The sequence below is a fragment of the Hoplias malabaricus genome, chromosome 17, assembly GCF_029633855.1.
Source record: "Hoplias malabaricus isolate fHopMal1 chromosome 17, fHopMal1.hap1, whole genome shotgun sequence".
In the NCBI taxonomy this organism is placed as follows: Eukaryota; Metazoa; Chordata; class Actinopteri; order Characiformes; family Erythrinidae; genus Hoplias; species Hoplias malabaricus.
Genome location: NC_089816.1, coordinates 14,043,567 through 14,187,745, shown reverse-complemented (window position 1 = coordinate 14,187,745; position 144,179 = coordinate 14,043,567). Strand labels below are relative to the sequence as shown.

The window sequence follows — 144,179 nt, the reverse complement described above, 5'->3', positions numbered from 1 at the left end:
TCCTGTCCCCCCTACACACAAACACACATATAGATATACACACTGACCTCTTGAACCTCCTGCCCACAGACAAACCCTCCAGCAGCCCACCACACAACATGCTGGAAGTGTGTGGATAACGTGCTGGCAGAGGGGGAGATAGTGTGTGTGTGTGTTTTGCTTCAGGTCAAACGCTTTGACCCCCTGATCTAATCAACACAAGGGGAAAATACTGCCAGTCCATCCTGCTCAAAGATGAGGTCATCATGCAAAACAGTCAAGACCTTTTTGGACAGATTTGGTTTTTCATGGTGAGGAGGGGTCATGTCACTTTACCCCAGGACATCTGTAATCTTTATACACAAACCCACACAATATGAAATCTCTACAATGACATATGATTTACACACTCAGGACAATGTCAAAAGATTACATATTTTCGCTGTCCAAAATATCTCCCAAGCAGAGCAACAAACTTTTGCAACTTTCAGTGAAAGGCAATGTAAAAAGATTGTATTCCAAGTCATTCTGGAGCATTTCTATTGGTCCATTCATCATGAAACCTTTACAAAGTGTGAAGGACAGCTGCTGTGTTCTAATGATGTAGTAAACTAAAAATACATAAAAATTGACATACATTATATATAATAATTGTAGTAATAATAATAATAATAATAATAATATATGTATGTATATGTAGATTTATTTATTTATTTACACAGGTATTTTAGATGCTTTATTCATGTATATTGTATTGACAAGGGTTTATTTTGGTTTGTTTGTTTAAGTACATAGTATTTAAATGATTGAAAATGTCAGTCCCAAAATTATAAAAAGCAATTCCAAACCTCAGGAAAATGCAATGTAGTAATAAACTGAAATCATTTACATAAATAACTCTTATTACGATAATGTATTAGATTGTTAATGGTATAAAAACTCTGATAGCACTCTGGGAAATACCTGCCTTAAACACTACAGACCAAATACCATCTCAGGAGTGGACACCAATAAAAGTCCTTGAGCAGGAATCCTAACAGTGTATTAGCCTCCCTCTGTAATATAAAGTAAAGTAAATGTATTAATGTAAGGATTTTTTTGGTGTTCAAAAGTTCATTAATACCCCCTCAGTGTGCTTTAGGATGTGAATGAGGCCTCACACTTCTCTGTGACGCTCTGAACCCAAGCCACAGCCAGCAGCACACTTGATTCCCTTTCTCTCTGCCGGGTCATGAATAGATGGGTTTGTGTGGTAGTCATGTGGATCCGAACACAAAACAGCTACCGTCACAGCCCTCCCCACACACAGACACACACAAACACACACTTTACCTTCATCCCATGACATGTACAGACTGTGAGGAATCTGAGATGTCCAAAGACAACAAATTTCTGAAGCAGGGAGCTTTTATTTTTAGTCTGTGTCAAATTCTGCCCTCTTCGTAAACGGAGTATGACTTGATCTAATGCTTTTTTAGTTTTCAGTTTCATGTCCATCAGATATCCATGATAAAGAGGGGCTGTGTAAACATGGTATCATTTTATGTCTGCCTAAGAATTATATTAATAATATAATAATAAAGATAATAATATCAGGCTTATTGTTTGGAATTCAGGTGGTGGATCAGGTGGTGGATCATTCTTGGCGCTGCAGTGGCATTTCTATTGGTGGTTAGTGTGTATTGTGCCGGTATGAGTGGATCAGACACAGCAGTTCTCCTGGAGTTTTTAAACACTGTGTCCTCTCAGTGTCCACTCTGTGAGACAAACCTACCTCGATGGCCCACCTAGTAAAGTCAGAGACAGAAGATCATCTGTTGGTCCACAGCAGCCCAACACACACTAACACGTCCTGACTACTGAAGAGCAAGGTGAAATGCTGATGAAAATGTATGCATAGAAACAGCTGTACTACAGTTTGTGATTGCAGAACTACAAAGTGCTCCTGTATGCTCAGTGGAGCTGATAAAACAAGTGTAGATGCAAAGTAGGTTTTACGAATTCAGTGAGTGTTCAGTGTATATAAACATGGTCAGATTTCTACAACAAATACCCAGACATGAAACATCCATTTTATTTTTCATTTCTAATGTTTCCATGAAACATTCTTGGACCTCCAAAGAAAAGAAAACACCTCAAACTTCTCCAGATGATGGGCCTGTTCTTTTTATGGTCCCTCACCACTGTTTTATTTATTTATTTGTTTTATTTGTTTTGTTTTTTTTTGTTAGTTTTTTTTTTTGTTAGTTTTTTTTTTTTGTTAGTTTTTTTTTGTGCTAGTGTTGAGTCATGCGAGGGAGGTCAGTGAGTTGACTTCCTGCTCGGCCTGTGGCATATCGTGACAGCACCTGAGAAGAAGGGTGTGGTTCACAGCAATGTGATAACACTGTTTGTGTTCTCAGGGAAAGAACACTTTATTATCACAGATAAACACACCACCAGCATTACCCTATGAAATTAATCCATGCCTCAAACTCAAGGCCCATACGTCAGAGACAGAACCAGAATAAAGACTTCAGGCTACTTTAGGTCAAAGATTTACCTAAAGCTAGCAAGGTGGAAATCAAAGCCTCGTTTTCATTCTTAATGGTGCTAATGATATTTTGTGAACACGGCAAACTGTTTACTTGTGTTGTTTCAGAGTATGGACTAGTATGAAGGAGTATTTTTAACTGTAAAATTTCCAAAAGCAGAAACTCCGGGAATGTCCCTTCCCTGAATATCAATGGTTTCTGTACTCCATGCAAATAATCAGCTTCTTAACAAGCCCTGTCTGAGTTGGAATGTGTCTGGTAGGTCCTGTAGGTCCAGCAGGTTAAATCAGATTTTTGTAATATCTGATGTTAGCAGAACTGCACAGTGCTGTTTCTGGAAATGTCACTGCCACACAGCTCCAGGTTTTGGGGTCCTGATTTCTAATCTCATTGAGGCACTGTCCACAAGGAGTTTGGTGTGTTCTCCCTGTGTATGAGTAGGTTTCCTGCAGGTGCTCCAGTTTCAGTAACACAAGCTGATAGGTGGATTGGTTGGGCAAGATCCTGACCAGGGTTAAGTGGTTATAGAAGATTGATTAATGAATGAATGAAGGTTGTGAGCAGGAAATCTAACATTCCCAATATGGTTAATTTTTCACTTTTGTAACTTAAAAAATCTGATCCATATCTGATCTCTCACAGGCAACAGGCAGTTTGAGGAGTCTGATGAACAACTACCAGTCTGCCTGGTCACAAGTGTGTCTACACAAGCAAGTGCAACTAAAGTCTTACCATACAAACTGGATTTGGTCACTTGTAACTTACAGTGTACATGGACACAAGGTCTATCAGACTCAAGAAATTATTTGCCGTCCAGCGTAAACACAACCTAAAGTAAGAGCAGACCTACTCCAGGACCAGGGTTGAGAACCACTGTCCTTAAATCTGTAGTCTTCAATTCGGTGACTTGTACCCCTGAAATTGCAGTGTCCAACAATAATATTAACATGACTTTTAAACTCTTCTGAGCACAGCTTGTCATCTTCTAGTGCAGTTAAAATGCAAATCTCATGCTGGATGATCTCAGAAGGGCAACATGAGGTAGTCAAGTGGCAGTCATGCGAGAAGAAAAGAAAGGTGGTTCCTTGCGACATGACAAACGAGTATTTAAAAATGGAAGGGCTATGAGGACTCTCCTGGGCGCCACACAGTGACCTCATCTCCATCGTCTCTCCACCTCCGCTTGCTGATAACATTCTTAGTGAAGACAGAAAGGCAAAGACACCAAGGCCACAGCTCGTCAATCATTCATTCCTTCCTGTATCACTCACCATTACTTGTGCTGCTGTTATCAGCCTCAAATTAGAAGATGGATTATTTTTTATTGTTGTATACAGAAAAGCCCATGCAGGTCTACAAGCTATTCATTGCCCCATGAGCTGAAAGAACTGAAACCTTGAGGAGGCTGCTTAGGCTCTGTGTGAAGTTCTTGTTGGGGAAATCTATTATGTTGCTGTGTCTGAAATAGAACATGTTTTTCCAAAAATAGCACTGCAGAAAGACTTGCAAGCCCAGAGCTGTAGTGTTCCTCAAGTAATAGCTGAAAAAAGAAACTGAAAGGACTTGCTACATCTCCCTAAATTTAGAACATCATGAATAGTGGACTTTGTTCACTCCAGTAATTCTAAAACTAAGAATGCAAAATATTACTGCTCGACATGGTACAAGAACATAGCAGAAATTAGATTGTAATTTGCAAATTACATAATTTGTCATTTGCATTATTCATATATTGCTAAGAGGACAATATAAATGATGTGCATGTGTGAATATAGAATATAAAACATGCCTAGCCTGGTCTCAAAGGGGATTCATACATATTTGACCAATGATGCTTTTCCACTATATGATATCAAGGGCTGTGCAATATCATATCATTCACAATAATATCGTCATCATTTTTAAAATGATACAATATCAATTTTGTAATAATAGTGATACTCTACCTTGTTTGTACAGTTACCCATAATGTGCTATATGTTCTTTACAACATGGTCTGGTTTACAATGTCATGTTTATAACTCCATTCTCAGGATTTGAACAATATGTATGAAACAGATGAACATGTAAATTTGACAAAAATTCTAACCCTAACCAATAAACTAAACCTAATTATAACCAAGCATAACCCTAACCACAACCATAACAATAAATGTAATTCTAATTATAACATAACCCTAACCCTAAAACTATAACCTTAAACCTAACCCTACGTCCAACTCTAAACCGCATAAAGGATTTTCTCCTGTGTCATGTTCTCCCACAACAGTTTACAGCACTCTTTTTTTATTCTTCTATGGGGTAAATAACAGAGAGATTGTGTTTATGCAAAATAGTGACACCACTGGATACACATTTGCTTAGATCAATTTGTATCATATGTAATAACCTCAGGAGAAATCCCTGTGTGTAACTGTGCCTAGACAACTGATTACATGATTACCTCCAGGAAGTACCATCAATTCCATGAACAAAGCTATCTGAGGTCAAATGAAACCAATATGGTTTAAAGGTCTTGATGCAGAAGAAGAGAGAGTCCCAGCCTCACCTAAACTGGCCAGACTTGATTTCCTTTCAGGAATTTTCAAATGATATGTACTGTGATTGCCTATTTCCTTTTAAATCCAGCTGAACACACAGCTTGTTTTTCCCTTGGACTTTCCAACTTTTACAGATGTATATGATTAAAAGAGTAATGCGGATGTCATGTAATAGGTGGTGAGATAAATTTTATAGGCAGGTAATAAAAAAATTATAGTATTTCAACATTACAACACTGTATAAATTTACATTTTAGTTTTACAGTGTTAATACATTTGCAATGTATTTTCATAATATCTAGATAAGTGGCTAACTGGCTAGCTTGTATAGCTTAAGATCTATTGCTCTACAACATTAGCATTGTGGCATTTCTATTTTGAGCTTGTGACGATTCTGCTTCAATTATTTTTTTTCTAACAGTAAGTTTCTCTGTTTGGAAAACAATGCTCAAAGTTTAGCCAATGCAACACAATTCAGAAAATAAGAAAACACACAGCTGTGTCTCCCACTGACAGGACTGTAAACCACAGATCACCAGTTCCTCATTAAAGAGAACACATTCTGTGTTCAGAGCAACAGGACCCTCGTCAGATTTTAGCTCCCCTTCACTTCCTTCCTCTCGTCTGTGATTAGCTGCAGTCTCTAGGTTTTAATGAAGCTGCTGTTAGCTTGTGGCCACCAATGCTAGCCCTATTTTCCTCATTAGGATCTCACACAGGGTAAAGATTTTCCTCAAGGCCAGGCTGAATAACTGCCACACCAGCCCTCTACCTCCCCACTACCACCACCAACACCACCACCCCTAATGCTAACTGGACTTAACTTTTACAACAGGTTGGGGTAATAAACTGAGGTGCCATGCCTGCTTCCTGCTCTGAGTAGCTGTAAAACGATCAGGCTATAATGGTCATGTTTGGTCAAACTCCAGACAAGGGGTTCACGCAGGAGCCACCATGACCCCTGTGGACTTGAGTAAAGATAGTCGAATTTTCTCCTCTACCCTGTGTGGGAGGTGGGTTGTTTGGGGGCATATGTGTGTGTTCCGGAGAGTGTAAGTGGTAGGTTGAGTTATTGACAGCTTTAGAAAGCTCTCCAGATTTAAATATGTCTCATTAAAAAAAAATAACCACCCAGTGCTAAGAGTGCTTGGTAGTAAAGAGCTCTCATCCCTGCTCTTGTCGTTAATTATAGCACATTTACTGTAAGTGTCTTTGGAGTGAGAAAAGCAAGAAAAAAGACCCCCTGAACCCACTGTGTAAGAGCAGACAGGCAGCTGTATCCCTTATATTCGGGCCTGGGGTTGTGGATAGAGTAATTAGGAAAGAACACATAGATAGCAGCAGCCACAACACTTCTGTGAACAGCTCCCAAAACCCCAGAAACCCAATCATACAGAGTGTTACAGGTATGTGACCTGTAGGGTGTGTTGTTTTTGCTTTTTTGTGGCATCACACAAAAGAACATTATTTAAGCTCAGTTTAAGTCCACTTGGCTGGTCATTAGAATCTGTAGACATTGTAGAGTCTGTTTGGGAGGAAAACTTGTCAAACTGTCAAAGATGAACAGGGTAAGTATTGTGAGAGATTAGTAGGTGGAAGAGGCGCGGCTCATTCAGTTGCTGTGGCCTGTAAGTGAACCCTTCATGGGGCAGAATGTGGTATGGCATACAGGCAGCTGGCATGCTTTTCAACATTGTTTACAACATGTCCTCCTCGGTCACACACATTCAAGATTTTACACATCTTAGCACACTCTCACATTCCAAAAAAAAAATACATGTTGCTATGTGGACTAGAGACTCAAAAAGTGTCCATAGTTGTGAGTGTGTGAATTAATGTGTGTGTTGCCCTGTGGGGGGCTGGTGCCCTCTTCCAGGGTGTGTTGCACACAATGATTCTGGGTAGGCTCCGGACCTTTTAAACCATTGTGTTTCATTTAATTATTTAGTCGTTGATTTTATGGCTTATTATGAATTTATTTAGATATATTACTAAATAAGAACTAGATAAACCTTTATGTACAGTATGCAATATTATAACTTGATAAGTCAAAGTATTTTTAATTGATTTGTCTGATATTTTCATGCCAAAGCTCTGCAATTAATCTCAGATCCCTCATCTTCTCCTATAACTTTAGCTCAGGACACCTGAAACAACCATGACCAACCGAACTTTTACTACGAGTAACAGAGAAAAGGCCCAGTAAACATCCAGTGTCTTTTAGCCAGGACTTTTATTAGTCCTGTGTGTAATGGTTTTGTCCAGCTGTGGGTCAGTATGTAAAGCTCTCTGGGTCTGGGCAGAACAGTTTAAGAGCAGCTCAGCGAGGCTGACATGCTAAAGCTTTTCTTTATTGTCAGAGCTACATCTAAGAGCTCAGGGCTCCACATGAACGCTCAACCAGAACATTCCAGACTTATCTTTACATCAGCCACCCTCTCTCTTTTCTCTCTCATTCTGAAAGCTCAAAGATGACCTCTCGACCCCACAGTGACCCCGCTCTTCCCCCCTTGCCAGCTCTCTGAATAAGGGTGACAAGAAAAACAACCTTGCATATCCCCCAGGAAGCTCCTGACCCTTGACCTTCAAGCCCTATGAGAGGGATTTGCTTTCACACCTCCGTCCCACTGCTGACCTCACTGCAAAAGACTTTTAAAGCATTGCAGCTGCTTAAAAATTTCCCTTCACACAGATTCAGAGCTCAGACAGTTATTTACTTTTGTTTTTCCAAATGTAATTTCATAATATAATTACTTATTATAATACATATTATATATATCTTACTTTTAAAGGGCTTCTATCTTCCATTTTTCTGAGGGTTCACTTGTAATATTTGCATCAACCAAAAATATTCGTAGTATATTCACAATTCCATGTGGAATTAACTTTTTCACATCACTTTAGCTTTGAACAACTGTCTATGGCTGATTATGTACACAATCCTTTCTTATAGGTCCAATAGGTGGCTCTGGACAGCATAGTGGCTTGGTGGTGAGCACGTTTGCCTCCCAGCGCTGGGATCTTGGGTTCAAGTCTCATCTTGTTGGTTCTGTGTTCTCCCTGTGTCTGTGTGGGTTTCCTTGAGGGTCTCCGGTTTCCTCCCACAGTCCAAAAACATGAAGGTTAGGTGAATTGGCTTCTCTCATAACTGCCCTGGTGTGAGTGAATGAGTGTGTATGTGAATGAATGTATGTATGTGTGTGTGTGCCCAGATATGTGCTGGCACTCTGTCCTGGGTGAAACCCTAGTGCCCGATGCAGTCCTACAGGTGGATGGTTGTTCCTGGTCGAGAGTACACTATGCATGTTTGGCTGCCGCTTCTGCAGTGTGTGGATTGAATGTTCTGTTGATTGTAAAAGTGTCCTTGGGGTTCTAGAAAGGCACTATATAAGTGTAAAGTTGAATTAAATAAATAATAAAATCTCTGTAAAAGGTTTTGTGAAAAAGCCTGTCAATTCAAAACTGCCCATTTTCAGCTATTTCTGTATATGGAGTGAGGAGGAAATTATGCTTAACAGTATGTACACACAATAAACAATATTAAACAGCTGTTAACTGGACAATGTTAACTGAACATTAAACAGCCATATCCAAAACTGAGTAAATATATATAGAATGATGATCTGGCACTGAACAGGACTGTACATGGGGACATATCAGACCTCGTCTCCACAAGTGAACACAGTCCTTTGATCTTAATGAAACATATCTGAAATGCTTTGGTCAAAATACCACAAAGATCAAAGCCCACAGCACCATTCATCCCCATCTAAACAGCCCTTTAAATGACACTGAGCCACTGTTCACCTCAACCCTAGCGCACAGACATGAGAGGTCTCCAGATCCCCAAATGAATGTACAAATGTACTGCAAATGTTTTTCGCAATATGTCCACTGTAATGGGGTTCTCCTCTGTCTGCATCGGTTCTCTTCCCTTTCTTCCTCCTCTGCTTTCTTTCCTTATGCTTTATGCTGACCCCCAGAGAGGGTGAAAGAGTTGCTGAGGAGGAGGTGGGGCACAAGTTAAGGAGTGGAACAGAAGGAGGAAAAGTGTATGTGTTTGTATGTGGGGGCTGGGGTGGGGTGTATGGAAAAGGGGATTAGTGCCCTTCATTGTGTTGCTTAATCCCACCATTTCACTATCATTTAACACCTTTCAAAGAGTGTCTGCAAAGCCCATCCTCCTCTTCACTTCCAATGTGCTGCAGCCATTCCTCCTCAGACAGCATGAAACCTGCTCTGCAGCCAGGTCACGAGGACGGGGCTAGGATATTTTGAGAGGGAGGGTAGGTTTGAGGGATGTGGGGGGTCTGCGTTAGCGTAAGGCCGGCCCAGCTCCTGTCCCCTCCTACATCCATTTCAGTGCCGACAGACACTGGGGCCCCAACCAAGGCTTTTGTGCAGATTGATAGCTGTAACCTAGCAGCAGCTTTCTTTTCACAAGTAAAACCCCCTAACACACACACATACACACACACACACACATACACACACACACACACACACACATATGGTAACAGTTAATAACTAAACAGTCAACGAGTTAGAGAGTAAGTGCTGATGTGGTCTGAATGGTTTGGAATCAAAAGTTTGGACACAAAACCCAGCTTTAAAATTGAATCAGCACCACACTGCAATTGTGGATTTACCAATCAGCCTTAATGAAAAAAACACTTGTTCAGTGCACATTAATTTGGAGATATGGAGTCCACCAACCCACAAATTATCAAAAAAAAAAACACCCAGTGATTTTGTTTTTGGATTTTGGAATGTATGGGGGAATGCCTAAGTCAGAAAACATGGAATAAAGTGAGACTAAGATTTTGTACTGCATTTTACATAGATTACAAAGACTTTATCATTAGCCCCATCTCCTTGTCTGAGTTTCTCCAATCAAAGCACTGCACTTGCGTTTGAGCATGTAAAGATGATATTAAATGGAGCAAACTAAACACAACGAGCGCAGAGATATAAGAATATTGCTTAAATATGGAGAAAACAATCACGGACAGGAAAGAGAACAGAGCGAAAATGGCTAAAACCCAGAACATGCTGAACTGACCTGTAGCTCATTCTCATTAATAGGAACAGGTGTTGAAACAAGTCATTTTGAACATGGCTGTTTAGACAGGAGGAGAACGGTGCTACAGTGTTTGATCCTTGAGGTATTTGATCAAGGCATGTCACAGGTTTTTAATTAAGAGCCCAGGTCTGTGTTCACTGTGGATTGGGTAGAATATATCCCTTTTAAACTTAAACAGAGTTAATTAAACTTCTGATAATAAGCTGGCAGAACATGAACATGTCCAACTAGTTCAGGGGTTGTAAAAAATGTATTTTAATGCCATGATGTTGAAGTGCTTTTGCAATTGTTTTGGGATTAAAATTTAACATTAATTACAGATCTATATAATGCATTGATTAAACTCACCACTTGAAAAATTAACATGATTTCGACTTAAAACAACAAAATATCCCAGAACTGTGAATTGCAGCATGAATGTTTCTCTTTGTCTTTCAGACACTGAAGCCCAGTATACGCTAAGTTCATCCCATTGGCCACCTGAAAAGAATTCATTTGCCATCCACATTCACTTGACATGCTTTCTCTCCTCCCCCTGAGATTGCTCGAGTGCAGCTGTCGCTCATGCTGCTTTCATTCAGCCTGTCTTTCTTTCTTTCTTTCTTTCTGGAGCTGGTGGGCTGAGGCCTGCTGGAGATTGGGATCAGAAGGATGTGAAATGGAAATCATAAAGGCTTTGACTTTTGTGTTGTCTGAGGAACAATATAGGATGTGCTAGACTACAATCAGAAATGACCTCTGCGCAACTAGTCTTAGAGGCCTGAAGCCAGCACAGTTTGTCTCTTGGTGCAACACAGTTAGGCCCTTGGTTCCGTAGAGTTTGGAGATTGCTCTCTAATGCTCACGGTGCTGAAATTTTATTTTTATTTTGTGTGTGTGTGTGTATCTACATTACTGGAGTACTGGACTACATTTAAAAGTAAAACATCTTGCTTGTTGCTCCAATAAAATTTGAGAAATCTGTTGTTACATTTGTCTCATGCGTGCATAAATTGAAATTCAAAACAAATGAAGTGCGTAATAACACCAATCAAGTTACAGAGCACACTTTGTTAAAAGTGGGTTGACCTAGACAGAGCCATTCAGTTCAACATCGGTGCAGCAGCACTGAGTGCCAGTGAAAGTGCATATGCCAAAAGGATGGATGAAAGTTCTAACTTGCAGAACCCCCCCCCCCCTCTCGCATTGTCATGCATCTTTTTGTGAATTTATACAAAATCTTTCCATGTTTTGGCCAGTTTGTTTATGAACAAAGCTTACAATGCTTAACAATTTTTTTATTTAACTTAAACTCATAAATAAGTTGGCCATAAATATAAAAAACCATAAAAACCAAAATTGCTTTGGGTGTCTGTACTTTTTCACAAGTATATAATTTGTGTATGTCGTCCACCACTACTGTGAAAACAGTAAGAGTGATATGTTGCAACCGGTTCATTGATTAATGTGAGGTTACTCAGGTTCACCATGCTGGACTTACACCTAGACTTCTCTGGATCAGGTCCCAAAGTGCTCATACTATGATGGAATAAGGCTAAAACTATGCTGGATGAGAGCCAACACTGCCTAAAATGTGCTAGAACAAGGCCCAAACATTTTGGGACTAAGGTCCAAACTGCCCAAACAGTGCCGAACAAAGCCATAAACTGAAGAATTTCAGGTTCAAATAACACCAGACTAAGGCCTAAAAGATTCCAGGCTCAAATTCTATTTAATTATACCCCAAACTGTTGGACTAAAAAGGGGCAAAGGCTGAAACTGTGTCAGACTAACCCCCGTTCACACTTGCAGACAACAAAGCGACAAGCGTTCAGTCATTTCCTAGGGAAGAACACAATTTGTAGCAATTCGGCGACATGGTGACAGTGACAAATCAAGTCAAGTCTTTATGCAAATGAGTTATGACATGGGGAAGCAACGATGATTGGCTTCAAGAAATTCTTTGCACCAATAGTAGACACAGGGTCCGAAATTGAAATGGGAAGTGGACACTCCTACTCTAAATCAAATAGTTGTGCTGATCCTATTTCTGCCCACATCTGCCAGAAAGTAGAATGACCCAGAAATCATTTGACCCAAGACAGACGTTCAGGAAAAACAAACACATAAGGGTGGAGATTTACCTAAAAGGAAAAAAGACCATAATTGACCTGTCATACATATTTGGTGGATCAATGTTGCAACTTAGAAAAATGTTGACAGAGTTAACTGGACACTCTGTGACATTCTTGAGTTTGACTCATTGGGGAAGTATGTGGGCTTCAGATATGATTATCCTCTATATTCAGAAACAGCTTGAAATCAAAATGTGATTAGTAAAGCCCAATTTATACTTCTGTGTACGTCATAGGCAATGTGTCGACGCGAGCCCTGACGCACACCTCACCAGAAATGTAACTACCCATCACATCGACAGGGAACGCAACAACTGTGATTGGTCAGAAGTCATCAATAAACATTGTTTATGCTCAACCAAAGAAGTACAGGAACACGAACTCCTCTCCTCCACACACAGAGACGCAGACAGCAGCAAGTTCATAGAGAGACATTTCCTCAGATATGGTGTGGGCTTCCAGGGAAAAAAAACTAAATGCAAAGCGATACCACAAGGGAATAAGGTGCCAGCTTTGTATTAGTTACTTTCCTAGCACCTTGTGTAAACTATGCTCTGTCACAATCAACAACCTACTCCCTAAATAGTGCACTTCCCAGGCATACATGCGAGCATACATATCTCCACAGGCTTAAAAAACTTAGCACACCACTGACTGTAGCCCACCTCTGTTCCACCATCTGACCACCCAGACTACTGCCCTGATATAGCCCCTGGATATAACTTATTTTGAATTTCATCAGATTTTAAATTTACAGGGACTTTTATTCTGGAAAACAAGTACAAATATTTCCAACAGCTATGAAAGTTGCAGTACAGAATAAGCCTGATTTAAACGGTTATACTGAAAATGATGACACTGTGTTGGATTAAATTTATATACTAATTTTACTTATAAAGAATAAAAAATGAACTTAATGAAGGAAAAATGTGTAAATTGGACTCTGAATGGAAAAGTGCTAAAATGTGGTATTTTGTCTAAAATTCTGTTAAAGGACTTCACTTGTGTGAAGTGTGTTTTGGCCCTAAATGCAGTGGTAGGGCTCATGCGTAGCCTATGGTGTTGACTTAACGCAGAGTATAAGTCGTTCTGACTCACGTTCATTATAGATTGTCACTGCCCTAGGGGTCACACAAAGGCCTGCTCCTGCTGAAGACAGCAATATAACAGTAAACCCACAGCCCTATCCTGTTCCCAATAATAAGAAAAACAATAGCAACTCAGAGCTATCATGATGTTATCAAAGCTGTCTAAAGCCTGCCCCCTTCGCCTTGGCAGACTGTAGAGTGGGTTGAATGTGAGGTCAGAGCAATTTAACACCATTTCACCAAGAGAGGAGGAAGGTCACGCCTGGCCAGGTGCTGGTCAGTTTACTGAGGGGCCGTCTACATTCCCTGGGTGAATTTGTGTGTGTGTGTGTGTGTGTGTGTGTGTGAGAGAGAGAGAGAGAGAGAGAGAGAGAGAGAGAGAGAGAGAGAGAGAGAGAGAGAGAGAGAGAGAGAAGTCAGGAAGTGAGGCTGTTAAATACCAGCACACAAAGGCATGTCAAAAATGTCCCCTAAAATGTATTTGAAAAACTGAACACAGTTCTCCTGAAACAAATGGAAGGAAGTTGAAGGGTAGATACTACTGATATTTTGTTATAAATATTAAATATGAATGAATGAATATATGACCCCACAATCTGACAACATGTCAGATGTGTGTGTGTGTGGAGCTGTTTAAATTGAGCTAAAGTCAGACTGCTGGCTTCAGTTCTGTGGCATGTGAGAGGGAGGAGGTTTAAACAGTGTTGGGTTTCACAATGACCAGTGTACTTAGAGAAAAGAAACATTGCTAGTACTAATGCATTTCCTGTGTGTGCATGTTTTGGTTTTGTTTACTGAGGTATCTCTATGACAGTGTTCCAGTGTGAGTCACCACAGGCCTGAAAGACTTTGTCCAAGTTCATCTGATTGATGTATGTCGCAATAGTTACACTAGGCAATCATATGACATTTCATCCTCTGATAGCTACGTTATTTTAATCTAGGTTTAATAAAGTAACGAGTCATTCACTTCCTGTGAAGATACTGCAGATACTCTCACCCACAAAAGTTCTTTGAGGTAGTTTAACAGTATTATGCAAGTATAGATACTGTAGTTCTGGTTATAAACATTTCACTGATATTTTATTGGGAAATATAATGTTCATTCATTTGCCTTCAGTAACTGCTTCCTCCTTATCAGGGCACAAGGCTGGTACACACTCTGGACAGAGCACCAGTCCATCACAGGGCCTCACACACTCACACGTGGACACTTTCACACAGTCAATCCACCTATCAGCACGTGTTTTTGAAATCAGGGAGGAAACAGGAGCACCCAGAGGAAACCCACGCTGACACAGGGAGAACACAGCAAACTCACAAACCCAGGACCCTGGAGCTGTGTGACAGTGACACTACCTGTAGCACCACCATGTCGCACTGAAATATGACACTATGACATTATCACAGATACAGCAGCAACCGCTAAAAGATTTCTGTTGATCTCTATACTGAGTCTACAATATTCCTTACGTTTATTTTCAGTCTGATCCTGAATGATCAGTCTTTTATCTTAATGCCACAATTTATATATTAGTCCTTACTGTACTGGCCTGGATTTGTGTACAAGTTTCAAGAAATTATTACTATTTTGGTAAATATAGTAGTAAATGTTAGCATATTAACACTTACAATTATTCTGGAAACTTTACCATGGTCATGATTTTTTCAATGCAAATGAATCATAATACCAAGTTTGACCCTCACATCCTCCCGTAATAGCCGTGTTGGGTTTTACCTGGCATAATTACTGAATGTGCAAGCCCAGATAAAACAAAGACTGAGGCATCCCCCGCTGTTGAATGGCACATTTCACTTTAAAATGTTTCCAGATGGAAGACCTTCCTGAGACTTTATACTCAGCAAATTACTTGAGTTTAATTCAGAAAAAACATAAAACCTAAGCTGGGTTATTATAATAAAGTAAAAATAAATTCTAATTAATTTATTATGAATACCTTTACCCAGTACCACACATATATTTGTTTTATCTCCCCCAAAAGACAAATATACATACATTGAACAGCCATAGGGCGGCACAGTGGCGCAACAGGTAGGGTTCGCTGTCACACACCTGAGGTTGTGGGTTTAGTGTGTTCTCCCTGTATCTGTGTGGGTTTCCTCCGGGTGCTCGGGTTTCCTTCCATGGTCCAAAAACACATGTTGGCAAGTGGATTGGCTACTCCCCTCCAGGGCATGTTCACGCCCTTGTGCCCAGTGATTCCGGGTAGGCTCCAGACCCACCACAACCATGAACTGGATAAGAGTTTACAGACAATGAATGAATGAATGAACAGCCATGCTTTTTTCTGCTTAAAAGATAAAGAAAATGTACTAATTGAATTAAAAAATTATTTACTGCATTAAAACAAAAATAATTAACTGTGTTTAATCCCTATTAGCCACTTTCTACTGATGTACTGTGAAGGAGTGCATTACTTTCTAGCTTTGACCTGAGCTTCAGTCTTTCAGAAGACTGTCATGACTCCACAGCAGACCTATGGTCAAGGTGCTACTGAGAAAACCTGCTATTATGAAGCAGTTACTGGGCTCGTGAGGACATTCACTGAAATTATAGCAGTCAAACAGAACACTTTTCACAAGCGCTGCTGCTCTCAATGCCACAGCACAGAACATACCTGTGCATTCAGAACAAGCTGGTACAGCAGGGATAACTGAGTTCTCATATTGTCTATGGCCCTGTATCACCCAGCTTTGCCTCAAACTTGTGCTCATTAATTTCTGAGACTTACTTTTCTGGTTTCAGAAATTGTGACATGGTGTTGCCTATGAAAGTGGATAAAGCATAGCATTCAAAAACAGACGCTGTCTGAACTAAGCCTAATAGCCTGTAACATTAACACTAATCTTAATGGCCTTTACTCTTTGAGTGTGTTTTATTTGGATGACTGTAAATTCATTTGAATATGTGAATAACTGATAGTATCTTACACTGTTATTTTATTATATCTCTGTTTAATTTTGACCAGAAACAAAAACTCACTGACCAAACATCTTAATCTCTACAGCTGCCATAGCAACAACCAGCCAATCTGTTTATTGGACTTGTGTCTCAGGACCCAGTAAATTCTGACAAAACTGCGCAGAAATACTGAACAAGGACCTCCTCGCCTGACTGAACACGTCCTTACATTTTGTTCAGAAGACATTCAGACAAATGCTTGAAAGTCCACAATATAACTATTAATATAAATATTCAGCTCTTGTATGACACAGTGAAACTCTCTGTGCATCAATTTTATGTACACAATACGGTCATTTGCATTTTTCAAGTTGCAAAATCCATCATTTGAATAAAACATTTTGTCTGTATATTTTATTCTACTGCATAAAGAAGTGGACCCAGGTGACAAAAGCACAAAGAATTCACACTGTGTCCTGTATGTATAATTCTGATACAAAAACTTTGGATGATTAAATTTTTTTATGTGAATTTTTCACATTGGTGTGGGGCAACCTCAACCTTAATCCAAATGGTCAGACGCTGCAAGATTTTCATTCCCCAGCAGAGCTAAAATATGCATCTCCCATAAGAGCTTCAGTTCTCTTTATGAATATATTTGATGCTGCATTTTGTAGTATACTATATACTATATTTTGAGTTGCATAGTCATGTGAAACACATGCAGATGGGAAACTTCTAATGCAAATCTTCTGTTGACGTAGATACTTTCACTTGCAAAGTTTATTTAGTTTATTCTAGTTTTGATTTCATCATCATTTACCCATGGGCAGAGCAAAATAATATTAACCAATACCATGAGTTTTAGCTACAGCACATGAAGCTCCAATAAAAATTGGACAAAGTTAACAGCAGACACTTAACATGTTTGTTAAAGCTGACTACACACTGAGTGATGGGGGAACTTCCATCTGTTTTTGACAGATTACAGTTCATTAAATAATCTGTAGGTTATTATAGAAATCACTATAGCTGCTTTATAGCTTCATACTGTATTGCTTCAGATCTTCTTATTTTTTGGGGTGAGAGGAAGAATAAGAGAGAGTGTGAGTGTGTGTGTTTGTGTAACTGTGACTGTGAGAGTGTGTAGGAAGTGGAAATAGAGTGTGGCAAGTGTGAATGAAGGTGCTCTGCAGGCGTCTGAATGGACCAAGTACTGAAACACCATCAAACACATTCCTATAATCAAAAGAAGGTGTGCAAAATGCGATCATAATAATATCTATAACTGGGAGATATTTAAACAAATATATCATAATCAAGAGCCTCATCAATGAAATGTGAAAGAGTTTTTAACTTGGTTCAAAAATCATTTATAATTTGCATGTTCCCTTATCCCTTACAAAATAACAACCAACAGTGTACAGTGTACAAAGAATAATACATTTAAAGTGGTTTTAGAGTATATTAGGATGTACACCAATCATTCACAAGATTAAAATTACTGACAGATGATGTGAGTAACACTCATTATTTCGATAAAAAAGCAACAGTCAAGCGGTGGGGTACAGTATATTAGGCAGCAAGTGAACAGTCAGTGGGGGTGGCACAGGGGTGCAGCAGGTAGTGTCATAGTCACACAGCTCCAGGACCCTGGAGGTTGTGGGTTCAAGTCCCACTCTGGGTGTTTGGTGTGTTCTCCACGTGTTCGCTTGGGTTTCCTCACACAGTCCAAAAACACATGTTGGCAAGTGTATTGGTGACTCAAAAGTGAGTGTGTGTCACCCTATGAAGGACTGGCACCCCCTCCAGGGTGTGTCCCCACCTGGAGTTTGGGGAATTTTAGGCTAAGGTGGAAATCCTGACTGGGGTCATGCTGACACTGTGCTCAAAAACTAAAATTGCATCTTCAGAAGAGCTCTGTACAAAAAGCTGAAAATAACAATTTCTCATTTAAAGATGAATGGACTGAATAATATGTGGTCATTAATCTCACTCGTTTGTCTTATCTGGACATTAAGCTCTGTGGAATTTCACAAAAGTGGACCTTCATACTTCATACAATAGGTGGAAATTCATACTGGATTCATATTTGAGTCCCTTGAGCAATCTATGTGTGTCATGTTGCAATGCAATAGTAAATGGTGCTATACATACCATATTTTCCATAAGGGACCCTGTCCTAGCCCCCTGCCTATTCCCTCCCTTTCTCTGTCCTTCTCTTCATTTGTTTTTTTGTTTTTTTTGTTTTTTTTTTATTATTTATTTCATTCACAACCAATTGCTTAGCAACGGCACCGCAAAGCAAGGATGACTCAGACGGCTGTCGCACTGAGAGCAGACAGACAGTCCACTGCTGAGAGAGAGAGAGAGAGAGAGAGAGAGAGAGAGAGAGAGAGAGAGAGAGAGAGAGAGAGAGGGAGAAAGAGAGAGAGAGATGGGGGGCAGCCTAAACATTTGCTGAAATGTAGTACGAGTGAACGCTTCTGACACAAAGATAAACTCAGTAATCTCCCAATGTCACTGCTTCAAATTAGATGACCCCCCTCACACTCTCACTCTCTCTCTCCCTTGCTTCCTGTCCTGTGATGGAAGGATTTAATCGTTTCCTGGAGAGCTGCCATTCATAAGGCTCTGAACTCACTTCCTGTGTGTGTGTGTGTGTGTGTGTGTGAGAGAGAGAAAGAGAGAGAGAGAGAGAGAGAGAGACAGGTGGTGTAAGATAGAAAAATCTAAATCTGAATGTAAGTGAATGTGCATGAAAGATAGCTACTCAGATCACACAGAGTTGGAGAGATAAAGTATGAGGGGCTGAGAGATAGCGATTTCAGTAGCGATAGGTGAGAGAGCAGAGTTACACTGCAGTGAGTAATGTATAATATGTAATATCTGGATATTTGGGTCTAATATCAGGCCTGCTGGAGGCTGTGTGGGCACAATTTTTCCACATCCCCCCTCTCACTCTCTCTCTCTCTTTCTGTTTCTTTCTCTCACTCTCTCTCTCTCTCTCTTCCCCTACATGTTATTTTTAAGGTTTTTTTTTTAAATTATAATGACTATTTTTACCCCTGGTTCTGAGCGGCGGCGCGTGGGCTCAGCAGAGACAGCAGCGGATGATTCATGTCAGCTGGAGTGTTCCTTTAGAGAGCCACTGAGTGCGCCTGCACACACACACACACACACACACACATTTCTCTCTCTCAGGTTACTTGGCCTTTACAGATATCCACTGCAGCTCTGCAACAGCACTATAGCATCATTAGATTGTCCAGAGAAAACTACTTACCATGTCTGTGTGTATCCATGAATCTAAAGCTTGAATTTGAACCCATCAGTTGCTCTTCACACTGTGCGAAGAAGCCACAGTAGCTGGACCATTAAACATGCTCCAGAATAACAGAATATAAATGATGCTTTAGATTAAATTGCATTAAAAATGACTAGAATCTCTGCCTTTGGATGTAAACTCTTAAAGATGGAGATATGTGTTTCTTTTTTTTTTTATTTGGATATTTACAACTAAAATATACCCTCTTCCATTCTGGAATGAGCCGAGTGCTCGTTGCTTTAGCTGGACTTTGAACAAAAAATAAAATTAATTTTCCTCCACAACTATTAGTTTTAAGGTGTGCAATGTTTAGCTAAAGTGAGCTACAATGTTGGCACACTGGCTTACATTTGCCTGGCATCTTCATGATTTCCTCTTTACATTAAAAAGAAATCAATTTTAGAACACACTTCAAAACTATATTTAAAAAGAAGTATACACTACTCCACCATTGCATAAGACCAGCACATAGGACTCTAGGACAGAGCTTAGTCCTAATTACTACTGAGATGAATAGCTACTGCCTGGAAAGATTCTGTTCACTGAGTCCAGTATGAATCTAATTTGTAGGTTTTATGGTGTGACAATGCTAATCCTGGAATGCTTTTAATCCGGTATAAATCACCATTAAAGTGTTGTTACTGGTATTGAGTGTGAGTATGAACAAAAAGACCCAGGCTATAGCTTATCATTCTTGGTTATCAGTGGGAATTAAGGGAATTATACTTCATTCATGTTGCCAGTCAGTTCTCAGGAATGGTGTCACGTTAACAGATCTTAACTACTGTTTGTTTGTTTGAGCTGTAACCAGTAAACCACAAAAATTTTAAAATCCACAAACTCCAAAAATGTGGCTTTATATGAGAAGTAATTAATCTCTGTTTAGTGTGAGTCCATGTAACAACATTTCATTCAAAATACTTGTAGAACATATCTATTTGTCACTTCATCATGAAATATACACATTGTGTAAATGAACACTGGCATTTTAAAACTATGTTTAGAAAATACAAAACAACACAAATGGCTTTCATGCCGTGAAGCTATATCTGCTGGTATAGCTCCATTTCAGCTTAGTCTTCTGTATTAATATAGTATCAGAAGGTCTGACTTTCATTCATTCATTATCTGTAACAATTCAGGGTCGCAGTGGGTCCAGATCCTACCAGTGCCAGTCCTTCACAGGGCAACACATACACACATTCACTCACACACACTTTTGAGTCGCCAATCCACCTGCAACGTGTGTTTTTGGACTGTGGGAGGAAACCGGAGCACCTGGAGGAAACCAATGCAGACACGGGGAGAACACACCAACTCCTCACAGTCACCCGGAGCTATGTGACTGTGACACTACCTGCTGTGCCACCGTGCCGCCCCAGGTCTGACTTTGTTAGCATGAATTTGCTCAAGTTTGCTAACTGTAATTAAGACTTTGTCAGCTCAGGAATGTACACATTCACAAAGTCCATCTGAACACATTCCATTGGTCATTTATCTCACATGGGCTAGCCAGTCAAATCCATTAAAAAAGCGACATTACTGACCCGATTTAAATGAATCAAACTCTATTACTGCTTTAGAGTTCAAATTTTGAACACCTGTTGACACTATATCATCAGCTGACCCTGCACTGGACAAAGCAGCCAAAGGGCAGATGAGCTATGACTCCGAGTTCAGGTTCCTGTACTGGCAAACAGGGTGTGTGGTGTGCTTTTTACCTGTCCACATGAGTGCTTTTGCTTTGGTCATTTCTTAAGATAATGAATGTGCTCAGATGAGGCTTATATAAAGCTCTATTTTTACTCAGCCTCAAGGCTCTCTCTCTCTCTTTCCCCCTCTCTCTCTCTCTTTCTTTCTTTCTTTCTTTCTTTCTTCATGATTGTATGTGTGTGTGTGTGTGTGTGTGTGTGTTTGTGTTTACGTGTGTGTTCCGGAGCTTGCTTTGCTGGTGTAAATTTTTCCAAGGTTAAGCCACTCACCTGACAACCACAAGATCACACACACACACAAACACAAGCATCCTTAGTGGAGGATGTACATACACATACAGATTCAGACTAATTTTCCCAGAGCAGATGCTGTAGTGTGAGGTCGGGATTGGCTGGTATGGGATATAATAAGTTTCTGTGAAAATTCACGACATTCTCAGAATAAACCTGGACTGAAATCTCAGGGTCCAGCTCTTCACATTAATATAATACCTTAGGAAAGGCTCATTAACAATAACCTTTCACATGACCACGGTTATTCTTTACTGTGAACTAGACTGGCATACACAGTTTGCGGACACCGGCTTACCCAACCCCAGCATTCCTCCTGAAGGCTCTTCATTTGTGTCTCTTTGCAGCAGTAAGAGCCTCTACTTTTCTGGAACAGTCTAGACATAGACTGTGAATATTTGATGGCATTTAGCCACATGAACATTATCAAGGTCAGGTTCTGAAGTGAGAAAATAAAAACAAAAATGAATAAAAATAAAAACATAGCAACTGTAACTAGCAAAGTATGTATTTGTGGGTGGAGCATGGATACATCAATTGAAAGAAGAGTACTATTACTCTAGAAAATATTATGGCATCCATAAATAACAAAATCTTTATTATTAAATAACAAAAATTCTTATTATTATTATACAATGTGTGAAAACTAAACACCTTCATACACGACTCTAAACACAGTGAATGATATATAATATAATATAGCTCAGAAAAATGTTTAGTGCTTACAGAATTCTTATGAGATGGCTAGTGCTAGCCTTTTTCCACCAACATGGAAGGGATATGTTTCCCATTCTTACACCTAATTATAAACTATTCACCACATTTCCAACAACATAAACAGGTTCTGGAACCAGAAAGTTTTGTTCTGAACCGGAACTAAATAATAATAGGGTTTTCAGCATGAACAGTAACAACATTTGATGGTGTGTCCAGCTAAACAATCCCCAAAGTGAGCACAGAGACTAACGAGTTACAGCACAGTGGACGCATTATCTACTTTCTGACTGCTTTTTGTTCAGCCTGGTGACTATAAGCGATACTGAGCACAGAACCGGGCCTGTTTTTCTGATCTGGGAAATGCACAAGAGAAATGAAACTAGAAGCATGATCTCCAACAAAGCCCCACACTGTGCTCTCCACCATTCAATCCATTCTGTTACTGCATTCCTGCATGTGTGTATAGGTAGAGACTGAGTGGAGCGCTATTAATGATATCCACCTACTCACTCACACACACACACACACACACACACAAGTTCATAAACACAGACAAACAAACAAACCCGTACAATGCATGACATGGTGGCGGATTGTGCTGAACAGGAGCAGGAGAAAACCCTACAGCAGAAAACTATGTCTCAGGTGGCTTCTCTTGTTAGGGATTCTCCAATTATTTATATATATATTGTATACAGGGAATTTTTGTACACACACACACACACACACATGGGGACACCAAAGTAAAAAATATAGATAAGACAAATGAATGAGTTGAATGAATGAAAGAAGAAGGGATTTATGAGGGAAAACAAGAGACCAAGAGAGAGAGAAAACAGGAGGTGGTAAAGTGTTTTCTTCACCACAGCGGCGGAAGCTGTGTGTGGTGGGCGGTTTGGAGCTGAGCCTGCGGCCGCTCAGCTCAGCTTACGCTCCACACAGTGCACAAACTCCACTGTCTGCTCCACACACTCAGCCCAGTCTCAGCCTCTGTCCAAAACACTCAGCCCAAAGAGATACAGACCTGCACTGTATGCTAAGAGGGTCACAGATCTGGGATAATTGTCCATTACAGGGTGATGGACTGTCCACACTGCCATGTGCACCCACTTCTGCACGTGGTGTTGTTTTTTAATCAGATCAAAAGACAGACATGATAGTGAACCGCTCTGTGCAGCAATAATGAGAGGTTACAAAGTTATTGTGAAACACTTGAAACAGATAGTAACTTGTAAACAAGACATGTTTGCTGACAGGCATTACCACTTTGTTTCAGATGGGTCTGTTTTGTTTGGAACACCCTGGCACACACACAAGCACACACAACGTACTGGTCATTTGATATGTCAGACAATAAGCCCTTTCCTGTCCTCTGATTGATGGTGGTTGTCTCCCATGTATTATAAATATTTAGTTTTTGTCTAGTTTTTCTCTTTTATTTAGAAATTTTCAATCAAAATAGCCAAGTGCAGCTTATTTGCCTTCACTGGTATGGTCCGCTGTGACCGCTGACTGAGCGAGTACATTGTCGTCACTGCTGCTTGGTGGATAGCTGCCTACTATCGCTGCTGCTAGTGTGTGGGACTGCCAACAACGGGGTCCCTGCTTGACAGCTAGTTCCTGCTATCATTGCTGCTAGATGCTGCTACTGTCGACTGGGGGAGCCTGTTTTCGTGGCTGCTGCTTGGTGGTTGACTCAGCTTTAAAACTACACCCACCAGCCCAGCCTTCATAGCCACTCCCACTAATTCTGCCTACATAACCACACCCACCTAGTCTTCATAATGCCACTGCTGCCATTGCATTTCTGCTTATGCATCCCTCCCTCAGATCACTGAGAGTCTTCTCATCTGAATATTGGCCAACGCCCAAACCTACCCACAAATAAGAAAATTCTAAGGTTGGAGCACAGTGTAAAAGTGATTAATTAAATCCTCCTTTCACTTGTCACAGATGTCTTTTCAAGAGCACACTGATGTATTAAAGTGAGCCTTGACATCCTCCAGACTCAGTGATGCGAGACAGAAACATGGATTTTGAGATTCACCCCAACTCTACCTGCCCCCCTGAGGCCTGACATGTTTAGTCTAGCCCAGATGTCTGCTACAGGGGGGAAAGTGTCAGAGATGAAGAAACAGATACACCACAGCACAGAAAACACATGTAGATTCAGTGCTTTAAAGTTGTTGCACTTTTACTGTAACAGAAGGTGATAGGTCACGCAAAGCTTTTGTCTCTTTACACCACTCATACTCAAACGCCCCATATATGTGCACATACTTTAACTCAAAGGAGTGCAACATTGAAAATATTGGACTAAACATATGTCGTTCAGGTTCTTTTGGAAACAACTTAGTTGAGTTATTTATGAATATGTTCAAATCAAAAATATTTAGTGCATGGCCTTTTCTGATAAAGTGAAATATTTATTAATGAATATTAAATACCTTATAACTAGCTTGCCATTTGTACATAGAAACCAGCCACAGATTCTTTTCCAACTGCCACCAACACCAAGACATTGTAACTCAACCCATTTGCAGGAGAACCCTGGCCATCCAAATAAAAGATGTCATGTTGGCTAGCATTGCAGTGAGTGACAGGTGAGAGAAGGCCATCTTGTCACTCAAAGTAAAACTAAACCTGCTCCCATGAGACCAGGCCATGGCTGGTTATAGTTTAGAGTTTAAGGATATTCAAAAAGCAGTCTGTCCAATGTGAAACATACATGCTAGTTTTGCAGTATGTAGAGCCTTCATGTATGGGCAATTGGCCAAAGGGGTAAATAAGATTAGAACAGAGAGTTGAGAACGCAATACACAAGGCTCAGAAACTGGATTGAAAATGAACAGTTTACAGTGTTCAGCATGCTTCCTCTATTACAGTACTACTGCAGTGCAGCTGACAAGCAGTGGTGAGGGGAAGATACGAGCATGTTTGTGTGTGTGTGTGTGTGTGTGTGTGTGTTTGTTGGGGCGCTGGAACTCGAGCTGCCACAAGACCGGAAATTGCTGGGGGTGCTAGCAAATCCTCAGCAGGGCAGGCTGTCACTGGAGGATGATGGGGATTGAAACCCTTCACACAGGATTAACACACAGACCAAGTATAGCCTCAACCTGCTGTGGGGTTGTTTTCACGGCCTCCAGGTCATTGTGGACTGTGGGGGCAATGGCTCCATGAGCAAAACTGCTCAGAATTATACCACAAGCTATCTATCATTACACTGAGAAGTCAGTGACATTCAAGCCACAAATGGCTGAAAAATTACTACACTGAAAGTGCTTAAATGTTATCATGTTCTTCAACCATGCAAATGCAGACCAACAAAATAGTCAACATCACAAAAGCAAAATTCAAAACTGTCACCTTTGACAGATTCCACTGGAATTCCACAGGTATTTCTCTCACTCCTTTTTCTGTAAGGAGACCATTCACCGCTATGGGTTCAAAAGAAGCTGTAGCTGCCACAGAAGCAGAGTGAAAAAGGAAATAGGCAGCAAAGAATTTGCTGGTGTTCTCAGAACAAGGAACTAACAGCCCCCAAAAGTAGGAAATGAATAGAAAGCTATAATGAAGGTAAAACTTGAACTTAATGTTTATTTAAACTGGAAATCTGACTCTGGTTTAGTGTTGGTTGTATTAATGTTAGTCTGTTTGAGGTCTGTCTGAGGTTTGATCATTTTATAGTTGATTCAAATTTTTTAAGCTGATTTATCTGCATTGCTCTTGATAAATCAACACGTTAACACTTCACATTATGCCCAGTGTCACTGTCATAAACAACCACTAGTTTGAATACTGTAATCAAATTGGCGTTTTCCTTCCTTTGCTTTTACCACTCATACACTGGAATAATCTATGGCTCCAGCAGATGCCAGAGGCAGGTTACAGAGTCGGGTTACAGCTCTCTTCCTGCGGAGGCTGATCCACAGATCTCCATACAGGAAGTGGAGGGGGAACATATCAGCCTCCTTTGCCCAGCTCTGAAACACCAGCTGCTCCACACTGCCACAAGGCTGTCCAGAAACCTTGACCCCAAAAGAGGATACGCTCGTGCCAGACCTGAAGGAGAATGTTTTTTTTCTGCTGTGTTCTCCCAGTTAAAAATCAATCTAGGAATGGAATGAGTGAAAGTGTTCTGTTTGCTCGGGTGATTCCTGGTCTATGAGTGACTCCCAGAATGTTACTGAAAAACAACTTTGATGAATGTAAAAGAAAACAGAAATATGCATCAGTAGGTTTGAATAGACAAAATAGCAATTTATTAATAACTTATCATCTCTTTACATTCGTAGGATTGAAGTGAGGAGCTGTGAAAAGTAGCCCCTCTTCCTTCAGAACAGGCCTTCGCTTTGAGGGAACACATGTCCCCTTAAAAACCATTTCAATCACTCTTCTGACAAATAAATTGCATTTCACATAATTTCCCTGAAGAGGAGAGGCATGTAAATGTCTCCTGCCATGTCAACATTTCAGAAACCTTATACAGTTGCACTAAAACAAGGGTCAATCATCCACCGTCCCCGCATTAAACAAAAACAAATAGTTATCAAGGCGTCCTGGTTCTAGGTTGAAACATGAGCATGCATCCGTGTTTACGCCAACTTGGTTTTAAGGTATGCCTTGAACACAAACAGATACAAGTTTTTAAACAATACTTTCTGAATGTGCCACTTGTTATATCTCGATCCTATGGAGAACTGATAGCTGGTGACAGATAAGCTTAAGTGGTGGGGTGGGGGTGGGGGATTGCTCTGAGAGGTTAATGCACAACATTACTCCTATGTACAGAAGACCTAAGGCAAGAGAACAAGGTGGCTTTCTGAGTGTGGAAGGGTGCATAAAAAAGGCTGATAAAGGCTGAATTCATCAATTAAGCAAATGAAAACAAGAAGAAATATATTATACATATACATATTTATGTTCTCACCAAACCTATTGAATTTTTGGCATTTAACTCATAGATAATATTGATCAGTATTCTGTTTGTTTACATAGATGAAAAAAGAAGGAAAAAAGATTCAGTACCCGCTCTTTTTGCGACAGGTATACTGCGGCTAGGGCAAGGCTTACCAAAGTCTTTAATATACACATGTATAAACGTTTCAAAAATGACTCCACGCAAATAAACTGGAGTACACTATACTGTGCCATCATCAACGAGGGTGTTTTTTTAATATCCCCAAAACAGGCAAGTCTTCACTGAAGACATGGAGAGCACACCCAAAAAATGTGAAGGTGCAAGTGCTAGAAAAAACAAAACAAACAGAGTATACAACTGTCCACTTCCAAACAAGTCTCTTTGGCACGCCAGCCGTATTGTGTGTGACGTTCCACGTTGAATGTTCAGTCAGTTTTGACAGTCTTCACATGCTTGGATACGAAGATATAAAAACAGAAACTACCTTAGAGAGTCTCAGAGAAATACAGAGCTGTAGTGTCTGCTCTCTGTCTCTTTGTCCCAGAATTACAGCAGCTGCCTATCCGCCTCGGCCAAAACCACATGTCGCGTCAGAGGCTACTCACGTCAGCTGTCGTCTCCAGCCAACTGTGTCAAAAAACATCAGGAACCCTCTGACAGGTGACGAAAAAAGAGAAACCCATGTTTCAATATTTGAACACCTTTTTGAGCCAGGAGGGGTGCACCAGAAGCAGAGGAGGGCCACTCTCACGTGGACTCGAGTGGGTCGAGCTGGAAGACGTTGTGGTTGGTGGGTGTGGTAAAATAGAGTGGCTGCGAAGGGGACGATGAGGCACGGTTATCACAGGGGCTTTGCAGGCCCAAAGTGCGCTCAAAGTCCAGGAGCTGACCCATGAAGTTAAAGTTGGGTGAGATGTTGGACTTTTTCATCTTCACAATGTCGTAGGCATCATTCATGGACAGGTTGAGCTTCTGCATGAGGTAGGCCACTGTCACCGTGACAGAACGGCTGATGCCGGCCAGACAGTGGACCAGAACGCCACACTTCTGTCCTCTGGCTTCATCTGGAAAGAAAGGAAGGAGAGAGCTGATTCATTTCTGTCCTCCAGATGCATACACACATACACAATAGACAAACTAAATCCTCATTACTCCTCAAACAAGAAACACTACCCAAGAAGTCACAAACTTGGCTTCCCTCTGAATAATACAATCTGCAAACTTTGCGTGGCTGAAGCGATGTACTCTTATAAATGTGTAATACTACATTAGCCATGCTGCCGGGAGAGAAGCTGTGTGTCAGAATTCATTAGACTCTCTGCTCTAACACAAAACCCCCTCATTCAGCGAACTCTCCGGTGCATGACAGCAGGCAGGGCAAAAACAAATCTTCCATTTTCTTTGTGGAATCTGACATGGAAATGGGCTATTATGGCCTATCAAATGATCCTTCCGCTCACCAGGTTACTTGACAATGGCACCATTTGGGCGTGTAAATGTAGAAGTCATGGGGGCACCCTGTCATGGCTAGCAGGATGTCAACATTCCCCTGTAAATGGGCCCCATTGTGTGGAGAAACATTGCTCTGTCCTACATTACTTTCAATGCCGCTTCCTTCCTGTTGAGCTCAAATTACGCTCCCCCTCCCTCTTCTCCTGTTTCATCATAAGCCTTTGTACCACAATTACACAAGGCTCAGCTTAACTCTTCTGCAAACATGAAGGAACAGCGACAGCCACTCAAACTGGCTGGTTAGAATTTAACCAGAGTTGCTTTTCTTTGCTCATTGTGGACTGGGTTACTAGAGCACCCTAGAGTCAAAGCTGACCATTCGTGTTCTTACGGCAACACAGACCGTGTCTAATCTGAGTTTTATAAGCATACATCCTGGTTACAGCGGCTCATTACAAGCACAGAAACTGTATGCAGTGTTTAATATTAACACAATAACAGGACACAGCACAAATGCAGGCCATAGTAACATCCGTTAGCAGATGTTATCGTTTGCCTGTGTCTGATGCTTACCAATGAAGCTGATGGCCTCTGGGAAAAACTGCGAGAGATTCTGACTCCAGTGATCAGAAATGGGGATCTGCTTGTACTTAAATTCTCCAGCGTTCTCGAACAGATTGGGAAGATTTGGGGTAACGTTGAGGATGTACTTGATGCCAAATTCTTCCAGGATATCCAAGTTTGTTGAATCCTTAGCACAGCCCAGATAGAGGTGTGGCAGGATCTCCACGGGAAAAGACGGCTGAGGGTTGGAGAGGGGGCTTCCGTCCGAGTCTGTGGCGCTGCTCGGGTCGCGATCAATGTCAGATTCAATGTCTGAGGAGTCTGAACTGATCCGCAGGCCTCCGAGGCCCAGGACCTGAGCTGTGGGTGAGCTGCTGCTGGACGAGCCGTCGAGGTTCGTCTCACAGAGAGCAGGGTACTCTGCTTGGAATTTGCTGAAGCCGCCTGTAAAACATGAATAAAAAACATTGAGTGCATATTTTAGAGACAGTTCAAAAGCAAGCACATACCCTTGTAAAAGTCAGGTCTAACATTGGAGGTTTTCTCAATCACTAAGGCATGACAAAGGTATGTACACAACCCACTGGCAATCGCTATGGGTTTAAATAGAAAAATGAAAGCCTTTTTCAGCCAACTTGGCTATATTTATGAGGTAAATGTGTCAACAAGAATGTAACAAAATTTTTATTAAAAACATAAGTTTAATTTAAACTTTTACCATTAGATTTATATTTGAAATCACAGCAGAATATTTAAAATTGACCTAATTTAGTTTTACAGAACCACTGTAGCTATATGTTTTACAAAGAGCGTTGGATCTGATCATAGGTCTGCTGTTCCAACACAAAATTTGAGTGTGTAACAGAGGATTTAGAAGAGCAATACAGGACTAAACCTATTCTTTAAGCCAAAAAAACATAACTTTCAAGGTTGAAGTGTCTTGAAAAATGATAATATATTATCTTATTATATACAGTTATTTTTACAGTCTCCATCACCGAGGGTAATGCTCTCTCACTGAGGTAACGTTTACTAAAATGAGAAGAATACAGAGGCAGGTTTTAGCAGTAAGCTAATGTCTTTACCATAGAACAGATTTTATCAGAAGGCTAATGAAGGGCATTGCATCATTATGAACATTTCAGTGCCGCTTTATCGAGAACATAAAACTTTAGGCTATTATAAAGCTAACTGAAAGGTTTTAAAGTGGCTCTTCAACGCGGGGTTGAAGAAGCGCCGTCCAGTCTTTCAGTGTAATGCTTGTAGCACTAGAGCTAATGTTCAACCGTCATTTTTTTATATATGAAAAACAACATTTATTATTGTTATGGTTATTTTGTATTATCATTAGCCTACAGTCCGTAACACGGGCTCCTGAGAAGAACACCCTGAACACACTAAGCTAATTCCTGCCGTGTACAGAAGTCTGGGACATAATGTTACCTTCGAGGTAGAAAGCCCGGCAGCCCTCGTCCTTCATTCTCCGGAGCAGTAAGCCGAGTACCGAGCCTCCGTCGACGTTCTCGTTCCAGTCACGGCTGTACTCGTCGTACAGGACCACGGTGTCTGTCTTGCACCTGCGCGCGAACCTCTCTCGGTCCTCGCCGCTGGAGAGCAGCGCCTTAACGGGAAGGTTGCCTTTCTTCAGGCGCCGCAGCATGAGGCTGGGGATCGCCACGTTGATGGCCGTCTCGACGTGCGATGAGTCGTAGAGCTCGCGCGCTCGGCAGTCCATCACGAGCAAGCCGTCGCGCCGCGTCTCGAGCTGCTCCCTCAGCCACTCCGCGCTCTTACTGATCGCCATCGCCGAGTCAAGATGCACGGGCCTCACCTTATCGAGCATCGGGGAACTACAAAAAGCGAAGAAGGTCGAAGCGTTGCGTCCTTTCCGTAGACCTCAAAAGGTAGCTGGACGGAAGCGTTCGCGGACGCGTGAGGCCCCGTGCATTAAAAGAGTAAACACGCGGAAGGGTCCTTTAAAAACGGACGACGGTCCTCGCTGCTGCTCTTCTCCCGCTTCCCGTGCCTTTCTGCCGTTAGTTAGTTGCGCGCGCGCACTCCATTCATGCTATTGCGCCCGAGAATGAATGCGTGCGCGTGCGTTTATCAATGGCTTGAGCCACAGCCAGTGAGTGGAATCCACAGCGGCTGACGTTGCCGTTCCACTGTTATATAACTGCCGGAGTCTCGAGCTCGGCGTCCAAGAGGAGAGAAAGCACGGCAATGAAAACCCGGTTGTTGATGTTGTTGTTGTCGTATCGTGGCGTTCGTTCTCCGTTCGGATAAGGGCCCGGTCCACGGTCTGCAATTCGAATACGACTATAGAGCGCGAGCTCAGTGCGGTCAATGCGCGTTCTCGACAGCGGCGCAGAGTGGTGAATGGATCTGAGCGCGCGAGGGGCGTTTCGTTTCAATGGCCGCATTCTAAGCTCGCCGACCAATTGGAGGGCTCCGAGCGCTGGTCGCCCCGGCAACGGGGCCGGATGGAACAGGCCGCGTCTATGAATTGTTAATGAGTTTGTCATTCACAAAAACGGAAAGGAATTTCCGCTCCGGATCCTAACGGCTACAAACAAACAGAGGAGACACACACACACACACACAGAGTGAGAGAGAGAGAGAGAGAGAGAGAGAAAGAGAGAGAGAGAGAGAGATCAGAACAAAACAGAATGATTGTTTATGGCGAAAACAAAAAGGCATGCTGAGAAAGTGTGTAAGACTATATAATTACATGGACGCATAAATAAATAATTCTGAGAGCATGTCATAGAGAAATATAAATGTTTAAATACTATGCATGTCATCTATAACAAATAAACAAAACGTCAGAGTGTGAGCCTCCTATAGACCACCAAAGATTGACAAACTACATTACTCATCACTACAAAACTAATTTTCAGAGTCAAGTTTAACATTAAGATTACATTTTGATTCAAGGGTAAGTTAAACCATTAATTGTTTTTTATTTTTATTTATTTATTTATTTTGTCTTAGCTAAAGTCTGTGTTAGCATCTAAAAGTGTTAACCTAATAAATAAATACTGAGTATGTAACAGTATGTGTCAGTTGAATAAATGCATAAACAAATGAGATCAATTAGTTGAGTCCACCATAGGCTTTAACTGTTAGCAAAAAGTCTGAAGAAACAGGTTTAGGATTAGGTATAGATAGAGTTGGGTTTAATGTGGCCATCTGCAAAAGAAAAAAAAACGTTCTGTTTTTAAAGGTGCGCTAGTCAATTTTGTTTTTGTGGCATTTTTCTAACAGTTTTTCTCAGATCCAGAAAGCATTTGTGCTGACCCAGTTACTAAAACATCTTTTGTTTTCAATTGGTTATTATTTCTAGGCATAAAATGAGACAAATCTCCTGCTGCACCTTTAAAACATGTGGAGTTTCAGGGTTTGTTTGAAGCTCTGGTAGCAGGGGATCAGATGATGGCTCTCCATGAAGCTGTATCATGTGTGAACTTTTAGTCCAATAAACATATTAAAGGAACAATCAGTGCATTTTAACACTCAGAAGCCCTTCAGTACTAGCCCTTCTCAAATGTTTAAGATATAGTTCCTTTGTTTCTTTTCATCAACACAACCAGCTAATGGTGATTTGTAAAGGAACGTAAACCAAGGGGACCACCTCAAATTAAATGCAAAAATGAGCCCAACAGTTCAAGCCACAGCCATTAACAACATCTACATTCAAAACCCTGTACTAGTGGTGCTTTATTATGGGTTTCTTAAGATACAGCATGTGTAAGTTTATACAGTATGTTTATACTGTGATTGTTATTATCATTAAAAACCAAAGCTGGTCAGTCAGTCAGTCTCTTGCTGAACCTGGCAGGTAAGTCATGGACCTGTGCTCTACCTGTTTTAGCTCAACCAGTTCCAGTCCAGATTAAAGTTCCAGTCTGAAACCCTGCAGTGCTCTGCTGTTTGCAATATCTAAAGTTTTGTCATATTGATGAAAAATGAAAAGTACAAGCAGGGGTAGCTGCCACGTTCTCAGACACGCTGTCTCCAGCAGCAGTCAATTGCCCTTAATAGTCCATTTAGACCTGCCATTCATATGCAGAGTGACCACACAGGCAAAATGATGCAGTGCTTTTAACATACAATGCTTAGCGGGAGCGCTGTAACAGTCATTATCCTGTAGCTTTTAGGAAAACGCTTCTCTAGGAACTCTGCAGTTCTCCTGCTTTTTTATCTTCCGTTCAGCCTTCACCCTACTTCTTTTTCTTTCTCTTCACACCTGAGGGTCAAGAGTGTGGGTGGGGCCTTGTCTGAAACAAAATCTCATTCTCAGCACCATCATTTTGGCCCTTCTTCTTCAACTAGACACGTTACACTAAAAGACTACACTAAATGTGCTGTATTTATATTAGTTTAATGTAATGTATATTAGTCTGCATGGTGACTGGATGTTGCCTTGGCAGGGAATTCTAAAGCGCAAGATTATTGATGTAGGAACAGGTTCCATAAGTCAATATAGGAGCACTGTCAGTGTTTAAAGCTGAAAACCTGATCCGGAAACAGGGGTGGACTTCCTCAGTGCCTTGAAAGGAGAAGTTAACAGCCACTCAAGCGACAGTGCTTTTCCATCATGGCTGTGTATTGTCTGTCAGTATTACTTACACTGCTGCTGTATTTCTACTGTAGTCTTCCTGGCGGCTGTTCTGTGACCCCACCCTCTCTCTAGTCACGCAAGTGCCAACAAGTGATACTCACATCTACAGTTAAAGTTTAGCAGGCCTGAATGCTAAGGGTTGTGCAGGTCACACCGGGAGTCAGCAAACTGATAACAACTCACCTCTTCCTGCTATTATCACAACAGCGCTGATGTGATCTGGTGCGTCAAAGCAAGGCCCTGCACACCACCGCTGAGTGAGGCAACAACACGGTCACCTGCTTTTCCAAGCGTGCAGTTACCCCAGGCGGAACCGTATATTTAGTTAGAAGTGAAAAGATGTAATAGATGAAAAGATTAAGAAGTTTTATTTTTTGATCACCCTGCTATCAAAGAATCCTGTCTCTTTTTAATTGGCCCCTGACTGACTATGTCACAATGGTTTCAATTTGCTGATCCTTTTCTTCTCCAAAAGTACCTTTGGTTATCTTGGCCAAAGAGTTTTTGTTTCCTTCATCCGTCCACACCACTCATTAAACAGAAATAGCTGAAGGGTTACCTAGCTGTTGTTTTGCAACAACATTGACTTTAGAGATGTGGCGATGGGTGAAGTTTTCTTCAGATGACTCTTCCATTCAGGATCATGTTTGTGCAAGTAAAGGTTAAGAATGGTGCAATCACATCTGACTTGGCCAAACCTTTCCGCAGGACCTTTGCAGGCATGTGGGGGTTTTGCTTTGAGATTGCCATTGTTAGCTTATTAAAAAAAAAAAAAAAAAAAAAACATCTGTCGTTGTGGGGAAGAGTTGTGTGGCTGTTTGGGAAGTAACGAAATCATGAAGCATTGAAAAACTTCCTTAGCTGGAAGCCTCCTACTCCTGGGCAGGCTGCTTCCCTGAGGGCTCCTGGGTGGAGCTGCTGCCCTGAGACAATGACGGCTCCACTTCAATCACACGGATCCTGCCCTGTTGTTCTCTGTGCTCCGGGGACGGGTGGCCCTCTAAACCTGCAGGGGTCGAAGGTCACTCACAGTGTCTTATACTTCACCAGTGGGAGGCTTTCTCTTCCTGCCTGCCTCCTGAGGGACAGGGGAAGTTCCTGTTTGCTGGATATTTACTTCACCTCCCAGTGCCGGCTGCCCATTGTGCAGCTTTGCATGCTTGTTTCTGTAGGGAGCTCTGCTGATGTCCTGTCCTTTGTTGATAATACGGGTACACAGAGTTCCGAGATGCAGGCCTGGAGGTAATGAACGTTTTTCTAAGAGGTTTTCAACACATGCTGTTTTAAACCAGCACATGCAAAACTGTGCACAAGCCTTAGGTAGCCTTAGGAAACCTTTAAAAACTGTTCAAAACCATATATAACACTTTAACATAGACCCATTGCTGACACAAGTGTTCAGTTTTACACACTCCAAAGAATAGCAGTGCCAAATGAATGCAATGCTCTGAAGCAGCTGCACATGAGCAGTTGACCCTGCCTAATACCTAGTTGTGGCCCTATGGGGTACAAAGCCCTCAAGCATTTGGTAGTTGAACACTGGAATTGTATTTTCTGAAGAGACAGAGCACCATCCAGTACATTTGGGGTGAGTTAGAGTGGTGCTTTTGATCCAGAGCTAATTGTTTAACAAACTACAAGATCTTACTAAAGTCTGTGGGGTTGAACGCAATCAAATCCTCATAGACATGTCCCAGCATTGAGGTTTCCTAAAATAGGAGAGGCTGTTACTGCAGCACTCCATAGTAATACACTTTATGACAAGGAAGTGTTGGAGAAACAGAAATGTTTAACTATCTAGTGTATATTGTCTTGCTGTGATTTGGGTTGAATTGCTGGGTGGAGATGTGCTTTATAATCATATCTGACACTTGACAACCTTGTAAGTTTTGAAAAGCTTCACCCTGCCTCAGTGTCTACCTGCCTGTCAGCCTGTCTGCCTGTGTGGCTGCAGTGACACTGTGTGCATTCCTGGTTAAAGAGGAGCCTGGAGCCAGAGGGAGGTATGTATCCTGCTCTCGTGGTTAATTGTGCTCTGGGTTGTGGGCTGGACTCAGCTCGGCGCTGCAGGGACATGCTCCAAATTGCACATTTGCAGCTTTGACCAAAACAGGAAGAGAAGCCCTCAGGGCCTCTGGGACAGCAGCCACACAAGAAGGCGCCTCGACCGGAAGGGCTACAAACAGGAAATACTGTTAGAGACACGGCCGGACACTGGACACAGGCTGGACGCATGGGCCATGTTGATACACAATGTTCAGCTGAAGCAGTGAATGTTTATAAATGGCTTCCGTTTTCCGCTCCTGTTAAGCAGTTTACTCGAAGCTCAGAGTCTGGAGTTTAATGAATGGTATAAGAATGAATTAGCATTTGATATTTAGTCGCATAGAAAAAGTGATGCATTGAATTTGCTTGATTCATATCTTTGGCTTCAACACCATTTTCCTCTTCAGTTTATTTACTTGGGGCAATAACCGTGTTGATAATCTAAAGCAGAAAATATACACGATGTCCAATGAAGCATTCATACCGGCAGTGACAGCCCAAGATGCTGTCAAGCTGAGCTTTAGCACTCTGGTTTTACAGATGCAAAGTGCCACAGTGCAGCATTGCAATGAAAGCACATACAGCCCTGCTGGATACCTATTGGTATTCACCATGTCCTTGCATTCTTAATTTGCAAAAATGTAAAATGTAACTCTGTTACTTTTAGGATGGCCAAATGCCCAGCTTTAGGATGGGCAGTCTGTTTTTTCAGTTCCCAATCCTCTCTCTGGCACAACAACTGGATGGATGCTTTATAGCCCTCTTTTCTGGAGCAAATGAGTTAAATGTTTCACATTGGATTTATTTTATATTTTGTTAGGAACAGTGGTGCGTTATAGGCTATTCTTGCTTCCCTACTGGCTACTGCAGAAGCTCCACCCTCACAATATCTTTTCAGTGAGGAGTGCAGCATGAAGAAATGACAGGAATCATCCTGAGGAAGACTGAATCGAGGCAGAGCTGCAAACCTGCAGATCCCCAACAAACTTGTTTCCAGGATAATGTGCTTCTTTTTTTGGTGTGATGTCTTCCTTTTTGGATTGGCGACTCAAAAGTGTCCGTAGGTGTGAGTGTGTGAGTGAATGTGTGTGTGTGTGTCTGTGTTGCCCTGTGAAGGACTGGCGCCCCCTCCAGGGAGTGTTCCCGCCTTGCGCCCAGTGATTCCAGGTAGGCTCTGGACCCACCGCGACCCTGAACTGGATAAGCGGTTACAGATAATGAATGAATGAATGAATGAATGTCTTCCTTTTCAGGATTATGGACATAGTCCACCCTAGTCACTATGCCAACTCCAGCCATTTGCTTCACCAGCATAGTTTTTGGACGTCTGTCACCAGAAATCACCAGCTCCCACCGAAAATGAATTAAGTTTCTCTTCTTTGTGACAGTACATCTCTTCTGAAGTTAACACAATGACTGTCTCGGGGAAGGGTGGGAAAAATACAAATAATAGCTGTAACACAGCAAAAAAATACAGCAAATGGCTTCAAAAATATAATTCCAGATGCTGGAAAATGAAGGATCTGTGTTTAATGGTCATTCTGACCAGAAACTAAATAAATGCAGTGTAGTCAATGACTTTCTCACGGTACTGTACTATACTTGATTCATGTGAAAATGTAAACATTTGAATGACACACAGTGTTCTTCATTACATTCACAGTATTTCTTCAAATGTGGCCTCCCCCTCTTTAAAACATAGTAGACAGCCATTTTTCAAGCATCAGTCCAAGCCTGGTTAGCATAATTGGAATGAGTATGAAGGACCGAATATAACACATTATCATTTCATGGGGTGTGTCTGGAGTAAAACACAAAAGCCCATTGTAGTGGTGTTTAAGGACACCTTGTCCTCCGTTGTTTCCATAACAACAAGCAGCTTTAGCCTCTTTTTTAGACTCATTCTCGGGAATGCCCCCGGAAACAATGCCCATTACACTTTCTATGAGACATAACAGTGCTGGCCCAGTGCTCCCGCTGGCCCTGTGCCTCTCTCCTTCTCCTGACCATTTCAGCACATTCCTGACCGATGATTCCGGATGCCACTGGCTGTTGAGAAAGAAGAGCACTCCGGAAGCCGTCTCTACTTCAACAGCTGTTTTCCTCGCCTCCCTAACAGAAGTCCTCCAGATCCTGAAATATGGCAGGAATTTGTAAACAAGGGCTGGCCGGCTGGGGGCCCCCGGGGTATCCTGGGTAATAACTGTGTGATGGTAAGCATATGTGTGGTGATAGTGGGGGGGGGGGGGGGGTTAATTAAAGGAGGAGAGGATGAGGGTTATTATTTGTTTGCTGGGGGACTGTGGCGCCCCTGGCATGTAATCACAGCTTCCGGTGGGCTGAGGTGGGACAACGCCACATAAAGAGCTCCACGTCCTGTCAGGCTCCTCTGTGTACTCCCACAGTTCTGATTCGAGGCACAAATGTGGGGGACGAGTCTTTGAGCTCAGTTTAACCGATTTTCGACGCAGAACAGTTCTACACAGCTCCTTCTACTTGATGGAGAGGCCTAGCAGCACCACTGCCCCATGGCATGATCAGAAATCCATGGATCAAAGCACAGTTCTAACATAATTTTCATTAATATGTTTCTGCATGAATTCAATATGTGCAGTATTGGGTATGAAATTGATTCATTATCTATTGTGCTGCATGAAGGTAGAGCTGGGCATTGGGGCATTGGGGCGTGGGGGAGGTGTAATCCTTGGCTAATAGCTATCAAAGACTCACTTTTTACCTGGTACCTGGTCCTATTTCCTCTACCGCAGCTCCCCCACTGAAATGTAGCTAGTGATGTCGCAAAACACCATCTCCAACAGGAACGGTGGCCTTTGGAAACAACAACAACAGTGGCGGTAAGCTTAAGCATTGTTTACACAGCGTGTATTCACATTTTGTTTATGTTTGTTTTGGGACTGAACACAGCTCAGACAGTTCAGACAGATCAGTAGGTTTTTCATTCCTTGAAAGTTTTTCACTGAACCTCTTCAAAAGAACACAGCTGCCATTGTGAGTCAAATAAAAACAAATGTGACCTCTACTGTAACCTGGAGATAGATATTACACACACATAGTTTGTGCAGGTTATCTGCATTTCTTCAGTATTGGCATGTCTCTCTGGCCAATCAGCGCTCTGCTTTAGTCCCTTATCAGGTCGCTTGGAGCCATGAGTGAGCAGGGACTAAAAAATGCCAATACCATGCAGAGGAAAAGTGGCATTTGATATGAAGCTTAACATTACAAAAATGGAGGTTAAATCATTTCTCTTATGTGAATCAAACTTTCCCCTATAGCTGCATGTGATATAGTCAGACAGAAGCGGCAGCATCTAAGTCCAGCTCAGATTAATAAAGAATCAGAAGGTGGACCACCCACCAGAACACCAGCACACAGCACATGCCCATTTTTAGGCAGGTACGCCTCTGAGCCTGGCCACATTACATCACCGCCTGAAGGCTTCCAGTTCAGTCATTTCTTCAAACAAGGCGTGAGTGTGATTTTATTCAGCGCTGAGGCAGTGGACAGTGTGAAGTTGGTGGCACCCTGGGAGGGAGTGGGGTTCATTCATAGCGGCTCTTTTCTTCTCCTTCAAGGGGAGCTAATCACAAAAGGTCACCTTATGCTGGAGTAGAAGGATCCAAAGGCAGCCTTGTTACATATTATTAACTGAAGCACTCTGCTGGAGGACCACCCACCAGGTTATTGACAATCACCAGCCTTGGGCAGTGGCATTGTCTTGGCCCTTGAAGAAATAATCAGATGTTTGATTTATCCAGATCAAGATCTCCTCAAACAATTAGTCTAGAGAGAGCTTCTACTTTCACCATGGATACAGAGACAAATGGGTCTCCATTGTGCTCAGGGAATGGAGACACATCATTTTTTTAAAAGGTCTACTCCGGCCGGGAGAAAAAGTGCTGCCTGAAGCTGGAAGGCAGGCTGTAATTCGGTAGCAAGAGAACTCTCATTTGTGTCGACATGTTGGTAGTGAACCTGAACGGAGCTGTGGAGCTTTTGGTTTGTGTTTGTTCAGTTGGGCTGAAAGTGAATGCTCGTATTGACCATGGAGCAGAAAGAAGGATGGAAGAAGCTGCGTTAATTACAGAGGCTGCAGCAGATCCGGCACCACTGGGAATTGTCCACATGGCTTCATAGGAGTCACTGGCAGTGTGTGAGAGTGTGTGAGAGTGCATTCCAGTGCTGTCAAGGTCAGGTGGAGCTGTTTTAACAAGAGGAACAGAGCAGATGGGACCCAATCTAAGGGCCTCACATATTCTCTGGAGTTTGGGGCTGAGTGAGAAGAGAGGGGAGGGGGCTAAGATGCCTCAAGACTTGGCATGTAAGAGATATATGTTTACTTTACAGGAATCCGGATTTAAGGTACAGGCTACAGGCAGAGTAGTTGCCACACAGTACCAGGGTCCTGGGTCTGTGGGTTCAAGCCCTGCCTCAGATTACTGACTATGAAGAGTGTTTTCTCTGTATCTATGTGGGTTTCCACCAGGTGCTCTGGTTTCCTTTCACAATTCATTATCTGTAACCACTTATCCAGTTCAGGTACACGGTGGGTCCACTCACATGTACAGACACTTTTAGAGTCGCCAATCCACCTACAAATGTTTTTGGACCATGGGCGGAAACTGAAGCACCCGGAGGAAACCCACACGGAAACATCAGATCCCAGAACACCCAGATCCCTGGAGCTGTGTGACATCGACATCTGCTGCGCCACCATGCCGCTCTCACAGTTCAAAACCATGTTTTTAGGCAGACTAGTTGGGTGAAATTGTCCACAGGTGTGAGTGAGTGCGTGAGTGATTGGGTGAAATTGTCCAAACGTGTGTGATCCTTTGTGATGGACTGGAGCCCTGTTCAGGGAGTGTTCCTGCCTTGTACCAGGGTCCAGATCCCCAGCAACCTTGAAAAGAATGAAGTGGTTACAGAGGATGAATGAGTGGATGATATAAGGATTGTTTACTTAGCCGCATCCCCCCACACACAGAGACACCCCACCCACCCCCATTTTGGGTCCTGGTTCCTGCCTCTAATTTTGTCTCTAATACAAATCACTCCAACAGTTAAGGTTAACATAAATATGTGTAAAACTGACAGTGCCATCAGTAACAGTGCCTTCAAACAGACCACAACAGGTTCAGTCTCCACTTCACTCCTACAACAACATCGCTCTTGCACCGATTGGAACAGAAGGCCAGGAACAGACGGTACTCTCTCCTTGTAAACATCATTAGAGGATCAGTGGTCTCCTGGCTCAGTGACGTGTGAGAGCAGTCTGACGGGGAACCTTTGCATCCACATGCGGTCATCTCATCAGCCAGGCATTCTGCCCTCAGGTCCCGTGCGCCACAGCATCTTAAAAGATTAGAAAACTGTTCTAATGCTGCTTAGCACTGAAAGAGCTTTGGAGAAAACATTGCGTCACCTGACCATATGTGAAAAGCAAGTCTAGAAGAATAGTTTTCTGTGGGAAAATCAAAAATAAATCACACAAAGTCTGACATGAATGTCTGCAAAGAACACAAGAACTCCAATGTTGTCATTATCTGGTAATTATTTAGATTTTTTTTAGAATAGGTCTTTTACGTGTATATGCTAAGTCTTGGCAGCAGGGGTTTTGTGTCTGGAGCCAAAACAGGAAGAGGTTATGTGAAAGGCTAACATAAATTAGCCTATGTTTTTGTGAACAAACCCTCTTCCTGGCGTCAGATTATGAGTCCTCATAACAGGGCCTTCACTTCCCGTGGAGGAAAAAAGCAGCCAGAAAGGGGACAGAGTTACAGAAAAACCCTTTCAGTAAAGAAAGGCCAAAAAGTCAGACAAAACAACTTAGAAAAGTATATTGTTGTATGATTAGCATGCTAATCAGTTTACAGCCTCACAACCCAGGCTATAGGGGTTGATTTGGAAACATGAGAACATGTTCCTTTCGCATTTCTCATTGACGCCACTGTATTTCACTGTGTTTTACATTTAAAGGGAAAGTCACTGATTTGTCAGAAACTGTACCTTGCTGAATTACAGATTAATTAAACAAAGTCAATCAAGGATTCAGTGTGGCTTTTTTGAGCAAGTACAGCCATGCAGTCAAGTAAAGACACTGGATGATTAGCCGTACATCACAAACGGCACTCTAAACCATCCCAATACTTCTCCATCACTCCAGAGATCATATATCCACTGCTCCTAATGCTGAAGGCCTTTATACTTTCCTATCCAACACCTAGCTATAGGCATGGGCACTTTAGGTTCATATGCAGCTGCTCCAGAACAGTACCTTTTAGTTCAGGTTTTTCTATGGATTATACAAACTGTGCATTCAGGTATATGCCTGTGTTTTGAATGAGTGAACCTTAATGTCACTGAATATAAGGATATCACATATTTTGTTGATTTATTTACAACACCATTTGATCACAGCAGCTTCAGATCATGTGAAAATTTCATGAAGAATGGACCAATAGAAACATTCCAAAATCACTTGGAATGAAGTCTTTGTAAATGCCCTTCCATTGAAAGTTAAGGAGGTTTTTTCCTTCTCCTATAAAGTTAATTTTTCAGGAGATATATGTTTTTAATTGAACAGTGACAATATGCAATGTGGTGTCAACCAAACACATATGCAAAGAAAATTAGGATTTAATTTTGTATCTCTACATATTCTGCCTTTTTATAATTAGATTCCAAAACTCAGATGACACATTGTTGCTGTCCAGAAAAAACATGGATCTCCATTTTTGTCAATATTTTGTTTACTACAGTATTTGAAAATAGCGCTGTGTGAAAATAGCATGAAGAATGAACCAAATGAAATGCTCCAAATTTACTTGGAATTAAATCTCTTTAGATTGACATTAAAGTTTCAGGGATTCATGTTTTACTTTAGGACGGCACGGTGGTGCAGCAGGTAGTGTCGCAGTCACACAGCTCCACGGACCTGGAGGTTGTGAGTTCAAGTCCCACTCCGGGTTACTGTCTCTGAGGAGTTTGGTGTGTTCTCCCTGTGTCTATGGGGGTTTCCTCCCACAGTCCAAAACATACGTTGGTAGGTGGATTGGTGACTCAAATCAAGTGTCCATAGGTGTGATTGCCCTGTGAAGGACTGGTGCCCCTTCCAGGGTGCAGGACCCACCGTGACCCTGAACTTGGATAAGCGCTTACAGACAATGAATGTCTTTCTTTAGACAGCAACGATATGGAGGTTCACTGGGAGATTTGGGTAGCAAATAAAATATATATGAGATGTCACAAGGTCCGGTTTCCATTACCGCCACTGAGAAGAGGTCAAACTTACAATGAACCTTTTTTACTCCAAAACATTAATGAGCTGTTCAGATCATATATTTTTTCCAACATAAACAAAAAGAGAAAATAGAATAGTAACCACATATTTTGCAAAAGGACAGGGAAGTGAAAAATGCCCAGAAAGACTGACACAAAAAAAGTGTTTGATGCAAAATTGACAGAATCCATCTGAATGCTTGGCCTGTTGAATTGACTGAGGAATTCATTCAAAGTGTTGGGCTGTAGGCCACCTGCAGCTCAAACAGAGGGGAGAGATGGAGGCCTGGTGACCACACGGCTTCCTCAACATGCAGCTCCACTTCCCCAAGCTTGTCTTATCCTCTTTTCTTCTTTGTCCTCCTCCTCTAGAACCTCTCATCCTCTGCTCCCCCCTGTTCAGAGAGGAGCTCGCTGACAGATGGGCTCAGCCTGTCCAGCAATGGGAGTGGGATTTAGACAAGTGGCTAATCTGAAACAACAACAGCATTTGGCAGGTAGGAACCTAACCTGAACCCCAGTGTTTCTCTCTCTCACTCTCTTTCTCTCTCTCTCTACCTCACACAATAACACCTTCACATTGTTAACTCACTCCTTCACACATTCACTAATTCACTAACTAACTCACAACTTCATATACTCACTCCCTGATTTACTCCCCTACTCCCTCACAACAGCAGAAAAAGGAACTGACTGATTAAAGGGTCAGAGAATTTGGGGGTTTGGTAAGAACACCTGGTGAAGATTATAGAAAAGGACATACACACACACACACAAAGCCCTCTGTACTCTAGGCCACTGCTTTGTTGGCAGTTCTTGGGATTAGTGGGGGCCTTCTCACAAGACACCTGTGCACCAGTGTGGGCTACTGACCACTCACTTACATAAAGCCTGACTGGACAGGAAGAGGACATGACATAAGTGGACTAAGTACTTATTATCCAGCACAGTGTGTCATGCAGAATACTGAGGTGACTGAGCCATAACCTAGTGCTCAGTCATTGCATAATATAAGAAGCACTGAGACTAGTTTTAAAAAATACAATTAGCAGAATGGTAAAATATGTCATTATGCATAAATCTTTTTTTTGAATATTTTTTTTACAGAATTAGCACCAGCCATTCATCATGTCATGATTATATTGCTAGTTAATTGAACATGAAAAGCCTTTCAAACGGATCCAGATACATTTCCCTAGGGTGTTGTTTAAGAATTTAACCCATTTTCACCAATAAATAATGATAATAATAATAATAATAATAATAATACCAAAATACTTTACAGAAATCATATACATGAAAAACAAATGAACCAAACAGACATGTATTTTTTTATGTCACAGAAAATATTAGGCCTCCTAAAAGTTGTCCAGTATCTAGGCATCAGTGTCAGAGCGGGTGGATTACTTTTACATAGCATTTGTGTGGCTTGAAACAGCTAAATTGCCAATAATGACAATCACAGCAGGAAAGGAACTGAGTCACTCAGATGGGAAGCGTTCAGGTGACAGTAATCCATCAACTCAAACATGAGAAGAATATGCGTCCTTAGATATTTGTCTTGGTTTAACTTGTGCAGAAGTGGTATAACAGAATGAATACATTCTTAAATTTAAAGAAATAAAGGCCACTTTGAAAGTAGGAGAATTAATAAACTACACTGTTATTTAAAATAATTATAGAACTTATTTTTAAAGAAGCGGGGGCTTCTCCAGGGTGTGTTCCCACCTTGCTCCCGTTGATTCTGGGTAGGCTCCGGACCCACCGCGAACGTGAACTGGATAAGTGTTTACAGATAATGATAATAAGTATTTTTAAAGACTTTCCACTCTTTAGTAGCTAAAATAACATTCATTCAACATCTGTAACTGCTTCATCCTGTTTAGGGTTGTGGTGGGTCCAGAGTCTAACCAGAACCACAGGGCACAAGGCAGGAACACACCGTGGACGGGGCACCAGTCATCACAGGGAATCAGGCATTCAACAGCTGAATGTAAACAGAATGTGAAGCTAGAGAAAAGTGATGGAAAGGGAGTTCTGCCCAGAAAGGACTTGAAACAAATCTGTGACCTTCCTAACTCAACAGCAGGCTAAAGTACTACTTCAGCTGCCAATCCGATCAGAGCTGGAGGAGGGTTCGATGCCGAGTGAGTTCCTTGGGATGAATCGACAGATGAGCAGCTCATTCAGCCAGATCATCAGGAGGCCTGGCAGGAGGCCTGTTAAGCCGAGGTAAGAGCTGAGGGGAGCGGGATTACCTGAGTTAGTCCACCTGCCACAGTCAGGACCCTTCAGCGCTCAGGAGGGCACGGGAAGAGGCCCAAAGACCGGCTTAAGAAAAAACCATTAGACTGGAGCTGACGGAGCTGGAGTCTGGGACTGAGGCACCTGACCGGGCCGGCACATGGACATGGAGCCGGGAGAGTTGCCTGTGACCTGGTCACGACATGATAAACCCTGTACTCAGTACATCAGATTCACTGTAGTACAGCTACAGAACATCAGAGCTAATCAGCAGACAGGAACAGCCTTAACGTTGGTGGACATATGAATTTTAATTCCAGATTGATATTATCATTAAAAGTCTATCTTTTCTTTTTTGATTTAAATAACTTTGCATTTATAAAGCTCTTAAATGAGTGTTAGGTGTATTTAGAGTATTATGAGCCCATTGTTAAGGTTTACTTTTGATGTTAACAAATTTCACCTGACTGTACACAATCAAACATTATGTGTTATACAATATTTAATAAAGCAATAACCCATAAGAGGCCACGTGTTACTGTGATTTTATCACAAAGTTGCAAGTGGCTTATTGCTTTTATAAAACAGCAGTCAGTATATAATATTGTAAAATGCATTGATGTTTAATTCATATTTGTATTTATTTACAGAAAAAAAAAGTATTCTTCCACCACACAATGTAGTCTGGTAACAGTGAGCACTGTTGCTAGGCAACATGAGCATGAAGGTTAAACTATATTATTATAGTGTAGTCACTCCATGTAAAAACAACCTGTTCATCTGTATTTTAGGTTTTTAAGTTGAGTACAAAAGCACAGCTATTTTGTCCTCTTTCTGAAGGCACTCTTATACTAAAGGAGAAGTTGCAGGAGGTAGAAATGTCTTAACCAAGCAATGCATAGCACTGCGTTTCTGTCTCAGTATCACACTCTTCAGGGGGAAACTTAACAAAACTGACTGGGTTTAATACAATGGTGCATTAATATGGAATTCAGCCAATCAGATTTTAAGACTGGAACAATCTGTTTTATATAATGCATTTTACATTATAAACTTTCATGTTTTCCTACACCAATAATGTCTCTCTACAATAATTAGCATGAATTACAGCCTATGGGAATACTTGTGGTGTCAAAATGAATGCAAATCCAACCATTCATTCATTCATTCATTATCTGTAAGCGCTTATCCAGTTCAGGGTCACGGTGGGTCCAGAGCCTACCTGGAATCATTGGGCGCAAGGCAGGAATACACCATGGAGGGGGTGCCAGTCCTTCACAGGGCAACACAGACACACACACACACATTCACTCACACACTCACACCTACAGACACTCTGGAGTCGCCAATCCACCTGCCAACCATAGGCTGAATAAATAAAACCACGCTTTCTAACACTTACCACAATTTAAAAGAAGACAGTGATTCTGTCTTTATTCAGCACAAAATGGATGCTAGAGACAATCTGATAACTTCCCCAATGAAAACAGACAAAATGGGGTAGGGATACATTCTCCTTCAAAATCAGATACCCATATCATTCATTCTGTGCAGTAATTACAGCTGAGCAGTTAAGAGGCAGGGGAAATGGTTATAAAACTGTTGTGAAATGGTTGTGATGTGCAGTATGTAACCAGTGTGGTTTACATTAGTTTGCGGGCAGCAGGGAGCACCGTGCCAGGCAGAACTGCCACCCACCAGTCAGATGGCACTTTCCAGAGCCCCATCTCTCCAGTTGCTGTCTAGCCCTAAGGAAACCTCCACTGATTCAAATGTAAAACATTTTACACACACACACACACACACACACACACACACACACACACACACAGAGAGAGAGACCAATATACAGCACAATTAACATCTACAACTGCCCAGACAATAAAACCTGTCCGTCTCTTAGGCAAACAGACATCAATTAGTCTTAAACAAGCTGTATATATAAATTTATACAAAACATTAAAACAGTATAATAAGCCTATATTGGACCATCTCTTGGACAACAAATAATTTCTTAAAATCTACTAAATTAACTGGACCATTTGGAGTCATCTCTGTGATGTTGTGCTGCTGAATAGCCCATGAAACCTGACTTGTTAACTACATTACCGCTTTAAATTCTTGAAAAATAAGCTAATATGTGGTTCACAAGCTGCTGCTCCCAGAGCCCTGTGTAGTTAGCTCTGTTTGCATTAGCACAGGTTTGTAAACCTTTGAGCACAACTACCAGGGTTCATTTCCACTGTAAAAACGGACAAGGTCAGGTTTGTTCAGCAGGTTGTTGAGAGAGAGGAAGGACATTGAGACCTGACAGTAACCCCTGGCAGCTTCTGTTTCCCACTAAGCCCGATCCCACGTGGGAGAGGAGGGGAGTTCTGTTTTATTGGAATCCTTCTCTCACACTTCCTCTTTCAGTGGAATGGAAATGAGGGAGACAGAAAAAGGGAAATTATCCACAAAAAACGGAAATGCATGAGACGTTATTAAAACACAGAGATCAGTAAGAAAGGACGAGAGCAGGATGTGGCCTTTAGGATCGACTACACCTTAGGTTTGTGACATATGATTAGAGCTTCTAATTGGGATATGTTTGTGCAAGTAAATTCTTAAATCACTAGCAAGAGATTTTTAAGCATAGCAGACAATCTGACTGTTCCAAACTATTCACACCAATGTTTTCACACTTGCAAACGAAGCTCCCAGTCCAATTAACACTCTCGCTGGAACATCACACAGGGAGGAAAAACAGACTTCAGAAAGAAGGCAGAAAGTGGTGTGTGAGAAAAAAAAACAAAACAAAAAAAAAAAACAGAATCATCCACAAAGACACCTAAACAGGTACAAAAACTCTTAAAGTGTCTTTGTACTTTTCTTGCTCAGGCTGAAATGTAAAGTGCAGCTGCTGTGTTATCGGAACCTAAAGGCTTTTGAGCCAGACGTCTCCTTTCTCAGGAAGCAAAACAGGTTCTTAGCATTATACAATCAAAGGAAACCCAGAGATACTTGGGGTCAAAGGATTTGCTATGGGCCATGCAAGGCTTCAACTTCAAAAGGAACCAGACTTAGAAAAACACAGCAGAAGATAAGAGACCAGAGATTTGTCAGTAGACGGGAAAGTCTTGTTTTAAATGTACACAAAACGCAAGTGCAGACTAGACTGAAGACCCAAGCAAGAAACCCCAAAGACGATTACTGGCCTGGTAAATTAGTTTCAGATGTTAAACTATTTTATTTTACTTTATTTTTAGTTCTGTGTGGCCCAGTCACAACCAATCATCCAAAGCACAACTGAACCAATCACACAAGACAGGGTAGGGTCAGCTGATCACTCACATAAAATGTTGACTATAAACAACAACATAATTGTTTGAATTTATTGGAATTTATCGACTTTTGAGGATGTAAAACTAAAAAATTACAGCATTAAGATGTAAACATAACAGTGTGGTGTAAAGGGACACTTTCCAGTGACAAAATCAGTTTTTCACAGTGCTGTGATAAGAACCAGACCTCTCCAGTGTTTAATGTCTCTAAAATCTACATCACAAAGTTACAGCATGAAATGTTCACTAATAACACTGTCGTATTCTTATGTTATGGTGTGTTTCAGACAATAGTATAAAAAATATTTTTCTTTTAATTTTATTCTTTAATAGGGGACAGGTACCTAAAGGGTGTAAAACTAAACCATATCAACATTATCAATAAAATCCAATGCTGTTCAATTGTCATTTTGACTAGTACATAAAATGCCCAGGCCGAATATGTAAGTGTATGAAGTTCTTATTGGCCAGTTAGGCCATTTTGGCAGCCATTTTCTGCATTTGTGTCTCCATTTTTACTCTTTACCAGCCAGGCAAAATGTTTATTTTAATGAAGGCAGAACTTCCTGTGATACAGCTGCCATATTGCATAAGGAGCTGGTCTCCTCATATATATCTGTAGTTGTTTTTGTTATGAGACTAATCTAGCCTACAAATAATGGAAGCTAAAGCCACCAGTTAGCATACTCCACAATGCATGGCTAAGCTCTAAATCATCAAGTTTATGTTAATACATTATTAACTTTTTATATCGGTCCTCTATGATATATCATTTTGATGGTCTGTGTGTGTTTATATGGAATGACTTTCCATTAAACTTTAAATAGTGCAGCAGTAGTGTCCTGGCACCATTTCAGCTTTCTCTATACTAGTTTAACAGAATTAAACTGATGTAGATAGGCGAAATACTGGTGTTTAATCAAAGTGAGGATAATGATAATATCCGTGATGACTTTAAATCAGTTTACAACAAACAGAAAAAACTTACTATTGACAGTAAATCCACTTTCAGCTTTAACAAAAAGCCTGTTAAAATTATGTTGTGGAGTTGCTTTTCTTAAACACAGTTAAGGATCTTGAAATCTCCTGTTATAAATGCACTTCAATAAATTCACCACTTGTTAGATAAATTACATTTTTATTTCCAAATGAACTTCGGTGCTGAATAGTTTAAAACGATACCCCTGTTTTATAACCATTTACAGTTGGTTCCCCACCACCGCGCCAGCTCGATCACTCACCCAAATACAGCCCGCAGCCCTCACAGGTGGATACAATGCTTTTAACTTTTGTTTCCACTGAGTCTATTTTTGTTTGCCGAGGGAATCTTTCAGCACACTTTCCTCAAAGCAAGGGACACCTGAGCGTCTGCTGGCTGCAGGTGTCACAGCAGAAAGATTAAATGCTGCTTCTTTTCCTTTCCAACACCCCCTCTACATACACACCTAGTGTTTACCTCCTCTTCCTTCAGGGCTGCAGCTTTAGAGGGAATTTCCTCAGATTATCACTCTTTCAGCAACACCCTGATCTGCCAGCAGGAGGAAAGGGGAATAGGCTTCCCCCAGTAATTAGAACTTGGCCATATGATGTCTCCAATAATAAATTGTGACAATAATTTATAACAATAGCAATTTCTAGAAAAGCATGACAAAATCACCTACAAATTACATTGGAGTTACATTGCCATTTCTCTTCATATGAAAGGTTCTGGTGGAATCCTCCTCTGTAAATGTGTGCACTTGGATATCCCTTTGTTAGCAGCAGGCATTGCACCTGAACCTGTCAGGTTCAGTATGACTTTAAATAATACATGTTTCATTACACAAGAATCTTCAAGAATCTTGTCTGAATGACAGAAATGAAGTATTACTCACAGTAAATGAACCCAACAACTCAGGAGCCTGGTGTTTCGTGCAGTAAGGATAATTGCTTTAATTTCATCAGCTTTACATTGGTCTCCTCAAGTTGAAATTTCATTATTGAACTATTGAGTCTGAGTTGAGCAAGGGGTCATTATAGGAGCCTGTCAAGTGAAAATTAAGAGTTTAAACATCATTAACCTGTCAGGATGTTGTTGTTAATATGGTAGAAGACATAAGCAAAACTCATCATCTAAACCACTATTAAGAGATTAGGGGATTTTATGATGTGAATAATTTCTAACGCTACATTTTGATGAACAGAGATGAGCTCTCCGGGTTTAAATGGTGACCAGTGTGTGATATTAAAGTAAAGAGGCACAAGCCATTTAAGGTTAACTCTAAGTCTAGGTGGGAGTCAGTCAACTTATTACTCTGAGTCACTGACTCAATCCCCCATGTCTGACACCTGCCATACATATGCGGTTATTTTTACGCCCATAAATTACCTCTGGCTACGGAACTGCTGGCTGCTTGGAAGAGCCTAGTTCAGAAACCTGATCAGGAACAAAGAGCCTGTGCCACTGTCAAAGAGGTCACGGGGCACACCTGCTTTGTGTGTGGGTGTGTGTGAGGAAGCATTTGAGGGGCTGGGGGTGGTAATTAGAAAAACAAGCATCACGTGTTGAGTGTTTGCTTTTATGTTATGCCTGCGGAGCAGAACAGCAAAAGACTCTTTCATCAGAAGAGCACAGGAAAAGAGGTCAACTGGCATCAGACCACTTCAAACGTTCTAGTGATCTTCCAGAACAACATGTACATGTTTTTTTTTTCTTGTTTAAGGACAAAGACAAATCACGATGCATAGGGAAACAAAATAAAACAAACAAAAAAATTGAGTGTTTAAATATTCTACTCCAAACTAGAGCTTTGTTGTACTACAGTTAACACTTGAGATCCAGATGTGTACATTTTGAGCATATTATTAGGGCTCAAAGCTCCTCCAGATCCCTCACAGTGCCTGTTTTAGTTGTATGAGCAAGTTTATTTATAGCTATTTTGATCACAGCAGCACTTATTCAACAACTGAATGCCATCAAACGTAAACTTTAGGAGGTGGAAGAGAGCGTTTTAAAAAGGTTATCAGCGCAAATCTAAAAAGTGGTTTTTACCACCAACGAGGTAGATGTGTCTAACAGGGTGGACAGTGAATAGAGGAAGTGTTTAAAAACTCCAGAAGCACTGCTGTGTCTGATCCACTGGTACTAGAGCAACACACACACACACACAACTACCATCAGTGTCACTGCAGCACTGAGAATGATCCACCACCCAGATCATACCTGCTCTGTAAAATATGCAGAGAAACCCATGGATTACAGTCTGTAATTAAGACTGAATTACAAAGTGCTCCTGTACGGTCAGTGGAGCTGAAAAATGAACAATGAGTGGAGATACAAGGTAGGTGTTCCTAATCCATTGATCGTTCAGTGTACATATTTTTTCCTTTTCTTTTTAAATGGCTTAAACCTTGTGTTTTTGTGTCCCCAGGCCAGTGTTTTCAGTTCTCTGTTTGAGAGTACAAGAGCGGGGAGAAGCAGAGCATTGAGGAAGGATGTGGTACCCAAAGCAAACACGAGCTGCTGAACCCTTTGTGTCTCGCCTCTCCCCACTTCCGCCTGACCTCCACCCAGAGGAAAGCCACGCGGCTGTAGGACAGAGTAAACAAGGCCAAGAGTGTCTCAGAGGACAGAAACTTGGTTTCACACTTACACCCATGAATGCATGTAAATCACATGGCTAGTCATCCACAACATTGTTTATTTGTATAAATATATCGGAAGACATACAGACACAAACAGAAAGTAATGAGGTGACAAGAAACGAGCGCAAGAGAGCGGACAGCAAACAAGAAAAAAGACACATAGGCCAGAGCGAGGGAGAAAAGTCAGATGGAGTGGCAAGAGAAAAAAAATAGAAGACAGCATAAGAGAAATAAAGAAAGCAAGAGAGGAGAGAGTCTCAGAAAGAGGGGGGCAAACAGAGGTGGAGAGAGGGGATAGATTTGTGCTGCTCTCTGTCTCCTGACATGTCTTCAGAGCGGCTGTCCTGAAGAATGCTGCCCCTCACTGCTGTCAAAACAAGGCTGGGATGTTTTGCTAGCTGCAGCTGTCTCCTCCATAGGGACTTAATGAATTTCTGGAAGAGACTGCTGCAAAATCCTTCAAATCCCCCCTCCCTACCCCCCTCAACCCCCGCCTTTACTCCTCTTTCAATCACTTCCACTTCTTCCCTCTACTTTTGGCCATGCCTGGGGTCGTTCTCTGGAGCGGCGCAGGGTCGAAGCAAAGGGGAGGGAGGAGGGAGAAATGGTAAATGTTTGCTGTGTCTGGGCTCTACTTCAGGCCAGAGTCAATGATCCCTGAAGTGGGGGACCACCATGACGGCTGAAGAGGGTCTGTCTCTCACACAGCCGGCCCCTCAGCGCCCCTCTCCTCATGGGGCTCGTCTGTGTGGAGTGCTTGCTGGAGAATAAGAGCCTGGTTGTCCAGACACTCTTTCAGTTTGTCTTCTGTCAGTGTGAGGCGCTCTTCCAGAACAGCCACAGTCTTAGGCACAAGCAAAGAAACAGAGAAAGAATCAGCCATTTTAAGTGAAGTAAAGCACGTTCAAAATATGCATAAGTTTATCGTTTAATTGTGAACAGAACTATTCAAAGGAACTAGACCTCTGAAGCAATTAAGGCCACTAAAAGGCTATTATGGTAAATACTTATGAACATTATGAACACATGCATTTATGAACATTACCCACTAACAAATGCTTGAAGTCTGGGATATTTCTTTACAAAAGGTCTTTTGGCCTAATCTTTTAATTTATGTAGAGCAGGGTGTTCTGAGTGTGAATATTCAAGAACTTTTCTCTATTTTTCTAAAGCTAAATGCCCAGGCTACTGTCAACCTACAATTAACTAGGTTGTTGTGCAGTCATGTTTTCTTAGCTTTTATTAATTCATTTTTTTTATTTATACACATATTTGTAAACTTTAAATAAACCAGGCAAGTCATTAAGAACATATTCTTATTTACAATGGCAAGCAGCAAGGGCTATTTGAGGTATGTGATAAAAAGGGTGATGAATGGGAACATTAAATGCGATAAAAATGGAAAAAAGCAAAAAACATAAACAGAAATACAAATTAGCCAGCACACTTTACCTGAGTCAGAACGTCCAGCTGTTGGACAATATGCCCCAGAGTGCTTCTGAAAGCTGGTGGAAGCCCAGAGTGCTCCTCTAACAGGTAAGTGACTCCAGCTCCCAGCCCTTCTTCCTCTTCACACTCCTCGTGCTCCTCTTGTTGTGTGTGAGTATAGGTAAACGCTGAGGCAGCACTGGTGCTTGGACGATCTCTATAGTCTGGGACCCTGCCTTCACGCCCGCTCCCAGCCTAAATTACAACAAGTGTGGAGGAAAAATGGCACCAAGAAGTTAAAAGATGACCACCAATTAGCAGAAAGTTCAAACTGGGTCCAGAAAGAGTAATCTGCTAATGAATTAATTAATTATGTTGTTCCTGAGTTGAAGTTTGGGGTCAAATGCCACGTCTTTCTCACAGTAAATCGTAGTCATGATAAGCTTTTCATAATATGCTGTGCATACTGACAATACCTCGAGCATGTGCTGGAAGCCAGGACTGGGATTCAAAACTCAACACTTTGGGTAATATACTGACCAAATCACATCAATACTTCTGAGAGTAGAAAAAGTTCCATGTTACTTAATGCCAACTTTCAATACCCAGGAAGTAGTCTAATCAGCGTCAGTGAGCTGATAAGCAAGCTTGTTCCCAACTGCAGAATCTAGGCATGATATTAGGGGTTATTAGCGAAATGGCCCTAAAATAATATCACGATATTTAGGGTATTTTGCCGATAATGATGATGATATGACACACTGAAAAATGCTTTTATTAATTTCAAGAACAAACTATTGCAACAAAATAAATGTTATCTTAAAATGAATTATTCATTCATTCATTCATTATCTGTAACCGCTTATCCAATTCAGGGTCATGGTGGGTCCAGAACCTACCTGGAATCATTGGGCACAAGGCGGGAACACACCCTGGAGGGGGCGCCAGTCCTTCACAGGGCAACACAGACACACACACACACATTCACTCACACCTATGGACACTTTTTGAGTCGCCAATCCACCTACCAATGTGTGTTTTTGGACTGTGGGAGGAAACCGGAGCACCCGGAGGAAACCCACTCGGACACAGGGAGAACACACCAAACTCCTCACAGACAGTCACCCGGAGCGGGAATCGAACCCACAACCTCCAGGTCCCTGGAGGTGTGTGACTGCGACACTACCTGCCGCGCCTCTGTTAAGGACTGTCGCTCCTCCAGGGTGTGTATTCTTTTTTTCTAACATAATAACATGGTTTATTGTATATCTGATGTTTTGTAACCAAACCATCTCCACAATTCTCTCCCTTTTTTGTCACTTTCCACCATAATTCACTGTGGCTAAATGACTCATGTATGGAACGTATGCCAGATTATGGGTATCTGCATGATGTTGTTACGTAAACAAATCAGAATATGACTAATATCACAATTTAATTCGTCTTTATTTTTTTAAAAAATGATGACGATATTGTTGCGAACAATACAATATGGCACAGCCCTACATGGTATTAACTATAAGTCTGAATTACTGTGTAAACACACCCACTTTCAGCACTGGTTTATGCCACACCTACTCTCAGTTAGTGAAGACTAAAACCCATCCATATAGTATCAGTTATTTTTGAAAGGCTGGACATTAATGGTGCTTTTCCACTGCATGGTGGCTAGACTAATATACTTTGCATGCACTGAAAAAAAAAACTACTGATCTGTCTGAACTGATGCGTAGAGCTGTATCCGGTCCCAAAGAAAAGAAAGAAAAAAAACATGCAAATATGTGATAAGCAAACAATGCTTAACATCACTGCTATGTTTGATGTGGTTTCCTTATTTGTGAATAATTGTTTGTGTCTGACAGAAAAAATTACTATTGTGAATACAGAATGATGTGTACACCCACCAAAATTTCCATCCCACCTACAGCCCTACCATCAGCCCTTGAGAAGAAAGGGGGTGGGGACAGAACGAGACAAAGAAACAAGCAAAAAACCTGGTAGATTTCTGTGAAAAACGTTAGAGCCTGTATTTTGCAATGTCACCAGCTCAGGGCGAAGCTAATGTAGTGGAAAACAAACACAGTCGCAGGTACCATAGAGTAAGTAGAGTCAAGTTAAGTCAAGCAGTGTAGGTACCATACAGTGGAAAAGCCACATAAGATGACTAAACTCTGCTTTTACTAACTTCTATTTAAACACCTGTATGTGGAGTTTTGCCAAAGTGCTAAATCTGAGGCTGGGAGCACTGCACCAGAGCAAAATGGTCTCTGACCCTCTGCACCAAGCAACACTAAGACACGGTTCATCACGGTGGGGAGGACTCAGAGAGGAGGGGAGTCCACACATTCCTGCTCTAATGCAGGAAGAAAATCGATTGTAGCCCCTTGCTTCCTGTGCTGCATCCCAACTTCAAAGCCAAGTCTGAGAGACAGCAGCATGGCCTGGGAAGAGGAGAGGGGTGAAGGCGGGGGTTTTGGGGGGAGAGGGTGAACAAAGCAGTCAGTGTGTAGTACAACCAGCTCACGGGTCCCTCCTGCACCCACCGGCCACATCTGGGAAACATCTGCTCACGTCGTTTGCAAGTCCCTTGCTTTCCAGACCTAGCTGCTTCTTCGTTGTTGTTTTTTTTTCCTCTCTCTCTCTTTTTCTCTTTCTTTCTTCCTCATCCCCCCATCAACACAGGAAGCCCAAGTGCAATTGGGCGGAAAGGGGAGAGGATAACAGAGCTCGTCTGACTGCCAATCAAATGACCAGTGAGAATGGTCTTCTGTCTGAGTCTCACTTAGAAGTCCAGGCTGAATGGACATGAATCGCTGCTATAAAAACCAGGTCATGAGCACATTCAGACTGTAGCTGTAATAGATTGTGAATGGCGGCAGAGATAGATGACTAATTGATGACAAGCTCAAACCACTAAGCACTGACTTAACTAAATGGATAGAGCTCAGGGTCAGATAACATTTCCCACACATACAGAATGAGTACTTTCTCAGCATCTTAAAGGCTGTAAAATATTTCACGATCAAGCCTTACAGGTTATACAACCTTCTTGGTCATTCTTGGTTTACAGACACTTGATTAGATAAGTGTTAGACACTTACATTGTTTGCATAAACAGATAAATACATCAATATCATGACTCAAAATTGTCCATAGGTGTGACTCTGAGTGAATGTGTATGCGTCGCCCTGTAAAGTTCCTGCCTTGCGCTCAGTGATTCCGGGTAGGCTCTGGACCCACCATGACCATGAACTGGATAAGCAGTTACAGACAATGAATGAATGAATGAATGAATGAATTAATTAATTAATTAATGTCCCCAAACCCAGACTAACCGATTCCACCTTCAGACCTCCATGCAATCATTCATGCAAATCCAGCACATGGACTGGAGTGCTGTTATACAATATAGACCCACGCATTCTACTATCAACTTCCAAAGACACGGTGAATTAGCAGTTTGGACACTCAAATATGGTGGTGTGAATGAGTGCCAGAGCACCATATATAGTCAAATAATGGTGTGACCCTGGCAGTCTGTTCATTGGGTCTGAAGTGGGCACAGGTGGGTCATTACAGCTTAAATATAATCATTCAGCTTCGAGGCCAGACCCATGACCATTATACCGGCCAAGCTATAATTTATGTCAACAAGCTTGCCGGCTGCTAAACAGGTACTTGGTCTCTACTGGGCCAACAGGGAATATTTATGAGCTCCTTCAGCCCCACAGAAAAGCCTCGACAAGCCTTTGAAATATCACACAGTTTGTTGCGCTGCACCCCAGAAACAGAATGTTTTGTCTAATAATTAAAAGAAAAAAAAAAGATCAGACAGATTGTGGAAATCGTGTCCTCTCCTAGTTCCATTAACAAAACAAAAGCCCTGTTATGTGCCTCTTATCCACAATATCCTTTTGACATTATTTTCCAGATCTGGCATTTTTCACAGACTCACATCAAACTAAAGCTAAAAACATGAGCCTTTGTTTATAGTATGAGCACAGACTGGATGTTTCACAAAGGCAACATTAACTCCTCCAGTTTTCAACAGTCAGTACATTTCTTTAAATGCTAATAAAGAACTGACTCATATCTTACTCATTTGACCATGCTCTGCACTCTCAAAAAATATGCTTCTTGGCATGTGCGTGTCATTGTCTTAAAAAAAAAAACCTTTTATGAAAATTTTAGAACCCTTCAGACATTAAAGTAGTCCTTCACACTTGAACATCTTTTCTATAAAAGCTTGTTTTAAAAACTATCTAGCATCAGTTTTCCTCTGAAGCATACTTTCTGTAGTTTAAGGAAAGTGATTGGCGAGAATTCAAATGTACACTTTTATGCTTTTCTAGTAGATCAGCCAAGACATATTTGGTATCAAAAATTAATTTAGTTGGTTGATCAGCTACATCTGGGATAAGTGGAAAAGTATGCAAGGCTGATTGTTTATCAGCCATATCCTTTAAACCTGTAGAAGATGGTTGCTCTCTCATCAGACATTCAAGTCGTCCAGGGTCTTTCTTATCTAATGTCCATCTGCTGAGTTTCAGTCTATCTCGTGTCATTATTATTGCCACCAAAGACTGCTAACCTTCCAGTGCACTCAACCATATTAAACGATTAGCTATATCAAGCTCTTGTGATGAAGACAAGACCATTTCCTTGTCACAGGATGCCTTGTAATGCCATTAAAGAGAGCACTCCCAGCACAAGGAAATCCTTATTGAAATCAAAGGAGGCATTAGATTTTGGCCCACCCTTGACTCCCTCCTCCGCCACCAAGTTCATTTTAGCCATCTTCCGCTCGCTCTCTGTCTCTTTATCAGTCTCTGTGCAGATCAAAGTCCGATTTCCGCTGGGTAGAGTACCTGCTAAAGGGAGGCTAATGGAATTAAAGTTCCTCTCTGGCTCCACTCACCACCCTGATTAGGTTTCATTTTGGTGTACATACAGCTTATGCTTCCTGTACTAATCGCAATGGATCATATCAACTCAGGCAGTGATAAAGTATCTGGCTTTGCCTGTGCTAAAGATCTACATGGTATAGTTTTGTGAGAAGAACAACTCAACGTCATGAAAAGTAACTAAAATTCTTAATGAATCTGTAATGATTGCTCAGCACTTGGATCATTTTAAATGCCCCAGCAACAGACTGACCACTCCAGGCCCTAGATCTCACAATCACTGAATGCATTTCAGATGGCTTGGATCAAGAGGCAGACAATGCAACTTTGAAGACTGAACTATGTAATCGGTGAAAAATATATCTAACTGAAAGCAAGCCTGTGAAAAGAGCAAAAACTGTAATAAGGACAAATAAGTTCTCCCTGAAACTAAATTAAAAACTGAACTGGTTTTATAAATGTTTTAAGGAATTGTATTTTTACTGTATGCATCTTATTTAAATTACATTGTTCTTGTTTCCAAATAAAATTATTTGGAACCACTGAAAGACTGTGGCATGTTATTGTTCAAGTTAAGTATATTTTTTATTGCCATGTTTTTATAGACATTATGATCGATTGTAATTACAGAATTAGTGATATATCCCTAAGTAACAATCTTAATGTGACTGTAGCATTACTAAATCATATCATGCTATGGGAAAAAGACCTTTTTTTTGCCTTCACAAATATTCCATGGAGCTGTCAAGGGTAGCCAGCCAAGTGAGCAGAGATGACCAGTGACACTGGCTAGCGCAGCGGAAATGTGAAACCAACACTTGTCACATTAAATGTAGGCCACTTCCTGTCAGGGGACACGGGCCACAGCTGTCTGCAGCTTTGCCGGACAGGACAGGAGGACAGGTCAGCGAGGCCCACAGCCCAGGCTTTTCTACATTCGCCAATATCACTGCTCAGAAAACAGAATTTCCATTCAGACGCTACACCAGAAGGGGAAACACATAGCCAACTTTCCTTCCAACCACCCTCCTCCCTCCCTCCAAAACATGTTCCCTTTTTCCACCTTTCTCTCTTCACCAGCTCTCTCACCGTCTTTCTATCACCACTACTGGCTCGCCCACTCACTGGCTCCAGGGCAGATAAATATCCGCTTCCACAGATGCCATAAAAACCGCACCATTTTATAACCAGCTTTGTGAGTAAGAGGTTATGTCACGTTTCGATTGGGATTAGAGTGTGCACCTTTAGTGGACCCGGTGATCAAACAGGTACAGCAATAAAACCCGCACAGCAGGGATATGGTGGTTAAAACAAAGCTGGGTAAAGCCTATATTTTATGGCTATTATTAGCTTGTGACCTGCACTACAAGTTGGTCTTCTCTTTTGTAAGATAAAAAAGGAAAGGCTTTATTTTTTTATTATAATAGAATCCGCTAACAGTTATTTTGTTAATCATATTTATTTTATTCTAAGATATTCTGATACACACCAAAATGCTTTAATGTAACTCCCAGTAAACCTTGATTTTGCAAGATTTATATTATGTAGGTTCTGAAATCTTATGGTTTGCATGTGTCACTAATGAAAGAAAGAAGCTGATTTTGGGATTGAATATATTCTCTTAAAAATGAATGAACAATTAGTGTACACCATTTCACATTTGAAAAGGTACACTAATTAAATTTACATTCAAGTACCCTTCAATACATCCCTGTGGCAGATGAGCAGCTGGACAGAGTGCTCTTTCTCCCTCTAGCCTTGGTCAGTATGTGTCCAGCTGCATTACATTTACAGTTTCCTGAAACTATTGAATAACAAGGCCACAGGATGTAAGTATCTTATGCAAACCAGGCAGCAGGACCAACAAACTGTTTGCTCAATAGACACCAGTGACAGATCGTTCAGGAAACCAATGATACGGGCAAGAACAGAAGGGCAGAAAAGGGCAGATAATGGCCAATATTAGGCTGAGGATTATCTCCCAACACCACGCTGGAGAAACGGGGGGGGGGGGGGGTGGATTCCTCTGTGGAAATGGAAGCAGGCTGGAAGGAGGCAAACGTTGCATTCTGACCCAATTCCCGGTTGAAGCACAGTCTGTCACTGAGATCCCACTGAGCGGATGAGTCATCAGCAGTGAAGGATTGTGTGTGTGTGTGTGTGTGTGCGCGCGCACAGAAACACTTAGAGACAGTAAATTGCTCCAAACACTCAGTAAGCTGTTGGGCTGCTTATGATCATCTCAATCCCAAAAAACCACAATCCATTTCTGCACACAACCAAGGTGTCTCTAATGTTTCACAAGCTGGAGCTTAATGACTCCCAGTGCCTCAGTGCGGGTGGGGCCTGACATTACATTGACATGTTCTTATTTCATCCTTCAACCTGTCTCAGCATAGAAAACTGAGTGGAGGCAAAACAAGCACCTGGGGACAGTGTCCATTTGCAGTGCGCTGCAATGTTGAACTGCACACAAATCCTTCCAGTAATTTTCTCTAAGAGCCCGTGACTCACAGCGCTCGGCTAAGTCGTGATGTGGAAAACGACGACAGAAGCGCCTGCAATGCTTGTTGTGTCTGCTGCCGGAGCTGCTGTTATTGTTTGCGTCCTGTTGCCAGCCCATTTCTCCAGAAGGCGGGCAGAGTTAAACAAACCCCGGCCATGCCACTGGTATCTGCGCATCGCTGGCTAGCTTCCAGAGCAACTTTAGCCATCTTATATAAGACATCAGTGAAGATGAGTCATCACGAGAAACGTGGAGAGCATGGCTCTCGACTGTGCACTATCAAAACGCTGACCATTGTTGCAGCAAGCATGATATGCGCAGGGCTCTTTTGACTTTCATACGTCCTTGAGTGAAAGAACCGCCCTGCAGAAAAGTTAAAGAAAAATGAAATACTTCTGAAGCCTAAGCATGTGGAGCACAAAGAAAATACAGGACCATCAGCTTTAAGAGCATGTTAAATTCCTCAATGGGTCAGTGCTGAGTAGCATGCACACTCCCTCAGGGACAAGCTGCTAAGCAGCAAGCGATTCCTTGATGAAATGGTGCATCACTTCTGGAGCAGTAGAAAAGCAGGGACTGCTAAAGGACAGAGCAATAAAAGAAAAAGAAAAAATGCTGCATGTAAGATTTGCTGTCTGTAGGAGGGAATGAGAGGAAACAGATAAGAGATAAGATGTCTGAATTCAATTTTTGTTTGCCTGATGATGATCCTGATAAGAGTCATTTAAAATAGGGTATCCAAAGACATAACATTTGTTCAGATAATACAACCTCAGCACGCCATATGTTAGAAAAACCTGGGGAGGTTTTGCCTACACATCAGTGGTGCAATTAGAGCAGTGAAATATTAAACTCGCACTATATTCCCTTTACATTCGCCTGCATGACAGTGCACGAGGGAAGAGGAAATCCGGCACAACATCTGTTGTCTAAAATGGCTGCCCAATCCTTGAGATAAAATGGTGTTTTGCTCACAGTAACACCTTGCTGTGTCCTAAACTCCAGTAATACATATGCACAACCTTAATAAAGGCCTGAATGCAGCTTGAGCAGGAAAGTCTGGAGGTGTATTTCTGACAAACAGAGCAAAGTTAGTCTCATAGCTACAGTGCTAAATCCTAGAAGCGATATTTGGACACCAAATGTCTGATGAACTGCATCGTAAAGTGCATTACTGCACAATAGATTTCATGTCAAGCCATTCCTCCAAATGGCTTTTAGAAAGAAGAACAGAAAATTGAAGGCGCTTAATATGGTCGATACCGATCCATTAAAAACATCTCAGATCAAATATCAGTCTCTCAGATCATGTCAGGACATCCCTAAACAGAGATGTGAGAAAAGGTCTGTGTGTGTGTGTGTGTGTGTGAGAGAGAGAGAGAGAATGTGTATTTTATGGGCCAGAGAAGCAGACGGTGTGTGTCTGGACCAGGTGAGTTGTCTGGGTCTATACTGGCAGATACAAATTAGCGCTTAGTGCGGCAGCCATGGCGCTTCAGAGCAGGAAGCCATTACGGTGGCATTACGCTGTGGACGGAGGGCAGGAAATTAAATCCTCCTGTCCTCCAGAAACTGATGTCACAGTTCTGCCTGTGGGTAATTGATCATTACTGCTTTCCACTGGCTGAGACCTGGACTGAGCACTGGTCTGAGCAGTGTCAGGGAGGGACAGAGCAGCAGGATGAGTCCAGGTGTGAGGAGTGAATATGAGACACTCTGGAAAAATTTGGGCATATTTTGTTTACTTTCTTAGATGAAAATAAGTTAAGCCATCTGGGAATAAACTTATGTCTGATGTTTTTTTTCCTCTAAAACCGAAAACTGTGTCATACATTTACCAAAGGTTACTGTGAACTTCATTGAGCACTTTATTAGGAACACTATATTAACACAAGATAGGGTTAAATGTGTTCCTAAAACTTCAATTGTTCAAGGCATGGAATTAGCAACATTTTGGAAATGATTTGGCATTCTGCCCAATTCCAATGTATGATACTGCATGTTGTGCATTCTGAAATAGTAGTCTTTCTACTAATCATAGTTGTTCCAATTTTTTTTAGTTAGCAGATTAGCTCAAAAAATTCTGCGCACTATTCACTGGCCTTTGTACGTTTGTTTATGCGCTGCACGGCCATGTGACTGCTGACTGGGTGACTGCCTAAATGAGTAGGTGTACGAGTGTTCTTAATAAAGTGCTTGGTTAATGCATAACTCCAGGTGCTAACACCACCACAAATTGTACATGACTGAACTAGCAAATGAATGAACAAATGGATGAATGAACGAATAAGCGATTGAGTCATTTCAGTGGACGATTGCAAATGATGTTTACATAAAAAGAGAATGACAAACCCAATGCTGTTGTAAAACTGTAGGCTGCAATAAAAGGCAAATGTTGGTTTAAAGCTCAACCTAGTCATCTTACAGCCAATGATTAACATCAGGGTCAACAAGCCAGCGTGACTCAGGCAACTCCGTTATCAAGCTGAGATATAATCCAGCCAACTGACACCTCATTCAGCTGTGTTTGAACAATCCCTCATCCTGTGTGCTCTTCACGCCAGATGAAACCATATCCGCTTCCCTTTTGCTTTTACAGGCAGAATTGTGGTTGAGAGATAAAGAAATATGTGCACGAGGTGGGGCAAGAACATTACACACATCTGCTCAGCAGAGTTTAGCATGTTTCAGTGAAGGTGAAATTAAACATGTACTGTATGAGGTCGAGGTGGGAATAATGATATATTATTGTTACTGTGACACATTTTGTAGTGATAGTAAACAACAAGACACTCTATGTCTATATTGTAGACATCTTCTCTACCTAAAAAGCAAGAGTCAACTTTGTGTTTCACAAAGAGAACATAATTAATCCTGTTTAACTAAATATATTGATGTGCATATTGCAAAAAAAAAGAAAAATATAAACCAAAATTATTGAAGAAAATGTTTTAAATGTGTTTTCACTAGTGGTGAGATATTGGAATCTGGGTTATGTACCATGTAGTAATACTCTCAAGTATGGTGTTATTATTTCACCATAACACTCCGCCATACAATTATACGAAAAGCAAACTGTTATTATTTTTCCTTTGATAAGGAATAACACGTGAGACAGACTAGACTTATTTGAGAAATCCACATAGCAAAATATAATTACTGTACCTGAGCCTGTTCATGTATCTGTTCATGCAGTGATACAATAAGGTCTGACAAAATAGGCCAGAACGCACATGCTGTTTATGCTTCAGTTTAAGATTGTAACCAGTGCCTTGTTTCAACAGCTGGAGTCAAAGGCCAAAGGAACTAAACTAGAACTAAACTACAGCAGGTTTGTCCCACAGAACCTTGTTGGGTGAGCCCTCCATGGTACTTGAGTAAATCCTAGGGCAAGACTCCTAATGCGCCTTTGTCTGTAACCTCATTAAAAGTGCAAGTCTCTGTTTAATGTTTAATATTATAGTATTGTGGATCTCTTATTATGTTCATCAGCATCTAAAAAAGCCTTTCTGTTTAATATCAGTAATGATATTCTAGTATGATATAGACCCAAACTAAGAAATACTATGTAGCTGGAAACTGATGCAAAACATGTCACATGTTTCCACTGTCTCTTAATGTGCTTCATGTATTGATTTAAGAAAATGTCCCTTGATTGTTCTTGTGAATATAAATACATTCATAATATTTCTATAAAATTTGAATGTCTTAATGAAAACTAGTTTTTAAAATTATGTTAGAGACATCCTCCATACAATAGGTTCTATTTCTGTTTTGTGCAGATTGTGCATCTCCTTTTGGTTTCTATGTTTTCCACCAGTTTCACAGTGTCCTTTCAGTTTCCTGATTTTTTTTACCCACACATTTCAATGCTCTCCTGAATCTGTCTTTGTTTTTTTGAACTCAGTAACTTTCTGTTCCTCTTCTTTCTTCCGCAGCTCTTCCACTTATTGTGAACTGCAGTAAGCACTCGGGTTTCCACTCTCCACCCTCCTGCTTTTCCTCTGCCTCCTCCAGCCACTTATGTTTTTAGTTTCTATCTCTCCTCTCTCTTTCTGCAGCTGCAGTCGAGACAGGGCCAGAGAACATTGTGCAACTGCTCTGTAAGCCAGAGAATCATTGTAAGAAATTGTCTGGTTCACAGCCCACTGACAGCATACCTAAGTGGTCCAAGTGCATGACATCTGCATGGAAAATAAGTCAAATAATTAGGGGCTTTAAATCATTCTTCATATGAGAGCATGGTGTGATAACACTGAGCTTTACACTACTTAAAACAAGTGCTGGAAAAATCACTCTATGAGCCTCCAGAATAAATTAATATCATATTTGTAGATCAGGCACTTATTCCAAACAACCTCCATTGCTTTACCTGTGATTTTTCTGACCAACACTGTAACTGCAGTTTAAATTAGGACTTTCTATGAATTATGAATTAAGATCCAGGCCTGTTGTTATTGTTTTGTATTGTAAATTTGAGGGCACAGCTAATGTGTGCTGCAGGTTGCATTTGGTCAGCGAGCTTGTCATATTATTGGGTTAAATTGTTCAGATGCCATAGGCTAAAATAAAAACTCCACTTATGTTCTGAAAACCACACTGCTTCAAACTGAGACCAAAATATAAAATGATTAACTTTAAGCCTGACATGAACTAGTGTTGCACGTTTTCAGGGAACTGACCTATTTTAAATCCGGTTTCAAATGCTTTCATGTCTACACACTTGTTTACTTCATTCTGGCTCACATTCCACACAAAATACTGAGCTGGAACGAGAGCACTTTTTATGCTTCCTAGAATTTAGGCATTTCATTCATGAACAACCTGGACTGCACCTCCTGTTTAAAGAGCAACTCCACCAGCTTTCCAAAAGTCTTACTCTGGCATTAAAACTGAATAAAACAAAAGTCGTTCAGAGTTTTAGTGTTAACAGTTCCCCGCTACAGAAATTTTAGAATAAGAAATGCTAATGACAAGAACCACATATTTAAAGGAAATAATGGCTTTAAATCTACCTTGCAGAAAAAAAAACAATTATATTAAATATTTATGAATATATTTCTATTACAAACACTCTAGTTTCTCTACAATAAACCATTTCCATCAAACGACTCTGAATGACTTTCTTGCAATCTCAAAACTGAATTATACCATACTTTCTTTAATTGGTGGAATTCCCCTTTGATGTAACTGTTCCCACCTCAGACATTCGATCAACTGATCCATCATGTAACGCATGCTGTGTATGCAAATACATGCCCTGAATAGGGTGTTAATGTGTGCAACAATATGAAAATGATACTGAACTTTTGACTCGTCAGCTAGGTTGTTTTACATAAGTTCCTGTAAATACCCCTGTGGTGTGTGACCAATTCCCTGTGTGCACTGAATGATGAAAGCACAGTGTACAGCAGGTTCCAGATGCTTTTCTCTCTCTGTGTGTGTGTGGAGGACATGTTTATTGTATGTTCTGGTGTTAAGTGTGTCTGTGTGGGCTCTTGCTGTTAAGCCTACAGCACTGCAGTAGGATGCAGAGGCAAAGTGAAAGTTCAGGCTTTTGACAGACAGCTGTAGCCATGGGTGGCATGAATCCCAGCTGAGCCTGTGCCCTTCAGAGAGCCCAGCCAGAGAGTGTCAGGCACAGCGAGTGTGTCTCTGTATCAGTGGGGGGTCTTTCAGTCCTGCCATTAGCCCTGCAGCCACACAGCGGACCCTTGCTTCTATAGCCAGGCAACTCACACAATACGTACTGTCTGCTGGAAATTGAGAGTTGAGTTTACTCAAACGCTTTGACACTGGCTGATCCAGTCGTTTGTGCTTTATTGTACATACTATAGTCTTTTTTATTTTTCCTTTAATTTCTAAAGCTTTCAAAAGTTTGCATTTCTGCAATATAAGCCTGCGAACAGCCCTCACAGTAAGATACCCCGTGCTGCACCTTTATCCCAGACTTCCACAGATTCCGCCTGACTGACGTGAGGTATTTCTAAAGTGGCATTGTCATGAACAATAACCGCTTCAGTTTCCCAGTCTACCACAAGCCGATTAGGTCAAAATGCAATTAAAAAAAGCCTGTACTGGCCCCTTTCTCTAGACAGCATTTCCCACCATCTAAGCCAAAGGCAAGACCTGTTTGATCACATCTAAAACTCTACAGCAGCTCCATAAACCATCGGAAGCCTTTGCATTCCATTAACATAAAATTAAAAGCTCATGTACCCCTACTGTAGTTTACATCCAAATCATTTGAAAAAACCTAAAACAGCAGCATCAACTTTGAAGCTCCTACAGACATTGTGTAGTCAGGTCAACCACAGCTTCATTTATGCTGACATGCAGTGTTTCCAGAAACTGGTCAAGAGGTGCGAGTAATCTTTTAAGGATTTAAGGGGCCATATTACAATTTTTCCACAAGATAACCATTCTCACCACGTCTAAACAGCCCTGTATAGAACAAACAGTTGAGTGCATGTTGCTTTAAATGAGCATGAGCTTCTGCAATTTTTTGCGTTTTCTCTTTCCTTTGTGTTCTCATTTTCACCATTTTATAATCAGAACTCATTTCTCCACAAATAATTGGGAAGTTTTATTTCTCCAGTTCGTGGGTCGGCAGGATCTGAATGTACACATGCTCTAAAAAAAATTTAAAATATTATGCTTGTGTATGTGCTTTTTCACCCATGATGAACAGCAATATAAAAAAAAAATACTGAGAGCATGCTGAATGAATAAGCAGATGTACTAGAAGTGATCCACGTATAACTGTGAATAGAATGATTCAAACACGGATGAATGAGTAAGGCGAAGCGTAAGAGAATTCCATTTTCCCAATGCCAGAAAAGCGTCTCGAGCATTTGCTGAACCTGAAACCAAAGGCCAGATGACAGTGTGATTTTCCCACAGCTGGGCTGGGCTGGGCATCCTGTGTCAGACAGGAGTGAAACCCGAGCAGCCCCCCCCCAGGATATCGTATATGCAAAGCTCTTCAGAAGGTGAGAAACATCACTTAATTTTAGCCTTATCCAAAAAGGTGCTAGGATCTCCTTCCCATGACAGTCATGTAAATATTCAGGAGTGCCAGCTATCCATGAGAGAGATGCAGTACCAGGTGGTAGTTGTGGAGGTGGGGGATGGGGGAGACAGGAAGAGAGAACGGTAAGACATGTGTAGAATGTGCTGGAACTTAAGCTCCAAGCCTGATGCATTCCTTTACCACTGCTCAGGGGAGGTCAGCGTAGGTCAGTGCAAAGAGTGGGCGAAGAGATCAAGGATTCAAGCCTGCAGACAGAGAGGCGGATGTTTTCCTATGCACTTTAGAAAAAAAGGATGTTGGGATGAAAAAAAAAAGTAAAAGCACTTGTGAGAGGAGGAAGGAAAACAAAAAGATAAGAGGGTCGTTCTTCATCGTCCCCGAAATTCCAGCACCTGTGTGGGTCGGGTTAATGTCAAGCAGATCTTCTCTCCCTTTTAAAGTCAAGTGAGGATGATCATTGATCATTTACTACACTGAATAGTATCAACAACACAGGGGTCTTTTATTCTCACATTTAAAAAGGGGGCCGACAAACACAGTAGATTAGTCCTGGGCAATAAGACAGCAAATCAATATCACGATTAAGCATTTTACCTCAATTATGACTAATGAATGATTACTCTATTTTTTGCCCTTTGTCTAGGCTTGAACTGTAAATATGCTCAAGTGTAAATGTTCAAGTATTATTTTCTAATGCTGCCACTAAATGTTCACATCTGGTGATGTGATGAGGCTTTAGGTGTTGAAACAGACAGGTCACTGTCATCGTCAGTGTTGTCTTCACTGAAGTCATGTCCAAACGACAGACACAGTATTTGTCTTTGGTGCAAGCAGCTCGAGTCGCTCTGTTGGACTCTGTGTTTAGGTTCTCCTTTATGTTGCTTCCATGTGGCAGATTTGATGGGGCAAAATCATGTGACTACAGGAGTAATAGCATGGTTTTAAGGGGACAGTATATAAACACACTACCGAGCTCTATGATAGATTATCATCTAATCCACAGAGAGCAGACCCCAGAATTAGAATTTTTCACCTGGCGAAGCAAAATATTGTCTCTGTTCAAAGAAAAACATGTATCTCCAAAATAGTAACTTCAAGTAAGAAGGAAAAAACCTTAATTTTCAGTGGAAAACAATGTAAAAATATTCTAAGAAATTTCGGTGCATTCTTCATGACATTTTCACACAACGGGAAGGACAGCTGCTGTGTTCAACTGATGTAATACATTTCACATCAAGAAAATGGATATATGCATTTTTTTAGGATAGCGACGATATGAAAATAACTTGCCTCACAGGTCCACAGTGCCACAAAACTATCACAAAAGCCTATTTTCCTGAAAGTTAGAATTGGCTACTTAAGAAATCAGACACAAAGGGCACAAATTCTTACAAAGCAATTACAGTAACTCCGCATTCACCAAAACTTTATAAAATCCTTTCCTGTGCTGATGAGAGGAGTACTGTAAACCAGTGGGAGCCAAAGAGTAAAACTTTAATCATCATCACCTAAGGATTGAAACAATGGGCCTTCTTCAGACAGACATAACAAGGCAAGAACAATGCATACAATGGAGGACTTCCCCTGTCCAGGGTGGGCTGCCTCATAAAAGGTCCAATTCAAATTCAAAGCACCATTCTTCTCTCCTCCAAACATCTGATTCACAGGTGGCTCCAAAGGCGGAGGACTTCCAGAACAATTTGCTGCCCGTGAGGTGATGACCTGTCCTAACCCTTACTCAAGCCAAATTGCATTTTCCTTCCTACACAACACCTGTTCACCCACAAAGACATACTGTACTTGGACTGTTTGGTATAAAGCACCTGCTGAGGTCTGCAGGCCCAGTAAAGGTTGAACTATGTGTGTTTTGTTTACTGTAGGTCTTTGAAAAGGGAAATAATGTGGTGGTGAATGCTCTGTCTAGCCAGGCCTCAAGCAGTAATTATCAATATCCACTCCTAGTGGCATCCACACTGACAGCGGTATGGTAAGAGTCCAAGCTCCATCATGTATTTTGCACATAAGTGGCATATGAACTTCACCCTGTACTTAAACTGCCACATAACCCCTACATCAACACTCAGAAGCAGAAGAAACCATACACTCCTGCTTCCTTAAGATGTCATTATGTCTGTTACTGCATGTTTATTTAAAAGTGTTGATGATCGAGTGCAAGACACAACTTCATCAACAAGTCGAAAAAGGATGTCATTGTCACAGCAGTCAAAATAAAAACAAAGCACCACACAGAACATTGCAAGGCATTCAGAACACATGACTCCCATCCCCAGTGCCATCCCAATGAATGGCAGGGACACACATCCTGTAATTTGATTCTGCTTAATCGGATTGATCCGTGCAAAATCAGCGGACATCACTGGAGTGCTTGTTTAATGTGTTTCCTGACTCATATCCCTCACATGAGCCAGCCTGTAAACAGAAGAGAGAGAGAGAGAGAATGGTTCAAGTGAAGAGAGGTCATTGACTGTCCTTTGACGTACAGGCCCTATTTGTACATACGAAAACAGGGGCAATAAGTGCAATGTGATGGAAAATGGATTTAAAATCTAATGAACAAACTTGAAATCCTGCATGTGGTCATTACCAATGCTGGGGTCACCATCTCAATCTTGAGGATTTTTGTAATGTTTACAAACAGTTACGAATACGAGTTTAACATTTAATCAGTTTCATTTTGTGTATTCATTTTTTCATTTTATTCCATATTTATGTAAATAATAATTATATTTAAATATTTTGTTAATAATAATTTATTATGTTCTGTCAGATGTGGGGAGCAATGTGCTATTCATACCAACCTCAAGCAATCTATTTACTCCAACTGTTTTTGCTGCCTTAAAACATGAAAGTCAGTCAGCAGCTCCATAACCTTAAACCTCTACAAAGGGTGGATGACAGAAAAAGCACCACAAATGAAAGAGTTGGCTGAATGAAGGGGGGGGGGGTGAGAACAAGAGGCAGCGGGAAGCAAGAACGTGTGGGAGAGTAACTGAAGACTCCAGTACAGTAGTTTATTGAGAGTTTGTTAAACAGATGGTGGTAGTTGCTACAATTCCGGGCACTTCCCAGAATCACACAGAAGAAAACCTCTACCACGGTAAAAGGAACCAAGCAGGAAATTCATACATTAACACTCATTCAATGCTTGGCACTGTCACAGCTCCGTTAATGAGAGCACTTCTGCCTCCTAGCTGAGAGAGGGCATGGAGACCAGAGTTACTGACCCAAGTTCAGTTCTCAGGCTCCAGAGCTTTCTCTCACTTCAGTGCTAATGATGGACAGGCTTCCGGCCTCACAGGACAGAGGCCCCTCACAGGCTGCAAATCTCTCACCTGCTGGAGGTCAGTCAACACATACTGTACACACTTCACTAATACTTACACATTCTCACTGTAGTCACATGATACTTGAGCTGTGGCCTGGTCACTGTATATATAACGTGTCTTTGACTAGCAAAGACTGATCAAACTCGCAAAGTTAAATCATTTTTCCAAAAATTATGACTTCAAATGTATAAGTTTGATCTCTTTAGAGATCGTGTTCTATTATTATCACTGGGAAACCAACAATACATGTCATATGAGCTATCTTGCTGCAATAAAAACTGTGTTCCAATAATCACAACCTGGATTTTTTTTGTTTTTTTTGTCACACAGATTGCAAGAACACATATTCACTAGCATGCACATTCCAAACATTAAGATTATTACTGTGATATTAGCAGCTTAACGCTAATCTCTTCCTGTACAACACAACGGCACTAAATCAAACCTTACCACCATCTAAGTTACCTTTAGTGACCTTTTTTTAACCGCTTTGATTAAATTTCGTTTAAAAAAGGACAATACCACTACTTCAAGCAATTCACAGACCTCAGAAGCTTGAGAAACCTGAGAAAAAAAAAACCTGCAAATTCACAAACAGGAAGAAACTAGAGGGTCACTGTACAGGATTTAAGTCAAGCTAAACTCCATTGCTACACAAATACCAGATAATCTGCTGCTGAACTCGAGATAATGCCAAATTGAATGCGGAGTAGCTGTGGGAACCTGCAGTGTGCTGTGAGCTAGCCACTAATTACTCCACAGTCAGACAATAGGAATGCAAACACCTATCCCCACTCAAGGTCTGCATTCCCAGAAAACTATTAATGGCTTAGGATTCACAAAACAACTTGAAAGGCAACATCCACAACTACGATGGCATTTACAGGATCTTAAAAGTATTCAATTGAGAAGGACATTAACGCAACATAAAAAAATCCTTAAATATGCAGAAAATGTTTTTGACGCACGATTGCTATGCAATTCAAAGACCACCTTGACAAGGCTAGAGCAAACTGACCATAGTATTGTGAAAGGCCAGTGGTCTATATTTTTCACATTGACTATAAAGGCAGATGATATACATTTCAAAAACATACCATTACAGACAGGCTATTAATAATAATATAAGCCAAATCAATATGTTAACATTTGTCATTTAAACAACAAGGTAAAAAAAGGTGGTCTTTACCAAACCATATAAAATGTAGGCCAAAACGAGCTTAGAAATTTTCTGACCAGAAGCACAAACATGACTGCATACTATCTCACAACTGCCATCTTGACATTAAACTGCCAGAAGCAGTGCACATTTGGAGAGTGTCTGAGATGGACGTGGAAAGCATGGGGGTGCTAGCTCACACGAGGCAGGTCTGTGAGGAATGTTGAGCCTGATGGTTAAACGCTCTTTATCCAAGCTCTGTTTCCCCTCTGCATACTCCCCTTACACACGGCCTTCAACTTAAAGTCTTAACCTCATCTTCAGCTAATACATTTCCCAGAGTGGGGAAGAATGCCAGCATTTAGTGCGGGGTTAAGCCTGAGAGGCCTGGACAGGGCAGGGAGGCGCCGATCGGCCATCACAGACCTAGGCCAGGAAGTGGGTGGGAGGCTGTAGGCATGAAGGGACACAAGAGTTTGGAGGTGGTACTGCATTGTTTCTGGGTAAAAACAACATTTAAAGGAAAGAAGAGAATGAGAAGCAAGCATAAAAAAAAGAAACAGTCATTTATCACCACAAACATTGGTTTTTGTGTGAATGGCCTATTTCCAACTAGAAACTGGTTAAAAACCAGTTAGGTTTCACCATATACTTCAGGGAATCCAAATATCCAAAATCTTCTTTATAATTATGGAAATAATGTCCAGTTTATGGAGATGAAAACAGACTATTAACAGATCTGTAAAATTAGTTGTAAATTATTAGATCACAAATGACAAAGGTATTCCGTTTTGATGTACAGTACTGTGCAGAAGTCTTAGGCACACCTAAGTTAATTCAATAGATTTAACCTAATGCCTTTTCAAGTAGCGTGATGCTTGTATAAAATCATATAAAATCACAGTAAATCCAAAACAATAATAATATAAAACAAATAAGAAATAAAATATCATTTTTTTCTACAAAGTAGTAGGTGAGAGTGAGTTTGAAAAACAATGTTTTGTTCAGACTCTCCTTGGTTGAATGGATTTGTTAAATCAACAGCACACATTATTCAAAATCATTATTTATTAACTACTAAAACTAGGTATTAGATAAAACCTTAATATGGACTGCCACAAGGAGAGATTTAGAAAAAGTTAAACCAACACAATCACACACAGAATATCACACAGGAATAATCTTATTTGGTGTTATTCTAATGTTGGGGGTATCTGTTGTTTGTTTGATTTTTTTTAGCAAATAAACACTTACTGCTCAGATAAATAGCTTTTTAAATCTCATAATCTCTGGTGCCTAAAGCTTTTGCACAGTACTGTACATGCAAACACTGAGCTTTAAAATTGAAAGGAGAGCTGGCTTATGAATGAAAATTAATGACTTCCTAACAGGTGGGCTTTACCTCTACACCGCAACTGGAGTTAGGTTTCAAACTCATGACCCCACAGCCCCTGCCTTACAGGAAGCAGATTTGTTTTACAACTCTTTTCCCTGTAAATCCTCTATACTTTCCACACCAGAGGACAAAAAAAAAACATTTCATCATCCCTAGCATTCCGCTTCCTCCCTTTTAAGCTGTGAACGCCCCCCTATTCCCTTCCAACTGTGTTCTAGAAACTCATCACGCCTGCAGTTCTCTTTAAGCCTCTCCACTATTTTGGCATAAACAAAGCCTAAAAAGACAAGGCCAAATGAACAAGGGCATGTTTAAAACAGTCTTATTGTCATGCAAAACATCATTGTTCGATGTTGAGGAGTGAAAAACACATTCACGTTTTCTGCATTTGGAACTATGTTTTGATGGCTCTTCCCACACAGTTCACTGGGTCCAGCTTCCAACCTGCATTCATGGTAATGCTAAAAATAGCACCCACAGGTGAGAGAGGATTAAAGAGGAGGGGGGAAAAAGGAAAAGCAGGCACTAAATCATAAACTGGCACAGAGTGGGCTTTCGTTTGGGCGGTGAGGTCATGAAGGACTGACCCCATGCTTTTTCACAGAGATGCTGGAGCTCTGAAGAGGCCGCTGTACCAGTGTCAAAGAACCTGTACACAGGCAAAGCCACTTTCATGTAGACAAACAGAGATGAGCCTGCAAAAGCATGAGACACTCAGAGTTTGAAAGAAATATATATAAAAAGGCATTGTGTGATTGACTCAACTGCTATTAATTACTCAAAGTATTGCAACCTCATAAGCACTACAGGAAAACACAAAACAAGAAAAACAGCCTTATTGCTGTTATATCTGTAAACACACTTGTTTTCTCAGGACGTACAAACACTGGGGAGATTTCTTAATAAAGGCAGTGAGGCTCAAAACTTGGCAGCAACCTTGTCGCATTTTTTAGGATATCCTAATTAACATAAACATTAACATAATATAACATCCACTTTTCACCTTTATTTAATTCCACCTTTATTTATTTGTCATCCATCTCTGATTTTTGAATGTTTTTTTTTCCCATTTAACAGTGTTGGAATTTTTATTTCTGTTTTGTCTGTTCTGTTGAGTCCTACTTGCAGAACTGCACCATTTGTAGAATTATAGCCATGGTACTTTCAGTTTTTAATCAAAAGAAAATGTGGTCAAAAATTCCAACTGAACATAGTGATTAAAAATGATTGTGACTTCTGTGATGGACTGGCAACATGTCCAGTTTCCAGAAGCACCACAATCAGGATGAAGAAGCTACAGAACATGAATCAATGAAGACTGATCTGATCTTTTCAAGTTGTACGTTTAACTAACTGACCTTTAACTGAGCAACGTTATGCAGAAAATTTCTAACCTGTTTAATGCTCAAGTAGTACTTCAGGTTTTACATCACACTGCAAGCCTTATAGAGCACAGCCGAACAACAAAAGCAGAAAGGAAAGTCACTGAAAGCATGCAGATGCCATCTGTAGCATCAATTTTCGAAAATGATGAAAACAAATTGGCTTCTTATTTTCCAGGATTTTATTCAAAATCCCTTCCTCTCAAAAACTGTCAGCAGTTAATCTCTGTTGTCTTCACTGCAGAATGTAACTGCTAAACTACTTGAAGCAGAATAAAACGTTCAAAGAACTTCAATTTATTATCTTTAAAAAAATGTAACTCACTGCCTTGGTTAATCACTCTCTGTAATCATTCAGTGTTAGATTTCATGGCACACACATTTTACTGCAATTATTTAAAGCTTACTTCATATGTTTGCATATACTTTAAGTTTTAACTTAGTAGTAACTTCGGTACATCTCTCATCTGGCGATGATGCACCAAGCTGTTTCTGACCAACTGACACACACTAACCACAGCAGACAGGCTCAGAGTAAAGATATAATAGATGTTTTATTCTTACAATCTAAGCATCATATTTAAAGGAGTCAAAGGTTGATGCAAGGCAGTCCTGGAGCACTGGAGCCAGGTCTAATCATTCACCTCATCATTTGAGGCACATTTTTTAAACTACACTACATCTGCATTTTTTTATTCCAGGAATAGAACAGAGGACAAAGAGAGGATGGATGCGAAAGAGCAGGCGAGCAAGAGGAGAGCTCATTATTTGCCTTTGAGGCGTCCCTGTTACCTGTAATAGGGCCATGATGCTATTGTTAGAATCGGCGTCGACGGACTGTCAGCGTATTTTTATCCCTGGCCTCTCTGAGCCAATGTATACACTTGAGAGTCGAAAGAACAAAGGGGGGATGGCAAACAGACCAAAGCTCAATATGGATAAGACAGTCACACTGCTAGATTTATCATGGCAACACTGACAGGCTCTGACAAGTCCAGGTTTGGAGAAAGCCTTGGTTTTAGCACAAGAAAGCATCTGGAATCTGGATCAGCAGGAGGTATTAAGCAGAGCAGCCTGAACAGTACTTTACAGGCTTTAACAATTTGCATATATATGTATATACACACATTTATACCTTTAGCTGCAGTGTAAGGCATGAAGTCTACCAAGTGATGCTTAGAACACTGTCAAAATAATGTTCATTGTCTTCTCTACATCAAATATGTTTTGAGCAAAATTTTATCAACAATTGTTTTACACAAACAGATGCAGCAGATTGAGATGAGCTGAAAAAATGGTGGGCTGAGGAAAGCATCGACTTTTTCGGTAAAAATAGCACTTCAGTGCACTGCTGTCTAAAGCAGACTAGCCCAGCGGAGACACTAGAGGCTAACATGCTATTGCTGTGTGGGTAGGAAGTCTAAATGTACTGCGTGTTCAGCTTTGCTGAAGGGAACAGAATTACAATGTAGAAGACAAGCGTTCACAGTCGCTATCATTAACAATCACACCTCAAACTAGTATTTAAATAGTCAATTACATCTCAAAGGCAGAAAGTCACAAGGTTCAGGAAAATCAGACAATGTGCCCTTCAGGATGATCAGAGAGTGTGTGTGTGTGTTGTGAATAAGAAATGAGCTAGCTGGCTCTCCGGTATCTCTAACATTTGAACTCTTGTTGTGTCTGTCACAATGATTACATAACCTCATAACTGCAATTATCTGAGCTGACTGCAATTATTTAGGCTGAGTGCACTTATTTTCCACAGTGGTTGTCTTCCACAATCATATTTTTACACCCTAAGAAAAAGAATGTTTCATTTTCCTCAGTTTGGATGAGGCAAAGAAAAGAAAGCAACGAAGCACATTTATTAAAAGCTGCTGTTGGTTAGTTGTTGGTTTCAGATGTTGGGGGTTTGGAGGTTAAAATTTGCTCTCTATGCAGATTATTAGATTTTTTAAAACATAAAAACAGAGAGTATCTTCTTGCAAGTTCAGAAAGCACTATTTTGAGAGCAAAAAGCAGTACAAATTCATCATTCATTTCCTCAGTTATGCTTATGCATATACAACATTCTGAAAATGGGGCTCATATGGCCACTGAGCATGTGGAATATGTGTGTATTTGTTTTTGAAAATAATGATTGACTTACATACATAGGTAAAATATACCCAAATGTGAAATAAGATGAACATCCCCTTTAACCCATTTTTTTGTGTTTGTAATCAATATATTTAGAGTGCAGTAAATATTAGCAAAATATTTTTATAACATTTTTAGAGAGTAGTAATGAGTTAGTGAGTTCTTTTGTTATCACTTGGAAACCACCGACCTTTGACAACTTGGAAGCAATAATTATTCTATTGCAGTAATACAATTTAATTCACAAGGTCAGTCAAGTAATCATGAGGATTTTATGTCAATTTATGGTGTGCTAAAACGTCATCATCATGACAGGCACAGTTCCATTTAGTACAAGTCACAGAAATGGATATAGCCTGGTTGGTAGTACACACCCATCAGAAATCCCAGGAACAATGCATGGATTAGTGGACACCCTGGAGGCCACAGGAGGCTCTTTCCGCTTCAGCCTTTCTTCACTCTGTCCGCACTTGCAGGAAACAGCATGAAAAAATGGTGTGGGTCATCAGCCCGCTAGTCCAGATACCACCCACTGTCATAACAAAAGCACTCAACACCAGCGAGACTGCGATAACGCAACGGAAATATAGCTGCGAACAGCCATTATATAACCATAACACATTCTTAACACGTTTCCCCACACTGAAACACCTACTGCTTCCTAGTAACTACACACAGGCACACACACACACACACACATACAATACTAAACAGACAATAAAAAACAAAAACAGAACACATCACTGGACTTGACTCCAAAAGACCCCAAACTGTAAGCAAAAACTCAAAAATGCAAGCAACCCATGTCAAACAATTGGTTTGGAAAGACAAAGCGTTACTGTTATGAATAACTTACTCACATTTATTTTGTGCTCCAGTCTGATATAACCACACTATTTAAATATGTATATCTTAAAATCACAAACAATGAGTTACATGTAAATAATCTGCAACAAAGTGTTTCCTCTACATCTAGCGACCCACAAAGATAGAAAAGCTGATTACCTTTGCAGTGACTATCTGCCAACTACCCTTTTTTAAGTTATGCCACTGTTATTCATTTTGAGGTATAGGTCAATGGGAAATCAGTTTTGGAAACTGAAGGCTATTTAAACTCTGCCTTTTAAAAAATCTGATTTCTCTACAACACTCAGAATTACTTGTCAAAAATAATCAGCAGATGACGAACACAAAATCAGTCTGTTTTTGGTCTCTCTCAGAATTGATGTCAAATCAATAAGTAACTGTTTCTGGCAGTTTGGGGGGAGTGAGGTAGACTGACACTCCTCTCTCTCCCTGTAAGGCTATCTAGCTCCGTGGTCTCCCTGTGGAAAGTGAGCCTTCCCCTGGGTTGCTCTATCTTTAGCCACTTCCTTCCGTCACGTCTTGTCACCGGAGCCGATGGCAGCACTTAAAGCTGGTATCCACACCTTGCGGCCACCCAATCCCCTGCTCTTTACGCCACAGGAAGACACTTTGTGCTCGTTTCCTGCCCGTCAGCCCCTCTCCACCACCTCCAGGAACATAATACGGGGGAGAACACACACACACACACACACACACACACACACACACACACACACACACACACACACACACACACACACACACACACACACACACACTTCGCAGGCAGATCATCTTTAAACTGAGGTATCAGTAAATGCCCACCATGGCCTGGGCAATAGGGCGATGTAACTGAATAACAGTGATGACTGAAAAATAAGACCCTGATCATGATTCAGTGGTGATAATCACCATTTAGCAAAAGCAGATAAGACCCATTTTCAACAGCTTACTAAATAACAATAAATAAGATTGTGTAATGTTGCAACACTTTTTCCTGTCAAAGCTGTAGATTATTAATACATGATTAAGGGTCATTAGGTGAGGAGTGTGGAGTGAGGAGTACAGTAACTTTCCCTCCGTCTATGGTGCAGGGTTCTCAGAGTGCGGCTTCTCTTTATCATCATGGAAAAATGTGAACAATCTATAGCTGAATTTCAGAACACTGGTGCTACAATGAACACTTTGGTCTTTAAATTTAAATTGGGGACATGGTTTTGGAACTCACTATTTACTCCTCCACTTTTAGCAGTAGGTTTCTCCAGCAGGGACCTACTACCATGCAAGAATTTTTTTTTATATATTGTAATAAATACATAAATTTTTCTAATTTTGTAGACTAACTTTTAAACATGGCATTTATAGAAAATATTTTATATTTTTATATATTATATATTATTCATGCCCTGTGAAGGACTGGCGTCCCCTCCAGGGTGTATTCCCACCTTGCGCCCGATGATTCCAGGTAGGCTCTGGACCCCCCGCGACCCTAAATTGGATAAGCGGTTACAGATAATGGATGGATGGATATATTATTCATTCATTCATTCATTCATTCATTATCTGTAACCCTTATCCAGTTCAGGGTCACGGTGGGTCCAGAGCCTACCTGGAATCATTGGGCGCAAGGCGGGAATACACCCTGGAGTCCTTCACAGGGCAACACACACACACTCACATCTATGGACACTTTTGAGTCACCAATCCACCAACATGTCTACCAACATGTGTTTTTGGACCGTGGGAGGAAACCGGAGCACCCGGAGGAAACCCACGCGGACACAGAGAGACCACACCACACTCCTCACAGACAGTCACCCGGAGGAAACCCACGCGGACACAGAGAGACCACACCACACTCCTCACAGACAGTCACCCGGAGGAAACCCACGCGGACACAGAGAGACCACACCACACTCCTCACAGACAGTCAGCCAGAGCAGGACTCGAACAAACAACCTCCAACTATAACTTTCTCAGCATATCCATTTGCATTCCTATTATTTCAACTAACACTAATATGTAATACAGTAATCCCTCGATACTTCGCGGTTCATCTTTCACAGATTCGCTACTTCACGGGTTTTTTTCATTATTTACATGTATTAGACTAGGCCTGTAGGTGACAAAATGTATCATTTACAAGTATTTCTTACGTACAGTACATGTGTTGTTCATGTCCACATCCAAGTGAAATTTACTTACGCTAAATCACAGCTTAGGAATGACTCTATTAAAGAAACTGGTAGGATATCACATGTAGTTCTACCTAAAAAACATTATAGAATGACTGTTTAATGCAAAGGGTGGGCTGTTAAGAGCACAGGGAGGGTTTTAAAAATCCAAATACTCGTTAAATACATAAAAAATAATGTTTCCTCTACGTCGCGGAAATTCGTTTTTCGTGGGTGGTCTTGGAACGCATCCCCCGCAAAAAACGAGGGATTACTGTAGTTTCAATGACTGTGATTACACTCACACAAACATTTCCACCATATGTTTGTAGGCAGTGCTAAACTGATGTAAAAGTGCACCAATTGTTGTCACAGACGTTCAAACATATATTGTATAATCTCCATTACTGAGAAGAATGTAATAAAATGGCATGCTCTGGAGCAACCGTACATGAACTCATGTCACTATACTCAAAACCAGGTATCAACCAGGGTGATATACAACCCCCAGTACTGGGCTGTGGGAGAGTGGAATAAGGTGTGCCTTACTGGAATGCAGCACAATACAATATGTTTTGTGTGGGTTGGAATTGCTTTTCTGATCCAGAACTAATCACCCAACAGATTACCTGGCCTCACTAATGCTCTTGTGGCAACAGACCACCATCAAATCCTCACAGCATGTTCCAATATCTAGTGCAAAGCCTTCCTAGAACACTACAAGCTGTACAAGTTATCAAGATGAAGAACTGCAGCACTGAGGGTACCATGAAGACTTGTAGGCTCTGTCAAGCGGAGTTGATGTGTTCTCATCAATGGGCTGAATGTGTTGAGCTCAGTACTGACATGCTCCCACACCCATTCAGAAGCAATGGGGCCTGCTAATGCTGCGAAAGCACGAGAGCGCTTTAGGGCTAATGCAACCCGAGAGAGTCATGCTGAGGAGAGCATCAAGCAAAGACGGCCCCATCTCACACATACAGTTTATGTAAAAGTTTGAGAGCCCTTGGGCAAATAACATGATTTGTTGATTCTATAAGACAAAAACAGCATCCACAGGGAACTCACATCTGCACACTTACAGCGAATTTGCTTATAAGCCTTTAAAAACATAAATTACCATGCTTAAGATTTGGTTACACATTCAGAGTCAGTGCTAAAATGATATGTTTTGATGATTCTCTAAGAGAAAATATATCCACATCCTCTCAGGAGAAGGCATTTCTGCACATTTTACTGCACAGCCGCTGTGTGTTTTCTGAATTGAACATATTACTTGTGCAAAAGGTTAGTTTTATATATCTGAGCAGGGACATCCAAGCTTTGCACCTGATGGTATATGCTGCAACTGCAAGGAGTGTCATGGAATAGTCAGTGAAGGGGAAGCGATGGCAGGAAGTGTCACACAAAAAGGCGCCCCGGGTCAGACTTCACCACGCCGCTTGCTTCCTCCTCACTGGCCTCCCACGCACGCATTACGAGGAAATTCTGACCTGAGGGACGAGGGGATGCTCAGGGCCGGACATCTCAGGGTTTTCCCTGTAAATGCAGCCCGACAGCTCCGGAACAGGAGGGCACCCTGAACCAGATTGAACCCACTTAGCTGCAAGAGCCTGGTGTTGGTTTGGGACTTTATGTCCTGTGTGCAATTTAGTGAATGGCAGAGGAAATGGAAATGCACAGTGAGAGAGGAAGAAAAGAAAGCTAGGAGGAGAGGGAGAGCACAGCTGAAGTCATTACATGGAACGGTCTATTCTTAGGCTTCGGCTCCAGTGGCAAAGTGAGGTCACTTTAGAGCCCAGCTAAAGGCACGTGTGTGAGTGTGTCTGTGTGTGAGAGAGAGAGAATGTGCGTGTGTGTACGGACTACTGCGCTGCTTTCACGCTTGAGCTACTACACAGAGCAAACAGGCAAAAATATGTGAAAGAGACAAAAGACTATGAGAAACACAGAGGAATAGAAAGAAACAGAAAAATAAAAATATAAATATATAGAGAGAAAAACAGAGAACAGGGCTAGATATTATAACATAGCAACTGAACAGACATTGCAGGGGGCTGCAATATGCAGAAGAATCCTCTGACAAATGACGGCCTTTGTCATTACGTTGTGAGGGTTTCAGAGGACTATCAGTGGGTGTATAAATGAAGCAAGTCATTCATGTGATTCAACAAATAAAAACAACAACATAAACAAGGACAATCTTTCGTCCTGTCAAGGGTACATCAGTATGTTTAAATAGTATGCAATAACCAGCCATACAAAATGCATTCTGAACTACACCCTGAAAATACTCACACCCACATTGGGAGATGTATTGTTAAGATCCTCAATTCCACCAGCTTTACCAATATTTCTACTATTTAATGATTTCAAAGCTTTTCTTTAATTCAGACCAGTGTTTTCCACATGGTTTAAATTTTGCCATTGGTATCTGACAACACACAGTGATGTATCTACTGTATCTATTAAAACTGTATTGTATTTCATACATACTCTGCAATATCCTACAATGCAATACTGAGATTACTGCCTTAAGACACTGGCTTGACTTACCTCCTACAAAAATAAATGTCTGCATGTTTAATCTGTGTAAGATTATTATTTGGCCCCAACAGAACGCTATAATGCGAAGGGCAATGAATTTTGAAAAGCCCTGTGTGTAGTGTGCACTGAGCAGATGATATGTGAGCCCTCAGCACAAATGCGGTATACCCTCTGCACACTACCATCCGAAGAATGACTCTTTACACTTACAAACGGAGGGAAAAATTAAACAAAGCTTCACTAAGGCATGCAGTAACTGCTTTAATTCATGGCAGAATTTTAAAAATTAGCTAAGTCAACAAAAACAGAAAGAAATAAAAACAAACACCTCAACACGTCTTACAGTCTAACGCGATTCTACAGATAAACTACACTCTCAGGATGTATTCAAGTCTAATAATAAACAGCATTCCTGTTCTGTTCATCATAAGACCACCAGGTGGCAGCACAATCTACACGTCTAAAGCCCTCATGTTACACTCGCCACAACATAAAGCCTGCGTCGCCCCCTGGTGTTTATGCTCTGTGGCAGTCTAAACATGCAGGAGTTCTCTCAATATTATGAGCCTGCAGAAAACACGGGCAGTGGAGGTTCAGTCTCTGGCAGCACAACAGATCAGCCAATGGACCATGAGTGGCACCTGCCGGTCTACGTGCTATTGGCAGCTGCTGCAGGTTTTCACGGGTCTGCTGACAGCTGCCAAGTGCCGACCAGTTATCATTTACCACCTATTGGAGACTGATCAGGGTTTTCTAGCCACCATTGGTTAACCAGTAGCTGCTTCTTTCTGCCAGCTGTCAGTTAGAGAAAGAACCCCCACAGCTGCATAACTTTCAGTTCAAATAGACTGAGGAGCTGACGGAGTTACAGAATAGCCAACAAATGTTTTGGCATGAGCATACGACTTAGAAAACAGTATGACGAGAAGTGCTCAACGATTACTTAAGATACCAGCCACACAGTATCACTGACTACATCAGTCATTTCCTGTCACTGCATTTACAGGAAATAACAGAAATGCTCAAGTTAAACATTTCAGTACTAGGTAAAGTTAAAATGATTACCAAGCACTCACGAATGGGGCAGGGCTTTTAACTTCATAACAGAACATAGTACATAGTATTATTGACTGTTTTTCACTGCTGGAACATATTCCTACACTGTTTAGTAGATTCAGTATGTGACTATATTCTGCGTGGACTCTGGAGGAGTTTCAACTTCAGAGATTAAAACTTACCGTCAAAGAGAAATCAGTCTCTCCTGCCTCCACCACATGAGGATCAGCTGACTGGATGTTGGTAACAACAGGATTAATCTGAAGAAATACATGCAGGAAGGTTTACAATGTACTGAGTGAACTAGTCCTCACATCACAAGCCATAAAAAAGTGGATCAGTCCGTTTCAGTAATCGATGCTTCTGTAGACCTCCTACAGATCATTAGGGTGAATCTGGTCAAATGTTTGGTTGATCCGTTCAGGTGGAAAATAAACTATTTTTTATGTATGTGTCTGAACCTTTACCTCAACGGTTCTACTCTTGGTGCTGTGAAGGTGGGGGGACCTGGGGTAGATGTCCATCAGGTGAGGTGGGGGATCTGGGGTTACACGCTTGCTGTGTCTGCTCAGTAAATCCTTGTAACTCAGAGCATCAAAGTTGGTCTTCCACATCAGAACCTGTGCGGACATGACCATGCAGGATTAAACACGTGAATCTTACACTTACAGTTCAGGAAATAAAAAAAGTACAGCTCCTATCACTCTAGTCTGTACCTGCGAATCAGCTCCAACAGAGGCGAAAAGATCTCCTGCACGAGAGAAGGCCACCGCCAGAACTGGACCCTGGGAGTAGAAAAAGAACTTCTTGAGGCTTCAGCATATGGACGAGCATTTTTCTGAACACATTTTGGATATTGTCAGAACTTAAAAACACTGATCAACTGCATGTTTTATAATAAAGAGAACCTGTTTAACTGCATCTTTAAGCAATGGAGAAAAAAAAGAACATTTAGTTTTCACAAATTTTGTTTATTTTGTTTATTAAATGTAACAATAATAATAATAATAGTCTTTTAAACTGTTCCAAATTCTCAAACTAAAACCACTAAACTTGATGATGAACCACTAAATGAGTTACCTGAGAATAATTTCTTAATTTTTCAAAGTACTGTTTCGTCCATATCTACTTTTGAGTTATTGAAAATATGACCAAATTTAAATTATATTATTATAAAATATATTTTAAAATAAATAAGTGAACACAAAGTGCTTAAGTGCTTCACCTTGTGACCATGAAGCGTGTAGATGAGTCTTCCCTCCACGAGATCCAGAATCTTCACCATACTGTCACTGGATCCACTGATCAAGTAGTTTCCAGAAGGGTGGAAGGAAAAGCAGTTTATTGCTGCGCTGTGGACTGAGCCAAAGGAAGATACAGTCCATTAACAATGCGATTCTAATATTAGGATCAGTCTCACAGTAAATAACAGAGAATACAAGATACCTTGGTAATGTTGTATAAGTTTATTTGTTCTAATGTCCCATATTTTCAGTGTGTTGTCTGCTCCCGAAGATGCAATGCAAGTACCACTTGCATTAAAGTCCACAAATGTTGCTGGCCTATGGGTGAAAAGGAGGTGGGCAAACTAATGCAAGTTAACAGAAATTAATTTACAGCTACTCATTAAGCAGTGTACACTGTCAAAATCAATCTTGTGAGGGTCATGGCAAAACACATTGAAAAAAGACCAGATGAATGAATGTCTTACCCGCCATAGTCAGTGAAAGTGTTGATGCATAGATGCGTGGAAGTGTCCCAGAGACGAACAGTTTTATCATCCCCACAGGATGCTATCAGTCGTCCATCAGGTGAAAATCTGAAGATTAAAAAGACACTGACTCAAAAAGAAATAACTGAACTGCATGAAACAGTAAATCAATTTATTCATTCATTCATTCATTATCTGTTAGCGCTTATCCAGTTCAGGGTCGCGGTGGGTCCAGAGCCTACCTGGAATCATTGGGCGGGAGTACACCCTGGAGGGGGAGCCAGTCCTTCACAGGGCAACACAGACACACACACATTCACTCACACCTACGGACACTTTTGAGTCACCAATCCACCTACCAACGTGTGTTTTTGGACTGTGGGAGGAAACCAGAGCATCTGGAGGAAACCCACGCAGACACAGAGAGAATACACCACACTCCTCACAGACAGTCACCCGGAGGAAAGCCACGCAGACACAGAGAGAACCCACCACACTCCTCATAGACAGTCACCCGGAGGAAACCCACACAGACACAGGGAGAACACACCAACTCCTCACAGACAGTCACCCGGAGCGGGAATCGAACCCACAACCTCCAGGCCCCTGGAGCTGTGTGACTGCAACACTACCTGCTGTGCCACCGTGCCGCCCCTAAACCAATTTACATTCTACTATTCTCTGTGGCATGTAAGAAAATGCAGAGCAGCCCAAGCTTCCCTGTGAATTTTCAAAGCAGGTTCAACATTGGGGCCCAGATGGCAGGAGAAAATAAGAAAAGTGGCTAAAGTGGCACCTGCCACTGAATACTGTGGTCAAGGGTGCACATGAAAAGTTTTCCAAATATCCTCCATAAAGTGTATGTGTAGCATACTCCAAGGGTATAGGCTGAAAGCTTGACCCCCTGCAACAAGCGGTCCAGTTGCTCTGTTATTCTCTGTGTAGCATTGTTTTGGGTCCACTGCAAACTTTCTCCTATGGTAAAACATTTTTTCTTGATGATAAGTGTTCTCCAATATAACTGTGTACCAGTCTACAGAGAATTAGGCCTGACCGAATTAGGCCTGGTGAATATGAAAAGTACACAAATCCTAAGCTATAGTAACCAGGTCAAAGGTCCTCACCATCATTATTACAACACCAACAGAGGGAATATCTTTTGGAAACATGGTGTTGTTACAATATCAAAGAACTGTAGAATCTATGCCATGGGGTATCTAAGCTGTCACTTTGGTTAAAGTAGTTCTTACTAAGACACTTTTGGGTGGTTTCCCAGACAGGGATTAAGCATAGTCCTGGACTATATCTATATATAGATATAGACTATATAGACATAGACAATGACTTTAATGTTCCGCAAGTTAAAACTCCATATGTATTCCTGTGAAAACATAAAATAATCAGACAAGCATTAGCATTTCAAAACTTGGAAAATAAGAAAAAACAGAACCACATACCTTGCACAGCGCACCCAGTTGGTGTGCTGGTTTAGGGAGTAGATAAATTTCTGCCGATGCACACTCCATACTTTCAGTGACTTGTCGTCTGAGGCAGTGACCAGTCTCTGGCCATCACTGGAGAAGTTTACGCTTCGTACGGTGGCTGTGTGCGCTTTGAACACTGTGGAGTCTCCTTTACTGACATGTGACAAGACAAGACCATTTTAATACACCTGGAATATTATGGCACATTCAAATCCTTGCAAATAAGCACCGATTTACACGCATCTTGTATGTTCTTACTGACATGTTTGGTGTCCAGAGTCGAACAGTCTTGTCCCTGGATGCAGAAGCTACCAAATCATCAGATGGGGAGAAGTGGACTGCCGTTATCACATCCTTATGACCCACAAATCTGAAAGCTCTGGCTTTTGGGTTGAGGTTCCAGATCATTAGAGTCTTATCATTGGACCCAGTGGCTGAAGATGAAGAAAATGTTGACCACAGTTAAAAGAGGCAGAAACCATTTATTCTAATGGGGACATTTCTAAAGTTCTTCATAATTCAATCATGATCATGCAAAGTCACTCAGAGTGTGATGTACACATCACCACCCCTGGATCTTATATTACATACCCAGCTGTTTATTGCTGGGACAGAAATCAGCACATGTGACAGCGTCTTTGTGGCCTTTGAAACACCTCTCAAGCGTGGGATCCTCCTGAAATGAGAGAAATTACAAGGCATTGCTTTTGTTGTCTGTGGACAGGACCCTAACCTTATATTGTCATGTCATTTACATGGTTTGGAAATTTTCATCAACACAACAGAAAAATCAGTGAGGTCAGGGGCTGATGCTGGATGGTTATTTTTGGAACATCACACCACTTCAACTTATCAAGGTATTGGATGGTACTCCATTACTCTATAGACTCTATATACAGTTCCACTGCTCCTTAGCCCAGTGCCAGGGGGTTTTATACCACTTTAACTAATACATAGAGCATTAACAAATGAATGTCTGGGTCAGTAAAGTAGTAGAAATTGATCATTAGAAGAATTCTTAACATATCTGCACTATATTGTGTATGCACTAGCAGTCAGTGCTATAGCTGAGCATTTCCACTTTGAAACTGCAGTGGTGAAAAATGGGCAATTTCAAGATGCTAAGACTTCTTATGTCATAAACTAAGGAACCAATCCTGTCAAGGTGGGGCTTCAGAGCCAAAGATGACTGGCAGAGGGCTGAGTGAAGATAGGAACAGGGGCTATCTGCATATTCATATGCCTGCGCATACTGAGTGAAGACAAATGTGTACCTCTAAATCTGTCATATTGATGGACACGTTTTAGGGGGTAAAAATACCAAGAGACATTAATGAATTACCTCGATATAATTAATCACTCCTTGCAATCAGTCAAAAATTAAATTCAATTACATTGAGAGAACGCATTGTTAAACTGAGGGCAACTTTTATTAAATAAGTTAGACGGACTATTAAGTCAAGGCAACGATTTATTAAGTGGAGGGAACGCTACAGGGTACCATTTAATATTTTTTTGTCTACCTTCACACTTCAGAGGCTTCAGACAGTAGATCCATTCCAGTCCTAAAGGCAGCTAACATAAATTACGGAGTTAGCTAATCAATCAGATCTAGTCTTTATGCTCTACTTCTGTCAGAACCGTCAGCTGGGCCGTTAGCAAGCTTAACATCAGCAGAGTTTAGAAAAGATATTAAACAGGCTTATTTGAGTAACGTTAGTTTCCTACTCACCAGAACAGACGCCATTGAGTATAGGTAACTAGATGCACGTCTCAAAACTTTTCGCTTGAGCCGACAGCTGCTTTTTTTCTCTTTATTAAACCATGTAAACACAATCTCTCCATTTTAACTCGCGAACTTTCTTCCCTTCTGTCAAACCAGGCGCGTTTTCCTCAACCAGCCTGTACCAACAGAGCCCAGAGAGCTCGATTCGGCAGTTATGTTACTCCTTCGAATAAACTCAAATATTAGTAAAGCCCTCGATTATTAAACTACAACAAGCTCCATAAAGAAACTCAGGCGTATTTATTACTCACAGGGCCACTGCAATTAAAACCTGAAGCTATATTCGTTTCCATTTTATTCGCGGCATCTGCAAGGCACGGTAAAAATGTCGGATTTGTCATTTTAAATCTAAATTATGAGAGCTTGAAGCAAGCAACATTAAGATAGAACATTTGTAAAATAAAAACCTTTCAGATCTGAGTTAATCCTTTTGTGTTATTTAATATTTAATATCCAAAAGCCCCCCGTTGCTAAGTAACGTTTGCTAAACGCTTCATGTAACGCCACACTATGAGTCGATTCTCCAATTCCAGGCATTAGTAAATCGGCAGTCGACTCCAAGGTTTTGAACTCGATTCATTCCACACAGTGATGGTGAAGTTTAAAATTCTGCAGCACACATTTCAATAGCACGTCTATAATTCATTCATTCATTATCTGTAAGCGCTTATCCAGTTCAGGGTCCTACCTGGAATCATTGGGCGCAAGTCGGGAATACACCCTGCAGGGGGCGCCAGTCCTTCACAGGGCAACACACACACACACACACACTTTCTGAGTCCGGAGAACACATCAACTCCTCACAGACAGTCACCCAGAGCGGGAATTGAACCCGCAACCTCCAGGCTCTTGGAGCTGTGTGACACTACCTGCTGCGCCACGGTGCCGCCCCCACGTCTATAATAAATACTATAATAAAAACTATTTTTATTTTGTTTGACTTTGCAAACAGGATGAATTGTAAAAAATGGTTTACTAAATTTGTTTTGACACAACTGATACATTAGAAGAAAGCCGTTTGAAAAAAGAAAGTTTGAGATCCAGAGTTAATGTAACTCTGTCTTAGTTAATTTGAGTTTATGTTATTTTGAACAGACCCCTGGAGTCTACAGCGACGTACTGGTGAAAATAGTGTATCATAATGTGACTTAACTAGGCTACCTGTTGCCAGGCCTTAGTAAAATATATTAAATCTTGATTTACTTAGTAAATCTTAGTAAATCAGCCTCGAAATAGGATAATTTTGTTGAATCGACTTCGAGTCAATTCAGAGTCGACTCTGTAAATATTGGAATCTAACTCCCCCAGCTAGTAGCTTCGCGCCTCTGCTGCTAAGCAACGACAGAGTTGGTGGCAGTGTCGTATGAATAAGCTTGCTGATTGGACAGAGTGCGGGACCTGACCAATCCGCAACGTGTTTGTTCCAATTTTCAGTGCTGTGAATTTTGATTTCCAGGGCTATAACATTAGCACCGCTGCAGTGTCAGGGGGAAGATGACTTCGAAACGGAGCATCGGCGACACGGAGGTCAGTCTCAGTCCGTTCTCACAGGCTTTATTTAGCAGCACCGTGGCGGAGAAAGATGCTGAAATAAAGTGAACTCGACGTGTTTTTTTTGCGGGGGGCGGTATTGAATCTGTAATGCTCCTGTAGTAATTTGACACCGGCCTCAACACCGCCAGGTTACCAGCACAAACATCACTCTTAACTCCAGAAGCCAGTGTTACACTCACAGTAACATTAATGTAAATATATCACAACGTATTCAATACAGTGAATACAGTACAAGCCGAAATGCATCTGAAGGCTGTGCTTTAGTCATGTCTATGTGTATATTAGTTTGAAACACACTCACACACACACAGATCATCCACTGGTACGAGTGGATCAGACACAGCAGTACTGCTAGTGTTTTTAAACCGCGCAGTGTCCACTGCTGGACTGTGTCCGGTGGCCAGTGATTAGGACCTACATGAAGACTAACACAGACTGTGCAACAACAGATGAGCTACTGTCTCTGACCTTACATCTAAGATGTGGAGCAGTAACTTGGATTATCTAGTGAAGTGGAGAGTGAATGGGCACGGTTTTTGAAAGCTCTAGCAGCATTGCTGTGTCTGTGTCTTACCAGAGCAGTGTCATTGCAGCGCCGAGAATGATCCACCATCGAAATCATACCTGCTTTGTGGTGGTTCTGAATATTGAAACAAGATGGAAGTGGGTTAAAATGTATGCAGAGCAACTGATGGACTATCTGTAATTGCAGAACTATACCTTTATTGTCTGGCAGAATTTTTCAGAAGCATGTCCTTTAACACAGAATTTTTTTGGAGTATGTGGAAATTGTCCAAAACACATTTAATAAAAAAAATATATATAAAAATAATAATAATAATATATTTTACAAATACATCTATTTACCAAAGTATCTTAGCAAACAAAACAAATGTTTTTTAATGTAATTTTAAAATGAAAAAAAAAATCATATCAGTTTATAGTGTGAGCTGAAATTTTGTTTCAAAAAAAAGAAGAAAGAAAGAAAAAAAAGCAATTTCTTTTTTCATTTCTACAGAATGTAGAAATGAACTGGTAAATAGATTATTTTTGTTAGTAATGAAACTTTTCTTTTTGAAAAATGATGTTGCTCACCAGAACCGCCTATTCACAATCCATATCTGTTTCTTTTTTCCAGTACCTGAAAAAGAGAATCCCACAAAATCCCAAATATCAGCATGTAAAATCAAGACTTGACACAGGTAACACTTGTTTGTCTTTCATGGGGCCATGTAGTGCAAATGGAACTAACCTTGTCTGATATTAAGTTTAATAAATGATGTGTTTTATAGGATGCAGCATGACAAAGTACATGGAAAGGCTGGAAGAGATCAAGAAAAGTAAGTGCAATTTAGGACAGATCAGGTTTCTTTTGCTAGTTTTTACATGACTGCAGCTTTACTACAGTTGCTGTGGATGTAATCACTTTCTAATCACTGTCCCTAATCACTTTCTAGTTCACTGTCACATGTGAGTTAAATGCAGAGGTCAAATGTCATTATACTTTTGTACAATGATCATAAAGCACGATTTCACATTCACGAACACAGCAGTTTTTATGAACTATCTCGCCACTACTATCAATATGCTGCATACTTTGCTGCACTAAGTCCAAGTAATATGACTGTAAATATGCATTTTGTCTATGTTCTTTAACGTTATTGCTATTGGAACCGTACCTTGTCATTGAATAATACTAATTCTGCAGAAGGAAAAGGCAGTTATGCTCCAGTATTTCATTCTTAGAAATGTGTCTTTTCCATTTGTATTTCTATTTGTAATAAAACATTGATCAGTGTAAAGGGTAAATATTGACATATATCTTGCATCTTACTGATGTTTGCCCTGATAATAAAAGCACTAATGCAAAATAGCAATTTTTAAATTAAATATTGATATCATTACTAAAAATACTGAAACTTTATGTTAAATTGCTGCTATAAGCCCTGAGGCCTTTTAGGCAAGGCCTTTGTTACTCTTTCTACCTTTTTAGCATTGCAAATTGGAGAAGTTCTGCCCTACTGATATTTTCTAGTCTGATAACCTGGGGTTTTCTAAGAGAATGGTCACTTTGTCCACAAAAGCCATCTTGTTGCAGTTTTTCTCAGATTTCTCAGGGATAAGCAACACAGGCTCTGGTTTAACTGAATACGCAGAAGGGGATGATTGTACTGTAGATTACAGTAACTCCTCTCTCAGGGTATGGGCAGTGTAGCCTTGTGTGGAGGTGTTCTTCTTTGCTCTTTAGAAGGTGAGGTTGGCTTTTGGAATTCTTGCCAGCGTTAAAAGGAGACACGCCAATGGTTGCTTCAGTGCTTAGGTGGGAACTGTACAGAACTAGAGCAGATATATACATCTCTTTTGGAGATAATGGGGATGGATATGAGAGAGTTAAATTTGTGTGATTTGTTGGTTGATGAGGATGAAGTTAAAAACGGTGACACACAGGACCCAGGTGAGTGATGTTGTGGAATATTTAGGGGTGAGATGTTTTGATGGTTTCTGTGTAAGAGTGAATGTGTTTGCTCTCAGATTACAGATATAGAAAAGATGAACTTTTCAAGAGGCTTAAAGTGACAACGTTTGCACAGCTGGTAAGTTAGATGCGTGTAGTAGATTTAATTTAAGTAGCTATGTGCTTATGTATGCATGATGATAAAATGAATCCTGTGAATGTAATTATTAACTGACTTTAATGATTGATGTTGACTTTTATCAGGTCATACAAGTTGCTTCTGTGTCAGATCTGAACGAGAGCATAATGGATGAAATTCCTAGACTTGAAGGTAAGTTATTGTGTGGTTTTCTGTGTACTTGTTCTATATTTTATAAAACTGGTTTGAATGACCAGATATGGCACAATGCAATTTTATCTTTTTCCGACACTGTCTTTGAACATTTGAATATTGACTGATTCCCAACTGATATTTGCTCTTAAAAAACTAATCATAGGCAGCATTGGCTGTATTGAATTTAGCCATTTAATGTTTGGACATATAAAAGTAGACTATAGAGAATTCAAACAGTCTGTGGAAGAAATAATTCATTTGATTATATTGTTTTAGATTAGCATTTTTTTATTAATCATGCCAATCATTTTCTGCTTATCAACCCAATACCATTGTCTACAGACATATATAATATCTGTACAACACATGGTCAATGCAGTGGTTCACATGATTTCTTCTTCATTCTCCTTTTTCTGTCCCAGATGATGTTTCTGAGTCAGCAGAAACCGACAGGCTTTCAGATCAAACCAATGGCTCTCCCCAACTAATGCCTCAAGCTGGTAAATTCACTGGCAGCAATGACTCCGGGGACTTTGACGTTTCTCCCAGATCCACACTTCAAAGGTAGCCTAAGCCTTTTTTTTGTGCATTCACACACAGAGACGTCTGTGTCTGTTACCTTCTATTCCTTTAACCATGCAGCCAGTATGTCTCCCTGTATATCTGAGCAGCTCATCCTCCCCAAAAACACCGCATTCATTGTACATCCACAAAGAGCCCGCATTAAATGGACCATTTTCTCAGGGCTCTGGGTTCCATTAGACCTGACCCTACGCCCCAACACCATTACACCACATCCCCCCCAGGGACTCAGTAGGGTTAATGTCTCACTGGAGTTATATTACTTACATTCTGCTGGAGCACACACAGCTGTTCCCAGGTCAGTGAATCTGAAACTGTTTGTGTTCTTGACCAGTGTGATCAGTGGTGTTGGAGAAATGGATATGGATAAGAATGGGCACAAGACATTAAGCATGACTCCAGTTTCCTCAGCCAGTGAAGCAGAACGCCCCTACCTTGACTGCCCCTATCTCCTGCTGGACGTCCGGGACAGAGACCAGTATGATCAGTGCCATATTATTAGCGGTAAGGAATATGCAAGAACAAACATGTTTACTAATTATATAATTATTATGTGCAGAATTGTCAGGTTTCAAATTCAGTGTCATAGTACCACACATGGACATTACACAACCTTATCTGTTAGCCCTAATTTTTCTTGATAGTGATTCAGTGACCATGTAATTACCCACTTTGATGTTCTGATATTTAGTGATTTACTGTTTTGCATGGTTCACATGTGGCATCACTAACATCCTATTCTATGTTGGCTTAAATGGTTGTATTTCTGTGTTTACAGCCCACAGTTACCCCATTGCAACCCTTTCGAGAACAATGAATCCTTATACCAAGGAAGTGCTTGATTATGTATCCTTTAACTTTTATCATTTTGTGTAAAGTAGTTTTGAGTAGCCTCTACGTTGTGTTGTGCCTGTAATAATACAAGTATTTTCGGACAAGGTCTTGAACTGTTGCACAGAAAAATGCATCAGGAAAGATCATCATCCTGTATGATGAGGATGAAAGGATAGCCAGCCAGGCTGCCACTACCATGTGCGAGAGGGGCTTTGAAAACCTGTTCATGCTCTCTGGAGGTAAGTTTGTAGCAGCTAATTGATTTCATTGGAATACAGGTATTGAGCTGATTTGAAGTGGGTTAATGGCCCCCCAGTGAAAGCAAATTTATTATGAACTCTTTATCACTGTGAAAGGTTTAAAGGTGATAGCACAGAAAATCCCAGAGGGAATGACAACAGGCTCTTTTCCCATCTCCTGTCTACAATCTCCAACGGGGACTTCAGCACGGAAGTATTCCACACCCCGCCACACACAGCAACCAGCAGAAAATAAGTGGCGTTTCAACTCAGAAGACCTCGGCAAAATCCAGCATTATCTGGAAGAGGTGCTTATGCCTAGTGAGACGAGCAGTAAGTGACCCATTTGACCCTGAAACAAGTATGTAATGAAATGTGCATATTTACTGGAAGTTATGCTGTACTCACCTGCAGATGGCGACACGAGGTAAAATATTTGAGAGCCAGAGAGCTGCAGATGTTTGAATTCAATAACTGCTTACAAACCTTTGAACATAAAATGTAAATTCAAGCAAGGAACTTATTATGCTTATAGCGCTCCTCTATGTGCAAACACATAAAACTACATAATATCACATCACTGTCTTCTTGCAGGTCGGCTGAGCAGTAGAATGTCTACCACCAGTGCCCAATCTAAAGTGTCCAGTGCTCGGAGTAGCCGCCAGGGCTCAGTGAGCACCCGGTCTCAGAGCAGCCGGCCCTGGAAATAGCCCCACACGTTCTTCACCTTCACATTTGTTGTCGCGACTGCAGCCTGAATAAAACCAGCCTATTCTTGAACTATGGGATTCCTATAAACATTAGTGATGAGCCTTTACATCTTCATGTGCTGACATCTGGCATTTATACAGTCTCCTGTAGAATAGCAATCTGAATGTTTTCAGCTATAACACACTGAAATATCTTCTTTGATCACTGACACCTATTGCTTGGAATGAAGACGTTCATGCATTGTTATTTTAATGGTCAGTTGTAGACAACTCTTCTTAGATGAATGAATTCAGCTACTTTAATATGCATCCATAGATCACTGCTACATGCATCAGTTAAATGGGTATAACTCCCACCCAGCTGTGGGTGGGGTGCTGTGAATCTGGAAAACTTTGCAGTGGATACCTGTTGCATTCCTCTGAAATAACCATATGGAAAAATTCATTGTCATTTTGTCTTTTACTGAGAGCTTTAAACCAGTCCCTTTCCTTAATAGCAATGATTTCTTTTTGGGTAAATTACTTTGTTTCTGAGTATGCTTGTATGCTGATCTGCTTAAAATGGCTTTATGGTGGCTTTATGTTGTTCTGCACCTTAGCACTCAGCCATCTTCCCGACTGAAATGTTACTTACTTGATAGAAAGGTACAGCGTGACTCCATGTTTGCCAGTCTTTTACAGTAGTGTAAAATGCCTGAGAGAAACTTGTACCTCAACCACATACAGCAGAATGGCCTTCCACTGGTGTAGGATGGGGGTGTGGTCAAATAGAACCTTGAAGCTAACTCAAAAAAAAAAGAAATGTTCACTTTCAGAATAAGACCTAATATCTCCAAATATGGGAAGGTAATTCATTATTTTAAATGGAATTTAATGACATGGTTTTTCCACATCACTTTGAACCATTTCTATAGAACTGATCAACATGACATTTTAGCACAGTGTAAATAGCAGTTGGAATACACAGATGACATCAAAATACAAAGTGACAAACTGGAGGTACAAAGTTTCTGTCCTAAAAGTAAAGATATTCCAAAGATACAGCAAAGGCACTGTGGACCCCATTGAAACACCTGAGAGTGGCTGAGTATTGCTGTGCGTTGCTGTGCCCGATGTTGTTTATGAAACCAGGAAAAGGAGATGAAGGAACTCAAAGTGCATTTACTGTAATTCAATTGTGAAGTGCACTGTAAGCCTGTGTGAAGTAATGGGCTTGCTGGACCAGTTACTTACATATGTGTGTGTCTGTATGCCTGTGTGTGTGTGAAGGTTGACTGATGAAAGCCAGTTAACGCTAATCTTTAACAAAGTGTGCTTGAATGACCAATGGAAATATATGAATGAGAACTACCTGGTTGTTGTTTGTATATTTAAAGTTGAATAAAGAAATATTTTATACTGTAAACACCTTTAAATTTTGCACGTGTTGGTGGAAATTCCAAAAGTCATATATTATTAGTCTACACATTTGTTTACTCAACTTAAAATGGAAGGTCAGGTTAAGGGAATATTTTGCCTCTAACCCACCCTCATTAGTTACCTTTATAATCTAAAAAGAGTATGTTTTCTTTCATTCATTCATTCATTTATTGTATTTAACCGCTTCTCAAAAGCCTACTTGGAAACACTCAGCACAAACTTGGGCCCAGAGTTCAGGAGAGTCTTGTACGAAGGAAGTCCCCCAACTTCCTTCTGACTTTGAGGTTTTTGTTTTAAACCAGAAATGAGAAGTGTACACTAACAACTACAGTTTGCTGGAACGTTGGAGCAATCTTCTGCCATACCACAAAACATGACAGACATTTGTGCAAGTATGCCACTTGTGTTTAACAGCAAAAACCTGCTCTGTGGCGTAACTCCAGGGGTTGAGGTTAAAATGAGTTAAATACTAAATGCTTTTCTGAGTCCCTCGTAGATATTGATAACAATGGACTTTCTTCGCTCACAAAAAAAGCCAGTCCTTCAAAATACTACTCCAAGTGAAGTTCCATAAAAAGTAAACAGCCCTTAGACATTGATATTAATTCATTTTTCTGCAATTGCACACTCAGGAAAATAAAGCTCTAGTTTAAATGTACATAATTGGTCACTAAATGTACAAACAGTTTTAATGTACATTTAAAGGTAACTCTGGTGTTAAGTTGTGTTCCTTAAAGGTACATCACATTCTCTTCTCAAGAAGGAGAGGTGAATATTTTTCATTATAGAACTGTTTCAAATAAAATAACGGTATTTAAGTCCTGGAGCTGAAAAGGAGCATATGAAATCAAACCAATATAAAAATCTAAAAATTTAAGAATAAGGTACAATTCATTCATTGTCTGTGGTGGGTTTGGAGCCCCTTCTGGGCTTATTGTGTGCAAAGCAGAAACACAGTTTGTTTTTAACTTTTATTTATTAAAATGTTTTTTATTAAAGTCAAGATGTGGCAGCACGGTGGCACAGCAGGTAGTGTCGTAATCACACAGCTCCAGGGTCCTGCGTTTGTGGGTTGTAGTCCCGGGTGACTGTCTGTGAGGAAATTTGTGTGTTCTCCCAGTGTCTGCATGGGTTTCCTCCCACGGTCCAAAAACACACGTTGGTAGGTGGATTGGCGACTCAAAAGATGTGTCCGTAGGGGTGAGTGTGTGTTGCCCTGTGAAGGACTGGTGCCCCCTCCAGGGTGTGTTCCTGCCTTGCGCCCAGTAATTCCGGCCTCACCCTGGCCCCACTGAACTGGATAAGCGGTTACAGACAATGAATGAATGAATGAAAGTCTAGATGTATTCTAGCAGTGAATATTTAGGTTAAGTTTAGATGCTCATACGTGGTGTAGTAAGCCTTGAAAGCAACATATTAGAGACAAATCAACAGCAAAATTACATTTTATTAATTTTTTAAACTGGGTTAATTCAAACTTTAAACTGGGTTGCAACACATGAATGTTGTAAAATAAAATAATTTAAAGCATCAGTCAGAAAGCAACTGCACTTAAATGCATCTGCAGGTTCAGTATTGGGCATTAAGAGTCCAGCTGCTGGTTCAGTAGAGGTTGTCCTTGGTGTGCTCCATTATGTCCATGGTATGTCTCCTGAGTGGTGGGGATGATCTGATTTGCTGGCAGGATGAAACCATAGTGACCGGTGCCTCTCAGTTCAAACGCATAGGAGTACTTGATGCCCTGGTTATAGGTCCGGTCAGTGCTGCCACCACTAGCCTGATCTGAGAGAGGTAATCAACAACTTGAATACATAGAGAATTGATATTAAGCAACTTTAGAGAATCCAACTGGTGATTAGTGTGTCTTTAAACAATATTCCACAATATATCAGTAACAAAAAGTAGTTATATGCCAAAGATTTTGTCCTTGTATTTCAGTATATGGCATGAGGGAATATTCGGATATTTTTTTTCATGTGTATAAAACATGAGATATATCTGGACATATCAAACAATTTTCAGATATGCTCTGCATATCATCAAAATTATATGCCACAAGATATCTCTAGATTCCTGGATATTTGGTGCAGTTTGCCATAAATCCACTCAAAGGAGTTTTTAAACATTCCCCCAACCTCTAAAATACATCACATAAGGGGGGAGGTGTTCCAAGGTTTTAAAATAGAAAATATATTGTAGTGACACTGTATTAAGTGGGTATGCATAGTTCCAAATTATTATTAATTCATTCATTATCTGTAAGCCCACACACACACTCACACATTCACTCACACCTACGGACACTTTTGAGTCGCCAATCCACCTACCAACGTGTGTTTTTGGACCGTGGGAGGAAACTGGAGCACTGTGCCGCACCCCAAAATATTATTATTATTATTTTTTTTTTTTTTTGAGTAAATGTGTTTATTTTTGTTTTGTCTTTGTTTTTCGGCACAGTGGCGCAGCAGGTAGTGTCGCAGTCACACAGCTCCAGTATCCTGGAGGTTGTGGATTCGAGTCCCGCTACACGTCACTGTCCATGAGGATTTTGTTATTCCTGCCTTGCGCCCAATGATTCCAGGTAGGCTCTGGACCCACCGCGACCCTGAACTGGATAAGGGTTACAGATAATGAATGAATCAATGTTTTGTCTTTGTTTTGTTTTTACTTACAAATGGTGTTTATTATGCTGCCATATTTATAGCTAGTGCCTACAGACTCTTCAGATCAGTGATGGTCTTTCTTGCAAGTGCATCCTAAAAGAACATAACAGGGAAGATTTTCATGCAGAGCTAACCAATGAAACCCTGTATAAAACATGAAGATGAAAGACAGATCTTTTATTCAGGTCTCACCAGCTCAGCCTGATCTTGCAAGGTGTTTTGGTGTATCCATAAGGATACATCAGCGTCTGAGTGTAGGTGTGAAAAGACACAAAGCCTTGAGGTTGCTACTGGAGCCGGTACTAGGAGGTTAAAAATAACAACGTCTCATTACTGTGATCTCTTTAAAGCTTATGAAATCTGATCAAGAAGACTTCTATGGAAGCATATTGTACATCCAAATTCAGCATTCCTGTCAATGCAGACGGATCCAGTGTTGGGCTTCCTTCTTTTGCTCCACAAGTGATCCTAAACAAAAGACACTGAGAAGAGTCACACATCGCTCATTTCATTAACAGAACATGGTTAGATTTCTCATAGGGCTCTGTATATTTCTGAACATTATGAGAGCTCACAGAGGTTTGGGTGAAATGGAATTCATCAGGGGTGCTGACAAGCTCCAGGAAAATGTCAAAATGTTTAAGAATGGCAGTAAGAGCATCACTTCCATAGGCAAAAACAATCTACACAAGGAAACACAGATTTGAATGTGAAAGCCAATTGTTACATATCTGCTGCCAAATGGTTCAGGTTTTCTTTAAGATGCTCTTAGCTGTACTTTTGTATTGTTACTATAGGAGGAAATTACTGAAATGAACCTTCTTAGCAAACCACGTTCCACTGGCCTGAGTCATCCATTCTCTGGAGTGGATTCCAGTGTCGATCCAGATTCCAGGGTGGTGTGCACCAGTGCTAAACTATGTGAAAAGTTAAAACAAAAAAGAGTTGTTTAGCAAATGGATGAGTTTTTTCCACCTAAGACCCTGATTAAATATGACTATTGTCATTTTGTCTAACTGTGGAAGGTAATCACCCTTTACAAAGTCATCTGTGAGTATACTCTGACTGGATGAAGAAGGCTGCCAAACTGACACCAATCATAGCTTCTCAAGTATAATTAATCAGGCTCTATACTTCACCCAAGGCCACGTTTCTGCATATGTGAGAACACTAGCACTGGAACACTGAATGGTGTGTGTGGTCGGACAGTTTACTTTTGTGTTTTGTTTCCTTTTGTTTTTTGATGATGCAGCTTTCCAAATGAATGTGTTTGCCCTGGTTACATCTTTTTGTCATTCCTTCATCTGTTCCATTTTGTAGATTAAAGCAATGCTTTTTAAAAACTGAGTTACCTTCAGAACATTCAGGGAATGGCCCTCATAGGTGTAATCAATCACAAGTTTGCTGAACAGATTAGGATTCTCCTGCAATGTCAATAAAGTTGTTGATCTGAAAATCAGAGTAATGAAGATCAAGCAATGGTCAAACAATATTACGACATTGATTCACATACAGTTCCTTCATGAGTAAACCTAGGTGAGTTGTACATGTCACATGCATCATTGTCATTTGACCTGAAATATCTTAAGAATTGCACTTAACTCATTCACAAGTGACCTTCAGAACCCAATGGTTAAGGTTATGGTGTTACTTTTGCAACAGTGTAAACTTTTACAATAGTCACAAGTGTATGGCATACTATACACAAATAATCATGCCATGGTAGATGTCCAGGTCAACTCTGTTGTATTTGCACAAAATTAACTTGTGAATTATCTCTTGGAATTGAACTCATTCATATGAAAAGGACCCATTTAAATAAATTTTGTTTTAGAAGTGGAAATCCAAACTAAAATACATTGTTTATGTTCATTTGTTATAAGGAATATCTCTATGAAGTATAAATATACCACGACCCTGAAATGGAAAAGGGGAAAAGAAGAAGATGATGATGATGATTAGTCTAAATATGTCCAAAATTCTAAGACCAATGAAACATTTTTTTTACCAATAGATCAAAATTAGTGAATGGGAGTATTATGTCATTTATGTCAAGAGTGCTTTAATGGTTTATTAACTAGAATATTTCCATATGTAACCACCTATTTTGTAATAAATAACCAGTTTTCACTTTTCATTGAGTCTAACTCAGTTACGCTTCCCTCACACTCTTCATGATTTTGAAAACATGTTCTTCACATGAGCAGACTTTATCTCTAAAATGTCCTTTATATATAAAGTCTGCACAGTTATAGGATGAACAACACAATAATGGGGTGGGCACATAGGATGGATGTAAGAGGGCTATATGGGTGTAAAAGGGATAAAGTGTTTCCAGTCTGATTCTGTATTTATTCTTACATTTTTTTTATGCAGTTATATATCATTGTTAACTGTGATGGTGAACCCTAACCAGAAATCATCCTGGAGGCTGGAAAGATGCAAGAATGAAAAGCATGCATTGGAACGTTTAATTCTAAAACAAGTTCTACTAGCCAAGTCCACCAGAGGACACACTGGTACAAAAATAATTTCCAGATTTTATGCCTGAGGAAAAAGCCACAAAGTTTAATAAGAGTTTGGCCTAGCTAGAGAAGACAATTCAACACTGATATTTCTGAAAAGCCATCTGACGACCTCCCTGGGCCAGGAGATCCTTAAAGCCTTCCCTTCTGATGGTAATAGATTATGATGGAACTGGACATCATAGACACTCTGGCAGAAAGTATTGAATTACTGTGGTTTCTAAGGTAGAATAGTCTCTCAGCAATACCCCTTCATTAAGCTAATCACTGTGCTGTTACTTCCATACCTCTACAAATATCTCTGAAAAACAAACATGGTAACTTTAATTTTTGACCTGTTTAAATGTCTGTTATAATGCAGCTTTAAACTTTGTGTATCCAATTATTTCAAATACTTTAATTAATCTCATTTGTAATTGAAAATTCAAAATGATGTTTTTCCATATTTGATACCAAAAATGCATTGATCTCCAGTTGTCTGAAAATGGCCTCAGAAGTGTGTGTGAGTTTACCCACAAAGCTCTCCTTTGCAAAAACAGCCACAGCCAGAGCTAGAACCTTCCAAAGCAGCTTCATCTTTGATTACTGAAGTAGGACCTTTCAGAAGAGTTGTATCATATGTTCTGGGATCCTAATTCCTCCTGTCCTGTGGTTTCCTTAGTTCTGTGTACTTCTCCTCCTGCCATCTTTAAATGAAATTGCAGGGGCCAAAACTGGGGGGAGAATTCCTTTCCTTACTCCTATTGCTAGTGCTGTGTTTGCTACAATTTATTGTCCCACCTTTAATCTTCGGTGACTGTTGTATATTTTGTAAATACTCATACTGCGTACTGGCTGTGGGGAGTGTCTACCATTTTGTGTGGGTTGGGGTTTGGCTAGGGTTTTTTGTGTTTAGTTAGAGAGGTAAGGTAGCATTTTGTCTTTGTGTTCTGTTTACTTTGGTAAGGTAGCGTCCCTCCTCAGTTAGTGGGATTTGTTTGTTAGTCTGACGTGGGTCACTCCAGGAATCTGTTAGTTGTTATTTATTTATTTATTTATTTATTTGCATTGAAGCATATTTGTAAATTGGACCATTTTTACCATGTGATTTTCTCATGCATCCCACAATCTATATAAATATTCTGTTTATTAATACTTTTTTTCTTATTAAGCACGGTGATTAAGTGTGGTCTAATTGGTGAAAACTCTAACCTCATCTGATTGCATGAAGACTTAAGGAAGTGGTATTGTGCTGAAAATTCGACCCTGAGAACAGACTGGTTCACAAGCACACATGATAAAATTAAGTGCAAGCAGTGCAAATCTGAAATACCCTAAAATCCTCTATGGACCCCTCAAATAGATATGAATAACAATAATATCCCTTTTTTCGTAACAAAATAGCTCACCAGTGAGATTCCATCAACACTACAGAGACAGCCCTAAAATCAAGCTAACTGACTAATTTAATAATTATATAATACTCATATAATTATATAGCTGCAATACATCTTTCATAACCACTATCAAACAGGGTTGGGTTTCCCAAAAGCAACTCATAACAAAGAAGATTCTTAAGTGGTAGTGTGAACATCACACTCAGCACTATCTCTCCTTGTTAAGATTATTTCAACCCTAAGATGTTTTTGGGAAAATTGGCCTAGATCTTTTTGAACACACTATATTCATTATTCCTAGCCCAGTCTAGAAGTTGTGTAACATATAAATTAGGCTTCCTGCTGCTCGTAGGCAGGGTTGTAACAACCTCATTTTCAGCAGTTAATGTGACTTCCAGTGGGGTAGTTTTATTAAATTGCGTTTATTTAGAATACAGCCCATTGACAAGACTCAACAAACAGAACACAATATTTGTGACCCATAAAAACCACTGTGATGTGGAGGTGTCTGTGCATGGATGTGCCCTTAATATTAGGCTAATAGTTATTAATCTTCCTATCACCATATTTTAAGTGTCTTGAAATATAACATTTACAACATAAAACAGATGGCATTGTTTGTTTGCAGCAGTGTTTACTTTAGTTACATGGAGATGGTGGTTCTTGTGTAGGCCAAAAACAATGTGTTTGCCAAAGTCTGATGTGCTGATTAAAAACCCTGGCTGCTGGATTACATTCATTAAGAGATATCCCAATCCCGCTATGTCCAGCTGCTGGTTCAGTAGGAGTTGTCCTTGGTGTGCTCCATGATGGCCATAAGGGCCAGCCACGTCTCCTGAGCGGTGGGGATAATCTGATTGGCTGGCAATACAAAACCAAAGCGACCGGTGTCTCTCAGTTCAAATGTGTAGGAGTACTTGATGCCCTGGTTATAGGTCCAGTCAATGGTTCCACCACTAGCCTGGTCTGAGAGAGACAATCAACAACTTTAATACATAGAGAATTGGTATTAGACATCTTAAAGGAATCAACTGATGATCAGTTTAAAGTAGGCCCACCAATAATTTTGTTTTACTCACAAATGGTGTCGATGATGCTGCCATATTTGTAGTTGGTGCCATACAGGCTCTTCAGATCCGTGATGGCCTTTTTTGCCAACGCATCCTGTGAGAACATAACAGTGAAGATTTTCATGTAGAGCAAACTGCATATTATATTGTGCCTTTAATCACAGTTCCCAACAGGACCCAAGAGTGGTAAGGTGGTAAGCCATACAAAGTGTGCTCTCCCCATGTATACGTAGGTTTCCTCTGGGTGCTTCAGTTTACTCACGTTGGTCAGTGAATTGGCTACTCAAAAGTGTCCATAGGTGTGAGTGTGTGGGTGAAGGTATGAATGCGTGGTGTCCTGTGATGGACAGGCAGCCAGTCTATGGTGTGTATGTAGCAGGCAGAGCTGTCACTGGGCCATTAGTTATTTTTGGGCTTGGGCAGCCATCTAAGTTGAGGAGCATCCACCCCCCTCCCCTTTCATTCCTGGGTCATGCTATGTATATATATACGCAGTTAGCATGTGGTAGGCTAAGCTCCCACTTTTTATCGTTTGGGTCGCGGTACTGCGGCGCTTGCTGCTGAGCGTCTCGAGGACATTTTACCAGAAAGAAGACAGGTGCCACTCTCCCCGTCGATTCACCACGTTGCTAGCCATTAGCGGCAGCTTTTATCTGGGACAGTGCATATAAAGCAGTTGTTGGTGAGTACGACTGGTTGGACAGTAGACATTAGGAGCTACCGTCACCTATTTTAATGAATTTTATCAACTAAATAGGATGGAAATTAACAGGAAAATGTTGTATTTAGGTGTATGTTGGTGTGCCTGAGAACGGGTGGGCTGGCAAGCTGCATCGAGGTACAAATTCCATTCCTTTAGTTTGGCTGGTGTATGTTTTAGTTATAGATGGGTTTAAGGGCTTGAGGCACGGAGGGTATGTGTGTTTAGTAGCACGTGACTAGCTCTCTATCCCACCTATTATATAATGGTTTTATATTTTTATGATTAAAATTTTCCTTTTATTAGGTGCTCTGGGGTGTCGCCATTGGAGGTGGCCCAGGTGGTGTGGAGCAGAGCTTCTCCTAGTCTTCTGCTGTTTTGCCTTTGTGGATACGTTGTGGGGTTGAACCAGTTTTACCTGGTTGTTTCTTTTATTTTGATTATTTGCCCTTGTGGGTTTTCTTGTTTGTTTTGTTATTGAGTTCTTTTGTTTTTCTTTGCCTTTTAAATTAATCCTTTATTTGGTTATTATTTTGGATTGTGTTTGGGCTGTGGGTATTACAGTCCTTTTTAAGCATTTGATCTGCCTGTTTTACATAATTGTGTATTTTACCTGTTCTTACAGAGCAACCTGGTACATGAGTGTCCTTCTACACTAATAACTTAGGGTTATTTCCTAGGGTGAAACTCCCTAGATGGCGTAGTCGGGCTCAAACTAATCTAAACACTAACCAAGGCCACATAGTCGGCAGGATACAGAAACAGAGACGTGTTTTGGAGTTCAGTTGTATTGTCTTGTTGTTTTTATTTAAAGGCAAAACAGCAGGCCTTTCAATGGCCAGTGAGATTCAGTAGTGGTGGTGAATCTCGAGAGCTGGTGAGTAACCCTACCCCAGTCGAAAGGGTGTTGTACCTTCCTCGTGAGCGTAAATGCCCAGTGTTTAGAGGCAGGGCTGGTATAGATATAGAAGAGTGGAGTGAAGAAGTACAGGCAAGCATTCGTGCACGCCATTTGGCGCCCCTTGATCAGGCTTATTTTATGTTAGATCATCTAGAAGGAGAAGCTAAGGATGAAATAAGGTATAGGCCTAGAGTGGAAAGGGAGGATCCTCCAAATTGTATCTATCCTTAAAGAGCTATATGGGTGCTCAAAGTCATGTTGCCTTGCAGGAGAGTTTCTTTTGCCGTAAGCAATGGGAAGGGGAATCTTTACAGGAGTACTCTCATGTCCTTTTTGCCCTTATAGAGAAAATAAAGCAGTGTGCACCTTCTGTAGTACCAGATGCTAATACATTGGTTCGTGACCAGTTTGTGGAGAGTGTTCTAGACTCTGCCCTGTGTAGGGAGCTGAAGCAGTTGATCCGTCAGACACCAGCACTTTCTATGCTGCAGATGCGGGCAGCGGCTATTCGATGGGAGCGTGAGAGTAGGCAAGCTGATAAAGGGGGAGGTAGGAGCTATTCTGTCCCCTCTATGTGCACGCTGCAGATGTCTAAGGGGTCTTATCAGGCTCAGCATTCTGCAGATAATTTTAAATCTTCTGAGATGACAGAATTAAGGGCTATGCTGCTTAAACAGCAAAAACAGATTAATCAGTTAGCCCAGAGCATTGCTAAATTAGGTGCCTCTTCTCAGCCTACTGGTCCTAGCTGGCCTAATATTATCTGTAGACGCTGTCAAAAACCAGGGCATTACGCCAGAGACTGTGATAATGAACGTGTCAGTGCGCCCAATAGGGACTCTTCCCCGGAGACGTGCGGCCTCTAATTCTCAGCCGGCGGAAAACTAGCTCCCTTCCAGGTGCAGAGCCAAACAGTGGGAGGGGACAGTATTGGCTCTACCTTACAGCCTTCTTTACTTCAGTTGACCAGTCCGTCCTTAGTTGGGCAGTGCCCAAAAGTGTCTATTCGCTTGGGGGGTGTGGCGGTGAACTGTTTGCTTGATACAGGGTCGATGGTTTCAACCATAGTTGAGAGTTTCTTTCGTCAACACATTCAGGGTGACTTATGTTCTTGCCGGTGTTTGCAGCTCCGCGCGGCTAATGGGTTAGAAATACCCTATGTAGGCTACATTGAGTTAACCATTGAGGTACTTGGAAAATCCCTCCCTAACCGTGGTTGGTTTGTAATTAAAGATCCCCCAGGTTGTTGTAACTTACCTATAGTCCCTGGCGTGTTGGGTATGAACGTCATTAGAGAGTGTTATCAGGAACATTTCTGTCAGCATGGTCCTGCATTGTTTGACTTACCGCCAGTTGTGCACGCATCCCCACCTTGGCAGCAAGCCCTGCAGTATTGTCATGAGGTTTCTGATAGGTCCTCTATACGAGCCACAGGGGTAGCTAGGGTTAGGGGACGGAGAACTATTCATATACCAGCAGGTACATTCAAGATGGTTGCTGCCACATGTTCCAGTCATCTCAGTGAGTGCACTACCGGGGTTTTGGTCGAACCTTCTGATACTTTGGGTGCCTTACCTGATGGCCTGTTGGTTGCTGTCTCCCTAGTCAAGGTAGTCAGAGGGACTGTATATGTGCCCGTGGTAAATGTGGGTTGCACTAGGGTTGTTTTGCCCCTGCGCCGTCCCTTAGGATTGTTGACTAGCGCGCAGGTTATGAGTCTGCCTCTTGCAGTTACAGAGGAAATGAGTGAGCCCCCTATGGTGGTTTCCAAGGTTCAGGCTCAAACAGCTCAGTCCAGTTTGATTTTGGAGCAAACTGAAGCATTGGATCTGTCTGTTTTGTCCCCAGTAGATCAGGGAAGGGTCCCTTCTCTGTAGGTATGCTACAGTGTTCTCTTCCTTCGAAGGGAATATTGGCTGTACGGGTTTAATTTCCCATGACATCCCTTTGTTGGATGGGGTGCCAGTAAGACAGAGGTACAGACGCATCCCACCATCAGGTTATTCAGAGAATCAGGTTATTCAGAAAAGCTGTAGTCCTTATGCCTCGCCTATTGTTCTGGTTAGAAAAAAATGGTACCCTCCGTATGTGTGTTGACTACTGTCAGCTTAACAGCAAAACCAGGAAGGATGCATTTCCATTGCCTAGGATTGAGGAGACTTTAGATGCCCTATTAGGTGCCCAGTGATTTTCGACATTAGCTAGTGGGTACAACCAAATCCCAGTTACTGAGGGTGATCGCCCAAAGACAGCTTTTTGAACCCCCTTTGGGTTATTCCAATTTAATCGTATGCCTTTTGGGTTGTGTAACGCCCCTAGCACCTTTTAGAGACTGATAGAAAGGATGTTCAGTAATCAGAATTGCCAATCAGTGTTGCTGTATCTGGATGACATTATTGTGTTCTCTTCTGACCTAGATCAGCACTTGAGTCGTTTGGAGTTGGTGCTAAATTGACTAGGTTAAGCCAGACTGAAAGCCAAGTTGGAGAAATGTTGTTTCTTCCACTGTCAAGTCCGTGTATTCGGTGGCCCCGTTGCAAGACTTGGGCCAGGTCCAGCAGGTACACCGGGTAATGTTAAAGTTAGTTTCTCCAAACTCTTCTGCAGCGTCTCCTCCAGTAGGGAACCCACATGTAGAAGATGGTGCAGAGTCAGAGGGGGAAGAGTCAGGTCAGTGGCTAGTGGTAGGTTATCCTTTGGTATCAAATAAAAGTGTAAAGAACCTAAAAGCACACATAGGTTCAGCTAAGCATACCCTCCCCCAAAAAAATAATTGGGACGGGATTTTGTTTTTCTAGAGCTTACACAGAATTTCGAGAAGCGTTTCGTTCACAAACTAGTCCCGCCCTCCCCTACTCCGATTGATTCGCTTGAGTGAGAAAGGGGCGTGGTGAAGTAGCCTAAAATCTTCTGATTGGACGGTCTGACTGTAGAGCTACTGTTATTGGTCGATAACCTTCTCTGGAAACATTTAATTGGTCAGTCTGCACGTCAGTAGTCCTTGTTCACGTCAGGCAAAGCTCATGTACGTACCCTCATTTCGAGCAGCTATATAGCAAATAAAGGTGTAAAGAACCTAAAAGCACACATAGGTTCAGCTAAGCATACGACGGCAGCGAGGGGCGAGAGCTCATCATCAACACCCCCCCCCCGAGACGTGTCCTCTTTTTCACCATCTCAGATCTGGTCACCCTAGTTAAGCAGTTACAGGCATTGAATGAATGAATGAATGATTGAATATTGTCTTAGTTTAATTGTAGTCATGAATGAGAGTTGTTATTTGCATATGGTCAATGGTTTGATGATTATAAAAGTAAAATACTACCACTGTGTGCCTGTCCAGTGTTAGGTGTTATGCCTGCCAGTAGTTTGTGTGGTTTAGGCAACCTATTTCATTTCAATTTCAAATATTTTACTAAATTACAATAATTAGGGTGATCTTTTATTCAGGTCTCACCAGCTCAGCACGGTCCGTGCAGGGATCTCTTATGTATCCGTAAGGGTACAGCAGCATCTGAGAGTAGCTATGGATGGACACAAATGCCTTGAGGTTGCCATGGGATATAACAAAGTCCACAATTGCCTTGACTTCAGGCTCAGAATGAGCATAAGGCCCATGGTAGGTTTGATTGCATGGGTTGTTGCTGGAGCCAGGACCTGGAGGTTAAAGATAAGTGTCTCATTGATTTTTCTGAGATATATATTCAACTAATGAACTGTGAAAAAAGAAGACTTCTGTGGGAACATACTGTACCTCCAAAGCCAGCATCCCAGTTTCTGTTAGGATCAACTCCAATGCAGGGGGATCCAGAGTTGGGCTTCCTTGTTTTGCGCCACATGCGATTCTTAACACAACAAATTGAGAGTCACAAATCGCTCATTTAATTACCAGAAAATTTGGTAACACTTTAAATTACAGCCCACTAATTACTTATTAATATAATACAACCAATACACATAGGCTTTAATAAAAAAATATCTCTGAAGTATGTGATGGTGATTATTGTGGTAAATCACACGTCCTGAACCTAGTACAAAGCACCATGAAACTCTGCTAGTGCCTGTAATGAAAGTAGCTGCAGTACATTTTTTTATCTTACACCTTACTTAATAAGTACTTACTCTGTATATATGGTGTGCCTTATTTTTATATTGTTTGTAAGATACCCAGTAATAACCACATATTTGTACTATGCCCTTTACTTATTCAGTACCTATTTTATCTTACGGCTTACTTAACAGTTCCTTACTCTGTACTTTCCCAGTAATTAGCAGGCTGTAATTTAAAGTGTTACTGAATATTTTAATACAGTGGCTAAATTTCAGAAAAAAATAGGGCTAACAGATGTGTGGGTGAAATGGAATCCATCAGGGTTGGTGACAATCTCCAGGAAAATGTCAAACTTGTCAAGAATGGCAGTAAGAGCAGCATCACTTCCATAGTCAGAAACAATCTATAAAAGGAAACACAGATTGGTTTAAGCTAATTGTTACCAAACAGGTTCAAGATATCCTCAGGATGCACTTAATGTACCCTTGTATTGTTACTATAGGAGAAAATGAATATAGTAAACCTTCTTGGCAAACCAGGTTCCACTGGCCTGAGTGACCCATTCTCTGGAGTGGATTCCAGTGTCGATCCAGATCCCAGGATGGTTTGCACCAGTGCTAAACTGTGAATTAATAAATAAACAATAGGTAAGCAAAAGGGAATCATTTAAACTTGTTAGATGAGTAGTTTGACCTGAGACTATCTTGTTACATGTGGTACATGTAGCTAACTAACTAATGTGGCTGGCTATTACCCACTGAATTTATTATCATATGTACTTAATAACGTAAGCAAATTAGTATGAAGGAAGCCATTAAATGAAATACTACAACAAACACAGCAGCATTTGGTGAAAACAATATACTCCTAAATGTATCCACAAAATATGCCAGTTAAAACAAAATGGTATCAACCTGTGATTTGTAGCTTTATGTTTGCAGGCTGAGTTAACTTTCAATATATGTTTGTCCTTTTAGTGAGACTGATACATCACTTAACATAATCATTGTTAAACATTTTAATTATAATTTTCCAATAAACAGTGAGAGAATGTTTCTGGACTAGAGCTAACTACAGTATTGTAAAAAGTACAGTGGTTACAGGTCCTTGGAAGAGATTGTTTAAGAGTTTGGTTTAAGTTGTTGTGTACAGAACCATGCAAGTCTTGCAATACAAATTTTGGACAATGTTCTTAGATATATTGAGCTAACCTTTTAACTAGACTAAGTGCTGAAAGCATGGAAATTGCAGCACTAGAAAACAATGCTAGAAATTAAAATAGCAATAATAATAATTTGACATTTTTACATTTTATCATTGTTATATCATTATAATTATTACTTTTTTTAATGATGCAAAACTACAAAGAATTTGCCCTGGATGCATCTTTTTATCCTTCTTTCATCGATTTATTTAGTAGTTAGTTGTAGGATTTAACTGTTTGACAATAGGTGATAACAGAAATTTTGTGGCAGCAGATAGGAAGAGAGAAGCTCTAATGGATTAACATAAGATATTTTACATATTATCTTGTGTATGAATACAAATCATATTTAAAAATAATATATTTTACATTTGGAAAAATTGCCTTACCTTCAAAACATTCAGGGGGCGGCCCTCGTAGCTCTGACCAATCACAAGTTTGCTGACCAAATTAGGATTCTCCTGCACCAGCATGTCAATGAAGCTGTTGATCTAAAAATTATTCAGGCAATGATCAAACACTGACTCATATGCAGTTCCTTGCATATGGGTAAACCTTGGTGAGATGCACTTCATATCTGCATCACTGTCATATGATCTTAAAATCACTAAAGATTTAGCTTGGTTACTCTCATTAGCATTTGCTGGCAGCCTACAAAAAATGTTTTTGTTAAAGTTTGTAGAGGATGTGTTCTCATATTTTAACCCCACAAAGCAAAACTTGTAATTTGGCCAGTGGTTTCCAAAGTTTTACATATGACTGTATCTCTGATATTGTTAAATTAAATGTATATCGTGCAATGTCAAGTCCTATGTTCAAGAGGTTAAAGCATTGTAGTTCTAACCTCACTCAGGGTGTGATAGCTGGCATAGTTGAAGTCATCAGTGGATCTGGGCTGAAGAAAGCGAGAGTTCATCATCTCACGCTGTTCCATGTCCAAAAGATCCTGAAGTAAAGGAGGCAATGTCAAACAAGGCAAAAATTGCAAAGAAAACACTCAGACCTTTTATGGATTTTAAACTCTTTTCCACAATAAACTTATTCAACTGCATTTACCTGAAGATCCTCAATCATGATGTCATAGTGGATATCATTATAGGCTAGAAAGGATTTGACAGGCTGAAGACTGTGGAATGGGACACGGACATCTACGGGCAGAGACTCATCAATGGGCTCCATCCAGAAATCCAGCTGGAAACACAAGGATTGTAGGTTTCTGTTTGGTAGCATACTGTATTTCACTGTGTCTAAAACTCAGAGAGTTTAGTGGAATCTTTTAAAAAGTCTTTGTTATTCAGTTTTACCTGAAGGTGCTCCAGCTGTGACAACTCCATCAGGAGAGCAATCTCTGCCTCATTTTTGGCAGTGATTCGAAGAACCTGTTGTCTTTCAGAACATCAGTATCATTAGTCACAGACATCAGTAATTTAACTCTTATTTGAGTTGTATTTCTTATCACTGCTCACTATCCAGTGTGCACAGAGAATCCCTGACGTTTTTGGATTGATAATTCATGGGTAAATTTTCACATAGTGAGCTTAAGAACCGAATGGTTATTTTGATCATTTTACACCTGCAAAGTATATTGTTATGAAAGTATATCAGTCTCAAAATGAACATTAAAATGTAACATGAAAACCAGCAATGTATTTCTATATTCGAATTTAAATATACCACACAAAGGAGCAATTTTGACTTTAAACGCTTGACCACTGTCATTACTTAAATCAGAACACATTTCACATTTAAGCATTTTCAAATTCTTATAAAATTAAAATTAAAATGATAATTAAATATTAATTAAATTATACACAATTACACTCAGTGACGGTGAATTTGAATTTCTATTTTTAAACATTGTGGTGTAAAATGTTCAAAACTTGTTATAAGCAAATCATGTAAAAGTTTGTGACAGCTTACCCCACAAAGTTCTCCTTCGCAAGAACAGCCACAGCCAGAGTTAAAAACACCCAGAGCCCCTTCATCTTTGATTCAGTAGAGCCATTCAGAGTAACATTGGTCTTTTATATTGCAGTGTTATGTAACCTCGAGACGATAGTATGAAACTGCTGCTTCGTTTCCCACACCTTGAGTCCTATTTACCAAGCCTTCAGAGTAAGACTGATCTAGAATCAGGTCTCTCTTATCTCTTTGATTGTAAGGGTTAGAATTCAAAATTGCCAAAACTGATCCTAGGTCATTTTTCCTTATTCCGGTGAAATTTTTAAAAAGGGACAGCCCTTGTATGTATAACTGGATCAAGACACCTGGAATGAGAATACAGCAGCTGCATTCCCTGACTTGATGATTCATCCTAATGACTTGCACTTTATAGTCCTCTGAACTAATCAAATCAAAATAGATCAAAAGTACTCATATTGTAGTGTATTTACTATATCTATGCATTTCTAACCTTTTTAAGCCCCTTTACTCTCCTATTTCCAAAATTTGAACCTTTCTAGATAATTTGTTCCCTGATTTTATTCATTCATTCATTGCGTGTAACCGCTTAGCCAGTTCAGTAGAGGTGGGCGATACCGGGAGTTCTGGTATCGATCCGATACCAAGTAAATACAGGGCCAGTAGCCCCGATATTGATACTGATACCGCTAGTCTTCACTACGGTGTGGGGGGAGGTGCGCTCGCGCTTCTCTTCGCAACGTGACGGGGGGTGCGCGCCTGCTCTGCTGACTCACCCATATGGCGTTATTTTTGTACCACAATTCTGCATTCGCACGGATATTTCGAGCGAGCAAGAAGGTTTCTGGTCTCTGGCCTGTATGTCCTTCCCACTTGGCGGTCAAGCCATCCAATCAGAAATTACCTTTGCCAGTTGACGTTTCTGATTGGCTGAAACTGAGGCACATTGTAATGGCTGTAAGTGTGGATCGAGCACGTGGGTCAGAAACATCGCGCATAGGACAGGAGAGCAAGATGTGTAGAATGTAGAATTCAAGAAACCTCCTTGCTCACTTAAAATATCCGTACGCTCGTAGAAACCTTCTGGCTCACTCGAAATATCCGCGCACGCGTGCAGAATTGTGCCACAAAAATAACGACATACGCCCACAGACTTTAGTGGGAGAGAAAAAAAGCTTGAGTATCGATCTTTTTTCCAACAGTATTGATCAATACCAATACCAGCGTTGGTATCTATATTATCGATATTTGGATCGATCCGCCCACCTCTACAGTTCAGGGTCGCAGTGGGTCCGGAGCCTACCCGGAATCACTGGGTGCAAGGCGGGAACACACCTCACCTTACCACGCACACTCACGCCTAGTGACACTTTGGAGTAGTCAATCCGCCTACCAGCCTGTGGTTTTGGAACACCCAGCAGAAACCCATGCAGACTCAGGGAGAACACAGCAAACACACAGACACTCACCCGGAGCAGGGCTTAACCCTCAACCCCAGGACCCTGGAGCTGTATGAGAGGAACACCACTTGTTGCAGCACCATGCCGCCCTTCACCAAATTTACTTATTGCCTGTTCCACTCTAGCTAGGTCTTCCCAAATAACAAAATACTACAATGCTGGAAGGGTGAAATATAACCCCCTTCTCCCTGCTCCATCTTAGACATGTGAACTCAGCTACCACTCCATTTCAGACTGCTGCTAACACACGCCCCTTTTCAGACATATAACCCATAATGTTCTGGACATTACCCAGAGAAGCTGGATGTATGAATACAAACGTCTGAAGAAGTTGTACCGGAAGTTGGCCAAAATAAATCCCGCTGACACCCTTGCACAAAGTCTGTGTAATGTCAGTGTGAGCCCATATGAGATTAGAGCCGACAACGTTCTAGTTGTTTAGGTTCTTCAGTAATTGTTTAGCTCACTAAAAAGACCAAGTTCACTGACAGCTTATATTTGTATTTAAATGAGTTAGTGCCACCTTCTGGAAACACACGGTAGTGCATTTTGAACACCTTAATAAATTCAGCATTTTTAGGTAAATAGCCTATAATAATAAGTTAACATACATCTCTGAATTGGAGGATTTAGGTCAGTTGTACATAAATAATAGACACTATATATTAGACATAAATCTGTCAGACACTTTGATCAAGATAAAGTAAAATTTAACCATGTTATAGAGGTAGTTGAATGTAGCTGTGCTACTCTTGCATATGGACTTTTATTATTGTAGTGTGCTTACCCAAGCAGGGAATCAAAAGCCATTCTACTGTATTAAAATAGCAGTTGCACTGAGTACTGTCTTGACCATTGGAAAATTCATTCATTCATCCATTTTCTGTAAGCGCTTATCCAGTTCAGGGTTGCGGTGGGTCTGAGAACAGAATGGTTCACAAGCACACATGATAAAATTAAGTGCAAGCAGTGCAAATCTGAAAAACCCTAAAATCCTCTCTGGACCCTTCAAATAGATATGAATAACAATAATATCCCTTTTTTCGTAACAAAATAGCTCACCAGTGAGATTCCATCAACACTACAGAGACAGCCCTAAAATCAAGCTAACTGACTAATTTAATAATCATATAATACTCATATAATTATATAGCTGCAATACATCTTTCATAACCACTATCAAACAGGGTTGGGTTTCCCAAAAGCAACTCATAACAAAGAAGATTCTTAAGTGGTAGTGTGAACATCACACTCAGCACTATCTCTCCTTGTTAAGATTATTTCAACCCTAAGATGTTTTTGGGAAAATTGTCCTAGATCTTTTTGAACACACTATATTCATTATTCCTAGCCCAGTCTAGAAGTTGTGTAACATATAAATGAGGCGTCCTCCTGCTCCTAGGCAGGGTTGTAACAACCTCATTTTCAGCAGTTAATGTGACTTCCAGTGGGGTAGTTTTATTAAATTGCGTTTATTTAGAATACAGCCCATTGACAAGACTCAACAAACAGAACACAATATTTGTGACCCATAAAAACCACTGTGATGTGGAGGTGTCTGTGCATGGATGTGCCCTTAATATTAGGCTAATAGTTATTAATCTTCCTATCACCATATTTTAAGTGTCTTGAAATATAACATTCATTCATTCATTATCTGTAACCGCTTATCCAATTCAGGGTCGCGGTGGGTCCAGAGCCTACCTGGAACCATTGGGCGCAAGGCGGGAATACACCCTGGAGGGGGCTTGAAATATAACATTTACTACATAAAACAGATGGCATTGTTTGTTTGCAGCAGTGTTTACTTTAGTTACATGGAGATGGTGGTTCTTGTGTAGGCCAAAAACAATGTGTTTGCCAAAGTCTGATGTGCTGATCAAAAACCCTGGCTGCTGGATTACATTCATTAAGAGATATCCCAATCCCGCTATGTCCAGCTGCTGGTTCAGTAGGAGTTGTCCTTGGTGTGCTCCATGATGGCCATAAGGGCCAGCCACGTCTCCTGAGCGGTGGGTATAATCTGATTGGCTGGCAATACAAAACCAAAGCGACCGGTGTCTCTCAGTTCAAATGTGTAGGAGTACTTGATGCCCTGGTTATAGGTCCAGTCAATGGTTCCACCACTAGCCTGGTCTGAGAGAGACAATCAACAACTTTAATACATAGAGAATTGGTATTAGACATCTTAAAGGAATCAACTGATGATCAGTTTAAAGTAGGCCCACCAATAATTTTGTTTTACTCACAAATGGTGTTGATGATGCTGCCATATTTGTAGTTGGTGCCATACAGGCTCTTCAGATCCGTGATGGCCTTTTTTGCCAACGCATCCTGTGAGAACATAACAGTGAAGATTTTCATGTAGAGCAAGCTGCATATTATATTGTGCCTTTAATCACAGTTCCCAACAGGACCAAGAGTGGTAAGGTGGTAAGCCATACAAAGTGTGCTCTCCCCATGTATACGTAGGTTTCCTCTTCACAAACGTCCTAGAGCTTACACAGAATTTCGAGAAGCGTTTCATTCACAACCTAGTCCCGCCCTCCCCTACTCCGATTGGTTCGCTTGAGTGAGAAGGGGGCATGGTGAAGTAGCCTAAAATCTTCTGATTGGACGGTCTGACTGTAGAGCTACCGTTATTGGTCGATAACCTTCTCTGGAAACATTTAATTGGTCAGTCTGCACGTCAGTAGTCCTTGTTTACGTCAGGCAAAGCTCATGTACCTACCCTCATCTCGAGCAGCTATGCCGAAACGTTAATGTAAGTTCTCGGATGAATTAAAAAAGAAATTCCCATGTTTTGTGTAGCAAATAAAGGTGTAAAGGACCTAAAATCACACATAGGTTCAGCTAAGCGTACAACACCCTAGATCTGGTCACCCTAGTTAAGCAGTTACAGGCATTGAATGAATGAATGAATATCGTCTTAGTTTAATTGTTGTCATGAATGAGTGTTGTTATTTGCATATGGTCAATAGTTTGATGATTATAAAAGTAAAATACTATCACTGTGTGCCTGTCCAGTGTTAGGTGTTATGCCTGCCAGTAGTTTTTTGTGATTTAGGCAACCTATTACTTTCAAATACTGTACTAAATTACAATAATTAGGGTGATCTTTTATTCAGGTCTCACCAGCTCAGCATGGTCCGTGCAGGGAGTTCTGATGTATCCGTAAGGGTACAGCAGCATCTGAGAGTAGCTATGGATGGACACAAATGCCTTGAGGTTGCCATGGGATATAACAAAGTCCACAATTGCCTTGACTTCAGGCTCAGAATGAGCATAAGGCCCACGGTAGGTTTCAGAGCATGGGCTGTTGCTGGAGCCAGCACCTGGAGGTTAAAGGTAAGTGTCTCATTGACTTTTCTGAGATATATATTCAACTAATGAACTGTGAAAAAAGAAGACTTCTGTGGGAACATACTGTACCTCCAAAGCCAGCATCCCAGTTTCTGTTAGGATCAACTCCAATGCAGGCCGATCCAGAGTTGGGCTTCCTTGTTTTGCGCCACATGCGATTCTTAACACAACAAATTGAGAGTCACAAATCGCTCATTTAATTACCAGAATATTTGGTAACACTTTAAATTACAGCCCACTAATTACTGGGCAAGTACAGAGTAAGTATCCGTTAAGTAAGCCATAAGATAAAATAAGTAATGAGTAAGTAAAGGGTATGATAGTAGAAATATGTGGTTATTACTGGAATCTTACAAACATTTTACAAATAAGAAAGAAGAGCAGGAGAGGAACATCAATTTTATCATTAGTCAGCTATGTTCATATAATACATCAATACACATAGGCTTTAATAAAAAAATATCTCTGAAGTATGTGATGGTGATTATTGTGGTAAATCACACGTCCTGAACCTAATGAGTACAAAGCACCATGAACCTCTGCTAGTGCCTGTAATGAAAGTACCTGACCTTGTCCTTCTCTGTATGTGCACAGTAAATAATGTTAAAGGATCTATAATTACATTCAGAACTACAGTGCATTCAAAATGGTAGCTGCATTCCTTATTTATAAAAAATGACAGTAATAATCACTTGCATAAACTGTCATACTTTTAATTCAATTTTGTAATCTGTGATTATGCAGAGGAGTACAAGGGATTCGGAACGTAGTCACATGCCTTATTTGTAAAGTATTTGTAGGATACCCAGTAATTAGCACATATTTCTAGTATCATACCCATTACTTACTCAGTAATTTTTTTTTATCTTACACCTTACTAAATAGGTACTTACTCTGTATATACGGTGTGCCTTATTTTTAAAATGTTTGTAAGATACCCAGTAATAACCACATATTTGTACTATCATGCCCTTTACTTAATCAATACCTATTTTATCTTTCGGCTTACTTAACAGTTCCTTAATCTGTACTTTCCCAGTAATTAGCAGGCTGTAATTTAAAGTGTTACTGAATATTTTAATACATTGGCTAAATTTCTGAAAAAAATAAGGCTAACAGATGTGTGGGTGAAATGGAATCCATCAGGGTTGGTGACAATCTCCAGGAAAATGTCAAACTTGTCAAGAATGGCAGTAAGAGCAGCATCACTTCCATAGTCAGAAACAATCTATAAAAGGAAACACAGATTGGTTTAAGCTAATTGTTACCAAACAGGTTCAAGATATCCTCAGGATGCACTTAATGTACCCTTGTATTGTTACTATAGGAGAAAATGAATATAGTAAACCTTCTTGGCAAACCAGGTTCCACTGGCCTGAGTGACCCATTCTCTGGAGTGGATTCCAGTGTCGATCCAGATCCCAGGACGGTTTGCACCAGTGCTAAACTGTGAATTAATAAATAAACAATAGGTAAGCAAAAGGGAATCATCTAAAATTGTTAGATGAGTAGTTTGACCTGAGACTATCTTGTTACATGTGGTACATGTAGCTAACTAACTAATGTGGCTGGCTATTACCCACTGAATTTATTATCATATGTACTTAATAACGTAAGCAAATTAGTATGAAGGAAGCCATTAAATGAAATACTACAACAAACACAGCAGCATTTGGTGAAAACAATATACTCCTAAATGTATCCACAAAATATGCAAGTTAAAACAAAATGGTATCAACCTGTGATTTGTAGCTTTATGTTTGCAGGCTGAGTTAACTTTCAATATATGTTTGTCCTTTTACTGAGACTGATACATCACTTAACATAATCATTGTTAAACATTTTAATTATAATTTTCCAATAAACAGTGAGAGAATGTTTCTGGACTAGAGCTAACTACAGTATTGTAAAAAGTTTAAGAGTTTGGTTTAAGTTTTTGTGTACAGAACCATGCAAGTCTTGCAATACAAATTTTGGACAATGTTCTTAGATATATTGAGCTAACCTTTTAACTAGACTAAGTGCTGAAAGCATGGGAATTGCAGCACTAGAAAACAATGCTAGAAATTAAAATAGTAATAATAATAATTTGACATTTTATCATTGTTATATTATTATAATTATTACTTTTTTAATGATGCAAAACTACAAAGAATTTGCCCTGGATGCATCTTTTTATCCTTCTTTCATCGATTTATTTAGTAGTTAGTTGCAGGATTTAACTGTTTGACAATAGGTGATAACAGAAATTTTGTGGCAGCAGATAGGAAGAGAGAAGCTCTAATGGATTAACATAAGATATTTTACATATTATCTTGTGTATGAATACAAATCATATTTAAAAATAATATATTTTAAATTTGGAAAAATTGCCTTACCTTCAAAACATTCAGGGGGCGGCCCTCGTAGCTCTGACCAATCACAAGTTTGCTGACCAAATTAGGATTCTCCTGCACCAGCATGTCAATGAAGCTGTTGATCTAAAAATTATTCAGGCAATGATCAAACACTGACTCATATGCAGTTCCTTGCATATGGGTAAACCTTGGTGAGATGCACTTCATATCTGCATCACTGTCATATGATCTTAAAATCACTTAAGATTTAGCTTGGTTACTCTCATTAGCATTTGCTGGCAGCCTACAAAAAATGTTTTTGTTAAAGTTTGTAGAGGATGTGTTCTCATATTTTAACCCCACAAAGCAAAACTTGTAATTTGGCCAGTGGTTTCCAAAGTTTTACATATGACTGTATCTCTGATATTGTTAAATTAAATGTATATCGTGCAATGTCAAGTCCTATGTTCAAGAGGTTAAAGCATTGTAGTTCTAACCTCACTCAGGGTGTGATAGCTGGCATAGTTGAAGTCATCAGTGGATCTGGGCTGAAGAAAGCGAGAGTTCATCATCTCACGCTGTTCCATGTCCAAAAGATCCTGAAGTAAAGGAGGCAATGTCAAACAAGGCAAAAATTGCAAAGAAAACACTCAGACCTTTTATGGATTTTAAACTCTTTTCCACAATAAACTTATTCAACTGCATTCACCTGAAGATCCTCAATCATGATGTCATAGTGGATATCATTATAGGCTAGAAAGGATTTGACAGGCTGAAGACTGTGGAATGGGACACGGACATCTACGGGCAGAGACTCATCAATGGGCTCCATCCAGAAATCCAGCTGCAAACACAAGGATTGTAGGTTTCTGTTTGGTAGCATACTGTATTTCACTGTGTCTAAAACTCAGAGACTTTAGTGGAATCTTTTAAAAAGTCTTTGTTATTCAGTTTTACCTGAAGGTGCTCCAGCTGTGACAACTCCATCAGGAGAGAAATCTCTGCCTCATTTTTGGCAGTGATTCGAAGAACCTGTTGTCTTTCAGAACATCAGTATCATTAGTCACAGACATCAGTAATTTAACTCTTATTTGAGTTGTATTTCTTATCACTGCTCACTGTCCAGTGTGCACAGAGAATCCCTGATGTTTTTGGATTGATAATTCATGGGTAAATTTTTACATAGTGAGCTTAAGAACCGAATGGTTATTTTGATCATTTTACACCTGCAAAGTATATTGTTATGAAAGTATATCAGTCTCAAAATGAACATTAAAATGTAACATGAAAACCAGCAATGTATTTCTATATTCGAATTTAAATATACCACACAAAGGAGCAATTTTGACTTTAAACGCTTGACCACTGTCATTACTTAAATCAGAACATATTTCACATTTAAGCATTTTCAAATTCTTATAAAATTAAAATTAAAATGATAATTAAATATTAATTAAATTATACACAATTACACTCAGTGACGGTGAATTTGAATTTCTATTTTTAAACATAGTGGTGTAAAATGTTCAAAACTTGTTATAAGCAAATCATGTAAAAGTTTGTGACAGCTTACCCCACAAAGTTCTCCTTCGCAAGAACAGCCACAGCTAGAGTTAAAAACACCCAGAGCCCCTTCATCTTTGATTCAGTAGAGCCATTCAGAGTAACATTGGTCTTTTATATTGCAGTGTTATGTAACCTCGAGACGATAGTATGAAACTGCTGCTTCGTTTCCCACACCTTGAGTCCTATTTACCAAGCCTTCAGAGTAAGACTGATCTAGAATCAGGTCTCTCTTATCTCTTTGATTGTAAGGGTTAGAATTCAAAATTGCCAAAACTGATCCTAGGTCATTTTTCCTTATTCCGGTGAAATTTTTAAAAAGGGACAGCCCTTGTATGTATAACTGGAACAAGACACCTGGAATGAGAATACAGCAGCTGCATTCCCTGACTTGATGATTCATCCTAATGACTTGCACTTTATAGTCCTCTGAACTAATCAAATCAAAATAGATCAAAAGTACTCATATTGTAGTGTATTTACTATATCTATGCATTTCTAACTTTTTTAAGCCCCTTTACTCTCCTATCTCCAAAATTTGAACCTTTCTAGATAATTTGCTCCCCGATGATATTCATTCATTCATTGCGTGTAACCGCTTAGCCAGTTCAGTAGAGGTGGGCGATACCAGGAGTTTTGGTATCGATCCGATACCAAGTAAATACAGGGCCAGTAGTGCTGATATTGATACCGATACCACTAGTCTTCACTACGGTGCGGGGGGAGGTGCGCGCGAGCTTCTCTTCGCAACGTGACGTGGGGTGCGCGCCTTCTCTGCTGACTCACCCATATGGCCTTATTTTTGTACCACAATTCTGCATTCGCACGGATATTTCGAGTGAGCAAGAAGGTTTCTGTTCTCCGGCCTGTATGTCCTTCCCACTTGGCGGTCAAGCCATCCAATCAGAAATTACCTATTATATCACGCCAAATTATATTATATAACGCCAATTGACATTTCTGATTGGCTGAAACTGAGGCACATTGTAATGGCTGTAAGTGTGGATCGAGCATGTGGGTCAGAGACATCGCGTGTAGGACAGGAGAGCAAGATGTGTAGGATGTAGTGTGCGTTCAAGAAACCTCCTTGCTCACTTAAAATATCCGTGTGCTCGTAGAAACCTTCTGGCTCGCTCGAAATATCCGTGCACGCGTGCAGAAATTTGCCACAAAAATAACGACATACGCCCACAGACTTTAGTGGGAGAGAAAAAAAGCTTGAGTATCGATCTTTTTTCCAACAGTATTAATCAATACCAATACCAGGTGTTGGTATCTATATTATCGATATTTGGATCGATCCGCCCACCTCTACAGTTCAGGGTCGCAGTGGGTCCGGAGCCTACCCGGAATCACTGGGTGCAAGGCGGGAACACACCTCACCTTACCACGCACACTCACGCCTAGTGACACTTTGGAGTAGTCAATCCGCCTACCAGCCTGTGGTTTTGGAACACCCAGCAGAAACCCATGCGGACTCAGGGAGAACACAGCAAACACACAGACACTCACCCGGAGCAGGGCTTAAACCCTCAACCCCAGGACCCTGGAGCTGTATGAGAGGAACACCATTTGTTGCACCACCATGCCGCCCTTCACCAAATTTACTTATTGCCTGTTCCACTCTAGTCTTCCCAAATAGCACAATACTACAATGCTGGAAGGGTGAAATATAACCCCTTTTAATTCATCCGAGAACTTACATTTACGTTTCGGCATAGCTGCTCGAGATGAGGGTAGGGACATGAGCTTTGCCTGACGTAAACAAGGACAACTGATGTGCAGACTGACCAATTAAATGTTTCCAGAGAAGGTTATCGACCAATAACCGTAGCTCTGCAGTCAGACCGTAAACGGAGTAGGGGAGGGCGGGACTAGTTTGTGAACGAAACACTTCTCGAAATTCTATGTAAGCTCTAGAAAAACAAAATCCCGGACGTTTGTGAAATTCCGGCCGGACATTTTTTTAAGTCTAAAAAAGAGGACATGTCCGGGTAAAAGAGGACGTCTGGTCACCCTAGCTACCACTCCATTTCAGACTGCTGCTAACACAAGCCCCTTTTCAGACATGTAACCCATAATGTTCTGGACATTACCCAGAGAAGCTGGATGTATGAATACAAACGTCTGAAGAAGGTGTACCAGACGTTGGCCAAAATAAATCCCGCTGACACCCTTGCACAAAGTCTGTGTAATGTCAGTGTGAGCCCATATGAGATTAGAGCCGGCAACATTCTAGTTGTTTAGGTTCTTCAGTAATTGTTTAGCTCACTAAAAAGACCAAGTTCACTGACAGCTAATATTTGTATTTCAATGAGTTAGTGCCACCTTCTGGAAACACACGGTAGTGCATTTTGAACACCTTAATAAATTCAGCATTTTTAGGTAAATAGCCTATAATAATAAGTTAACATACATCTCTGAATTGGAGGATTTAGGTCAGTTGTACATAAATCCATCCATCCATTATCTGTAACCGCTTATCCAATTTAGGGTCGCGGAGGGTCCAGAGCCTACCTGGAATCATTGGGCGCAAGGCGGGAATACACCCTGGAGGGGGCGCCAGTTGTACATAAATAATAGACACTATATATTAGACATAAATCTGTCAGACACTTTGATCAAGATAAAGTAAAATTTAACCATGTTATAGAGGTAGTTGAATGTAGCTGTGCTACTCTTGCATATGGACTTTTATTATTGTAGTGTGCTTACCCAAGCAGGGAATCAAAAGCCATTCTACGGTATTAAAATAGCAGTTGCACTGAGTACTGTCTTGACCATAGGAAAATACCAATATTAAATGATATATAAACCAATAAAAATGTTAAAATGTATTTTAAAATACCAGTTCAATTAAAACAGCTTACTAAAAAATTATGAGTTATGAAATGCTTGAGAAAAAAGGCAATCTCATTGTCAGAACAGTGTTTACTTTATTTTTCTTTGCAGTAGATTACTCAAAAGATCCAAATTGGCTCCTGAAACTTTGGGAGTCAAATCCAGCTGCAGGTTTAATATGGGTTGTTCTTGGTGTGGTCCATGATGGTCAGGAGGGCCAGCCATGTCTCCTGAGCGGTGGGGATGATCTGATTAGCCGGCAGGAGGAAACCATAGTCACCAATGTCTCTCAGCTCAAAGGTGTAGGAGTACTTGATGCCCTGGTCATAGGCCCAGTCAGTTGTGATTCCACTGGCTTGATCTGTGGAGTGTAATAGACAGATTCCTTAGCACTAACACTTGGATAAGTGGTCCCCAAACTGAATCCTGATGGTCTAACACCCTTACATGTTCAACTCCCACACACATTACAGCCAAAATCTACACTTCTAACCAAAGGGTTTGTAGACAAAAAAGTTTTATGTACATATCATACATAACAAAATGAAACAAGTGTAATGTTTAACTTACAGATGGTGTTGAAGGTGCTGCCATATGTGTAGGCAGTGCCATAAAAACTTTTCAAGTCAGCGACAGCTTTCTTTGCAAGTTCATCCTTTGAAAATATAGTAGGGAGACTTCCCAATGAGCACCAAGAACTGATATACACAAGCTAAGTACACTAAATATAATTAATGAAATAAAAATTTATTTTTGTTTCTGGTTTTACCAGCTCTACGTGGTCCTTGCATGGAGTGCTAGTGTCCCCATAAGGATACAACAACATTTGAGAGTAGCTGTGGATGGATACAAAGGCCTTGAGTTTGCCATGAGACTTAACAAAGTCCACAATGGCCTTGACCTCAGACTCTGAGTTCACATATGGTCCTCTGTATGTCTCAGAGCAAGGATCACTACTGGAACCTCCACCTAGACAAGCAATCACAACAATAAGACAATGATCTCGTACAGCTTTGTAATCCTGTAGATTCAGTTTAGATTCTATTTATAGAAATCACCTAAATTAAAAAAAAATTGAGAATTCTTTTTCAACTGTACCTCCAAAGCCAGTACCCCAGTTTCTGTTGGGATCAACTCCAACACAAGTGGAATCAGGATTAGGCTTCCTGGTCTTGCGCCACATGCGGTTCTAAACGCATTAAAAATAAATAGATTCATCTGTATATAGTGTTGTGCTAAAAATATCACCACCAATACATTCTTTTTTTAAAATGCTTCTTTTTTAATAATCTAGGCACTTTATTTATTTTTGGCTCAGATTTTTCACACATTATTCAGGCCAGTGCTAATTCAAAGTTGCATTTGTTTGCTAACATAATTTAGAGTTCTCCTTAAAGCGTTTTGATCTTAAAATATGTTGTGTTAGCTTCAGTTTAAAAGATACCCTACCTGATTTCACATGGCTAAGAGGAAGCATAGGCTAGCATTCATCCTCTAAAAAGTACTGTACATTGCTGTTGTGATAAAAGCTCCAAAATGACAGCAGGTTTATGGTCTAATGACTGATAGTCATAACAGCATTCACCTTAGTTGTTGTACAGTTTAGAAGGAACAAATGACATAAGGATGTTTCTACAGAGTGTTAGGACTCACAGAGGTATGAGTGTAGGCATATCCATCAGGGTTGACGACAATCTCCATGAAAATGTCATATTTGTTCAGTATGTCAGTAAGAGCAGCATCACGTCCATAGTCATTTACAATCTACAAAAGGAAACTCAGAGCTATGAAACTTGAAACTTTTTTGTTAAGGTGTTTTCTTGATATTAGCAGATGGAGGGAAACATTAAAGTGAACCTTCTTAGCGAACCATGTTCCACTGGCCTGAGTGATCCATTCTCTGGAGTGGATTCCAGTGTCGATCCAGATCCCAGGATGGCCAGCACCAGTGCTAAACTAGGGGAAAGAAAATAAAAACTGGATTAATAAGCTGCTTTTGATGACTAGTGGTAAAATGTGGTACTTGGGACATTCATGTCCTTATCTTTGCAATATAGTTAAAAAATGATTGAGCACAAAACCTTTATTGACAACTGTGGTATGGCAAAATATGGCCACTTTTTTCGAGAACAAGAAAACAGAATCCATAATGAGAAATTAAAATTTGAAAATCAAAAAGCAGAATTCATAACCCAGACATTAATTTTCATAAAGCAGAAGATTGTTATTATTATTGAGAGTCAGTGGCTGCTGGAGGTAAGCCCATCCACAGAGTACCTTCAGCCAATTCAGAATCGAGAAGCTTTACGAATTGTTAGTGAGAATGAAAGAAGCGTAACTGAGAAGAAGAGCATTGAAAAGTGCAAATATAAAATAAACAAGCAAATGTGGAAATATTCAGTTTACCAGCCTGTTTTTACATCTGTCAACACTAACAATAATCCTCTAATTTTCTAAATGTATTTCCTCCATGTATTTTCTCCAAATTTTTAGCCCTATTTTGACAAGATAAAGGTTACCTTCAGTACGTTCAGAGGCCGGCCTTCATAACTTTGGCCAATCACGATTTTGCTGATCAGTTTAGGGTTCTCCTGCACGAGCATGTCAATGAAGCTGTTGATCTGAAAATCAGAGCAGTGATGGGCAAGCAAAATTCAAATAACTGTCTAGATAGAGAGATAGATCCCATTTTTTAAAGGGATTTTTCCAACATAACAAACGCAACAATCTGCACATTACTGCTGCGGCTCTGACCTCGTCCAAGGTGTGATAGTTGGTGTAGTCATAGTCATCAGTGGTCCTGGGCAGAACAGCATGAGATCTCATCATCTCTTGCTGCTCTTCATCCAGAAGAGCCTGTAAGTAAAGACATCCAAGTGTCAGACAGATTTTTTGTGAAAGTTTTAAAGTAAATAAAGTAAATGCATCTTTTGCTGCAAGTTAGCAAACAGGAAATGTAGAAGTGAAGATGTCTGAGGAATATCCAAAATCCCTTTTCAGTGTAAATTTAGATGATCCTACCTGAAGGTCCTCAATCATGATGTCATAGTGGATCTCATTGTAGGCCAAGAAGGACCTGACAGGCTGCAGACTGTGGAATGGGACACGGACATCTACAGGCAGAGACTCATCAATAGGCTCCCTCCAGAAATCCAGCTGCAAACACAAGTATGAGTCAGCTGAGTAGCATTCCACACATGCAATAAAAAGTTATATGTCCTTAAAACATTTTATGATTTGAGATTACCTGGAGGTGCTCCAGCTGTGATAGCTCCTTCAGGAGATCAATCTCTGCATCATTTTTGGCAGTGACTCGAAGAACCTGGTGTCTATTAGAACAAGTGTCACAAGCATTATCAGTCAGCCAATCAATTCATAATTGATTTACATACTAAAGACATTGTGGCAAATTTGAGAATCCCTACCCTACAAAGGTCTCTCTCCCAAAAACGGCCACAAACACAGTTGTCAATAGCAATATCCCTCTCATGTTGCTGGACTAGAGCGCATGAATGTGGCTCTAGACTTTTATATTTCAGTGAAGTCACTGTGACCTTGGGGCTGATGGATCAAAATGGGCTGATAGGCCCTTCTGCTGTGTTTCCCACACAGAGTATAAATGTGAGCCAAACTGGAATGGTTAAGCAGAAGACTTATAAAATGTGTTCACTGGCTGGACAGTACATGGCAAATGAAAAAAAAATATATTGTCCGTTTCCAATTAAAAACATTTATCTCCCAAAACAGTAACTTTACAAGAGAAGGAAAAACTTCTTATCTTTCAATGGAAGTGAATGTAAAATTTTTTTATTCCAAGTAATTTTAGAGTATTTCTATTGTTTCATTCTTCATGAAAATTTTACATGATTTGAGGGACAGTTGCTTTGTTTAAAAAGAAAGCATTCATTCATTATCTGTAAGCGCTTATCCAGTTCAGGGTCGCGGTGGGGTCCAGAGCCTACCTGGAATCATTGGGCACAAGGCAGGAATACACCCTGGAGGGGGCGCCAGTCCTTCACAGGGCAACACACACAGTTTTGAGTCAGCTATTCACCTACCATCGTGTGTTTTTGTAATGTGTGAGGAAACCCACACGGACACAGGGAGAACACACCAACACCTCACAGACAGTCACCCGGAGCAGGCCCCTGGAGCTGTGTGACTGCGACACTACCTGCTGCACCACCGTGCCGTCCTAGAAAAGATATCAACAAAAACAAATAAATATGTTTTTAATTGGACAGCAAAAATAAATATTTGTATTAATATTTCTGAAGGAGTTGTGCTTGTGACTCAGTATGAGTAGGTATCAGTACCTGACCTATCATTAAGTCTATTAAGTACCATGCATCCCAGACTTTATACAGACATTATCCTGCTAGCACCCTAGTAAATACGCCATGTAATGTCAGAGAGAGCGCGTGTTTGAACAGAGCCAGTAATGTTCCAGAGAATCACACTGTATCTCCTGCGCAAGCCGCACAGGCGCTGCCTCATGACCTAAAGCACATGGAACATTTCCTGCTGAGATAACACTTCAGACACAGAAAATCTCCTGCTGTGTGATACATGTGTGAAAGGAACACTCCGGGACATTTCCAGACATGATACTCTGGAGTTTCTCCTTTCATATGTGATAGGTGTTAGTTTTATGGTTTTATGCAATCAAATCCTAAAAGCAATGTCCAAACATCTTGTATAAGGTCTTTCCAGTAGAGTTGATGGTGGGGGATTACAGATAGTGCTCTGTTAAGAGAACACAATTCCACTGCTTCATAATCCAATGAGTGGCTTTTAAATCCCTCTAAGAATCATTTAACATTTTGGCTTTAAGCTCATTTGCACAAACTCCAGCATCACATACGTTTTCATGCTTTTCTATGGAGATAAAAAAAAATTATGTATGTGTCTGCACTGAAGATATCTTGAAGTAGCTGAATTTAATAAATATGAGTGGTGTCTACAGACATATCCTTTTGATTGTTATTGAAGTAAACAATGTTTGGGGACCTTCTTGATATCTTCTCTGTAAGGCACAGTATGGGCATTGAATAATTTACATTTATATCACTTTAGGTTTTAAAGGCAGATTACTAAATACATCCATTTTAATTCTGAAACATTTACTATTTTGAAGGTATGTTCTGAGTATGTTTTCTCTTTTGTCTTTATTATTGGTTGGTACTGTTCATATACTCCTGCAAAGAGAATTGGCCTAAATAAAGAAATGTGTTGATTCAGCCAGGAGGACTTTTCATACACAGATAAGGCTGAGAAACACACCCAGTGTTTAAAGCACCTATGTTTGACCTTGTATGAGTAACAGCTGTGTCTGGTACAAAGTTCAAACAAGGATTTTAACCTTTATTACAATTACTCATAGTCGATTAGTGCATCTGCAAATCTACACTCAAATCTTCATATCAGCATAAATATTTTAGAAATGTATTCTCTGTTGTTCTGTGACAGAATGTGTATGAACAATTGACTTCAGTGACTACATGTACACATGTATAGACAATATATTTACTCTTCACCTAATCTGTGTCTACATGTCTGAATTTTTATATTTAAAAATGTGTAATAGCATTATGACATTAAACCAATAAAACTGATTTATTTTGGTATGTTTTGCCCTAAAATATCCTCGATGGATCCTTTATATTAATAATGTGTTTTATGTCAAAACCTTCAGGAAACTATGTTTCAGACATGAGGCATCTCAAATTACATTGTTGAAATAAGAACCATATAATTTTACTGTGGTCGTAAGAAATGGGTGGACTTACCCTTAAACAAAAAGAAAGTGGGATTAAAAGAGTTCAGAACTGTGACACTTTCCCCATCCAGCTGACTAAACCACAACTTCCTTTGTCAAAAGTTCAGAAAGAAAGGTGGGGAGGTAAACAAATAAAAAGCAGTCAAAAACTAAACAACACATTTTTAAATTAAATGAATGGGGCAATGACCTTCCATTCTCTAACGTTAATAGTATCATAAAAGGTGAAATTGCCATTGTTAACATGCTTTCGGCTTTTTCAGAATTGCGGACATCAAACGTGGAAAAAGCCTATATTTACTTTTTATTAACTTTTTTAGTTTGAATATGAGTTTGTTTGAGCTACTTCTACAGGCTTATACATTTAAAGCAAATTAACATCTCTGTACATTTCTGTAACTACTCGTTTTTAACTTATATGATTTTAGTTTCAAAACATTACACTGTTGAGCTGCTATCTTAGTAAATATGTAAACAATCACTTTCTGTATATTTTACAGTCATTTCAGGGCAGGAGCTTCGGGACGGAATCCTTGATTCTGATTGGTCAGCTGAATCCCGTGGTGTGTTCTTATTGGCTAAGAGCTGTATGCTGTGGCGAGCGAGGAAGAGTGAACAATGAGCTGTAAGTGAGAAGAGGGAGCGGTAAGGCATTTAGTAAACGGTCACAAAACCACAGCCTTCAGCCATATTTAGCTCCGAAGGCAGAAGTCACAGCAAGAACCCTACATAACTAGAATTTTTCACCAAGACTACACAATGGAGATCGAGAAGGAGGTGAAAAAGGTGAGTTTTGAGCTTCCTTCCTTCGTGAGGGGCCGGTAGAGTTTGCTGAGGGACCTGCTCCGTGGAAACGCCCAGGAAGGTGAAGTTCATGGGGCAGAGAAGTTGTTACACTACTAATGAATAAAAAGTAACCAGAGAAAAATCTTTCATTAACAAACAACCCAGCTTTCTCTTCAGTCTCGTTTTCGGTTTGTGTTAAACCTGCTAAAAAATAATATTTCTTTTTTTCTTCCAACAACTGTTCCAACAAATAATTTAATTGCATCGTGGATATCGGCAACTAGCTGTGTTTTAAGTTTCAGTCACTGGAAGGTGGTCTTTTTCATTCAACTCAGACAGGATCACTCTACTGGGATAGTCCGAGGTGAGGACGAGGATGATGAGGGTCATGGATAAAGAAAAGAAAGACAAGGGCTTGTCTACAGAGAACAGACAGTAGGATGATTCATCTTTAGCCACATAGTGATAAAAGAACGGGTCATGACGATAGCCTTGGAGTCAGAAAATAAATAAGAAGCTTGTCCTTTAAGATCTGTTTTGTATTTGTAGGCAACAGACAAACATTTGATTATGCATTTACCTGAGAAAGCCAAAACAACATAATCTTAGAAATAAATAACTCAGCTTCCTGTGCCACCTGTATTGGTATAAATGTGCACAATATGATATTTTGTTTTTGTTACTGGTTAAGATGTTGTGATGAGGATATACTTGTTGTATGATATGTTCATAAATATTCCATATTAATATGCATTTAAAATGTTAATGTAATTAAATAAAACAAGGTTTTTAATATTTCTAATGTTTGGCGTCATGAGATCTATTGAATCCACATCAAATCTTATTAATGATAATCCCATGCCTAATAAAGACCCCCCCCCAGGCCATCACCCAAAACCCCTCCAGTCACTGCGCCCTAAAGTAATTTGGCTTGATTTCATCTTGCAAGCCTGTTTCTGCATGATTACTCCATGTCACAACCCTCTGGAGTGATTTACAATACACAGTGACATATTTGTGAAGGGAATTTGGGCCTTGGTCTCATCCTGTTTTGTTATTTTTTCCCTTTCCATCAGTTACAGGCTTGTAGAGCTGTTCTCCAAAGTACTGGCAAAATGTAGCAATTATGTTGTAGGGATTGATAGCAGATGACATCTGCTTTATGATCCTGTATGTTTAATCTACCATGACATTCCCTGTAGACTTGTAGTCTCTCTATCAGTGTGTAACACTGGACCTGGACTGAGGGCTGTTCAGAGTTAACATTTATGGAGTGTCACTGGTACTGGGACAAAGAATATAGAAAGGCTCAAGCATGTGAAAAAGTGATGTAAAACATGCACACATTTTAAGATACTTTGATTAATGTAAGGGAATTTTGACAGTCTACAATGCTAACATTTTAAGATCTTGTAAACAAAGTAGACAAAACAAAAACCATGTGAGGCAGGCTAAACCTTTTAAAATGTGCTCACGGAGATGCATTCTATCATTTATATATAGGAGCTGGTTGACATTGTAAGCCATTTTAAGGACCTGATGTGATAATTTAAGTGAAGTCTTGTTTATAGGAAAATACTTTAAATAAGACATAACATATACAAGCGTGCATTCAGAGCAGTGGATATGGTTGTTGTTTAACACTTTGTCTGATGAATTGCAGGAAGTCTTGGTAATTGGTTTGTTAATTATTATTCTGATGTTTGCCTTTGCAATAATGATATCGCAGAAGGCTGCAGTACAGTATGCAAATGTGCTCACTATCCAATCTGAAAACTAGAGTATATTTATCATGTCATACATCCCTGGTTTGCAGTATCCTTAAAGCCCAAGCACGCCTCAAATAATTCAAATAACAGAGCAGACGTTTGGCATATTCCCCCAATAGGTGGAGCTGCTCACTTATTTAACTCCTTCTACAAGCAGAAAAGAAGAAAAACGTCAGCACTGAAAACAGGAGAAGAGTTTTGGAACCCTCCAGGGTTTCTTCCCATTCTCACATACTTGGCCTTATATAGTCATGCCCATGCTGGAATTGTTTGGTGTGCAAAGAAAGATTGATAACGGGGGAAGATTATGCTTGCTGTGTTTTAACAGCAGAAGTGAAACTGAAGTGAATGCAGCCTGAAAATAAAACTTCTTGTCAAACAAGCATGAAAACGAATTTTTTTATTTAACAAACAGAGGATTATATATTGACAGCTGTACACAGGGTATCAGGATAGAATTAAACATAATGTATTCTATGTCTGTTTTAGTGTACCAAGTATTATTCTTATTTTTTTTTTAAAAAAAAGATTGGCCTTAATCCCAGTGAGGTTTACTCTACTTTCACAATAAAGCAGCGCAGAAAAGCTGCTTTTAAAGGATTTAAAGGCAATGTCTACAATCTTTGGGAAATGCAGTTCTTTCTGGTTTATGTTCAGAATCTGTGTCTTTTAAGGTGGAGCGGTATGTTTGAGGGGACCAAACGATTGCTGTTTGACTTCTGAAGTCTAACTTTTTAAAGTTTTTATTCACTGTTTGAATTACCCCAGAAGCTCATTTGTAACTCAACTTTAGTTTTGTAGCACTTTCGGTTCATGTTTACTTTCATGCGGTTACAGCTCTCCCAAAAGTGTGGGTTCCTATCTAAGCAATCTGAAACAGCAAAAACAAGTCGATATTACCCACATAGGGAGCAGGAATAAAGCGATATCCTCACATTTTTATGATTCTCAACGTTTGGAGGACTCTGCCAAGAGAAGAGCCTAGCATGTCTGATCAAGCCACCTTTTTTTTAAAAAAAAAACTGTTTACTGATATTAGGTATTCATAAATGCGTTAGACTGCCTTCCAATATGCAAACAGACTGGAGAACTAGCAAATTATGAGAGATCTTATAAAAAGTGTTGCATTTAAACCTAGTAAAAGGCCTTAAAAACTGCATCTGCATTTAATGATAACTTGTTCTTATTCTGTTTTGGCAGATGACCCTGGGCCATGAGGTAGGAGCAGGTGCACCCTGTCTGAAATGCAAGGACAAGTGTGAGGGCTTTGAGCTCCATTTTTGGAGGTGGGTATACAGCTCCAAAAGTATTAATTTGCAGTCTACTTCATCATTTTTCTGTGGGTTATGTTCGATCTCCTGTAACGCCTCAGCCATCTGAGGCCAGGTGTCTTTCCAAGGACAGTTTGACTTTCTCTTTGTGTGGGTAGGATGTTCTCCTTTTTTTCTTTTTCTATTTTTTCCTATCTCATCTCACAAATTCTTACATTTGCCCGATTGGCCAAAATCCCAAACTGTCAGACTGTGCACAGTGACAGGCTTCTTGCCATTATCTCCACTTAGCTAGTGTTTCTGAAGGAAACTCTACAGGTTCTGAGATGCCAACTGTGTCTCTGCTCCATCATCACAGTAGCACCCTGCTCAGCACCAGATATTCATTGTTGGGGTGAGAAGCTGACATGCACTGTGTTGGGAATGCTTCACTAATTCACAGTTCACTACATAGACTTTGCTTTATAGTCAACTGACTGGGTAACTTCAAACAACTGTAATATGTATTGCTAAAAATCTGAATCTGGAAAAATGACTTTCTCTGTGAAGCGAGTCAACAGCAGCAGTCTGTTACAGTAGGGCTCCAAAGTGTCACAGGATATTGCTTCACATTTTGTCTCCTTTTCCGGAGCAGCAATGTGAATGTGCAGGTTTTGTTTCCTAACAACAGAACCAACATTAGATTTGTTAGCGTGCTTTGTTGGCCTGATTCTCTCAAGCAAATTTAGCTTTCTCTGCCAGAGTGACAGCAGCCCTTGACTTATTTTCCTCTCAAATCACACACCCTCCAGTGCATGGAGATAAATTATCAGCATAAGTATCTATAAGATTCATGTTTAACTGAATTATCTGATTATAAAAGCTGTGTTTAATGGAGATCTAGTCACCTCATAAAAATGCAGTGAGGAAAAACACAACCGCACTCTGGTGTTGTGGTGTTATAATTATTTGGCCTGTTTTGGGTCAAATTTGAATGAGAGGTGCTGTGTAGACAAATTGGTCAAAAGGCAGTTTAGCCATCTTGTTCCAGTTAAACACTGTGATCCATCTCTCTGTGGAAGTTTACTTTTCCTGAGAAGCCTGGCTGGTTGACTTCTGGCCAAGAGTAGTATTTTTGCAATCTGAACTTTTAAAAGTATTAATGCAAACATATACACAGTGATGACATTGTCTGCAGAATTTAAACACTTTTAATTGTATTCTTGGAGCACTTTTATGCAGATTCATGTTAAGGCATGTTTTAAACCGCAAAGATGGTGTCAAACTACAGCCAGAAGAAATCAGTATCTTTTTTTGCAGTAGAACATTTAACCAACCCCATAATGGAGCATTGAGCAATTAAGTTCATGATGATTATAAATGGGGAAACAAAAGCTCTCCCAGCATGGTCCAATTAAGCAGTACCTTTCTAAATCTGTGTGTTTAATATGGTTTGTGTATTCAAGTGGTAAAGCATTCTTTTGTTCTTCCACTTTTATCCTCACGTTGCCTAATTCCTCATGCTATTACATGCCCAGCACTCCGAGCACATGATGTAATGTATGTGAGAGAAGCTTCATTGTCAGGTTTAATTTTACTCTGTGGTGAATTAAATACAGCCGTTCAGTTTGGTTTAAGATATTTCTGTGTGTTAAGTCAGTTTATACTTTAGCTTTGCCCAAGCCATATATAAATGGGCACTAATTTTGTTTCTGTTAACCTGTTCCCCTTTATCTTTATTTCACCTTAAAAGAAAGATCTGTCGAAACTGTAAGTGCGGGATTGAGGACCACGATGTGCAGCTGCAGACTGAGGAGAACCAGAAGGTGGGACGCCTGTTTGAGGACACCAAGTACACAGGGCTCATAGCCAAGCTGAAGAAAGATGGGGTGCCCTCCTACAGAGGCAGTCAGGTTACGATATCAATCAATACCCCAGCTATTGGCACTGCAGTGTCCGTCCCAGCAGCTGCTACTGCAGCCACAGTCTCCCCCACCTCCCCGACACCTGTGGCCTCCCCTGCACCTTCTGCACCCTCTGCTCACCCGGTCCCCAACCGCGGAGCTTCAGCTATGCCTTCTGCTCCTACCCCGGGGGCCTCCTTTGCCGCAAACCGTACTGCCCCCTCTGCTGTTTCTCCTGCATACCCTTCTATTGTACCTGTGGCTGCCACTGTCACACCTGCTGCAGTCCCAGCCAAAAGTAGCGTGGTCAAAGCTGTCACCTACGAGTGGGCTCCTCGTGGGGTTAACCAGAATTTGGTAAGTTTATCATCATTACATTTTTTTGTGAAAACTACAATTATGTGTAAGATATATGATTCAAATATGTGAAAAAAGCAGTTCTGATGACAGTTTGTGTGAAATATCTTCTCATGTGATGTATGTTCAGGCTCTGCGTTACATGGAGCTGCTTCCTCCAGAGCAGAGGCCCATTGCAGGCACTCAGGGGGCAGACTACCGTAAGAAACAGATGGCTAAGCAGCTTCCGGATCACGACCAGGACCCGGCCCGCTGCCACGAGCTCACGCCAGCTGAGGTCAAGCAGATGGAACAGTATGTCCGCAAGTACAAGGATGAGGCTCTGGGGATGGGAGACCTCACTCTGCCAGAGGAGATGGGTACCCCCTCAGGCCCTGCTGGAGCTAAGGGTTCTCAAGGCTTGGGAGCTGCAACTGCTGGAGATAAGGCTGCTGTGGGCAAAGCTGGCATACCGGCAGCACCAGGAGCTATAAGCAGTGGACCTGCTGGCAGTTATGTAAGTGCCTCCCTCATGAGCTACAGCAAGTAAAAAATACACCACAGAGGCTGTATATGAAAATTGTAGATGAATAACTTTTTATACATCTACTCAAAAAGCACACACTCAGCGTTTTCTCTGCTTTCTGAAAACATCTTCCAATACTAGTGGCCCTACACTAATTACCTAATTAGCAAGCTCCCATTGGTCAGGTGTGTATTTTTAGGAAAACACATTGCATTGTTACAGAATCATGTGTAGAATGGCAATGCCTGATTTCCACCACTAGATGGCGCCGTCTTATGATTTATTCGAGATGACATGATACTCAGACGTGCTTCTGAAATCCCTCTGCTCTCCATTCCCACAGAGTTCCAGACGAACTAAATGTTAAAGTAGCCCTGAGTACGTCAGCCCCTCTGCGGCCCATAACTGGAATGAACATTTAAGTTCTTCAAGCATAAATACTTTTAAATTGCTTCTCAAAATTAGGGCTCCATCATTTGCACTGCTACATTTTAGCTTTGATTGCAGTTAAAAATCATATGCCAAATAAATGACTTAGGAACATGTTTTTATTGCAGCTCAGGCTCAGTTATGACCACTTTAGCTCCAACCAAACCAGTCCAGACTATGTTACATTTGTAGAACACAATCCTAGAAGATTAAAAACCACTGTCTTAAATACTGTACTGTGCGAGCAGAGGCAAAAACACCCACATACATTTTTTTTGTCTCCTTTCATTTCTCAGTATGTTGAGTTGGGCATGAATTCTAATTACATGTTTGTGTCAACTTGCACAGTTATTTAGAACAAAGACTTGCAGCACATTTTTTCTTTAACGGGCAGCACAACAAGACACTGATCTATAAAATGTACATAGTACTGTATGCATGCCTCTAATGTTGTCGTGAGATCTGACAGTGGACAATGCAGTTGCTGTTGAGACGCATTCCAGAGGCCAAATTAATTTTGGCCTTTTTTTTTTCTTTATCTGAGTGTTTTTTGCCCTGCTGAGCTGGTGGCTCTTGTTTCTGCAGACGTGTCACCACTGTCAGAAGATGATGCAGCGTGGAGACCCGGCTGTGTACGCAGAGCGTGCTGGATACAACAAGCTCTGGCATCCGGCATGCTTTGTGTGCTGCACCTGCAACGAGCTTCTGGTGGACATGATATACTTCTGGAAGAAGGGGCAGCTGTACTGTGGCCGTCATTATGGAGACAGTGAGAAGCCCCGCTGTGGAGGGTGTGACGAGGTGAGAGGGAGGCGAAAGGCAGTTGGTTTGTAGAGGGTTGCACAGATCATGAGTATCCCAACTTAAACCCAATAGCGCATTTACAGTTACAGCATTAATAACATTATTTTCTCTTTGACGGGCCCAAATGCTATTATTTATTAAAGACTATCTTGTACATTGTTGTCTTCACTGTATAGAACCTTGACTGATTATTCAGTGCATTTTTGAGACTAGTTTGTGGAGACGAGGTTCCTTTGGAGATTTAGCTTTAATTTCAAATGTTGCATGTAATTTTGTGTGCATGTTTGTGTTGTGTGGTTCAGTTGATCTTCAGTAATGAGTACACCCAGGCTGAGGGGCAGAACTGGCACCTGAAGCACTTCTGCTGTTTTGACTGTGACTGTGTTCTGGCTGGAGAAACCTACGTCATGGAGAATGACAAACCTGTCTGCAAACCCTGCTACATGAAGAACCATGCTGTGGTAAACACAAAATACATACACACATCACTCTCTCTCTCTCTTTTATTTTATTATATATATATATATCTTTGCGATATCATTATGCAAAATTAAAAATAAGATGTATGGTATTGTAGCTTGTAATTTATTGTGTGATTATGTTTTGCAGCACTGCACGGCATGTTTGAAGCCTATTGAACCAGAGGCCCAGCGGGTGTCTTATGGGGAACACCACTGGCATGCTGAGCCTGATTGCTTTCTTTGCTCCGGCTGCTCCAAGTGCCTGATGGGGCAGCGCTTCATGGCCCTGCAGGACAAACTGCTCTGCTCTGTTGAATGTAAAAAGAAGGTCATGGCTTCCTAGATAACTTGCTATTCGCTCTGTCTTTTGAGGGTTAATGTCTAGCAGGGTTTGTTCATTTTCAAATACTACAGATTACCAGGCTCAGTAAATGTATTTGGGCAAAAACGTCATCAAACTGTGCATCAACTGTGCAAAAGTCTATTAGCATTTTTCAGGGTCAGGGAATTTTTGTAACCACTATCTCTGCTTCAGATCAGATGTTGAAGCATTGCTACATTCTTAGCTGATTTCAGCATGCACTGCCTTTTTTCCTTTTTAGCATATGGAAAATGTTTTTACATTTCCAAGGTATAGTTTAAATACTGTGACTTGAATGTAATGAGCAATACAGTAGATGTCAATTAACCAAAGGCTTGCTGCCAGTAGGACAGGTTTGTTTCTCCGTCCTGCAGTGTTATATAACTCGGTCCAGTATTTCACATCAAGCAAGGGCTTGCCTCCAAGTGTTTAGCCGAGTAACGTTTTTATTTCTCTGCTTATCTTACATTTAAGTGCCATTATTGTTTCTTTCACACCATTGAAATCGCACTTTATTTAGGTTTTGTTGTGCTTCTCTTGCTTAATGTTTATGAAATAATTCAAATAATTTCTAATCGAATAAATAATTTACAAGTTAAGGTCACTTCTCTCTCGTTATCTGAATACATAAGATTACAAGATGTATTCAAATACACATAAGGGGTTTATTACATAGGTTGATCAACCATAACACTGACCACCTTGTTTCTACACTCACTGATCAGTAGTACAGTGAGTAGTAGTAGTACAGTTTCCCCCTTTCACCCTCTTCTTCAATGGTCAGGACTCCAACAGGGCCACAACAGAAGCATGGCGTGTTTGGGGTGTATTAGTGTGTGTTGTGATGTTATGAGTGAATCAGACACAACAGGGTACCAAGTACTAAACTATCTACATTTTACCAAGGGCTGCATGGATTGGATAAATACAGTAAAAGCACATTTTGTTTTTATCTTGTACAATCATAAATATATGCATTTTAAAATTGTTAATATGCAGAATGAAGGTAAAAGGATTATAACAGTAGCAGGTTGAGGAATACATCCAGTAAATTAATATACCGTGAACGTAATGCCATACAGTGTGATTAGTAGTGTCCCTGCAGAAAGCAATCTCACTGTAGAGTTTTATTGCAGTGGGAAGGAAAGATGTCACGTGGCACTCATTAGCACAGTGCAGCTGTAGTAGTCTTCTGCTGAATGTGCTCCTGTGCATTTCCACTGTTGTAAAAATGAATAATCAATTACTTTAATAACAAAAACACAGCATATTTACATATCTTCTGATTGAGCCTACAGCAGTTTAGCCCATTCGCTCATCTTTTATGAGAGTTTTAGTATGGACTGCTTTCTGAATGAAGAGCAGTGGTTGGCAGTCAATCAGAAAAGAGGTATTTGACATATTGGTAAAACACAGCACTTAAAGACAAAGTGACTAAAAGAGCCTGTTTACATTTAAGCAATAAGGAGCCTTGGGAAATTGTTATATTAAATAAATAAAAAAACACTTGAACTGTTTCTTTGGAACATAAAACCATACAAATGTTTCAATTGGTTTCTATTATCTCACGGACACTTTGACAGTATGTGGCCATCATTGGAGAGTGATGTTGCGTGGTTGATGGCTCCAGCATGTGTTCTAGCACTGTCTTTCTAAGAGCCTTTATAAGAAGTCCACATCTGTGCTTTGTGGTTTGTCTCAGTGTACACTAATGTGATGTGTTTTAAATAAAAAAAAATAGATTGTGTAGCTGCTCCTCAAAACTGTGAGTTTGTAGATGTGCAACATACACAGACAGTTACAACTAGAAATGTGGGATATGTACTTGGCCTTCTACCTTTCCGTGCAGTCCTGGGAAAAGTGTGTGTATAGTGTGCTTTTTTTGAACTTTGGGCTGGAGCTGTGTTAGGTGATCCCTTAGCTATTCCAACGCTGATAAGTATGTGGCCTCTCTGGCATCCCTGGAAAAAGGCGGGAACTTTCTGTGTTGTCTTTCCACGCAACCGTGGAAGCCGGCACAATTCAAGGAAGCCCGGTCCTTATGAGCTGCTATTGTTTTTTTAATGGTAGCCAACTTAAGTATGTGACGCCATTTCCTGACACCTTTACCTCCGCGTGTGTTTCCAAGAGGATTGCGCCAATCCGTGCCCCCTCTACCCTGTCTAAGCTTGGGCGGAGTTTTCCAGAAGGGAATTCTTTCCCTCTATGTCATCCCTGCACCAGTGCCGGCACGGTGCTTTCTGTGCCAAGCCCGAGGTGGAGAGCAGGGGAAATTTCAAGTTGAGGGTGTTCTCATGTTTGCGAGCGCGTAGCTGCAGCTCGTGTGCAGAGATGATCTGCTGATATGCCTGTGGTCTCCTCAGGCGACAAGAGCCAGATGAAAAGTGTTTCTGGCATTTAGTGAAGCAGTAGCACAGCAGAAAGGCTTGCCAGGTCTCATACACACAGGCACACAAAAAACCCAAAAAAACTGGGATAACCTCCAGCTCAAAGGAAAACGCTCCCACCATTAGTAACTAGGACTGCAAATACTTTCCTGGAACTGTTCAACTTCACATCATTGTTCCTTTCATTACACCATGGTAAACACAGCAGATGTATGACATTCTCATGTGCGACAGCACTACACGGTATTAAGTGCACTACAGAACCAAAGGTAGTCTGATTAAAGGGTGATAATGATCTGTTTGGTCTCCCGTTGCTTCAGTAACAGCCTATGCTCTTGTAGGAAGGTATTACACTATGTATTTTTTCATTGCTGTTAGGATTTGATTGCACTCAGCAGCATAAACATTTCTAAGGCCAGGTACTGATGTAAAATTATTAGTCTGGGACCACAAATGCCACTCTAACCCATCCCAAATGGACTGGATTGTGCATCAGAGTAATTGCTTTTTAAATACTTGTTCTCAATACCACCTTCAAATAATTACTGATATTTTAGTAAACTAATTTAGTAAATTAATTTATTTTTTGGATGGTACTCTCAAAGACAGAAACACCCTGTAATGTTATCGCCAAACAGCAACAATGATACTGCAGTCATTTCAAAGCCTAACATCTTTTTGGGGGCTTACTATCGTTAATATACTTTAACTAATGCTTCCTCTTGATACCTGTATTGTTTTTCACCAAGTGTGTTCAAAGAAAAATAGGGAGGGGGAAAGGAAAAGGGAAACAGTTCAAATTCAATGGGACATGAGCTTCCAGGGCCGTAAGGCATGGGTATAATTCACTGCTATATATATATTTTTTAAATAAGAACCTTTTAACCTTAGTACTGTTATTTGTCTTACTTCTCTGTTCTTGCCTAAATATTGACTTCATTGACATGTTTCACATTCCACATTCCTCAAGATGTGGAGGGACTTGGGTAACTCAAGCTAATACAGAATGCTAATTATTTTTAAAAAAAAAAGTATACTCTCATTCACAATGTGTATCATAAATAACACTGTTCTGTTTGATTCATGCGGTTGTACAAAGTTTTTTGACCCTGGTACTGGATGGAAATGTATGCCCCATTAAAGCCCATATGAGGTCACCGTGTGCCATATACAGAACAGTAACTGTAGACCCACACAGTTACAAGCATTTTAAGAAATTGTGAAAAGATTTTGTTTGTTTTTTTGAATGATTCCTTAAAGTACCTCTGAACAAGGATTACTTCACCTTGCAAACATTCTTTCCTTCATGAGCACTTGACCTAAAACCAAATAATCTCTGTGCATAAACTAAAACAAAGACGGGAAGGTAAACGTCAGCCTCGTAACTCCTCTCCTGTTTCACATACTTTTCCGTTATTAAACACTGGCTTGCATCTGCAAAAGGAAAAATGATCAGGCTGGCAGCTAGCATTCGACTGAAACGTTCATTGTAACTGAAGCTGATGCCTCAGTTCTGCAAAGTGCACCCAAAGCTGTAGTTTGTGACTTCAAACAGATTGATCCAAGACTGTTTACAAGAATTTAAAAGCTTGTCTTAAGCTTTCCCAGCTGCGTTCACTCTGTGCTGTGGTCAAGCCAGCAGCCCAACCATGAAGCCCAAGCAGACCTGTTACTCCACTCCTTATTGCTCTTGTCATTTAAAGGCAATGGTCATGATTGTAATCCAAAATCGCTTTATATAAAATTCAGAAGTTGTTTCCTCACCATTTGTTAGCTCTCCGGTCTGTTTGCGTGCTCGAAACTGGTCTAATTTGTTTACGAAGCCCCAGTCCGTAAACGAGTATAAAAACAAAACTGCCTCAATCCAGTATGCTAGTCCCACACTCTCCCACTCTTACTCACTCTCTCTGCATATGGCATCTGGAGTGTTTTTAGACAATGGAGTGAACTCCAAATGTTGAAAATCACAAATCAAAATGAGGA

At 40.6% G+C, this 144,179-nt stretch overlaps 7 protein-coding genes across 11 annotated transcripts; 2 read left to right on the top strand and 5 right to left on the bottom strand.

The window, feature by feature from the left end:
• Nucleotides 1-26,551: 26,551 nt before the first annotated feature.
• On the bottom strand, nt 26,552-31,607 carry dusp6 (dual specificity phosphatase 6). The gene is made up of 3 exons (XM_066648967.1): nt 30,690-31,607; nt 29,256-29,690; nt 26,552-28,294 (listed from the first exon to the last, which is right to left on the bottom strand). Exons 1-3 carry the CDS (start codon nt 31,087-31,089, stop codon nt 27,978-27,980), a joined length of 1,152 nt encoding a protein of 383 aa, XP_066505064.1. The 5' UTR covers nt 31,090-31,607; the 3' UTR covers nt 26,552-27,977.
• A 20,816-nt stretch (nt 31,608-52,423) lies between these two features.
• Nucleotides 52,424-90,131, bottom strand: poc1b (POC1 centriolar protein B). 5 transcript variants are annotated; one of them, XM_066649025.1, is made up of 13 exons: nt 89,556-89,806; nt 89,251-89,467; nt 88,110-88,194; nt 87,781-87,952; nt 87,492-87,671; nt 86,035-86,142; nt 85,770-85,885; nt 85,549-85,682; nt 85,040-85,108; nt 84,791-84,943; nt 84,506-84,583; nt 53,856-54,086; nt 52,424-53,247 (listed from the first exon to the last, which is right to left on the bottom strand). In XM_066649025.1, the coding sequence occupies exons 2-13, from the start codon at nt 89,263-89,265 to the stop codon at nt 53,104-53,106; spliced, it is 1,485 nt and encodes a 494-aa protein (XP_066505122.1). In that variant the 5' UTR covers nt 89,266-89,467; nt 89,556-89,806; the 3' UTR covers nt 52,424-53,103. The 5 variants fall into 5 exon arrangements, with proteins under 5 accessions (XP_066505122.1, XP_066505123.1, XP_066505121.1 ...); XM_066649026.1 differs by lacking the exons at nt 89,251-89,467; nt 89,556-89,806 and adding an exon at nt 89,993-90,131; XM_066649024.1 differs by having other exon boundaries at nt 89,251-89,806.
• A 542-nt stretch (nt 90,132-90,673) lies between these two features.
• cep41 (centrosomal protein 41) lies at nt 90,674-97,415 on the top strand. The gene is made up of 11 exons (XM_066649365.1): nt 90,674-90,831; nt 91,997-92,060; nt 92,151-92,198; nt 93,391-93,452; nt 93,578-93,644; nt 94,070-94,211; nt 94,564-94,733; nt 95,008-95,075; nt 95,188-95,302; nt 95,420-95,635; nt 95,897-97,415. The coding sequence occupies exons 1-11, from the start codon at nt 90,799-90,801 to the stop codon at nt 96,010-96,012; spliced, it is 1,101 nt and encodes a 366-aa protein (XP_066505462.1). The 5' UTR covers nt 90,674-90,798; the 3' UTR covers nt 96,013-97,415.
• Nucleotides 97,416-104,418: 7,003 nt separating this feature from the next.
• Nucleotides 104,419-113,941, bottom strand: LOC136673423 (carboxypeptidase A1-like). The gene is made up of 11 exons (XM_066648877.1): nt 113,842-113,941; nt 113,226-113,307; nt 112,978-113,112; nt 112,766-112,867; nt 112,311-112,412; nt 111,241-111,339; nt 111,010-111,120; nt 110,421-110,511; nt 110,124-110,323; nt 105,075-105,159; nt 104,419-104,961 (listed from the first exon to the last, which is right to left on the bottom strand). The coding sequence occupies exons 1-11, from the start codon at nt 113,904-113,906 to the stop codon at nt 104,774-104,776; spliced, it is 1,260 nt and encodes a 419-aa protein (XP_066504974.1). The 5' UTR covers nt 113,907-113,941; the 3' UTR covers nt 104,419-104,773.
• Nucleotides 113,942-117,030: 3,089 nt separating this feature from the next.
• On the bottom strand, nt 117,031-122,638 carry LOC136674102 (carboxypeptidase A1-like). The gene is made up of 11 exons (XM_066649966.1): nt 122,574-122,638; nt 121,958-122,039; nt 121,710-121,844; nt 121,498-121,599; nt 121,043-121,144; nt 120,013-120,111; nt 119,782-119,892; nt 118,734-118,824; nt 118,437-118,636; nt 117,551-117,635; nt 117,031-117,437 (listed from the first exon to the last, which is right to left on the bottom strand). The coding sequence occupies exons 1-11, from the start codon at nt 122,636-122,638 to the stop codon at nt 117,250-117,252; spliced, it is 1,260 nt and encodes a 419-aa protein (XP_066506063.1). The 3' UTR covers nt 117,031-117,249.
• Nucleotides 122,639-125,577: 2,939 nt separating this feature from the next.
• On the bottom strand, nt 125,578-128,894 carry LOC136673366 (carboxypeptidase A1-like). Its single transcript, XM_066648779.1, has 11 exons — nt 128,830-128,894; nt 128,652-128,733; nt 128,426-128,560; nt 128,159-128,260; nt 127,924-128,025; nt 127,262-127,360; nt 127,058-127,168; nt 126,503-126,593; nt 126,174-126,373; nt 125,975-126,059; nt 125,578-125,765 (listed from the first exon to the last, which is right to left on the bottom strand). The coding sequence occupies exons 1-11, from the start codon at nt 128,892-128,894 to the stop codon at nt 125,578-125,580; spliced, it is 1,260 nt and encodes a 419-aa protein (XP_066504876.1).
• Nucleotides 128,895-131,766: 2,872 nt separating this feature from the next.
• tes (testis derived transcript (3 LIM domains)) lies at nt 131,767-142,462 on the top strand. Its single transcript, XM_066648778.1, has 7 exons — nt 131,767-131,969; nt 134,939-135,024; nt 136,742-137,249; nt 137,380-137,745; nt 138,769-138,984; nt 139,290-139,448; nt 139,597-142,462. Exons 1-7 carry the CDS (start codon nt 131,943-131,945, stop codon nt 139,789-139,791), a joined length of 1,557 nt encoding a protein of 518 aa, XP_066504875.1. The 5' UTR covers nt 131,767-131,942; the 3' UTR covers nt 139,792-142,462.
• The last annotated feature ends 1,717 nt before the right edge of the window (nt 142,463-144,179 follow it).

Excerpts from the sequence above, each read along its gene's own strand:
- dusp6 (XM_066648967.1), bottom strand. The coding sequence starts at position 31,089 with ATGCTCGATAAGGTGAGGCCCGTGCATCTTGACTCGGCGATGGCGATC. Across the intron at positions 29,691-30,689 it reads CCGGGCTTTCTACCTCGAAG|GCGGCTTCAGCAAATTCCAA; the intron begins GTAACATTATGT and ends CATGTTTTACAG. Across the intron at positions 28,295-29,255 it reads AGAGGCCATCAGCTTCATTG|ATGAAGCCAGAGGACAGAAG; the intron begins GTAAGCATCAGA and ends CTTTCTTTCCAG.
- poc1b (XM_066649024.1), bottom strand. Across the intron at positions 85,886-86,034 it reads ACTTTCACTGACTATGGCGG|GCCAGCAACATTTGTGGACT; the intron begins GTAAGACATTCA and ends TTTCACCCATAG. Across the intron at positions 54,087-84,505 it reads AGACTGATTTCTCTTTGACG|GCTGGGAGCGGGCGTGAAGG; the intron begins GTAAGTTTTAAT and ends GTTGTAATTTAG.
- cep41 (XM_066649365.1), top strand. The coding sequence starts at position 90,799 with ATGACTTCGAAACGGAGCATCGGCGACACGGAG. Across the intron at positions 92,061-92,150 it reads AAAATCAAGACTTGACACAG|GATGCAGCATGACAAAGTAC; the intron begins GTAACACTTGTT and ends TGTGTTTTATAG. Across the intron at positions 93,453-93,577 it reads TGACAACGTTTGCACAGCTG|GTCATACAAGTTGCTTCTGT; the intron begins GTAAGTTAGATG and ends GACTTTTATCAG.
- LOC136673423 (XM_066648877.1), bottom strand. The coding sequence starts at position 113,906 with ATGAAGGGGCTCTGGGTGTTTTTAACTCTGGCTGTGGCTGTTCTTGCG. Across the intron at positions 112,868-112,977 it reads TCATGATTGAGGATCTTCAG|GATCTTTTGGACATGGAACA; the intron begins GTAAATGCAGTT and ends CCTTTACTTCAG. Across the intron at positions 104,962-105,074 it reads CAGCATCATCGACACCATTT|ACCAGGCTAGTGGTGGAACC; the intron begins GTGAGTAAAACA and ends TGTCTCTCTCAG.
- LOC136674102 (XM_066649966.1), bottom strand. The coding sequence starts at position 122,638 with ATGAAGGGGCTCTGGGTGTTTTTAACTCTAGCTGTGGCTGTTCTTGCG. Across the intron at positions 119,893-120,012 it reads GAACCTGGTTTGCCAAGAAG|ATTGTTTCTGACTATGGAAG; the intron begins GTTTACTATATT and ends TTCCTTTTATAG. Across the intron at positions 118,637-118,733 it reads CTGGGATGCTGGCTTTGGAG|GTGCTGGCTCCAGCAACAGC; the intron begins GTACAGTATGTT and ends TTTAACCTCCAG.
- LOC136673366 (XM_066648779.1), bottom strand. The coding sequence starts at position 128,894 with ATGAGAGGGATATTGCTATTGACAACTGTGTTTGTGGCCGTTTTTGGG. Across the intron at positions 127,361-127,923 it reads GGCCTCTGAACGTACTGAAG|TTTAGCACTGGTGCTGGCCA; the intron begins GTAACCTTTATC and ends TCTTTCCCCTAG. Across the intron at positions 127,169-127,261 it reads GAACATGGTTCGCTAAGAAG|ATTGTAAATGACTATGGACG; the intron begins GTTCACTTTAAT and ends TTCCTTTTGTAG.
- tes (XM_066648778.1), top strand. The coding sequence starts at position 131,943 with ATGGAGATCGAGAAGGAGGTGAAAAAG. Across the intron at positions 135,025-136,741 it reads TTTGAGCTCCATTTTTGGAG|AAAGATCTGTCGAAACTGTA; the intron begins GTGGGTATACAG and ends TCACCTTAAAAG. Across the intron at positions 139,449-139,596 it reads ACATGAAGAACCATGCTGTG|CACTGCACGGCATGTTTGAA; the intron begins GTAAACACAAAA and ends TATGTTTTGCAG.